General features: G+C 44.9%; 1 protein-coding gene across 2 annotated transcripts; it reads left to right on the top strand.

Annotated features, from left to right (window-relative positions):
• Nucleotides 1-34369: 34369 nt before the first annotated feature.
• LOC146188519 (uncharacterized) lies at nt 34370-137032 on the top strand. Of its 2 annotated transcripts, XM_084603124.1 has the most exons (6): nt 34370-34506; nt 108317-108481; nt 115194-115355; nt 120111-120278; nt 126579-126728; nt 136824-137032. In XM_084603124.1, the coding sequence occupies exons 2-6, from the start codon at nt 108360-108362 to the stop codon at nt 136876-136878; spliced, it is 657 nt and encodes a 218-aa protein (XP_084459250.1). In that variant the 5' UTR covers nt 34370-34506; nt 108317-108359; the 3' UTR covers nt 136879-137032. The 2 variants fall into 2 exon arrangements, with proteins under 2 accessions (XP_084459250.1, XP_084459251.1); XM_084603125.1 differs by lacking the exon at nt 126579-126728.
• Nucleotides 137033-144179: the final 7147 nt, after the last annotated feature.

Raw genomic sequence — 144179 nt, 5'->3', positions numbered from 1 at the left:
ATTCCCCTATCACGCCCTATCAGCGATAGGTGCTCCATTATCTAGAGCATTTAAGCTCATCCTTTAATGGTGTCACACGAGAGCTTAAGCTACCAGCTCCCCATATAAGATCACGCTTCTTCCAATCCGTATGAACGTGCCTGCGTGTCGTAGGGGTAACGAGAATGCGAACGGTTCTGGCAGGCCGATTTTGATATCACCCTCCCATTTAAAAGGAGCGACCCGAGTTGGCAAATCGTGCCTGTGGCATAGGGGAGACGTGAATTCAGATGTCATGCTAGGCTGATATTTTTGTGAGGAGACCGTAGCTACGCCTCTCCACGGGATAACTGCGGCCACGCGAGGTCTCGCTTTGGCTGCCGTAGTATTTATTTTGAAATAAAATATCTACACCTTTTCTTCTAAGTGCGGGAACGCTTCAGCAGGGCGACCTCTATCCATGTCTGCTGTTTTCGAGAATGTTATTTTATATACGTGCGTGTTACTTGCTTCACCTAGTTTGGCGGTTGAAGGCTTGTTCGGAAACGACTGAGAATAATTAGGGCTGGCCACTATTACATGTCTTTAAAATACTTTAATGAAATGGAGAGTTCCGGTTATTATTTTGGCAGGGTTGTTTAATAATTGTTTTGCCAAGATTCTCGCGCGTAAACTTTGGTATAGCATAGCAAATTACCACTCATACAACCACTGGGATTACACGACGTCGACTTAATATCCCAGCGAATGAACAGACTAACATCCTTTTTTTAACGATAGATTTTTTCGCGGCTCAACCTCGCGGACACAGAAGGTTCCATCTTGTTTGACGCCGTAGTTCTGGATCATTACATCATGGGCAACAGATAGTGAACAAAAGTTTCAGAATGTGTCCGCGCTGATAGGTCCTATCACGACCGGCGTGCGGAAGACACTGTAGAGCGCATAGACATATTGCGCCATTTGGCGTCCATATGGCAATTTCTCCGTGAAAAGCTTCACAACCTGCGCGCGTGTTATTGTGGGCTTTTACGCTTGTAGTTATTCGGCAGAATAAACTGCTTTGAGGTGCACGAGCAGTCTCTCGAGCCCAGTAACTTTAACTTTGTGTCACACTTAAGCGCGTCCGCAAATATCACTATCTGAATTGCGCTAGAAAAAATATTTTCGGGATGCATTTATGTCTGTCTGGGTACTGTAATACTAAAAAATTGCAAGTTCTCTCACGCCTCCAGGCAGATTCGACCAACAATACACTGGAGGTCGTAGACCGCAGCCGGTAAAATGGTGGAAGTGTATGGTACGTTTACGAGGAATAAATGAAGGAGCGGCGCATATGAAACTTCATGAAAGTGACGTTGTTCACTGCACAGTCTCAGAGCGTGTTAAAGTTCGAACTTGATAAAGACAGCTATGATTACTGCAGAAAGTGAGAGTGCGTCGTACTTTTGCACGAGGCGTGATCGTAAGTGGCAAGAGTATTGTGCTCTCGTGCCTGGGAAAACAAGCTTATCCTTTGGCATGGTGGTTCGAGTCAGGTCGTTGACGCCTTTTTATGGTGTCAGTTCAATTAGGACACGCTCTGATGGCAGGCTCTGCCCACGCTACTCATGGGCCATGAAACACTTTCGCATTAATAGGAACTGAGAATTGTGATGCCTTTTATATGGTACTTAGTACACTTATGAAGATCATAGGTGATATAGAGCACAAGAAATGGGAAATTGGATGCCGCGTAGGAAGGTCGTTGGAGAAAGACGTTGCGTAAGACAAAGTCCCAACGAGAGGACACGTTACGTGCAAAGCGCCTTTCAATGTTCCAACCACCAGCGCAATCTACCGTTGTCGCCCAGTTGGCAGAGAACTGTTTGGAAACTGCGCAGACACGTGTATGCCTGCCCATATAGCACCAGTGCAAGTCTTTCTCCAGCACGTGTCTCTGTTCTAGAATGTTGAGTCAATCTTTGTTCGAGTACGATACACCGCACTCAAACAGGCCGCAAAGTTTGTCAACACGATCACACATACCTGGTGTTTTCATTTCTTTGTTGGCGGAATAGTTTCCTGCGACAGAACTCGGCGGACAGTCGCATGTCTGTGGCTTAATGCAGGTGCGGAAACGCTTGGTAAATATTGGTACAGACATGCCAGGCAGAGAGACGTTTCCCTTCTGCTATAGGTGGACCATCAGAGATGGCCCTACCTTACCGACAAGCTCGCGTGCCAGAGAAATGGAAGAGTAAGCGGAGGAGACAACAAGAGCTTATTTCTACTTTACGACAATCGAGGAGTATTAACAAAATGCAGATTGTCATGCCTTCTTTGCATCGCGCTTCAGCGTGCCGTGAAATCTCATTAACCACTCCTCCTCTCCGCTATTTTTCTCCTGCTGTACCCGATATCCGTAAGAAGACCCCAACTTTTTGGGGGCCATTGTATTTTAAGACCGACAGTAACACTTTCTGCTTAAAATCTGCTCAATCTCAAAATGACTTTACATGTTTACTAGCACAGCCAGACGTTGTCTGATAGGCGAAGACACATCTGCAAGTCGTTCAATAAAGGAAACGGTTGAGAGCCGCCAGAGAAACGAGCCACATTGTACTTCTTGCTCTGCTTACGATATTCTCAGCATCTTACCTGGCATAAGACACATCTTTCTACGCTGAACGGGCAACGAGGCATGACGTCAAGCCTACCTGAAAGCTCGGTTAATGCTATTGTGGGAATAGATACAAACAAACATTTACCGATTGCCTTTTTTTGTACCGAGTGTCACTATAGCGACACTGAACCTCTAGAGCTGGCAGGCGTGAACGTAGTTCCCCGCGCCGTCCTTGCGAACCGGCTGTGATAATGTGCCACTGTGCACACGTTTGGTTAATATTCTATCAAGAAACAAACAAAATGAATCAAGAGCAACCACAAAAGACAACATAGGTGTGTCTCGGCGGTAGTCAAATCTAGCAAGACTCCATAAGCTTCAGGGTTGTTTAACTGGCATCAAAATAAGCTAAACAAAAAAAAGAAGAGAAATCATAATAATTCATAGCTGACAGATGCATAGGTAAGAAAAGCGAATGCTCAAGCATCGTACCAGCAACCAAGTTCCTTTGCCCTCAGCCCACCTAAGTAACGCCTAAGCACGCACACATGAACAGACGACTGCAAATCCAACAAGTTGCGGCTTATGTCTGGATTAGCTTAGGTGGCGTAAAATCGCGAGTTTCACTGTGCTTTTTTGAGCATGAAAACCAAAGACAAAAAGGCGCTCGCTGACAAGTTATTCCAGGGAATAAACTTGGAAACCAGGAACACTGATCGCCCGAGGGATACGCTGAAACACCATCACGTGCCGGGGAGAAGGAAAGAGCCTGAGCGAAGAGCGAGATGCGGGAATCTTCAAACAAATCACTTATGAAGACTGAAGGATTTCCATCCGCATTGGGATTTCCGTCGTGCTGCCGTCCGGCAAGCGACTGACTCCGCCCCACGAAAGACGGGCCAGTGAGCGCGCTCGCTTCTCTCACGTGACTCTACGTCATGGCTTGTGTGTCGCGGCTGAGTGAGCGCCGGCGGAGCGACCGCGCGGCCCTCGCGGGCTCGCACGCTGACGGCGGTGCGCGTGAACAAAGAAACAAAACCGGTGGGTTGCCCTCCTGTTTGGGGTCCCGCTAAACGTGCGCTGAAAAGAGACAACAGATGCCTTTTTATTTTTCATTTTTGAAATCACCAGGTGTCGCATCTAAGCACGACCTCCTGCAAAACTTTACAATGTTTCAGTTGATGTGTTACTTGTATGTTTGAATGGGTGTAACAAAAGAAATGTTGCAAGTTGTGGCGACCCATACCTTTATTGATCACAGAGTCAATTATATAAATTCCTGTAGTTTTATTCGGTTTCGCTGACTGCCAGGAATAATATTATAAAAGTGCGCGTTTATGCTGAGTATCAATACTGGCTTGAAATATATTCGTACCCATTTGTTATTCTGTAGTACGCGCGGTGTATGTACTGAGGCTGAGAAATAAGGGTAGTCCAACCCCGAACTGCTACGAGAGGTCGCGAAACTAAATGCGGAATAATAAAGATGGGTAATTTTTTTTTTATCTGTGGTATTGAAGTAACGCTATTCTGAAGTAGTAGATTTGGATTTTTTACTCCCTCTTAATTCAGAGCTACGCAAATGATTAAGCTGGTAGGTTTTCTCGCAATTGTAAGCTAGAGTTCATGTCCCTTTGTTTCTTCAGTTTAGCTGCTTACCAAGAGTAATATAACTAGAGTGTGCATTTCCACTACGCTTCAACACTCGCTTCTTATATTCGTATACCCACGTGCTTCTGCGCTGTACGCGCCGTGCTTTTCGGTAAACTGTGGAGTTGCGTACAGCTACTGAAGCTAAAATGGCAACGCGTTCCAGCCCCAATGTACAATACACTGACAACAAATATCGATTTTATTTATTTTCAATATGCAGGTCGTCCCAGTTAACCTTGACTTCCCACAGATTTCCGCAAAATATTGCTCCAGTTGGTAATTTTTTAACTTGATTTTTTAATTCTTGTATCAAAAGCATCTTTCCATCTTGTCGCCAACAATTATTTTATTGATAAAATAGTTAATTATGTTTTCGCTGATTGTGCTGATTTGCGATGAATAGTTTCCTTGACTGTGAATTACAATGAGTGCAAATAATAGTGTTATTCGGGTGAGAAATATTTCTGCTGCGGTCTAATACATGGTTGCGATAATTATACTAATTTGATTTGGCACAGTACACGCGGTGTTTGTACCATTACCGAAGCTGAGATTAAAACGTGTTCGTGCTCCAAAGTGCTGCTAGAGCATGTGAGACAGCATGCCTCTTTTTTTATATATACAGACGCGGCGCACACGACTTCTAACGCTGCAATGAGGGCAGGTGCTACCTCAGCATTTTTTTGTTGCAGTAAAAAAAAAAAACGCTTTGACGTAGAGTCATGTGGGAACGGCGAGCCTTCGCCCGTACACGTTTGAAGGCGTCCGGCGCTGGGCCCCTTGTGTATGACCATCGCGCCGCTCCATCCGTCGTGCGGTGTACCCCGCCCCTGCCGCAGCGACGGAGAGCAGCACCGACTGTGAGATGGGGCTTTATGCCCCGTTTACATTTCAGCATTCGGCGGAGCGAGCGAGCGAAATCCGCTGCCATAGATATGCTCCTTCGTTCGCACTTCTGAGCCAACATATAGCCGTCAACGCCGCCACCTCCACTTCGACTGCGAGCTCCTGTTAACCCTGACCTGACCGCTCGACTGCAGCTACGAATGCCACGAACGTCATGGCGCATTTCACCCACGTAATGTGGCAACAATAGCTTCAAAGTACTATTTGCAGGCACCGTAAAAAAGGGGGCATATTTTCCGCTCATATCAAGGACAGCGTCGATCTTACTCCAAATGTCATTGTTCCCCCACTGCATCCTTATGCGCAGTTCGCCAGGTGAAAGAGGGCCTCGGATAAAAGGTAAAAACTAAAAGTAAACGAAGCCCCCTCGAATAGATTAAAAATCTAAAAAAATGATTTTGTTGAAAAAAAAAGAACAGCAGCGCGAGCGGTATTCGACTCATCTCTTGCTCCGTAGCGTCGTGCGCCAACCACTCGGCCACTACGAGATATGCTAACCTGCAAAATATTTTTGCATTTTATGTCAAGGCCGCGTTTATAATGTTGGAACTTCATGTTTCGAGGTTGTACAGGCTATAGCCGCCGCTCTAAAAATTACTATTTCTTGCCCATCGGAGCTTGCTACCTGCTCTGAGGACTTGCAACTAATGTTCAGAATACTTATGCGTACTATATTGTGCACTGGAAGCATTTTAACAAGTCCAGATTCACAACGCTGGCAAATTTAGGGGGCGCCGGTTCTTCGGTCACGCTCTGCAACAGTGGACGTAGTTTTTGCTGAACACGGAGCTGTAGTACAAATATTCAAGGGAAAAGTGCGACAAGGCTTTATAACCCGCAAGCGCAGCAGCGAGGACAGCAGTTTGCTTGTAACTAAATTTTATTGGTATGTAAACATTTCGGGAAGCGTTGCAGTGACCTTGGGATCAATTTATTTATACGCAGTGCAAGATGGAGCGCATAAGCTTGCTAAACACGTAAAGTATTGCGCATTTCAAGCGCTCTATGTTTTTTTCTTTGTTCAATTGCAGACTTAGTTGTACGTTAATCGCCAGTGTGTTATGAGACATAGCTGTGCCGATCATCGTCTCTCTCTAAATGCTCGAAATGATGCAACGAAGCGTTGAGACGCTCGAAAAAAGATACCGCTGAAAAAGGATACACAGTATAGCTTCACGGCGTCATGGCACCGAAAGCATTTTAGCTGTGGCCGTCATCTTGAGATGGTCGATTGCGAGTAAGCTGTTGCCATGTTGGCCCCTGAGGGATGCTAACCGGTCGACGCTGCGGACCGCGCCGGCTCAACTTCCTCGCCTTCTTATTGGCTGATGAAATTAGGCGGAAAAACATCCGGCAGAGAAAAATCATTCCTGGACCGATTTGGCTTTCCGCCGAGATTTCCGGTGGATTCTCTTCCGCGGCGGCGGAATTTGCTCGCTCTCGCCACCGAATGCGCAAGTGTGAACGAGCCATTAGAGAGGGGAGGTTGTCGGCGGCGTCACACAATCCTTATGCCAGGTCAATATTGTGGGCAGTCTTGTGTCTGCGATGGATTGTGAACTGTCTGCAAGAAGAGCCACACCGGACATGCTTTACCAACAATTAGAGTCCGAATTTACACCGACGGCGTGGACAAGAGTGCAAGAATAAAGCCAGGCGTGTCAAAGATCCACGCTCACTGGGAACAAAAGTGGCTACAGAACGAATTCCCAGTTATTACCTATATAGTGCGTGGGAAATATGCGTACTCATTTCGTTTCCACTTCAAACTGCTGCATTTATTGTACATTAACAGATACATGGTGCAGACAAATAGCAATGTCCTTGCATTATCACACTTAGGTGTTCTAAATGTCTGCCAAATTTTTAGCTTCCTTTCGAAGCAAGTGTTTCAACACACTAGATGTAGCCTGCCTTCGCATCGACTTCAATTTGACCTTCATTTGGTCATAAAATACCAGGAAGAAAAACGTTCGATATGTGTTTCCAGTGTGTACCGGAAAATATGAGAGATACTGCGCTTCCCTTTCGTATAAACTAACGCGCGGTTTCAGCATGGGACTGTTATGTGGTTCACGTGTGTAAAGAAAATGTGACATTTACTCTGCATCTCAGTTACTCTAAACCAACACATAACGTTAACATGGCCTAGCCATTGACCTTGAAGGAAGAACAGTAAAGTTTTGACTGTAAATAGGCTGCGCCTTCTTTCACCAAAACCTCCCACCCCTTAAAGTGTAACCTTGTGCATCAAATTCATGTGACACCACGTAGTCATACCTTCGAACCAGTGGGCGACCTTTGGCTTTTGGGCCACATTTGAACTTTTATAAAGGGAGCTTTGGAGAGTGGAACAGAATGTAGCATGTCATTAATCACGTGGGTCACGTCACGTCGCGCCGTGGCACGATAGAATTAGCCACTTCATCAATTGGCGGCTATAAAAACGAGGAACAACCTGGCCTCGACTTAGAGCCAGCCACAGACGCAAGTGGCGATGATGCTCTAGAAAAAGCAAGGAAAACACCAGGCCGCCTCTGACTGATTTTAATCCCCACCTGTTTTGCAGGTTGGCAATATAGAAATATGCCGATCAGTCTCCTTCGCGCGTGCCGTCCAAAACTTCTTCCTCCTCCTTGTTCCGATTGCAAATTCCAGCTCGAATCTGCAACACGCTCTGCGTCCCGACGAGAGACGTAGCTCGAGGCTAGAACAGTGCCCTATCAATGTTCTCTCAGGACCGCCATTATAAAATTTTTACTGACATCTCTATCGTGGCTCTCGTCAATGGTGACATGAGATACTCGACGAAGACCAGATTCTAACTTCCGTACCACGACACCAACATTGGAGAAAAAGATGGACTCCTAGAAACGTGGTAGCGCAGATTCGAATCACAGACTATAGCCAACACTCTAAGTTCTTCCGTACATCTTTCTGCTATACGCTCAGCAAACAAATGCGCTGATTCCTAGGCGCTGAATGACTACAATACGCCGCTCAGCATCAATCTCTTGGTTCTTGCAGGAGTCGATCCAGCAACTACTGTGGCCCCTCGGTAGTTTTCTCGCAGCCTGTAGTACTTCTTATGATCAAGACCTGAGACTAATGGATGGAGACCAAAATGCTGTAGTAAGACTTGTAGATCCGACGTTTATTTCGTTAGTTCAGTATCTGCTTCAGTTCCGCGTCGTGGTCCACCTTATAGCTGTAACTGCTCAAGATATAATTGCCGACCTGCATCTGTCACCGTAGCCATGGGGTCGCTCCTCAATTTTGCACGATGTCCAAGGGTTCTGGTTCAGCTGGGCGAGAACCAGAGTGCTACCTCTCCTGGCATCGACTGTAAATCCGCTCGCTCTGCTTCAGGTGATGTGCTACGTTGGGGGAAAAGGTTCACTCAGCTCAGTTAAGGTGGATCTCTTGCTTGTGACTCACTTCATACATTTCCGACTGCTTTGTCGTCTTCTTTTTGGCCTGTGGCGTCAAAGTGGAAACTTTGGCGCACCAGGAACAGGCGCTGGAATGTAAATGCATCGCTGTAGCTAGGCGTTTAAACGCACAGCCTTGACATCAGGACTCTCACATTATACTCACACATTCGGACACAACACACCTCTTTTTGTAATTTCCACGTGTCATTTTCCTCCGCAGTGGCTTTCCTTTCTTTCTGTGCTTGTGAAACAGTGTACGACACTTTCACAGACTGTTCGACGATTCTTCTGAGCTCTTCGAGGGTGGCCTGCTATTCACCTTTCTTCTTTTCTGTCATAACGCCACAGAACGCACTTCGAATGTGCTCTGCTGTTCGCTTCTGTATTCGTTTGAGTGCTGGCTCCATGGCATTGTTGTGAGGTACAGGATAAGCACGTCGCGCTTTTTTACGGTTTTCTTTGTTGGCGGTGTCAAAATAGCCTTTCTTGTAAACTTCACAGAAGCGTCAGCCCGTCGCTCAATATGTGCAACTGGGTCGATACTTTCTTTACTTTTGGAAAGCCCCGCCTACATTGGTGCCTGATTGCTATGGACTTCTTCCAAATGAAAGTTCCGAAGAATGCGTCATCAGATCCTCGGCGAGTGCTGACAACGCTCGAGATCCACTTAAACGGCTGCAATATAAAACGTGCAGAAACTTTTGTGAAGTGTAGTACGAATGTGGCATATGAAATCCCGCTGAAAGGCGGACGTGCGTATGATGGCTAGACATACAGGCCGCTGCGTGAATTAGCGCGCACGGGAGGACGCTCGTTCAAATCCATCTCGAGAAGGAGCGAACTTGCCCGGCTTCGGCATTGCACGCAACGGTTGCGAGCCACGGCTAGGAGCAATAATATTTAGGGCAGGATGTGAGCTCTTAGAAGCGTACCACATCAAAGTGACAGGCGAAGATTGAAGGAGTGATACTTCTGTAAGGCTCTATAATTCTGAAAAGAACTTACTGCGCGCTTTCGTTCACTTGTGTGCAGGCTTGATTTGCCTTCTCCCTCCTCTTTTCCCACATTTTTACGGCACGTGTGCACACTGCCTGTATAGGAACCTATCAATAGCAATAAAACAGTTGATAGTATAACGCTCTTTCCTTCTTCATCGTTCTCTTCCTGTGGCTGTCTTTCATATGTGCGCAACTCGTCCTTAACAACAAATCATCAGTCTTATCAAATAAATTCAGCGAATCCTCATTGCGCTGTTCTTCCTCAGTAGCTACATTTGGGGTTCACTTGAATAAACAGAATTCAAATATCAGGGTGTAAAAACGGTGGCATTTACAACTTGGCCTTCCTTAAGTTCAATGAATGAATCGAGGTTCAGTCTTAAGGTGGTCCGGCTAAACTTTCCCGTAAAGCAGCCTTTCGTAGACGCTTCAGCTTCTGCAGGGAGCTCATTCGCTGCCTTCATAAATTGAACGCCATCGGCAGCGAGAGTAGGCGCCTGAATGCCCTAGATGTGGCGGCTGAGGAGCGTCCTTGTTTGTGTGGCAGTCTCCTGCCACTTTGGTACAGCTGCGATGTCTTCTGGACAAGCGCCGATCTTAAAAGCCATGCGCATCTTCTCATTTACCATGCACGAACTTTAGTTGCAGGTTTTATGCCTAAGCCCTACTGAAAAAACTGTAAGGGGAAATAACCTCACATTTTCTCACACAATCTCACTCAATTCACATAAGAAATCACGTACAAGTCGCATATAATTGCATAAGTTCTCATAGTTTCTTGTACATTGTCATAAATTATGTACGATATTTTATGATAATGACGTTCACCCTATGAGACTCTATGCGATTAAATGATATTTTATGAGGTTATTGCCCCGTAGAACTTTTGGTTTTTCAGTAGGGAGGTGAATGATCTTTAAATCTAGAATAGTTCCTGTGTTCGATATCAGTATATTACATGCCGCATGGCCCAGCCGGAGCTTAAACGCTCGTTGTATGACGCGTTTTCCTTTGATGCAGTCCATGGTGTCTCGCTGAAGCCCTATTCATCTCTCTCCGGTGGGGTTTGCTGGCGGTACTCCTGGTGTTTACCTGGAGGTTCGTTGCATTTCTTCTTGTAATCTCCAGGGAAGATCAATGGACGAGCTCACAATACTTTCAAGGGTTTCCGCACCAAAAATATACAAGCAGGAAAAACGCCAGGCCACCTGTGCCTGAATTTATTCCGGGTGGGTCTTCCGAGGTTTGTAAATGTCACTTAATGACGCCGAGTTTCTCTCCTGTGCCCGTAATCCAAAACTTTTCCTCTCTGTTTCGATTGCAGATTCCTGCGCGAATCTGCAACAGATGCTGCGCTTAGCGCGTCGTAATGACGCCAGGTAAATTGGGTTACGAGAAAGTTCTACTAAGCGTAACCATGCCGGAAGTTTTTCTAAATACCATTTTTATGTAATCCTAACTTCAGCTGGTTTGTTGAACTGAATCACTTATCAGTTTTTGGCTAAAACACCTCTTCTGCCAAATTTAAGTTGTTGAAAGCAACAAAAATTGCCCCTCAGTGCGATAGTTGCCTTTTTGACTCCTCTTTTGAGAACGTACATATATGGCTACATATTGGTTGCATAAAATCCGTAATGAGTGCAAACACTGATTCTGCTCATCGCAGATATTTGATACGGCCAATTACTCCTATATCATATCAACATCAAAGTTTAAGCGATACAAATACTGCATTGTACATTAAAATATTTCATATGTTGATGTTTCGCACTTTTCTTTAGAGCGTAATTTTTGATATTCACATGTAACATAAACGAAAGTTAGAAACTCACTATTCCAATCAACAACTACCATAGTCCCTTGCACAAATCCTGCAACAGTAAATTCTCAAACAAAGTAATTCGTAATCAAGGCGAGCTTTTGCTCAAAGTACTTACGAGCGATATCAATTAATTCTAGTCAAGAACCATACTTTTGCAACGTAGAGCAGGGTACGTCTGCTTCGCCCGGAACACCGGTGGAACCCGTAACCTCAGAATGAATCCTAGCTACTTCACATGTCGAGAAGATATGGAGTTCGGCAACAAATCCACATTGAGAAGTAATATCTAGAACCGACAAATAAACTACCATATCCCAAGAAAAAAATTGTTTCCAAAGTATGAAGAACGCACTGAAGATAATGAGGCAAAATTTTAAATTCAAGATAAAGACTCTCAACACGTACCTATAATAATTTCAAATATGTGACTGTTGTAGCACATTAACGCCGTGAAAACTGACTTATATTTTATCTCTTTTGTACATAACGTTTCGCCTTTTACTTTATCACGCACATAAACTGGTGCAGCGTGCCACAGGCTTCATTGCAATCAACCCACTGTAATTTTCTAATACCGTGAAACGTTTTCAAAATTTACATATTCTTATACGTAGCCAACTTCAAGCTGCAGTTTATCCAGCAATAAGAACAAAGGAGTGAACATGAAGACAAATCGAATAGAAAAATGTCCCTCTTGACAACCTTGTTTACGCGCCGATGCACAAAGTCGTAATATCTCATGTGCTTCAATCTCCCACTTCTAAACAAAGAAACCCTTGGACAATAATTCATTTGGATTTAAAATATCAGGGATGCGCGATTAGAAGTTGAAAACAGACTAAATTCATTTTGAGAGTACCAAAGGACATTATTAGGTTGTTCTTTTTAGATAACAGTTGTAACCAATTTTCACTTACACGAAAAAGCAGTACACAGCATCAAAAATGCAGCAACAGAAATACCAGTCCAAAATTTTACGTTGATCATATCTTGTGGCAAGCTTGAAGTGCAATTCCATCATGTATTATTTCAGCTTACAAAAAGCAAACAAGCTGACAAAACGTTTACTCCCCGCAAGCCGTTTAAAACATGCATGATTAAAGAAAAGCTAAGCAAGGCGTTTGTTCCTTAGAGCAATATTTTTTAAACAAAAATACAATAAAATCTAGATCTTTTTGTTTCTCTGGAAATAGAGACGCTTGCACAAGGCCTTTTCATTGGTTAGGCATTTCTTATAGATTTAAAACCTGTTTCCAAAGCGGTGTTACAGGGACACAATAGTCTCTCTCTAAAAGGTTGTTCTTATAAAGCCTAACGAGCTCATCTTGCATCATCGTTGTAAGGAAACCCTTTTAGTTCTCGCTTTATATGCATAATTCATTCCATATTACTCATAACTGTCCGAAACGTCATTAAAGATGATTACTTCTCGTTTGTGGTGAGATCTCGTTCTGGTAGACCTTTAGTCAGTACGCGCATTATGCTTTAGAGAATATTTTGCATTGTCTTCCATAGCCTGCTTTTTCAAGGGGAGAACCACGTGGTTTACGAAGTGATACATAGAAGCTTACATTGAATCGAATCTGAAGCTTGAATGCACTTCGCTGTTTTGCTTCTTCACTGTGCACTCTACCGGCTAGTTCGTCTTGCTGCCGCGGCGACAGGTGCTTCTCGCATTTTCTCCCACTGTTTAGGGAAAGATCTTGGGAACTAATTCACATTTTGTCAAAAAAGAACGCAAGCATGCGCGTCAGGACGCGTAAATATCTCTGGGCAAGTTCGAGGTGAACTGGTTCACCCCTTCTCTGTCGGTTTAACAATAAACCATGAAAACATTCTTAACGTGTGCGACGGCTACATATTTGGTTGTTTTACCTTTCGCTAATGTAAGTGTCAGCTGCGCTCAGTCGCATTACCTTCCATGTGAATCTGTGCTTTCCGCTCCTTTGTCCAAAGAAAATTTACATATTTTTTTAAGTAGCCAACTTCAAGCTGCAGTTGATCCAGGAATAAGAACAAAGGAATGAACATGAAGACAAACCGAATAGAAAAATGTCCCTCTTGACACCCTTTTTTACGCGCCGATGCACAAAGTTGTAGTATCTCATGTGCTTCAATCTCCCACTTCTAAAGAAATCCTTGGTAAATAATTCATTTGGGTTTAAAATATCAGGAATGCGCGATTTGACTTCTCTAAGTATGTACACTGGCACGCAGGATGGACTCTGACAGCACGCAGAGAGTTGCTTGGACTGGAGCTGAAGGGCCGCTACGGGAAGCATATTTGTATCGGTGCTTATTTGCCAAATGGTCCGATGAAATCAGCATGCACGTTTAGGTGAGCTATACTTTCGCGGAAGCGCTGCCCGCGAAGGTCAGTCTGCGGGTTCTGAATTTTACCAGGAGTGGTATCAACAGGGCTACCACGGGTTGACGTGTGGAGCGAAGCATATAAACTTTACTGAATAGTGGGATACTGCAGCAGCGTCGAAAGAATCAGCGACAGCGTTTTATGTCTCCTTTTAGAGATACCAAGAGATCCAGAGTGAAATACACCAGATAAGATGACATGCCGCGATGTGTTGCCGGTATAGTGCCAGCGACCACAATATCTCAGGACTATCTTAACCGAGCTTACGGACCACTGTGAATACAGTCGAGCAAAACTATATCAACAGTAACAGTATACGTGGGAGTAGACGAGGAGGGTTAGACCTTCTTTAGAAGCAGGATAATAGAAGATGGAAAGCAGGATCCGCCACAATGTTCATTACCTAGGACAGCTGAGGGGTGCTGAGAAGTCCATATACATTGGGCTGCCTTCATGCACTTCTGAGGTTGAGTAAGGCGTACGAAAAAGCAACCGTAGCTCATGAATTCACCGAATATGTGACCAATGTGGCAACGTTGCAATTCCTGTGGCACATAAGACAATGGACATCCCGGTTGAGGTTGCCCTGTTAGTGTATGCAGGACTTGCCAATGAGGCGGTGAAATGAGACAGTAGTTGCACTTCAACTAGTTATTTCAGATATGCTGTGTTATTAATCAGATCTTGGCTGGCGTAGTGTCTTTGATGCCAGCACTTTGTTCAAGTTAAGTGCACGTTGAAGTCCTGCCCTGGAGGACATGAGGCACCTGGTTTTTCCTTGGAATCTGAGAACTATGTCGTCTATAGGTAAGGCACAGTACCATTTTTTGCGAAGCATTTCTGTAGCGGTGTGTCTGCAGAACAATAAATACGGATGTCTATAATATTATTACTTATAATGAGAAAAGTTACGTAAAAGCATGAAATCTGCGTGACATATTATTCCTTTTACCTATTGAAAGAGTTGAAGTGAGTGGTAACACTTCATTGGAAGTCCTGATGTAACTTCGACCGCCCATAAATGTGTTCAAGAGAAACTTCCCTTTGAGATCATCTATATTTACAGAATTTCTACATATCCTTTTATACAGAGATATATTCTTACAATATTGTTGGGACTTTTAAATCAAGAAAACGCTATAAAATCCTGAGGCTATTTTTTGCAGTACATAAAAAAGACATTCCTTCATTCAGAAAGGATTTCAAAGGAACTATAATACTTGTGCAAATACGATTCTAACTGCTGTTTAGTGGAGCGCTCTAGCAAAAGGTTAAGTGTGCTGTTGATGGTGAAGGCTTGAAAACGATGTTGTGCACTGGGTATTTTCAAGCGTTTCTTCTCGTATGCACACTTCCTGCAAACATCGAAGGACATTGGCTCCCTAACAAAAACTTGTGAGTTATGAAAGCTGCTTCACAAAGCTGTAACTTGTCGGAGAAACCGAAATAACAATCACCACGCTGTGTTCACACCCAGCACTTTCATTAAAGACGGTCACCTGCACATTCTTTATTACCCTATATATCATTTCTTGTGCGATTTATCATCAGAAATAGTAGTGCGTTTGTGGTTTGCAATTTCAGGGTGAGGCTGGAAATATGTAAATGAAAGACAGCTGTGTTGCTAGACAAAGTATTCGCGTCCATTTTCTGAGCTTCGCCTTAAGTGAATATGGTGACCTCAAAATTTCTATCTTTACTTTTAGTGACAGGAGGTAGAATTTTTTTTCATTTTGCCACCATAATAGTTTTGGCCATGAACGAAAAAAAGGCAAAATAATTGTAGCAAAATCTTTCACACGTTCAGCTTGTTGCACCCTTACTTACCCTACAGATTTATATCGCATCTTTAGCCATTATAAAATGGTGAGAATTTAAGAACTTAAAAGCGAAATATTGGCATTAAAAGCGCGCAGGTCAGACAAATCAATACTGCTTATTCAATGTGAGCTTTTAAGAGATGAGAGTCGAATAGCAAAGTAAAATTCTAGCCGGAAACGGCTTGCTCGTTATTGAGGCTCCACTTCAACGAATGCAGAAAAAAGGGCTCTCAAATAATGCCTCACTGTAGCTAGAAATTAATATCGGCACGATATGTGCACGCACTAGCTCTCGAAAGGTAAAACTGCTTACATAGTAGCCTGAGTGGGCTACTTCAAGTGCCGTAATCTCAACATTATTCTTTCTTCGCAATATATGTTCCTTTCTCCGAATCACGTTACGTAGTTTGAGCGTAGTGTGAGGAGGCATTTTAGTAACGATGGGCTGAAACAGGCACTGCGTGGGCTGTTTCTCTAAGCAGGGCAATTTTATTCAGCAGATGGAAAATATTTGTGACGTTGTTCACCTCGAATCTAATAAGGAAGAGATCGCTGTCCTGAAGTGTGCATTCGCCGGAGATTTGTTATATAAACAGTGCTTCAGAACCAGCGGCAAAACCTCCTGTCTTATCGCTTTAAGAGCATCAAGAATGTTTTGAACGCACAAAATCTAGAGGTTTAATTGCTTTCTTGTAGAATGCTTTATTCTTGTATTTACCGAAAAAAAAATTGTGAAATGCTGCTCTATCAACCAAATACGCAAACGTCCTAACCGGTATGTAGTAAAGAATCAATTCAGTTCAGTCGTTCAGTCGTGTCCGACTCTTCGTGACCCTATGGACCATGTCACGTCACGCTTGTCGATCTCCCACTATCTTTCTAACATCACATAACTTCATCTGCAGTGCCTCGAGGATGCCATCTAACCATCGCGTTCGCTGCCTACCCCTTCTCCGGCGACCCTCAACCTTTCCCAACATGCTAACTTGAAGAATACCTAGCTTTAAAATGCTGAGGACACATAGTATGATATAAAAGCATACGCCCCGTTACACAGAGCTTGCTATATATATACGACGCGGTAGGGATTTATTGATCCGAGTGGTAACATCCTCCAGCAATATGCTGGTCAGGACCCGCCGCGTTCTATGCGACAGATTGCTTGCCTCGGAGTTCGCCAGTTGGCGCATCTTCTGGAGTCGGCTGAGTTGCTCACCACGACCAAACGTGCCGCGGCATACGAATGCAGTTTTTCACCTATTCCAGAAACGTTTTTCAAATTCTCACGTATATTAACTATTGAAACACCTAGCCTATAGCTAGCTACATTGAGCTCGACGTTTAAGCCTCACTAGTTTAGTAGTTTTCGCACAATTGTTCTTATCTCGAACAGATAAATACACGCCCTATATATACACATATATAGACATCATGTACGAAGCTCACTGCATACAAATATACTCCATAATGTTCTCCTATTAATTAATTTGCCTTAGTTGCCTTATGTACTGAACTCATTAGCGCCTTTACATCCATTCAGCTTGCAGGTGGTAGGAAGTGGTGTTTGTTGTTCGGCCATCGTTTTATTTCTGGCAACTTTTTTCCATTACCACTTTGCTCCCTTTGGAGCACTTAGCATATTTCATATCTATTTCTTCCTTTTTGTTTCCACTTTTGTGAATTCATCTGTAACTTATATAATTTGTATTTCGAGTTTTAGCTGCATCTTCAAAACGTATTCTTTTGTCTTGTTTCTGTTGCACTAAATAGAATATATCTACTGCTCCCTGCACCCTATGTTAAATGTATTGCTATTTATGCTTGGTGTTTAGGAACGTTATACTTCAAAATCTGTATTTAAGTGGTGTTTATTGGAATTTTAATAATACACTTTGTGGTAATCCTAAGCTTCAACCGGTAGCGCCTTTTTCATTCTAGTCTTCGGATATCCGAATTCTCACTTATCAATCGGGTCAAACCGGGTAACATTTTTCAGGTGAAAACACAAAGTATCGAGATTTACCTTTTTACAATATATCCGCCGTGAAGCCCAACATTCGTTTTGAACGGAATTTCACTACATAAGAAGAACGGCAGAAGAACGGAGGTTTGGGCTAGTTGGTGATCATCCATGTTTAAGCAGCAGCGCAAAAGGACAGAGACGAGCGGAAGGAACTACACAACAACGGCGCCTAACACCGCCTAACACCGACAAGACTAACACCGAGCGTTAGGTTTCTTATTTAAAACATTTCATAAAACAAACGTGCAGAACTTCTAACCTTGGAAAACAGAGCCTATCTTGCAAGACCTAATATTGCCGCAATGTTATCTTACTGGCGCCGCCATGTGGCGAGCTCGGGAGACTGGCACGCGCTCGTCTTCTTCGCTCTCGGTGCTCGCCCGCCAGTCTGTTCAGTGCCTGATCTTGCCGGTTCTTTTACTTAGTTGTAAGTAAACCTGCTGAACTAGTTTCACTGGCTTCTGTGGCATTTTTGGTGGAGCTTCTGGATAGATCCCATGTACGAAGAGCCTCTGGCTGCCCCCTACGCCCATCTACACACCATGGACACGACACTTGTGCACAAAGCGAGCCGTCGCTTGAGAGGCTTAGCACCCGAGTGTGGTCCTCTTTTTTCCCCACCGCGAACCACGATGACTACAGCGGCAATTCAGACCACTCAGCTTCCCATGAGTGCCCAGCAGCTGATCTGCCATACTCCACGTATGCCCACACCGTTTCATGGCGACAAGTTCGAAGACGTTGAGGACTGGCTGACCAGCTAAGACCGGGTCGCTGTGTTTAATGCGTAGGACGAGGAGCGAAAATTGCAGAATGTTTATTTCGCACTAGAAGACGCCGCCAAGATGTGGTTCGAAAACCATAGGCTACCATTTCCACCTGGCAGGATTTCCGGCGGCAGCTGCTCGCAACATTCGGCAACGATGCAAGAAAAGAGATGGCCGAGCTCGCTCTACAGTCCCGAGCACAGCGGCCTAATGAAACCGTTGCCATGTTTGTGGAAGAAATGACTCGCCTTTTCCACCGGGCGGATCCGTCCATGTCGGAGGTAAAGAAGGTGCGCTACCTTATGCAAGGCGTCAAGGAGCAGCTGTTCGTTGGCCTTGTACGTGACCCTCCACGTACTGTTGCTGACTTTACAAAAGAAGCAACAAGCCTCGAGCGTGCCTTGAATCAGCGATTTGTACATTTTGATCGCTTTGCGAACATCGCTGCCGTAGACTTCCGCTTGCCAATGGCCGGAAACGACTGGGAAGCCCTTCGCGAACTTATCCGAAGCACCGTGCGCGAAGGGCTGCAAAAGCTGCCCTCTCTCGAACAACATCCACGTGTTGAGGGCATCTCGGATATTGTGCGCGAAGAGCTCCGCCAAGCAGTGCCATCAGTACCGTCACCCCAGCCGCCTGCGCCGCATATCATGACGTAACAGTGACGTGTTGCGTACCCCTGCTCTTGAACCATTTCACCCTGCAACCCTGCTCCACCCGCTCGTCCTCCACCCCAATATCCAGTTTCGACTGGTGTGCCTGAAGCTCGACCCACCCGTTCGCAAAGCACATGCGTGGCGCACGCCGAACAATCTGACTTTGTGCTTTCACTGCGGCGAAGCCGGTCACGTTCTGCGCCACTGCCCGTACCGTCGGACGGGCTTGCGCGGATTTTCCCCGGATGCCCCTCGGCCGCGCTATGGCGAACGACCTCGGGACATCTACCAATACCTCAGCGACCACGTCCCACCTGCGTCCCTCCAGCGACGCCAGTCCAGGTCACCACCGCCGAGACAGTTTTCAACCAGCCGCCGTTCTTTCCTCAGGCAGTCCCCAAGTCTGCACCGGAAAAACTGAATGCGGCGACCCTCGGGGGCAGGGCCGCCGTCGATAGACACTACGACCAACATCCTCCGCTCACCGATTCGATCACACAGAACGACCTCCGACCTTTCGCTCCGACCAACAGTCCGACCACTTTTCGACGATTGCCGAAGCTTTCCTCCGACGCCCGCAAGGAACGCACCGCACGACCAACGAGTCCGACGACCTCCCGACGATCACAGAACCTTACCTGCGACGCCGTAATTCGAGGCAACGAACGACCCGTCAGCCCGACGACTCATGACACGCCGCACTTTGTCGACCATGAGCTACATTCCGCCGAGATATCGATCGTCGTTGATAACCACAACACGACTGTCCTTGTAGATACCGGCGCTGATTTTTGCGTTATGAGTCATGGCCTTGCTTCTATTCTGCGAAAATTCCTGACTCCTTGGCACGGAGCCCCGATATGGACAGCCGGAGGGCACGTGGTAACGCCGCTCGGAGTGTGCACCGCTCGCGTCGAGATTCACCGCAGTAACTTTCTCGTGTTGCTTTGCTGTGCTAGCAGAGTGCTCCAAGGACCTGATTCTCGGCCTTGATTTTCTTAGAGAAAACGACGCAATCATCGACCTCCGTGACTTCATGGTGACTTTTTCCACTCACCTCGCAATTTCCGACGAGTACAGACAGCACAGCGACGACTACACAGACAAGCCAGTTTTCCGAGTGTGCGACGACCATGTCACTCTACCTCCACGCACCAGCTTGTTTGTTACAGTGCAGTGCGACAACCCCCCGCCTTTCAAAGCCTCGCGGAAATGAACGTGAATTTATTGTTGAGCCTACAAGTCTGCGTCGCTCGGGGGGTCTTTGCTTTGAGAAATAAACGAACTGAACTGCTTTTAACAAACTTTAGTGCCGAATACCGCCATTTACCGCAAGGTACAGCTATCTCTTTTTTTTTGACGAAGTCAGTGCGCCATCCGCCCATTGCGCCCTTTCGCTGGTCAACGAGAACCCTCCCGAGAGCACTGGACATACTGTTCAAACTGACGTCACTCCAGCTTTGTCTCTTACCCAGAAACGCCGCCTTCAAGCAATTCTGGATACTTACCGTGACTGCCTTGCCTTCACTTCCAAAGTGAAACAGAAGTCAGTAACCAAGCATCCAATTATAGTTGATCCAACCGAGCGCCCTATCCGCCAACACCCCTACCGAGTATCGTCGAAAGAACGAGAGGCTATTCGGGCGCAAGTTGATGAAATGCTCCGCGATGATGTGATCCAGCCGTCCACAAGACCATGGGCCTCACCAGTTGTGCTGGTCGTTAAAAAAGACGGAGCACTCAGATTCTGCGTCGACTATAGGAGGCTTAACAAAATTACGAAAACGGACGTCTACCCATTGCCTCGAATCGATGACTCGTTCGACCGACTTTGCCACGCCCGATACTTTTCATCGCTCGATCTACGCAGTGGGTACTGGCAGATCGAAGTCTATGAAAGTGATTGAGAAAAAACCGCATTCATTAATCCGGACGGACTGTACGATTTTAACGTGCTTCCATTCGGTTTGTGTTCCGCTCCCGCAACCTTTCAAATAATGATGGACACTGTCCTAGCCGGCCTGAAATGGCAGACGCGCCTTGTCTACCTTGACGACGTTGTCATTTTCTCTGTGACCTACACAGAGCACCTCAAACGATTGACGGCCGTGCTAAATGCCATGCGCGGGGCCGGACTCTCACTAAAACCAGAAACATGCCACTTTGCATTCCAACAGCTCAAGTTCCTGGGTCACGTCGTGAGTACTGAGGGAATTAGCCCTGATCCAGAGAAGACGGCTGCCGTAGCTGCTTTCCCGACCCCCACTGATAAAAGTTCCATACGTCGGTTTTTGGGCCTCTGTGCATATTACAGGAGATTTGTGCACGACTTCTCCCGAATAGCGGAACCATTGACTCGTCTAACAAAGGACGACCAGCCTTTCATCTGGCCGACGAGCAGCAAAGGACCTTCGAGGAGCTTCGCAAGCACCTTTAAACAACGCCCGTACTTGGCCACTTCGACGAGGAGGCCGACACAGTTTGCATACCGACGCCAGTAACGTTGGCCTCGGTGCAGTTCTCGTTCAGTGGCAAGAAGGCGTTGAGCGGGTGATTGCTTACGCCAGCCGCACCCTGTCTCGTTCCGAAGCGAATTATTCTATTACCGAAAAGGAGTGCCTTGCAGTTGTGTGGGCGGTAACAAAATTTCGGCCGTATTTGTATGGTCGGCCGTTTAGAGTGGTCAGCGACCACCACTCACTCTGTTGGTTAGCGAACCTTAAAGATCCTTCAGGCAGGTTAGCCCGCTGGAGTCTCCGCTTAAAGGAGTTCGACGTCACTATTGTGTACAAGTCCGGCAAGAAACACAGTGACGCTGACTGCCTATCCCGAGACCTTATACCGTGTTCTTCTAGTGAAACAGATGACCCCGTCTTCCTCGGCGCTCTCTCGACGCCAGATCTCGCTCAACAGCAGCCAGACGAAACCGAACTGCGGCCCCTCATCGATTACCTCGAAGGAACCGCCTCATCACCGCCTCGCCCTTTCACGCGTGTCGTGTCGTCGTTCTGCTTGCATGACGGCGTCCTCTACAAGAAAAACTACGCTTCCACAGACATTCAATATCTGCTGGTTGTCCCAACGCCGCTTCGTACCGACGTTTTTCAGGCATGCCATGACGAGCTTTCTGCCGGACATCTCGGTTTTCCGCGCACCTTGGCACGAGTACGACAAAAGTACTACTGGCCGAAGCTTGCCGTTATGGTTCAGCCCTATGTTAGGACGTGCCGTGATTGCCAACGTCGGAAGATACCACCTGTCAAGCCGGCCGGCCTGCTGCAGCCTATTGTTCCTCCGCGAGTACCTTTTCCCCAAGTCGGTATGGACTTGCTCGGGCCATTTCCTACATCATCATTGGGCAACAGGTACATTATAGTCGCCACAGATTAGCTAACCCGCTATTGTGAGACGCTCTTCCCAGCGGCACGTCTACTGATATTGCGAACTTTTTCATCTTTAATCTAGTCCTTCGTCACGGTGCCCCTGCGATCGTTTTAACTGACAGAGGCACGGCGTTTACTTCAGCACTAACCCAGGAAGTTATGCGGCTCAGTGGCACTTGTCATCGCAGAACAACAGCTTACCACCCTCAGACGAATGGCCTTACTGAGCGACTCAATAAGGCCATCGCCGATATGCTTTCCATGTACGTCGACGAAGATCATAAGAACTGGGACCAGATACTACCGTATGCAACACTTGCTTATAACACCGCAGTCCAGGAAACGACCCGCTATACACCTTTTCGTTTGGTGTACGGTCGCGAAGCTGTCATCATGCTGGACGCAATGCTACTGCCAGATGTTGCCCTCCCATCGATTGCCGGTGCCGACCAATTCGTCCAGCATGCCGAGGCCACTCGCAGCTGGCTAGCCTTAGAGTCCGGAGACAGCAAGTTAAAGATGCTCGAAGGTATAACCTTCGTCACAGGGAGGTAATTAACAACCCTGGCGATCAGGTTTGGGGTGGACACCTGTTCGCCAGCGGGGTCGCTCCGAGAAGCTTCTGCGCCGCTACTTCGGCCCGTACGACGTACAACGCAAACTCAGCGACGTCACCTACGAAGTGACCCCGCAAGGAACTGTTCGCTCATCCCGACGGCAAGCACAATCGGAAGTCGTACATGTCGCCAGGATGAAGCCCTTCTACTCCCGCTAGGTCAAGCTACATGTGTTTTTTTTCTTTGCTTCCTTTAACTACTTGATGTGAACGCGCATCCTCGCCGACTAAAGTTATCCTCGACGTCGCCACTCGGAATCGGGACGATGCCTTTCCCACCGGAAGGGGCAATGCCGCAATGTTATCTTGCTGGCGCCGCCATGTGGCGAGTTCGGGAGACTGGCACGCGCTCGTCTTCTTCGCTCTCGGTGCTCGCCCGCCAGTCTCTTCAGTGCCTGATCTTGCCGGTGCTTTTACTTAGTTGCAAGTAAACCTGCTGAACTAGTTTCACTGGCTTCTGTGACAATATCATGTACCAAGTAATACACAACCAACTAAAACTTCTTATTAAAAAGTACATGCAAGCGTCCTCGAACAGATTAACCTGTTAAAACCTTACGCATACATTAAGCGAATTATGATTTAATACTAATATTTTTAAATACTTTTTTTTCAAGGTCAACACGAGATGGAGCAATATACACGCGCGTATTACTAACAGCACGTCCCTAGCTGAGTTTAGTTCCCTTGTTGCAGATGAATTATACCCATTGCAGTAACAATTGCATTCCTTATTTTTATGCCTCCTTGTTCTCTTGTTATTTTTACTTGCCTGTTTGTGCCTGATTCAAGTTGTGAATTCATTATAGCCGATTTTCTCCTTTTTTAGTATTTTAAACCTTGATTGTGCCGTGACTGTTAATTAGAGCTAATACTAATCCCCTCCCTGACACTGCGACTGAATTTTTTTCTGGTCATAAGTCTTTTGCACTAGTTATCATACGCAATCATGTATTCATTATATGTAATATACCATATTTTCTACAATTGTTGTATGCTGCATGTTACACTCTGTACCATGTATTATTATGTATGCTCTTAAGCTTTAGTGTACATATGCTCACAGCCCTTCATGTTACAATCTCTGATGAGATTCACTGTTTAAATAAAAAATATAAGCGAAGCACTTTCGGTTATATTTCCCTCCTAAGGAGCCTAATGCACACCACGATTGCATTCTTTGAAAACCTATGCTGCAATGCTCAACTTTAAGCGATTATCAAATTTAGTATTAAATCAAAACGAAGAACGCAGCCGCAAGATATCGTATTGAATTCCTCCGTAATAAAAACGGAACCGTTTTGTGTGCGCTCATAATTTGTGCCATATTGATGCAGCCAATATCAAATGCCGCACAATGTTACCTTTCTAGTAATCTACTACAGCTGTCGATATTGTTTGCAGGAGATGCGCAAGCTGTCACTGTGAAGATGGGTCCCGCCTCTGTAGAATGCCTGGCACGTTTTGTGTCTGTGTCTGGGGAACGTTGTACTACGTCGACAGGAATGTATGTAGCTCCCGACTCAGTGCCTGCAAAGCCACACTGCCACCAGAAGGAAGAGCTGCAAGAGAGTGAACTTCAGCTGGATAAAAAGTAGCCTGAGAGAAGAATGGGCTCAATGAATCGCATTTAAGCGAATCTAAGTATTGCTACACATATTCTTCTGGTGTAATAAATTCGTCTGCCCGACCAATTAAACTGAGAAGCCTGAAAAGTATCATTGGTGTTGAAATATGAAATCCTGGTGAATTGAAACTGTTGCTACGAATCCAATCTCAACGCCTTTTGAAGGAATAGCTAAAACAATTAGAGCAACGCAGAATCTACATTGGAGCAATGCGAAAGCACGGATACTGCTGTTGGTTGCTTCTGGTTGCTTCTAGTAGCTTATTTCACTTCTTTTTTCCCCATTTGAATGGGCCTTATACGCCTTATACGCATCATCCGACATACCGTAAGGCTGCGTCCCGACTACTGCGTAGAGCCGAGCCACAGCCCCATTTATCCTTCTAGCGTGACGTCACAAACAGCGAGCGCCCTCTCTCGGCTGCGACACAGCGACATGTATGGACTCGCCGCCACCATCCGATGGCGCGAGCTGGGGCCCCGTCTCTCGGTATGGCGTGACGTCACCCAGTCACGTGATAATAGCTTGACGTCACCGCTGCGGCTCCTGTAAGGACGCACCGCCACCATCCGATGGCACGAGCTGGGGCCCCGTCTCTCGGTCTGGCATGGCGTGACACGGTCACGTGAAAGGTCATGTATGGAGGCGCCACGACACGCCAAAGGCTCGAAGTGCTAGCAGTATCGCCTTCGCAATGAAAGGAGGCATCATTTATAAATCGGCGATGGGCTTTCACATGTTTCAACCAGCACCTGGTGCACAATGGCTGATTGGCTGAATTCCCTACCGATGCTTTCATTCTGTTCAAATTTCTGTATAAGCCACTTGTTCTAGCCAAATGAGTTTAAAACTTCCCGACTGCAATGAATAAATTTCGGGTAACCAAAAAAGGCTTTAACTAAATGTACATGAGTATTTCAAATACGTCATATGCCATTCTACAATTGCAGCGGTTTCAGCCTATTTCAAACTATGTTTTTTCATCGTGCATTTATGTTATGTGAAAACATAGTGGTCACCTGTTTTGTGCACGAGGAAACAGCGTAAATCCCTCCTTTCTGTGGCCCCCCTACGGATCTTCCTTTATGTGCAATTATTTTTGCTCTTTTATTAACCCGTCCCTTAATTTTCTGTCTATTATTCCAAAATAACTAGCATATAATCATAAGCTGCGATGTTATATCAAGTATTGTCCGACAAAAATATAATGCATGTGGCTACTAAGCAGCACAAACATCCTGCTTTGCCTAATCGTAATCACTCGCACTCCAAATCCAATGGTCAAGTTTCAATTCCAATCAATCGCTTCAACCTCAAAGGAGCTGCGTCACGTTTACAGCTTCTGCTAAATTGGGCTTGCCATGATATATTGCCAAACGTCACCAAAACACCGATAAATAAAGGGTGGCCTACTTCATCTGGCAACTGCCCGCTTATAGAGGCATTCTGGTACATTTTAGCTAACAAATACCGCACAAATATGAAATCTCACCCGACATAAATTGTGGTGTAACGAACGTAAACTAAAAGGAACTAGGGAACAATTCATTTACTCCGGTTTGAATTTATACATCTTTAGTCTGTAGAAATCTTCCTGGCGAAGCAGCCGACGAGTAAAGATTCCCAGGAGCATTGGTGGCAATGTTCTTGTAGCGGAAAAGGATGACTTGTAGCAGAAAATGATGACGCAGGCCTCCTACATTCATTCTGCAATAGATTTTATTTGCATTCTACCCGAAAGCCTGCAAACCAAAGACCCAATACTCCCTGGCGCGCATTTATCTATGAAAATGCACAAAAGCGCAGGAATATGGCGACCTACGCAGAGATTCAAGGTCGCCCTGTTAATAAATAATTTTCCTCATAATATAGCCGCTGGAGCAATTTAGCGTGCCCCCAAACAGACCGTGGCTCTATGCACAGCGAAAGAACTGAAGGACGATGGCAACCAGACAAAAACATTTATCCCTACCTATTCGTCAATGTCTCTCATAGTGAACAAAACACCAAACCAAACACCAATTTATACCAACAATACAGCGCTTTAAGCTGCCATTATTACTGGACAGCCACCATGGTCCCTGTACTACTGTAAGAGGAACTTGAAATATTTACTTGCTGATGTCAAAACCAAGAAGTATAATACCAGACAATATGGGTGCCATATGGGGGAACCTCACAGCAACATCTCCGCGCAAATATCGGAAAGTAATAAGTAATATTGCAACATTCAATACTTATGCTTTTTGGCTCTTGTTATTGAGGATCTCGACGGACACTCACGGAAATTTGGTTTTACTAACTTCATTGAGAGGTCCATAAAAGACATATCATTCAGACGAAGTCATCATTTGGCTTTCGCTATAAAACCAATGGCTATGTGTCATTTTATACGATTTGCCTGTTTGTAAGCATCTGTGTCTGCGATACACGATTTCAAAACTGTCCTTCACTCTTCTACAGTTCGTCACCCCTAACGCATATTACAGGAACAAATAGAATGATAATTTGCTGGCTTGCACGTTTGCCCACGACTTGTGCGCTACTCCTGGGAGGCGTTTCTTCAAAAACCAAGGATGCCAGTTGTCTATTTACCCAGTAGCTTTCTTGTTCATAATCAGCTTCTTTGCGCATCCTCGAACCAATTGCGTCCGCTTTCATTGTCAGCAATGAACCACTCATGATTCAAGCATCTAAAAACGGGGACCACCTTTTCGGGGCAGCTCTGCGAGCCACAAATCTTCTCAGGGTCATAATTTTGTTTAATCTATAGAGCCCTTCAATACTCCGAGTGGTCACAAAACTCCCCCCAACGTTTGGTTCGCTGGCAAAAGCGGCCGGGAGGGGCGCCTCCGGCGATTGGGGGCCAAGAGCGGCCAGCCATCCCTGCGGCGTACGGAGTGTTTGCGCCCGAAATTCTCTCTTTCTCGCTTCTACTGTTTTGTCTTGTTTTCTAGCGGGAGCTACACTACGCCAGCCGCTTCGCGAGGTCGGCGTGGCTGAGCGCTGAGCCGTCTCACCAACGCTCACCAAGCTGTGCGCTCTGCCAGGGACGTCATAGCCCACTGCTTGTGCTGAAGCCGCTACGCAAACCGTGAGTTACTTTCAAGCGAAACGTAAGCGTTGTCAGGGGTATCTAGCTCTCGATACTCTGCCAGGTGTAACCAGAGCTAAATCAAAGCTAATTTTAATTACTTTGTGCGAAATTGAAGCTGAGGTTCTGTATACGCTCCACAGGCGTAATCGCAGTAGAGCTTATGGAGATTTTCGATGGGGCACAATGAAAGACTGCCGAAGGGTGAGGCGGGTTCATTAGCCTACAACATACCTGTGGCAGTGAACAGTGATGCGAAAGTCGTGTTGTCAGACTACACTCAATGGATTCGCACTGCGCTCCTTGCTCAACAGGCTTGCTCTTGCGGTCATCCAGCATCAGCAGAGGTCTAACGGCACGTCACTTAATCTTGCTATACTCTGACGACTAGACGGCGTGGAATGCTAATGGATGGTTGACGACTCGTCGGGTGAGAGTCGCGTGCGAACGTGCGAAAATGTCGCACTCCTTGCTGCTGTGCGCAGCATTCATACGCTGACCAGATAGTGCATTCTGGTCGCGATAATTATACAGCAGGGACTGTTTTCACTTGCTCTTCTCCCAACTTTATTATTGTAAATCTCGGATTGCATAGGTATACCATTTTGACGGCGTGGCTGCATAATTTGTGAATTGAAAGTTCTACAACTCTGTCTCCCTAAATTCTCCGACTCCGATCAAATAACATCCCTTTCGATTTCGACGCGATTTGATAATTATAGATTTGTGCCTAGGTCTTCATTATGGAAATCTCAATTATATTCTGCAACTTAGTCACCGCCATGGGCAGTGCACATGTGCAAAAAAAAAACATGGGCTCCTTATACAAAATGAACTATATATTCACATAATTTGACGAAACTCGACAGTGAAGAAAACAGCGAATGGTGTACCAGAAAAACAGTTTATAGGTTGAAAAGCGCCAGCAAACAAACGCGCAATCGGCAGCGCCGATACCGAAACAGAACTTGGCGCTCAAGAAAGTGGTGATAAACGACGGTAGTAACTATGCTTCTCTCGCGGTAATTAAATGTTCCTTCGTCTAATTAGTGACGCGCATAATGTTTACATTTTGAAACTGCTCAGACTATGAGGGATGCCGTAGCGGAAAGCTCCGCGACTTTCTACCTTCTAGCATTCTTTAACATACACTGACATCGTACGCTGCACACAGCCACCCTGCTCTTCCTTCCACTAAAAGGTGGCTACCAGAGCGGGCAATTGATCCAGCCTCATTGGGCACAGCGATCGAGAGCCGCAAAGAACCAATGGCAGGGAAAGCGCAATGCTTTCGCATTTCCGCACGCAGAGAGACCCTGCCCCCCCCCCCCCCCCCCCCCCCCGCCCACACACACACACAAACGGGATGTTTTACGATTAGAATAATGAAATTTACAGTATGCATTTGATGAACCGAATAATTGAGGTAATTGAAAAAGCATGGAGGGATACTTGAGCTGTTCTTGAGGGTATGAAGCGATAGCGTTTTACACACACGGGTCAATTTTTTTCTTTTTATCATTTTATTAGTTTTGATACACCTTAGCATCAGCCAATATTGGTGTTCCATTATGGGTAGTTTGGCATCTCGCGTCTTTCCTTTTTTCGATCGCTGAAATTAATTGATCAGTTCCCATTTAAAGTTTTTATAATTAAATAACTCGCTGCAATTTCTATGCACGTTGAAACTTTTTGAACCTCCTCTTCCCATTTTCTCATTTTTTAAATGTGTCAAATAAACGTTGATCAATTACACACTTTACATTTTCCTGTTTAGCATCCTCAAGCGCTGAAGTTTCATTCTGAGCTTGTTGACACATTCGAGCCCTATTTTAAAAATGTTTCATTCTACACGTTTTTGTTAGTAATATTTAATGAATAAATTTCAAAGATTTCATCACAGTCTATCGCACTCTAATCAATTATCAATCACAAGAAAGGTGACGTGTTTTTTTCGAGAGAGAGCTGTATAAGCTATCGTCTAAAAATTGCAAAGTTGGGGCATCAGACGTGTCAAATAGCTTCGAATGGAGAGCCAATACTTGCTTATTATACGACACTTTTCATGGTGTAATTGCAAATGAATTGAAATGATTTAAAAAGAATGTAGCGGCTTGGTAGGAGGTGACGAATCTTGGATTAATGGAATGGCAGGAACATCTGGTGCCAGTTGAATATCGTCAGAGTCTGAAGACAGATGCTACAACAAAGCACTGGTCTTAGCAATTTGCGAAAACTAGTGTGGCTCTCCCCGCGCTTCGGCGAACGCCGTCAGAGTTCTGTGCACCATCACTACAGGAGTCCTGCACTATCAATCCTAAAGAGGCAGCAGTGTCAGCATCTTTTACTCGGTACTAAAACCTCACAGAACGTGAAGAACAAAAGCCGCTCATCCGATTTCCGGCTCGCGACACTGGAACGTCAGCCGCGTCAGTAGTGCATTTCTACATAAAGGGGCAAACTCGTGCCTTACCACAAACAATACAAGCATCTGCCTCCGCTCTCACATCCCAGCTCACTAAAATGAATTATAACCTCTCTACACTTGACCGCCTCCTCCTCCTCAAGATAGTCCTTTTGGTTTACCTTCTCGACACCACCGCGAGAACAGTTTTTATAAGAACTGTTGGTCTCCTAATTCCGCTTTGCCTTGTCTTCGAGCTTCTCCGTTTATATTGGAGTTCTTTCAGCAGCGCTGGCTTGACATTTACTGTGCGTTCATTTCTGTTATAGATTTAATGCTTACGTAAATTTTTCGCCCTTTTGGTGAATTTCAAATCTTGGACGTGTGCCTGAAGCTTTCAAAACCTATCTCAAAAATAGGAAATAGGTTTTCTCAATCACAGCAACTGAATGAATTTGCAGGTTTGTTTTTATAAATAATATTTCACTTCGCTTTATTTGCTCTGGTGCTGCGCCTCCAGTTCGTATGTTTGGAACATTCTATTGAAACGATGATTTATACAGGGCAGTCGAAAAATGGGATTTAGGGAAGTATAATTGGCCGAGAAAGATTTGCAGGTGCATATATTTCTAACGTGGCAGATACCCTTTCATTATGCACGCATAATTCATGGTAAGAAAAACTGACTGAATTTTAGAATGAGATATGTGGTTCCTGAAAAAAAAATTGCAAATGTTTTGCTTGAGGGTGTGAAATTGTGTTCTAAATTTCTTGGGCATCAATTTTCTTTTCCATGGTATACACAAACTGTTATTCAATGTTCATATCAGTACATGATACTTGCTAGGCACGTTTCCGTCTTGGTTTCAGGGTTAGAATTTACGGCTCCGGGAAATAAACGAAACGTTTACTTTTCAAAAAATAGCATCACGCCGGAATCACTTCGAACAGCTGTGCACGTCTTGTTTTCTGTAGCTGAAAAAAGAAACGAAGGGCATTACGCGTCCAAAACGATCCTAAAAGTCATTTATGCGTACAGTATGCTCTCGCAGCTGCAAGTTAAGTATAACATTTTGTTTCAAATTGCGTGGAAATCAAAACGTATTATCTGGGAATCCAGCGGCTACGTCACAGAGAACGGTTCAGCCTTAGAGCACTGGGAGTGACGTTTTTAAACGCATTTGCATAATTATGCGCTGGACGCACTTTATAGCATTGATGTTTGTAATCACACCGAGACTCCGAGATGCCGTCTATGGATTTCTATACGAGGACTACGAGGCCGAGTATGAAAGCATCTCACTAATCTTTAGGCGCAGAGCATGATGACAACTTATGCTGCATAGACTGATTAGTACTAGGAACATCGAAAAAAAAAAACATCTTCTATTACTTCAGTATAGGCGTTGGTACTATTTGTAAAATTTCCTAGCAAAACTCACTTCTGTTTTGCTGCACGTACTGGGCATGTAAAAATTAAAAAATAGATGTAAATCATTTTCAAAATGAAACAAAATAATTAACTGATATCAAGGAATAAAATAAAATTAGCCAAAATTTCTGTTTAGGCGGAGCCTAGAATAGTGGCGAGTGAGGTGTGTTGATAGGAAAGACTTCGTGATCATAATCGATGATTATATTCCCATTTGATATTGGAGCACAGAACCGGGTTAAGCGAAGAAATATCAGAGAGACCTTTGCTCTGCAGTGGGTATAGTCAGGCTGATGATGATGATGATGATGATGATGATGATAACCTGGATTCTGCCTACACGAAATATGATATCAAACTAACTACTTACATTTTTCTTTCATTATATTTCGATTAGATTGGCATCGCTTTGCTCCATGAATGGCGGTATATAAAAGATTGACTAAAGTCTTCCACGGAACGTAGATGTAGGCTAAAGAGAAGTGGCGCCACACTTGCGGTTTCTTGTTTTCCTAAGGTATTCTGAAACGTGCGCTTAAAAATAGTGCTGATTCAGTATCGCTGATAGAGTATCTCTGGGAGACCTATTACACCAATATCGGTCAGGTAGCGAAATAGAAGAGGTCCTAACTGTTAATCGGTCTTCATTCTAGCTCGATTAATAGGCATCTTGACGCTGAGAAGAGGTCCTTGAGGGCGAGTGAGAACGCAGTGTTAAGCAGCCACAAAGCTTTATACTTCTGAATTGCGTCATTTGCCCTGTCTAAATGAACGGTTCTATACACGAGGTGCTTTGTGATACATGATATTGAGGAGCACCTTAACCGATGATATCATTTCAAGCGCGGAGTAATTTCTCCAGCTTACTTCTCAGAGGGGCCCTTAAATTAGATAATATCGCAGTTAATTTTGCACCTAAATAACAAAATGCACACTTTATTGCAGAACGTAGTCAAGCATCTGGTTGGAAGAGTTCAATCGAACAGAAGCAACAAGAAATATGTGTTACATTACATTAGGTACCTGGTTTTCATTGTATAAGATGGCCGCTTTCAGTTTATAGCAAGAAAAGAAATAGGGCACTGGAGTCTCAAAGATTTCCTAGCATAAAGCAGAGGGCTGAAATAGGCGAAGCCACTGGTGTTAGTTTCATAGTTTCAGCTTTTCAAGCAGAAATGAAAACATGTTTAGGGAATAATGCCTGCTGCCAATTTTTCATAACTTCTTCTGGTACAAAGACGACATGCAAGCCAACAATCAATCGGTTTCCATTAACTCATCTCTTTCTTTATGTTCTTTTTTTAGCGTGTTCCAACAAATGGTACGCGACAGGAGTGAGGGAGTACTGTCCAATCTAACACTTGCAGGAAAATGTGCGACGGATACGGCACCTTTCTTTTTCTGTGGAAATTTCCTTTCCTGTACACCAATTATAATTATATATAAACTGCAACAAACACGTGCCAAGGAAAGGAAATTTCCACTGTGCCGAGCAGGTCTGGCCTTGCTAGCAAAATCACTACAATGGACGGGTCATAATATATCGTGTGCAATAGAGACGCTCAAGCATTCGCATTTTTCTGTTGTAAACCCAACAGTCTTCTCAAAATTTTTCCCCATATTCTCTACTATTTCTTATGAAGCCTAACTACTTTTAAAAGAAGTTTTTTCGATGCTGCATACAGCGTGGTCCTTAAATAAATAAATTATACCTCAGTGCATTTCGACCGCGATTGCAAAAGCGTCAAGTTCTTTTTCTTTTTCCTTCTCAGGTTGGAGCGACCGGAGGAACACCGATGCTTTAAATGCACCTGCGATGAATTGGTCAAAAATATTGATTATTGCAGTTATGGAGACGATTGTGAATGTGTAAACGGCACAGCTTATTCGAAAATAAGACCAGACTGGTGTGTTCAGACTCCGTGGGCATGCGGTTTCATATGAACTGCATTTCGTTGTACATGACACAGATACACCAAATCTTAATAAACTGGGTTAATGTGCTATGCGAGTTGATAAAAAATACCTTTTTAAAATATTCGACAACACCTAGTAATATTCCAGCCCACTCAAGAGGAGACGTCAAGGACTGATAAACTACAAGCCAGCTGATAGCTAAGCGTCCGTTACTTACAAGGAGACAATGGCTAGTAGAATGACATCAGCGTTACACATGAATCAAGAAGTCGCAACAGCCTTTATGTAGCGACTGCTTAGCATGGCTAGCAGCTGAGCTACACTTGAATAGGTCGTCGCATTTCGCCTGTGCCTTGAAAATCTCGTTACTGCGCATGCGCCCTTACCATGGCAACAAGTCGCGCTGAGCCGCGCCGGTATCCTTGTCGCGCGCGCGCCTGTGACGTCACGCTTCGCAATGCTCATCATCACAATCGTCAGAATCATCACGCGTCGTCATTGCGATGATCCAAGCCTAGCTGAGCTAAGCCACTGTAATTGCTGCCTACCGTCAAGTACAGAAGATAAGCAGCGGAGCCTGCGCTCGCTAAATCGACGATTATTGTGCACAACAGCGGAGGCTATGCGAAGGTGCGGCGACGGATACAGAAGATCATCGCATGGCGCGAGGCCATCCGACAACGTGCAAAGAAGCAAGAAAAGCTAAGCGAGAGTCGGAGACGCCTGAAGAGTAGGAGAAATGTGCAGCCTTTGTCAAAAGTGTTGAGCCCCGGGAGTCCGCTTCTGAGCCGTGTAGTGGCACTGGCTTAGCTTTATTGGAGGTCCTTTTGATTGCAAAGGGCAGGACAAACAATCTTCTTAACCACCAAGAGATTCGGGAACGCAAGAAATGCATTACAGTTTTGACAAAGACTGTACCTTGTCTTTCGCTGCTCAACGACAGAGAGAAGACCGCCTAGCGTTAAAAGGACATGTGGAAGCTCAGCGAATATATGAAGGTAAAGTTCGACTTCAATTTTGCATTAGACCCTCACGTTCGACTACCCAATGGGAAACCGAGATTGATTGATCTTGTGTCCAAAAGATGGACGCTGCCGTTTAGAACAGTGTTTCCAAAATCTTGACGGCGGCAAATGTTTTAAACACCAGCGATCGCTCTTCGTGTCTACAATTTTAAAATTTAACAAATATGTGCTTTGCATTCATAGAAAACAGCGATACAGCTTTAATTTTCTTGACCGGTGCAGCCTAATCGAGCCCTTCTAGCCAACGCCTACCTTTCGCTGCGTACAGGTATATCCTGGCATAGCGGAGCTAAGCCACTGGAACGTTTTACACGCACCTCATTAACACATCACATCCACAGCAGAAGACTCCGTAGACGTTTGAGCGCGAGAGGCGAGCGCTTTCTTGGCGGCGATTTGGTGGCCAATAGGCTTTCCGAATAGGTCGGGGAGATTCTGTTTGCAGATATCCCAAGACGTTAGGTCGTCTTCGTGGGTTTCAAAACCACACGCGCGCGGTCCCAGTCAAGTGAAAGCTTACATTCGCGAGCATGAGTGTGGGATCCCACCTGTTGTGCTTGCTCACGCGCTCGTATAGGGCTAGCCAGTCGTATGCGTCGACGTCGTCGGTCCCGCAGAAGGTTCCGAGGTCACGGGGGTGGGCCATGACAACGGCAGGTCAGGCGGCTGTAGAGGTAGAGGCGTCTGTAGTCATTGTAGTGGTTTCGACGTGGCGGCCGCTGCAGAGATCCAGCTTGTGACAGGGTATCGAGTAGATTCACCTCCATCAATAAATGTTACGTGGAAGATCCACAGTCCGAAAGCTGTCCGCACAACTAAAGTTGATGAAAGCACCAATTCACAACTCTCAGAGTCATCGTCTTCTCGAAGTCTGTTGCACTTCTTCATCCTCATCGCGAACAGCAAATACAGCTGAGTAACAATATGAACCAGATAATAGCGATGAGCGGATATAACTAACTGCAATATATGTTATTCAACGATTACGGGAAAGCATTTTATTGCCTCTAATTACCAGGATTCGTGCAAGCAATGTGAAACCAATATATAGAAGCGCTCATATGTGAATGTAGTGCAATATACTATGGTCTTTGCCTAGGAATTAGTCTTTTAGAGACCTGAAGAGATCTGGTAAGTTACCTTTCTTAAGCATCGCAATCCCAGAACAGCGAAGCACCAGGCGTTCGAAAACATTGTACCCATTACAAAATCTGCGGGTACTAGGCGCCACCAGTAATCGTTGACATAGGCCCCTATGAGGTTAAACGCACATATTTACACAGAGCAAAAAGAGTCGAAGCTTGCTTGCTTCCTATTACTGGTACGATATACCGTCCTCGTCACGTTCAACTGATGACGAGCCCTAGGGTATCACTGCGCTTGCGCGCGCGACCATTATTTTATCTGCAGCAATGCAATGGTATAATTTCAGTTTAATTTACTTTATGCGGTTTCACGTTCCAAAGCGACTGAGGCTATGAGAGACGCCGCAGCGAACGACTCCGGAAATTTCGACCATTGGGGTTATTTAACCTGTATTGACGTGGGGCCGGGATTAGATCCCACATCCTTGGGCACGGTAGTCGAGCGCCCTAATCACTGCACAACCACGGCGGGTAGTCTGATTTTGTATGCGCACAATTACGCGCGAATTCAAAGTGCGGAAGGTAGTCTATTTTCACATTTTCACGGTTGATGGGCCACATTAGCGTGGAACATGTGCTTTGTTTATTTCCTATGCTCATTGCACAGTTCTCAATGAAGCAATTACTTGAGCATTATTCAAATCTATACGATTTACGAAAGCCATAAAGTTGCTGAAACCACCGATGACGACAAATATTTTCGTCTTGTACAGACGCCTTCAGTGAAATCGAGAACACCAGGCAAGGTCTTCAAATATTTTTCGGAGCGTGACATGATATGTGCATTACATACCTTGCATTTTATTTGGAGAGCCTAAATGTGTTTTCTCTTCCAGAATTCAGGAGACGTGGGGTAATACACACATGCGGCCTTTTGTTCCCCATGTTCTTTACAGTCGTCTGATAAATATTTTTGGTGCAGCAGTGTGTACGCTCAAAATGACCGCGAGTACCAAGTAATGCAATATTATATTTTATAACTATCGATGACCTTCAGTGTTCATCAATTGCTTGCTCTCAGTTCACCAGGCCTCACTCTGTAGCAGCTGAATACATTGAATTGGGAGATGGAGGCATTTGAGATTATTCGTAAGTGTATGACAGGACAGCGGTAATGCCTCCGTTTACCTGCTCAGCTTCCACACCTACATTTGCGTAGATATATTCACTGCTGGTTTAATTGCTATCTTTTATTCCTTCCTCTATTTCGTCGCACATACTCATTAGCATGCAGCCGTAGCCTACCTGGTTATGTGAACGATAGCCTGAAAGAATATTATTTTTACGTGGTGGCATGACAAGCGATGGAACACGGCGATACAACAGAAACAGAACGACGTGATGACATGACGATGAAACATGCGTTTTAATGGCCAGCGGGCCTAGCACGAGCACTCGGCCCCACGCCACTGCTCGCTTCGTCGTCTTCGTAGCAATATTTTAAAAGAAGCACATATCTCGCTGTCACGAAATCGGCGCCCATTTTCATCAAGCCGGTACGGCGCGAGGCCCGCACGGCGTCGCGTGGAAGGCATGGAGAGAAAAGCCCCCTTCCCCGCGCGGGAGAGCGCGTAGCTTTGTACGCGTTGCCGTGACCCTCTTTCCCATTGCCCGGGGAGGACGGTGGTTCATCGGCCTGGAATGTGCCAGGCCCTTCGAGAAAGTTCTATGGGACCTGGCCAATGACGACGCGCGGCTCGACGGGAGGAGAAGAAGGAGCTATAACCAGCGAAGCTATGTGTGTGTGCGCGCTAGCTTTGGCGCGTGTTAACAAACAGACGCGGCGCGCCCTATTTAAAGAGACCGCGCCGCTTGATGAGTCAGTCAGTCAGTTCGTCAAGTGTTTTGCGACGTGCTCGCCTGTGTTTCGACTGGACTCCCGGGGATCACCCGCTGCTGGCAAGCCCACGGACTTTCAAGGGAGCGGCGCTCGTCTCGTATGGCGGCCACATCGTGACTCTTGAGGCGTCGGACTGCAACAGTGCCCGGTGAACAATTTGGTGTTTGTTTATGTACTCTCTCTTGTTTCATCTGTTGTAAAGCCTCTACGTTATTGGATACCTGTGTAATTGCATGCTTAGCATTTGTATTCTGTGAACCTCTCATCTATGTATTTCAAGTGATCTTGTGTATTCCTTTGTATCGTCTCTTGCTGTGCATAAATTGTGTTTTGTTTGTTACTTTGACTCCGATCCTTTCTCTGGTTTGAACCGGCGACCGCTGGGCACCAAACGACCACCCCCTTCTGTCACCACAAGGTAGTTGAATTCCGGCTGAGCTTGCCACGCAGGTCGAGGGCATCTCCTTTGCGACCGGAACAGCTACCCCCACTCACTCAAAGGGTGTCTGGGAGTGTGCGCACCGTTAAGGGCGCATCGTTAATAATACCCCCTTAATTATTAACGGGTGACAATTAATCTGGCGTCCGCGACAGGACGTTTGGTGCACTCAAGCTCAGAGGACGGAGAACGAGTTGGAAGAGTTTACGAAGAGGTCGTAAACTGTGTAACAGCAGAGCGATAGCGTGAGGTACCGCGCTGAAGCGGTTGTGTAAGGTCCATTGATAGTGCTATGTGTTAGCATTAGGCAGTTCAGATTGAAGATGAATCTCAAGGAGATTATTGCGTTGGGCTTAGAGAAAGGTCTAAAAGGAGCTGAACTGCGGGAATGGGTGGACCGAAAAGAAAGAGAGGTTCGAGAAGAGGCTGAGAAAGAAAGAGAGAGGCAAAGAGAAGAACGAGAGAAAGAATGGCTCAGGAAGCAAGCAGAGGCAAAGAGACAAGAAGAAGAAAGAGAAAAAGAATGGCTCAGGAAGCAAGCAGAGGCAAAGAGACAAGAAGAAGAAAGAGAAAAAGAATGGCTCAGGAAGCAAGCAGAGGCAAAGAGACAAGAAGAAGAAAGAGAAAAAGAATGGCTCAGGAAGAGAGCCGAAAGAGAAAAAGAATGGCTGAGGAAGCAGGCAGAAAAGGAAAAAGAATTCTTAAAAGAGAGAGAGACCCTTCTCAAAAAGCTGGCTGAAGTTCGGCGTTTGAAAGGTATTACCGAGCCTCCGGAGGTTACCTTTCCTTATCTTAGAAAGTACAGTGAACCAAGCGATACATTGACAGCCACAGGTACTGTAGAAACTGGCTCCAGCAGCCAGAATGAGGTTGTGGACCAGCGTGTTCCTGCAACAGAAACTTCAGATGACCGAACTGAAGTTCAGAATTCTCAGAAAAAAGAGATTGTGCCCTCCGAGACGACAGGTTGCAGAGAAGCGGCAACGGCAGATGTCGAGCCAGAAACCTCGGTGTTTTCAAAGCCTGAAGATGAAGAAGGGCAGGATTGTAGCTCCTCATTAAATGACACCGTGGCTGAGTGCATGAGTGACTGGGATGAGGAGATTTCAAATTGCAGTGAGCACGAAAGCTGGGATAAAGGTGGCAGTACAGATCCTAATCTTGAGGATTCAGGAAGGGAAGAAAGCGAAGACTGTACTGCAATGAAAGGATTGAAGAAACATTTTAAGGAAACTTTTAAGAAACGGGATGTAACTGAAAGTGAGGAGAATGAGCCTCCAGTTGCAACTGAGCTCTGCTTCAAGAAGGTACGACTGAAGATCGTAAAGAAAAGAAAGAAAATTGGGATTGAGGGAGAACAAAGTTCTCAAAAGGACGTTCCTTTCAGACAACCATGTTCTGATTTTGTGGGTAAAACTGGATCAAACGTTCCTCGGCCAAAGGTGCGAATAAAAGTGGAAACAAAAAGAAACGAATCCAAACCTGCCAGGTCAGACAAAGTCGACAGGGAAATGTCCTATAAAAAAGAAAGGAAGAAGCGGCCGAACGCCTGGACGTGCAAGCGCATGCGGAGCCGCCCAGACCGAGAAAGAATGAGACGGCCTGCTCGAAGCGCTGCTAGGCAAGGTAGCGTTAGATCTGGCCTAACTTCCGATCGGGAAGCAGAACTCAGGAGTAAAGACCGGAGCGAGAACAACTCGCAATGGAAAAGGCTCTATAGTAAACGGAAAAAGAGCCGAACTCGCGGGAGGAAGAAACGGCAGTGTCTAGTAAAAAGGAGAATTCGCTTTCCTGAAAGTTGGAGAGGAACTGATACGTTCCAAGAAGGTGCATCCCGAGTGTGGAAATATAGGCGAAAGCATGGCTTAGGTTTGGGTGCTTCACATTTGAATATTTGTGTGTTTTTATGTTACTGATCCTTGGCATGTATCCAACAACAGTATGTTGCTATGTTTGTGAATTTCATGGCATTGATGTGTGAATTTTGTAAGGTGTTATTACAGTTTGTGAAATTTGTGCAATGTGTGTGATATGGTCATTTGCCCCATATATTTGTGAGCGCATGCATGTGCGCGCGATGTTCGTGGTTGTTGTGAATATTGTGGGACAATATTCTTTAAGGGAGGGGCAGTGTCACGAAATCGGCGCCCATTTTCATCAAGCCGGTACGGCGCGAGGCCCGCACGGCGTCGCGTGGAAGGCATGGAGAGAAAAGCCCCCTTCCCCGCGCGGGAGAGCGCGTAGCTTTGTACGCGTTGCCGTGACCCTCTTTCCCATTGCCCGGGGAGGACGGTGGTTCATCGGCCTGGAATGTGCCAGGCCCTTCGAGAAAGTTCTATGGGACCTGGCCAATGACGACGCGCGGCTCGACGGGAGGAGAAGAAGGAGCTATAACCAGCGAAGCTATGTGTGTGTGCGCGCTAGCTTTGGCGCGTGTTAACAAACAGACGCGGCGCGCCCTATTTAAAGAGACCGCGCCGCTTGATGAGTCAGTCAGTCAGTTCGTCAAGTGTTTTGCGACGTGCTCGCCTGTGTTTCGACTGGACTCCCGGGGATCACCCGCTGCTGGCAAGCCCACGGACTTTCAAGGGAGCGGCGCTCGTCTCGTATGGCGGCCACATCGTGACTCTTGAGGCGTCGGACTGCAACAGTGCCCGGTGAACAATTTGGTGTTTGTTTATGTACTCTCTCTTGTTTCATCTGTTGTAAAGCCTCTACGTTATTGGATACCTGTGTAATTGCATGCTTAGCATTTGTATTCTGTGAACCTCTCATCTATGTATTTCAAGTGATCTTGTGTATTCCTTTGTATCGTCTCTTGCTGTGCATAAATTGTGTTTTGTTTGTTACTTTGACTCCGATCCTTTCTCTGGTTTGAACCGGCGACCGCTGGGCACCAAACGACCACCCCCTTCTGTCACCACAAGGTAGTTGAATTCCGGCTGAGCTTGCCACGCAGGTCGAGGGCATCTCCTTTGCGACCGGAACAGCTACCCCCACTCACTCAAAGGGTGTCTGGGAGTGTGCGCACCGTTAAGGGCGCATCGTTAATAATACCCCCTTAATTATTAACGGGTGACACTCGCACACTGATCCAAGCATCAATGTCTAAGCTAACCGGTCATCCAACTACCCTTGCTGAGCCACTACCACACATTGAGTTAAATACAACTTTTAACCACGCCACAGAAAGCAGCCTGCATCGCCCACGTTTAGATTACCTGAATCGGCATCTAAATGAGTTGGAAGGTTCCGCAGTTAAAAGCTTCAAAACGTTATGTACTGAGGGGGTAAACTGTTTGACTGTTCTACATTTCTTCGTCATTATTTTCCTTTTACACCCTATTTATGAAACCGGTGTCCAAGCTTTATAGCATCATAGGTTTCTTGCAGATATCGGCGCACTCTCGTTTCGGTTTAAAAATTAGAAATGAAGGAGCGGGAAACCAAATACTAGCGGCTTATTTTCGAAAAAGTAACATCATCGCATATCCACTTCAAACAATTAAGGGCAGCTTTCTATCTCTCGTCCTATTTAACTGAAGAAGAAAGAAGAGCATTGTGCGTACAAAACGTTCCTAAAATTGTTTTTGCTTACAGAGTGCTTAAGAGGCCACATGTAAGGAGAATTAAAATTTAATTTTCATTTGCGTGGCACTCAAAAGATACTATACGGGTATCGAGTGTGTACTGCAGAGGAGAACGACGTGGGCTCTAGAAAACTTCAACTGCATTGTCGCTGAACGCAAGGACCTAAATATGCGTTGGACACATTTAATAGCGGTGTTATTTCTATTCTTAGGAAAATTCCGAGTTATCGTGCGTGGATTTCTTTACGAAGACTACGACGCCGAGTATGTAAGCATCGCACTCTTTTGAGCGCAGAGAGTGCTCACAGCTAAGGACACATAGGCGTAAAAATACTATCAAAGAGCAAACAAAGAGAGCCCCTAATTGTTGCATGTAGGCATTGTTTTTTTTCTGTTCCCTCTTTTTCTACTCTGCTTTTGTCATTTGCCCTGTGTACAAGAGCTTGCCGTAGAAATCACTGATTATAAATTTTCTTTATTGCACTCTTTGATCGAAAGCCGTTTTACCACGGTAAATGAAACTCTCAAAAGCCAAACCTAAATTTCATTGCTTCGTTTTTATTCCTTCACTGAGTCGAGACGATGTGCAGTTAAACGCTCACGAGAGCTACTGTTTCGCGGACATCAGGGACACCTGAAATTTGAAGCACAAGAACAACTATATTTAGAATAACATCAAAAATTGTTTATTATGAAGGATAAAATAATATTGTGCATTATATTTTGGTGCAGCCGGAAAGTAGAATATACTACGTGAGGCGGCAGTGGAATGTAGCTAATTGTAGTTCATGACTGTTCAGAAAACGCAGCGTTTTCGTAATTCCTCTTTTACACTTGACAACCTGCTTTCTGCCCATTTGAAATGTTATAATGAAGTAATTTCTGCCATCTGTCTAGCAATATACTTTTCTAGATTTGCTTCTCTTTGCGTAAAAATTTTGACCTTTCCAGAACGTAGCTTGACGCTTCCATCGTGCTTAGAAATCACCGAATAAGGATTGGCGAAGAATTATAGGTTTTTCTTAACCGTATGTAATATTCGAGCAGATATAAATATTGTTACCGCAATGTTACTACAAAATATTTTTATCGTACGCTATTGCACGTCTATCAGTAAGCTAGCGAAATAAACAAGTATCTGCCGGTTGACACTGGATTTCTTTATCCGAGTAATGAAGACTAAGAGATGGTTCCAAGTTACAACGCTGGACTGGGTTCATTGAAGGACGAGGGAAATAGTATGGCCATATTCTTAAAGAAGATGTTTTGCCCTTTCTGTCGGAGCTCTCATAAATGCGAGGCATATTGTGATACATCGCTGAAAACGCTTAACTAAGGCCAAAAGTTTAATCGCAGACTCTGCAACTTTCTTTTTAAGAACCGCCCTTAAACTCGATATTATGGCAGCTGTTTTTCTTGCTGTTCATTTACAAAGTACACTCTCTCTCCTTGCGAAATCAACCAAATAGCGCATTGGATGAGTTTAGCCGAATAGAAGCGATGAGAAATACCCTTACTATAGAAGCCCTACAATGACTCTATGCACTGGGCTCATTGCACACGTATCAACTAAGGGCATTAGCCGGAATTATTGCTGTCATGGGGCAGAAGATTTAAAAATGATAAGCGAGTTTCACCTGTAGCCGCAGAAATAGATATATATTTAAAAAACGAATACCTGTAAAAGTTCTGGAAGTTTTTTACGAAGCAGGCCGCCGAACCAACGGTCCGCGGGTTCCCATACCTAAGCTCTATTTTTGCCATTCCGCCGGTGTAGACAAACATCTCATTGTCATCTAAGCAAAATCACAAAAGACGAAGGGGGTGGAGGGGGATACGGAAGAGATGAAGATGTCAGGTATTCTGAGCCGTAAATAACAACGCTAAAATTCCTATTGATGAGGCTTGCTATAACTGCCCTTTCTTCACCACTTTTGATAACACTAGAAGGTAAATATAAAATCGGTGAACGTAACGCATGTCTGTGCCGGCTGTCTAAATGTGTCAGTCGATCACTTCTTGTCCTCTCCTCCGCAGCGGCGCAGTTGCTACAATCCCCTAATATTCTTCCGGAGTAACCGGTTTTAGATCCTGACCACATGTGGCCTCGTTTCGATGGAGGCGAATCAGAGGCGTCTGTGTGGCCTGCGATGTCGGCGCACGTTAAAGATTCCCAGGTGCCCGAAATTACTCCGGAGCCCTCCTATACGGTGCCCCTTTCTCCCTATTCCGCTTTCAGTTCCACCTTCCTCCCTTCCATTGCGGTGCGGTGCAGATGTCCACAGAAAGCGTGTAAAATACACTGTGACTTTCTTTTCATGCGAAATAATTAATTTATTTATTTAATTGAATTCTTTTCTTTTTTTCCCTAAGTCACATCTGTGCCCTACTTTCTTGTCGGCTTGAAGAATGCGAGCATTTATATCTATATTGCGAGATCTGACGCATATTCAGCTAGCCGATGCCAGTTTTCGATCGACTATGTGTGGGATAACAGAGATTACACGAGCAATGCAGTTCATTGCACGGGAAAAGGATCCCCAAAAGCCGCCACACACAAGAGGGGAGACGATGGCTGTTGCGACGCGCGTTTTTTGCTGTTCTTCATATTTTTTTCCTTTCTTTATTTTCTTGCCTGTCCTCACGAGGCAGTGGAAGTTGCTCAGCTACAGAGCCAGTAGCAGGCCTGTGCATTTTCGTTTCCTTCCTGTATTCGTTTCCTCTTTTCGATTAGGAAGTGCAATTTGGCTAATTGAATACCACAAAACGATAAATTTCGAAATTGCCTAGCCTAAATTAAACTTTTCAATCACATGTGCATTCATTACAAGGAGGGCTATATAGGTTACGTGTAGTATCTATCGATTTGACCTTGCGCGCCATTCAACGAGTTAAATAAATTGGAGATAATTTAGTTGCTGCCTTCAAACATTAGATTTTTTGCCTCTTTCTCTAGAAGTGGCTTCATTTGGTTTGGTTTGGGGGGTTTAACATCTCAAAGCGACTTAGGTTATGAGAGACGCCGTAGTGGAGGACTCCGGAAATTTCGACCATCTGGGGTTCTTTAGCGTGCGCTACAACTGTAAAAGTGGCAGTGCTTCAAAAGTTATATTCATTTTAAATCCACGAGAAATGGTCTTGCTGGCAACAAAATCAATGTCAAAGTAGCACTTTTTCACTTCGTGCGGAAGAAGGATTCAAAAGCAGAACTAAAACAAAATTTAGAAAATGGGCACAGAAGGAAGCTGAATGTGTGATGATATTACCCCTAAAGATTTATGGCAAAGAAATTTTCTTTTTATTACTTTCTGAAAATTGTGTAGCAAACAATATATGTTGGGTTGCCCCATATAACAAGCCGGTGACTAAAAAAATCATAAATAATTTCTGGTATAATTTTCCTGTTTGGGTTTGGGCAACCAATGAAATGCTTAGAGGACACACTTGTGTTTACGTAAAGTGTAACTTGCAATGATGGTAAACATCTGCTAAACTCCGAATAATGGTACGCATATGTCCAGTCCTAAAATACTAGCCGGTGTTACAAATGTTTAATAGCATAGGACTTTTATTGTGAAAGCAATGCTATGACAGCCAGAGGGAGACCTCGGGTGGTCGCATCTACGCAGTGAATAGGCGTAGCTACGGTCTCCTTATAAAAACTTAGCCTGCCATAACATATGACTTCCCGTTACCCCTATGTTACGGACAGGAGCTGCCAACTCGTGTCGCTCATTCCATAGGGAGGATGATATGAGAATCAGCCTGCCAAAACCGCTTGCATTCTCGTTACCCCTATACGACACGCAGGTACGTCCATTCGGTTTCGTATAAGCGTGGGTTTATATGTGGGCTGGTAGCTTACACTCTATTGTCATACCCTTAAAGATGAGCTTAAGTGTCCCCAATAATGTAGCACCCTACACTGATAGGGCGTGATAGGGCGTGATAGTAGGCAAAAGAAGCTTCCGCCATTGCTTTCGCAATTCGACTAGGGTGAACCAAAGCTGAACCACACCTAATTTTGAATTACAAACGTGTAGAATAGATTACATTTTTTCTACTGAATGTAAGTATATTAAATGATTCACTCTACATATATGATATATATAACCATGCCACCTCACACACTCCAACACGAGGTAATCACAAGTGGCGCTTTGCTCTGACTAGCATTTTGTAGCGAAAGCTCCATTGGCCACGAACTAAGAGTTTTGCGCGACGGGAGGCACAAATTGAGTGTACTCCATCCCAGCAGTTCCCTTCAGCCCTACCAAGGCTACGGTGAGTGATGAGGCGGCGTCCTTACGCTGTGGAAAGTAGTTCTAGAATAAAATTCTCCTCCGTGATCAGAGACGTGTCATATATTTATATGTGTTTTATACATAGTTTGTAGGTTTATTTGAGCGCAACACAAAGCACATTGGATTAAATTTTACCTCTCTTTATCATCTTGTTTCTGCCAATGAGCAGCCTAATCGACAGCTCCTGCTGGTCGCCGGCATGCGTGCTCGGCGGACCGGGTCACACCAGCGCTTCCTGGGAATTGTATACACATCCAGTGACGGAAGAGTAATTCTCGATTTCAATCCACTGCAGACAAAACTATACTCGACGGCAATTTTCATTCACTGGAAGTTGTTACGGCTGCCGTCGACGGTCGGCGGTAGGCGTTGCCGGTCGCCGTAGCCGAGACCTGAATGGTCGGGTGGCGCAGCAGTAGCGTCTGCGCGCTGTTTGGCTGTACTTATTGTTCGTACTAGCAAACAAAACAGTAGCGTTATCAGAAGGACTGCCTACTATGTTTATGCAACAGTAGCATACCTGCACAAGTGTGCAACTTTCGGCAACGGCGCCTCCCATAGGCGCGCAGGGCGACGAACCCCTCGCCTGCCGTAGTCGTCGTTAGGCCCATAGTCGGTTTCACAGACTGGCGCTTCGTGACGGGTCAACATAAACAAGAACAATTTTATTAAGCTGAACAGATACTGTCCGCTTGAAATTTCTAGCTGGTGCTAGCACCACTTAACAGGCAGTGGTTGACAACCATCGTGACTGCCAGCTGACCGATTGCATTCACATGCTCAGGCCGCGCTCTATCTTTTCGCTTGCCGTGAGCGGCGCCGCTGATCCTCGGTTTTGCTCCTTTAGTGCAATAAACAACCTTTGCAGTCAAGGCCTTGGAGGACTGCCGTGTGACTGGGGTGCAAGACGACCGTCGTACACGGGCCCATTTGTATCTACTGTCCTCGAAGAGGACAAGCTTATGACCGCATGCTCTCGTTTAGCGTCTCGCATGATAGCTGCGGTGCTCGCTTATGGTTGTAGGCTGCATCGACTTAAACGTTTTTTCAGCTATATTGCATAAGCCACGAGCAGACGACAAGCAGTCAATGAGGCGCGGGGGATCATGCGCCCTCCTTATTGGCTGAGGAGGTGCCTGCCTTTGCTAGTGCTGGAGCTTAGTTATGGTATGGAGTATAGTAACCGCCGCAGCTGGCGGACGGCGCGCGCTAACCGCGCCATCTAGCAATCAAAACGCAACCAGAAGAAGATGTCTCGCCTTTAATTCAACAACAGCATGGCAGACAACCAGACTAACCTGGACTTGCAATCAATATTTATATGGCATAGCCGAGCTAGGCCACAGCTACTTTTAGGCTGGGCCAGTCTCCTCATCAAAACGTCGTCTCCAGTGGGAATAGATGATTCATCGCTCCGATTGGACTAGATCAAATTGGACAGGATAGCAAGTCAGCGCCATCTAACGTTAGGCCCTGGTTTGAGTTATGCGTCCCGTGCGCATGCGCGGCCAAAATAAAGCTGTGCCTGCTTGCGTGTTCACGGCCTCATTTTAGCTCAGTGCTTGCGCATCATGCCACCAGGTACGCTCTTAATTGATATGTAACAGCGGCCGCAAAACCAACGCGTTTCACACGAATCACGAAGCGGCTGGGCAAGCAAGCGCAAGTGAAAATTGGTGGTCGCTCAGTTCAAAAGCAGATGCAAGTGATAACGGATGGTCGTGGGTTTTAGACATGCACCAGGCTAAGAGGTCGAGAATTGGGCCTGGTTGGTTGTTTAGTGCGTTGCAGGCGTAATGTTTTATCACGTCTTCGCATTGGCCTAGCAGCTTCACGGGATACCGCATTTGGCATCCGTGCAGATCTAAGAACTTGAGATCCTCCAAGAGAAAATTGGCGGGGCGGCGAGCGCTGTCTATGTAGGAACGCGCGTTAATCCGCTATTGCTCGCGCTTGCTAATCTGGCCGTTTTGATACACTCGAGGAACACTGCGGCATCGCTACGCGATGGCGACTGTTACAGCCTCACAAATGCAGGCAGCGCGGCCCTAACGGCGCAAAGGTAATCGCAAGGGAGTGGCTGGGAAAGGAAGGGGTGAGCAGGCATCCCTTTGATTTGCCACGCATGCGCACTGGACGCAAAACTCAAACCCAGAGTCTAACGTTAGTGTAGCTGACTTGCTCCGCACAGCGCCGTTGGAGCGCTCTAGACAAGGCTGCTCACCACTGCACAGGTATGGAATGAATTGGACAGTATTGGTTGAATTGCACTTCACTGGAAAGAACCAAACTTGATTGGACTTGATTTGATTGGACTGAATCGGTGGTTGGACTCAATTGGACTGGTTTAGATTGTACAGGTATTGAATGAATTGGAGAGTATTGGTTGAATTGTATTTCACTGGAAAGAACCATACTTGATTGGACGGCATTTGATTGGACTGAATTGGTTTGAATTGGATTACATAAAACTGGTTTGGATGAGATTAGATTGTATTGGAGAGAAGTAGCAAACTTTCAGGCTAGGCACACATGCTTCTACGTATATCCTGCCCTAGCTGAGCTAAGCCACGGCCACTTTCTTCTAAAACCTATAGCTCACGCCGTAGGAATTTCATCAGTTGTTATTTTACCTCATGCAGAGGTCAAGGCGGGTGCGCGCAGTCAAAAGTTGATAACGGCGGCAAAATCAGGTTTTGCGAACCATGTCAGAGACTATTTCTCAGTCGTGCTGGTCGGAGCGTTCTGGAGAAACTGAGCTATGAGCTGCAAGTGTGCTCCAAAGGTACAAAAAAGGTTCCTAGACACATTAGGGCCAAATTAAATATACCTCCGCTCCCCAAAAACATGCACCCAGTCTAAAATGAGAGCTGGAGGAGTGATAGAGCAGCAGCGCTGCAAGCCCATTTTGAGGACAGACCGGAGGACTTATATACAGATGCCGCACAATGCGCAGGCGGTATGAGACGTGTTTCAGTAGCAACTAGAGAACAAGGGCGCTCGGTAGTTTGCTGTACCACCCGAAACTCGACCGCAACGGAGGCGGAAGAGGTATGCATCGCGCTAGCTCTAACCCAAGAACAGGTCAAAGTTATAATTGCAGACCCCAAATCAGCGATTAGAACCTTTGACGCGGGCCGCATTTCGGCCATTTCGTCATTTCGGCACTTGGACAGTGGTCCTTCACCGACAGAGCAGGTTGCGCTCATTTGGATACCGACGCACCAGGGGTTGAGGGGGAACGAGAAAACGCACGTACTGGCTCGAGAATTAGATACATTCCGGGACCCCAGTGGCGTCTTATGCGTAACCCCGAATCCTTGCGCGATAAGGAGCCCCTGCATTTCGATGATGACTTTAATACATAGCAAGATGTCACAAATTGTTATAAATTAGTTAGATCAATATTTTCAAAAGCGTTTAAGCAACTAACCAAAAGCGAGGAGGTTATGTTGCGTAAGTTACAAGCTGCAGTATTCCCGAACCCCCCGGCTTTACAGCAAGTGGAACCCGGAAATTGTTATCCTTAGGTGCAAATGTTGCGATGGCATAGCGGACATGATCCACATGATATATATGTGTCCTAGATTTGGAGAACCTGACAGAACAAATTATTCCTCTGAGGCGCTAATTCTCAAACAGGACGAAAAAGGGTAACGTGAACTAATCCGTCTCGCCCTGGCCGCTGCTCAGATGCAAGAGATGTAGGTCGACGGCTGAGAGGGAGGACATGAATAGGTCAGAGCTGCGGCTCGGACCCTCGCCAACCTTTTGATGGGTGCCAATAAATGTTATTACTCTCTCTTTCTCTCCTTATTGCGAAAAAATAATTTCAAGGGAAAGTCACGCTTGTAGTGCTGAGTAGTGCATTTGGCTCGAAATTTATTCTGATGCGAATTTAACTTAGACATTAAGTCAAGACTACAATAAGATCGAATTTCTGGCTATAGATCCTATGTTGCATTTATTCCTTCAACCAGAAAAACCAGTGCTTCCGAGTTTGCCGCTTTTGTTCTAGATTCCGCCGCAGATAATGATGTAAGTGGGCGTCAATGAGCCCTTTTCTCGCAAGCACCCATTGCACGCAAGGGGAATTTAATCCTTCGTGACACTGCGCGGCAGTAAAGGGTTGTTTAAACTTAAGAGGCGCCATTTCTTAGGACCCCGATATGATGAATATCTAATTTTCAAAGACATGACGACGGATAAATATTCTAGTGCGGCTTACTGGTGTAGATATTTAGTAAACAGCCAAACTTCTTTTTGGGGAGAAATCCAAAATGATTTCATTTATTTCGTTTTTTTCCCTGCAGATTCGAACGACCAGAGAACTTTGAATGCTTTAACTGCACCTGTGATGATCTGGACAAAGATATTGATTTCTGCAATTATGGAGATGATTGCGAGTGTGTAAACGGCACAGCGTTTTCCAAGCTAAGACCAGACTGGTGTGTTCAGACTCCATGGAGTTGCGGGTTCATATGAACTTCATTTCTTTGAACATTACACACATATCAAGAGTGTGAATGAACATTGTTAAATAAACTATGCGAGTTGTTGCATGCCGGAAGAAATACGTTTTCGAAATCTTGAACATCACAACATCGCTGATACACCTATCTCCCCTTTTCCCGATATGGAATGCCTCCAAAAGCTCACGCGCTGTTTTATCACGGATCTTAATGTCAGCCAGTCGCGGCTAGCACGCAGTGCAATTCGCGCAATGCGCTGCCAAATTTGTCCCTCCACTCCTTAAAGCCCGCAAATGATCCCCTGCTCGATCATTAATACAGCGCCCGGTCTGGCCAATGTAGGCCTTCCCACAGGTCAGCGGGATCTCATATACGACCCCCATGCAGCAGTCGACAAACTGCTTCGCATGTTTTTTCTCACAACCGCTCGGTTTTCCAACACGCGAAAGGCGTGAGCACAGCTCCGCCATCTTCGGAGCGGAAAACACCACCGGCACGCCATGTCTGTTCGCCACTTTCTTCACGTGGTGCGCAACATTATGCATATACGGTACCACAACAGGTTTAGCCGTATTTCTCACCGGAGCAATTTTCTTCCTAAACATGGCTCGCTTGGTTTTCTGGAGCAGGGCTTCCGTCACTGACATAATGACCGCGCAGGGGTAACCAAAAGACAGCAACCGCTGTATTCGCCTATTAAAACTCGACTGCACAGCATGCGGGCACGACTTCGTGAGGGCAGACCCTGAGCATATGGTCTGATAGCCATCCAGTAAAAATGTATTACTCAGGGTGCAAGTATTTATGGATTTAAAGACATAGTGTCAAAATAGGACATCAGGGCTCAATGGGTGCAAAATGCAAATGGAGCCTGCTCTTGTTACCGCGAGTGAAAACGAAGAAGAGAACTAAGTTGTGTTCAATTTCGAAGTCTAGAGCAGTCATAAAGATATTTATCAACACCATATCCTGTATTTTGCTATTCTGAACGAATTAGCAGTATTACAGGGGCTACAAAAATTCCTTCTCATCCACAGGCCAATGAAGCACCGCTGGCTCTTGGCGAAAAAAAATTCACAAGGTGTATGCGAGCTTATTGTATTCGTTTTAAGGAAAATATGATTACACATTGCGTTGTTCTAAGCATAGAGGGCGCGCCCACGTTGTGTACGTGCGGTCATGCAACACATGTTGGCCACATGCCACACTAGCTTCCAAACGCTCCCTAGCGGTGTTCACATGAAGAATCAAATGGCAAAAATGCTCAGTAAACGTTTGTTTCAAGAGTTAATCTCTCCTCATGATTATTTGTCATGTTGATGGTGACCAATATTACCATTGTCAGTGCAATGATCGATTCCAAATTTATACTCTTTGATAGCAAAAATTTGAATTTATCATGTTTTGAAAAGCAAGCATACAAATTACTCTGACTGCCGTAAATAATAATTGATGTCAGCGGTCGAACAGCCTGATTAATATCGATGTTTCTGCAAAGAAAAAAGAGCTAGAGGAACCCTCTATCAATATTCCCTAGCGTCAATCAATGCCCCCACTGACAACAGTAGTGCTCTGATGGTGTCAAAATCGCACGTTTACAAAATATGACCTACAGAGGCCTATACATAATAAATTGTGTCTAAAATCTGGATTAAAGTTAGACAGGTATTTAGCAAAATATTTAAAGATATCAGTGCAAAATAAGTAATGGCTAGTGAGATATATATTATCATTTTGCTATACTGTTCCATCATTAGTAATGGCTCAACCCGTCGCTTTTTCTTCCTCCATAGACCGGATAGGTTCGGACAAATGCGTTAATAGTAACACCAATAAAAACGGGGAGCTTGAAGTAAATGTCGGAATTTTCTACAGCAGTTTTACGACTTTGTCTGAGGCGCTAATTGTGTTGCGGTGTCGGTTGACGACATCAGGACCGAAAGGGTTAATGGCTCATACTCGCGGCTATGATCCTCTCCGTCCGACCGCTAGAAGTGTCACACTTGAGAGATTCCGTAATCTCACTGATGTAATCTCACTGAATGTGAAGAAACATTCCATTCTTGTCGCCACCTTCAGCGCGAAAAGGAAGGGAAAGTACACCGTCTTGAAGCTCCTCCTGTTCGAAGGGGTAAACATTGAAATGACTACGTATGTACATCGCTACGCCGAGAGACTGCGGGAACGCATCGCACATGAAGTCCTTTTGTCCTCCAATGACGGCAATTTAAAAAGGCTGCAATTATATCAACGGGAATCCTCCGGTACTCAGATGTGGTGGTGGTGACAAACGTTTATTGATCCAAAAGGGGTTGATGTATGCATCCGCCGGATCTATGAACATCCAGCCCTTACAGATACCGGGTGGGGTCCCTAGTACGGGGCCCCAGTGGCATCGGCCGCTGCCCGGGCGCGCTCGACCAAGGCTTTTTGGGCCTGCAGGTCATAGCAGCCGAGCAGGGTCGCCTCCCAGTCCTCCCGAGTGGGGTTGGGGTGAGGAGGAACAGCTGGGTTGGATGGGCAAGCCCACACCATGTGGTAGATGTCCGAAGACTTCTCCGCACAGTGCGGACAACTGCCCGTGAACGAGGGATTAAAATGTTTTAGTGCTGCCGGGCACAGCAGAGTGTTGGTATAAAGACGGAGTAAAAGCCGCTCCTCCGTCTTAGATAGACTTTTACTCTGGCGAGGGTAAAGGCTATGACAAGATTGATAATAAAGAACAACGTCTTTGAAAGAATACGCGGGTTCGAATTCGAGATCCTGATCTCTGGTCGAGATGGCACTCAGAGCGCGAATACACTAGAGAGAATTGATGATGGTTAAATTAGCGTTCGAAGGCAGCGGTGGGTGAGGCGTACATCCGTGGCGCAACGCTGCGTTGGCTACCGCAAGGTGTACGAAGTTTTCAGCGTCTGCGGCCGGTTAAGACAGTGTGACGACGGCTGCCCGGATTCCTCAAATGTAAAATGTCTTACCTGTGGCATAAAGCAGCCACCACAAGACCAAAAAATTGGAGGCTTATCTAGGTTAAGCCCAGTGGATGCGAAGCATGTTAAGCAGCTGCCTCAGTGTTGATGGGGCTAAGTAACGGAGACGTGGTTTTAGGTTAATTGTCGTACTTTAATCTTTGCAGCCGGACAAACACACTGTTATGGTCCGCAAATGCATGACTCTTGGTTTGCACGTCACTTACACATACACGCCCGGCGCAAATACGCTGGCGCGGTTGCGGGCACAGAGACTGACGCGACGGCGGGCGCACCGCTTCATCCCTAGCGTGACGTCACATATCACGTGATGCACCGATGGTGGCGCCGCCGCCGCGCCGCGCGCAACGGCGCGAACCGAAGCGTGGAGGCCTCCGCCGGGCGACGTCCGACGGCGGGATATGAGGCCCCATCTGCAGCCGGTGTGACGTCATCACGTGACGTCACATCATGTGATCTGACTTCAAGGTCAATGTTGGCCACCGCCGGGAGGCGACCGACGGCGCGATATGAGGCCCCATCTGCAGCCGGTGTGACGTCATCACGTGACGTCATGTCACGTGATCCCACTTCAGGGTCAATGGTGGCCACCGCCGGGCGTCGCGCGAAGGCCCGAAACCTACGTTAATATGCTTCGCATAATAACGTGATCGTAAATGCAATCGTGCGGAAAAAAAACACCCGTTTGTTGACGTAAAATATCTAGAACAGTACCGCGTTCCTTACGATGTAAAGAGAAGGCAATGGAAACGCAAGGTCAACATGCAACAGCAGACAGAACTTAAGATGCACCAGAAAGTCAGAATGACCGATGGAAATAGGTCAGGCGCAGAAACGAGGACTTGAGGACTTTCGCGCCAGAAACGACTCCTTCCTGAGGCTGCAGGAGACCACCGAAAGGCTACAGCAGCGCGGTTGGTAGAGCTCCTGCTCCAGTTGCGCTCTGAATCAAGACCCAGCTTGAGGTCGAGTTCCAGGGACCCGGAAACGCCGTGGACTAAGAATTGGAGCCCGAGCAGGGACTGTAAAAGTGCGAGTTTTGGTGGCGCGCTTCCCCAGGCGAAAGATAAGAAGGAAGAGGTGCTCTATGAATAAAAGAAGATGGTTTGAGAGCTTAAAAAGATTTGATTAGTAAGCTCACTCATAAGTTTCACAGACTAAAAAGACAGGAGCTTACTAGATTCCCCTGCCCCATAGATTTCAACTGAAATTGGTATCAAACCTAACTGCCAGGACGACTAGAGCTGCAATTACTGCGCAGTCTGCGACACCGGGGAGAAAAATATGATTATTGAGTCGTTTAGACCACCCCCAGGGGGAAAACATTAGAAGCCCATTAGAAGCTAAATTCGAATCTTTCATGCGCTACATTATGAGACAATAAGTCAAATTCAGAGCCAGGGCCAAGCCCTTACAGGGGAAGAGCTGCTGCAAAAGGGAGAATTAGTTGCCATCAGAGAATGGCAACTGAAAGTTAAAAAAAATTGATCAGCTCTAAATGGCAAGAGGTCCACCAAGTGAATCTATATTCTTGCAGAGGACCTGTTGCGGCTTATAACGCACGCGGGAAACAGTAATGCAACAGTACTTGCAGGTATCCGGTCACATGCCGCTAGCTATAGCATTTTAAGAGACTGATTGGTTTCCGATTGATAAAGGGGTGAGACAAGGCTGCATACTGTCGCCCTGCCTATTTAACCTATATACTAAGTGCATCATGAGGAAGGCTGGTCTGGACGAATCTTCAGCTGGAGTGAAGATTGCTGGAAAACGCATTAACAACCTTAGATATGCGGATGATACAACTTTAATGGCAGAAAGTGAAGTGGAACTCAAGAGACTTCTGATGCGCGTACAAGAAGAGAGTATGACGTTTGGTCTTAAATTGAATATTAAAAAGACAAAGATCATGGCGTCTTGCCCTATTAAGTCCTGGTGCATCAATGGACAAGAAGTGGGAGCTGTGACAGATTTTCTCCTCTTGGGCTCCAAGATTACCTCGGAAGGAGACTGCAGCCGTGAAATTAGGAGACGCCTAGGCCCCGCCGGGGTGGTGCAGTGGTAAGAAGCCCGACTACTGTGCCGGAGTTCCCGGGTTCGAACCCGACCGCGGCGGCTGCGTTTCGATGGAGGCGAAACGAAGAGGCGTCGTGTGCTGTGCGATGTCAGCGCACGTTAAAGATCCCCAGGTGGTCGAAATTACTCCGTAGCCCTCCACTACGGCTCCTCTTTCTCTCTTTCCACTTTCATTCCCACCCTGCTCCCTTCCCTTACGGCGCGGTTCGGGTGTCCACAGAGCAAGTGTGACAGTTACTGCGCCTTTCCCTTCCTGTGAACCAATTTAATTTAATTTAGGAGACGCCTGCTTCTGGGAAAGAGAGCCATGGCTAGCCTTGACCGCCTTGTAAAGAGCAGAGACATTAGTCTGCCAACCAAGATCCGTGTATTTCGTGCTATGGCCTTTCCAGTTGTGATGTATGGATGCGAGAGTCTGACTGTGAAGAAGGCTGACCGCCGAAGAATTGACTCGTTTAAATTGTGGTGCTGGCAGAGACTCTTGAGAGTTCCTTGGACTGCCAGAAGATCAAATAAGTCGATATTGTCGACCATAAACCCTGACTGCTCATTGGAGGGTCAAATTCTAAAGTTAAAGCTCAGCTACTTTGGTCATCTGTTGAGAAGAGAGGAGTCGCTGGAGAAAGATTTGATGTTGGGAATGGTTGAGGGTCACCGGAGAAGTGGTAGGCAGCGAACGCGATGGTTAGGTGGCATCCTCGAGGCGCTGCAGATGAAGTTACGTGATGTTAGGGAGATAGTGAGGGACCGGAAAGCGTGGCTTGATATGGTGACATACCAGGTGACTGAACTGAACTGAAGAGACTGGTAAAGCAGCAAAACTTTCGGGATACGAAGGTTTTTTAACCGAGAGAGGTGAAAAATGTCAGGGCATACGTTAAGAGGAACATTGCGGCATTCGTGCGCTATATCAACGCGGGACAAGTTTAGGCAGTGCTAGTGGAATTTCTCGCGGGATGAAGAGAGCAAACGAGCGTGTTCCCTTAAATTTGTACAGTTCCCCACAGCACTCAGAAGTGAGGGTCAGTGCCTTCTTTTGCAAAGCGATAATGGCCGTCATCAGTAATCATTCGCTAATGTTCGGTGACTTTTGTGAGGCGAACCCGGAATCGGGTTATGCTAAACAAGATCCTAAAGGCAGGCAGGTATGAGAAGACGCGCATGAGCTGAGATTTACCTCGTACACACACCCTGGTTAGTTCATCCAGGGTGGATAACAGTGTCTTTGCAGACATCTCGCCTGACTGGACCCTCTGCAAAAATCTGACTCATCTGAATTGACAAAATTGAGACAAAATTTTGGTAGCAATCATTTAATTCTGGCCTCGATCTTTTAAAAAAGAATAAAGACGCGACGTGGCGCGCCAATATGGGCTATGAAGTGGGAACTATTTAGCAAGAAGCGAGATAAAGCTGCCAAACGAATAATTACAAACAGAAAAATGTACTAGACCCTTAAACACCACGTTGGAGAGGCAACAAAGGCCTGAAGGGGACGGTGCCCCGGAGATAGGTGATAACAAACTTCATCACATGTGGGAGGCAAAACATGGTGTGGAGTGCACAGAAAAGAAGCAAAAATGGAACCCTGATCTTTGAAGGAGAATGGCAAGATATAACCAAGAAATTGAAAATTATGCTGCAACAGTGCGATGAAATGGAAGGACAATGAGCCTTTAGAAAACGTGGACTTTGCTCAGACAACTATTAGATCCGAGCAATTGGAAATATCAACCAGGAATAATTTATCATAATCCAGGCACGTGTTTAAGAGTACAAACACGGAATGTATGGTCACATTAATCATCATGTACATTGGTAACACATATATTAAGACGGAGCTCCCAAAAAGAAGCTTGACGCATCCATCCCGGAGGTGGAGGTCAGGGCAGAAATATTGGGACTGAAAATGAAATCAGCCGCAAGCCCTGCAGGGATAACTAACAAAATTTTAAGAAACATGGTTCATGACTCCACCAGCGCAACTACAAAATATTTATTTATTTTATTTATTTATGAGATGACACTGTTGAGATGAGACGGATGAGACTGTTGCAGGTTTGGGAGATTGTATTATACAAAAGGAATAAGCAAAAATATGAAACTGAAATTGTGGGTGCCCTTCAGGAACAAAACAAACAAACAAACAAACAAAAAAAACATCGAGCAATTCGAGCCAGTGACTTAAAGCCAGTCAATTACCAGAATGTTGAAATAAAACTCACGCATAATGATCATTTTGGACAACACTCACATCAATAAGGAGACTCACAATAACCGTCCTTATGAATCATAAACAACACGGCACAACTTAGAGATGAATGAAGAAAGCGTAGTAGACTTGACAATACCATCAGGCAGGGAATTCCAGTCTCTAACCGCTTGGGGAAAGAATGAATACCTAAACGTATCGTTGTTGAACCTATATTCATTTAAATGTTTACAACGTTTATTACGTGTATTGCGTGAAGTCGAAGGGTACAAGAAACGACTGGCGTCCATTTTGAGGTAACCATTTAACTGGAGGAATATAAACTTAAGGCGCAAGAACTTGGCACGAGCGCTGATATTTGGAATGCCAGCTTGATTGAAAAGTTCGGTTGGTGAATCATCACGTCTATATCTTATGTATACAAATCTTATTGATCTGCGTTGGGCATTCTCTAATTTTTGTGTGCACAGTTTCGTATAAGGGAACCAGGCATTTATACTATACTCGAGTATAGGACAAATTAGTGTGCTGTAAGCCAGAATTTTCGTATCTGGTGCTGCGGAGCTGATTGTGCGCTTTAAGGAATGGAGATCACGAATAGCCTTGCCTGATATAAATGTAACATGTTTCTCCCATTTCAAGTCTGATGAGAGTATCACTCCTAGGTACTGCAAGAAAGGTGCACCATAGACCCCCTTCGTCGGCACTGGAATTCGGCAAGCGTATTTGTAACCAGAAGCCGGACAGACCCTTGAAGCCTGAAAATCTAAGACCTAGTTCTCTAATCTCATACATGGGAAAATTTATAGAGCAGGTAGTCTAGACCAGACTGACGCGCTTTATGCAGAAAAACGACCTGTAGCCGCAAGAAACGGTCTTCTTCCGACCGAGCTTGTGCACGCAGGACGTGATGCTCAGAATCAGACACGATATAATCGGCTTGAGTTCTATAAACGCCCAAGTAATTTTGTTTCTAGACTAGACAAAGGGATTTGGTAAATTTAAACACAAAGCGATGCTCCGCAATCTCAATGAAATCGGGGTGGCACACGTACAAGTACATCAATGACGTTTTGTCAGACAGGACTGCCTGAATGAATTTTCAAGACATTCAGTCTCCCTCAATAAAGTTAGGGAGGAGGGCACACTGCATTTCTCGGTTTTCTTTCCGTTCCTCTTCAACGTGGCAATGAGGAGCCTCCACGAAGCTCTGAGGAGCATAACGCAGCTCAATTTCAGTATGTATGCGGATGCCGTCAATCTCTGGATTAAGCAGAGTAGCGATGCGGGAATTGAGGAGCGCCTGCAGGCGGCGGCGGACACTGTCGTAGACTATGCTGCCAGTAAGGGCCGATCATGCTCACTGCAAAAATTGGAATTATTCATCTATAACTAAAGTCACTCCGATGCAAGCGCAGCTGGGAATTTGAGTCTACAGTAGAAGGGAAACCAGCTTCAAATTTAGACCAAATATAAATCTTACGACTATTCGTTTAGGAGAGTGGATATAATGATAATCAAAAACTTATAGGTATTTGCCGCGCAAGCCAATGTCATAGTTAGAAGTGTCTCTCTGAAAGGACGAGGCTTGAATGAAACAAGCTTGCTTAAACTAAGCCAAGCATACGTAATAAGCCGTGTGGGCTATGCTACGCCCTTGTTAAGAAGAGAAGAGAAGAGGAGACTAGGCACTTTAATAAGACGCTGCATAAAGAGGGCCCTGGGCCTACCAATTACGGCCTCCACAGAGAAGATCCTTTCCATGGAAGTGCACAATATCTAGAACGAAATAGCGTAGGCTGTCAGAATTTTGCAGTTCAAAAGAAGTTCAGTTCAGTTTTATTCCTTAAAGGCCCCCTTTTCAGAGGGTGTTACATAAGGGGTGGAAATACACTTGAAAAGACAAACAAACAGAATTATCTAAAATGAAAAGGGTCGGTTGCGCGCGCTTGAAAAACGGATGGCGAAGCGATGACGTCGATGACATACACTTGAAAATTTGAAAAAACATCAATGATTATTTAACATTGAAGATGATCTGTTACACGCACTTGAAAACCAGATGGCGAAGCGATAACGAGGATGGTATAGGGAAGGCCGTTCCAGTCTGAAGCTATTCGAGAAAGGAACGAAGCAGAAAAAGTAGAAGTGTGCGATAGTGGGCATGCATCTTGCAGTGGGTAACTGATGCGGTAGATAAGCGTGCTGCTGCTGCTGATATGTATGGTGCTTGTGAAAAAAAGCGAAGCTAGCGATGCGGCGACGAAATGAGAGGAATGAAAATCCGGACTAAACTTTCAAAGTTGAAACAATGGTGTCGTACGATTAAGCCTAACATCACGGGCAAAAATATCCTCGAAATGGTAGGCATACCAACAGATATGGGACTACTGAGATAAATTTTAAGCATCCTGCAGAATTGCCGAGAAAATCTACTTATTCCTTTTTCCTCGTCACATGCATCCCATAATCAATACAGAGAGGATAGAGAAACAATAAGCACCAAGCAGACGCTTGGATTCGGGCAGCAAGTCATTTGCGCGCGAGGACGCGAAATTGGCAAGCCGGGAGCGGCGGTCGCCCCGGTGGTCGACGGCCGAGGTGCACCCGCATCGGCTTCCACAATTAGAAGCCGCAACGCGTAAATGGCTGAAGAAGCTATGATAGCCCTAGCTTGCGTCCGAACGGAAGCCCATTTCATTATTAACAATCGCAAAACGCCCATCTGGTATTTTCAAAAGGGTAGGATCTCACCGTTAACGGCAAATATTTCAGCCAGTAAACAACTAAAAGAAAAATTTGCCAAATTTGAACCACCGCACACGAGTCTGCTCCTGGCAGCGAAGCGGCCCATGAGTAGCCCGACCACTAATTCCGGGTACCTGTGGTGGTGCCAGACTGCCGGAGCAAATACGAGCGTGACCAAAATTATGTGGAGATTCTTCAAAATTACAGGTCAAGTACGAGACTGGTGCCACCACTAGATAAGAGTAAACAATAGGAAGGCAATCGCATGGAGCCGCCTACAAACTGGGAACTTCGTGAATTAGGTCTGGGCATATTTTTTTCAGACAGACGGCAGAAAAAACGAGCAATGCAAACAGGGGGGTGGGGGAGAGGGACTGTCGACCGCGAAATCTGGGAAAGCGCTAGATCCCCAGGAGACAAAGGAAATGTACGTTGTAGTCTAGCCTTGGGAGCCCTGGTGCGGAGCGAAGGCCCTGCTGCATATCACATTTTGGGTGACCACTGGAAATCTTGGTGACATGGAGGCTGCTCTCCAGGTTAGTGTGTGGATCCCATGGAGACTCATGGGCGGGATATCAGATTGAGTTGCTCCCCGGCTAAATCAGAGGTCTTGCTTTTTCTACCCCGCCGGGATGGCGTAGTGGTTACGGCGCTCGACTACTGTTCCCAAGGACGCGGGATCGAATCCCAGCCTCGGCGACAGCTTTTCGATGGAGGCAAGAAGCAAGGCGCCCGTGGGCTGTGCGATGTCAGTGCACGGTAAAGAACCCTAGGTGGTCGAAATTCCCGGAGTCCTCCACTACGGCGTCTCTCATAGCCTGAGTTGCTTTGGGACGTTAAGCCCTACAAACCAAACTAAACCATCTTGCTTTTTCTGCCTCGAGACGAGAATCCATCATTCACCTTCTCCCTTCACTGTCTAGCTTAAGGTCACCCCAATTTCTCCCGTCCCTACACTCCGAATTTTTGGACTCCCTTAAACGCAGGCAAACACAACACCCTCATCACTCGACTCACAAACACTGTACACCAAACCATACGCCTTATACGCCGCGTTGCACACCGCCCCCACGGCATGCGCGAACACGATCTCCGCCGCCTTGTCCAGGTCTTTGTTTTAAGCCCCTTCATATATTCGCTTCCCTATCTGTTTCCTGCTCGTACCGAGATGGACAAAGCCAATATCCTCATTCGCCAGGCTTATTAGTCTGCACTGTTCCTTCCCACAACAACATCGACTGCTAGGCTACTTTGTATGGGCGTCCTCTGCTCTCTTCCAGAGCCCATCCCACGGCTCGCCTCCTCTTCCTGTCCCGCACCAATCCGGGTCGCGCAATTCTCTCCACCCTTCCTTTCCCCTCTTATCCCTCTTATCCCTCTTCCCACCTAACTGTCAATCATTTCCTACGGCTTTTTCTTCCTAACACTGAACCCCCTGCCTAAGAATAGGCACGCTAAACGCCACTCCTCCCGAAGAGAAGCGCAACCCTACGCGCTGTGGCGTGAGTACGGATGGCAACGAGCTGTGGCTTACGTGGATGCCGCCCCACAACACTGATACCTCGCCCACGCTCTTGTAACGACTCATAATGCTCTTATACCTATTCTAACTGCATTAGTCAACACTTCGACTGCTTTCAAAGCCGAGGCGCCAGCTATTGCCCTCACTATTACTCAAACATTTGCCGAATACATCTTCAGCGACTCCAAGCCTGCAATTTACAATACACCGTTGGACGGGTGGCACCCACGGTCACCTGTATCTTACGTTCCGTCATAATCCCCTCTCACCCTATCCAAATCATCTAGGTGGCGCTCACGCGGCTCATCCCGGTAACGAGGCGGCTAATTCTACCGCTCCTGATTCGACTGACCGAGCAACCCGCTCCCGCCTGTAATAGATACGTGCGACGCGCTCCTCACGTGCCACTATATCACCTTGCACTACCCCCTACCTAGTCTCACATTACCCCCTCCTCAGAAATCTCTTTACCAACGCCACAACACTTGCGGCGCCACCATATTGCACACACCTTTTTATCCAGCTCGATGCCCTCTTCCACCCAGGGGTGTATTCGCTGGCCGGCAGTTTATGCGACCGCTTCCGCACTGAGTATGCTCATATTCTGTATTCCTGCTCAGCACACTCACCTCCTTCTTGTCCGATTGTCACCTTATCAGTCCACAGCAGTGGGAGGCGGCTTTATCCAGCCCCGAGCCGGTCGTGCAACTTCTGACGTGGGCAGAGGAAATCGCGTCTACGCACGTCATAGAAGCCATAACCGACAGCCCGAAGGCCACCCGCAACGCTCCTTTATAATTTCGTTACTTTTGGCCTTGTATTAAATTTGTTTCACCACCAGCACCCGGCTGCGTAGCAACAGGCCATCTGCCTGGCGGAAGAATCTGGGAAGAGCCAAAACCTCTGCATGCTTCCTATTCCCTAAGCCTGCCTGCCAGGGGCGGGGTCTAGGGGACCTCCATATCTGGTTTAACAATAAAGTTATGAATCAATGAATTGCGTGTATACGAAGGTCACTCCGCGGGGCGTCCCGTTCAGGCGTCCGAGCGGCGCCTTTTATTTGGAGTTGCCTCGAAAACCACACCACAGAGCATACAGATTTTGCGGCATTCTACTTATCGTTATGACGCCAGCAGAAAATTAAAAATCTTTTCTCTACAGGGACGCAAGCCTCCATTGATCGAATCTCCAACTGAGCATTTTAACCAACTACGCCATGCCTGAGATGTTCTTTTTAACGCGATAGCGTTAAGGAGCTCGTGTAGCAGAAAAGCCGGTGTCGTCGGCGTCGGCGGCGTTGGCCGTGAGCGATAGATCCCGGCATGCACTTCATAAACAAAAAGCAACTTCCAAGATGGGCTGGGTGGGAATCGAAACAGGGTCTCCGGAGTGTGAGACGAAGACGCTACCACTCAGCCACGAGTTTTTTTTCTTTATTGCATGAATTGGTACAAATACATCAGTAAAAGATCGTGGTTGCCATGCCCCTTGGCTGACAACCGTGTCTAATGAACTTTCATTACCACAAGTTCGCCCATCAGACTCAAGACCTCCTCCGCAGCGTCTTGCTGCTTCAAAATTCCGTTTATTTTATACACTTGTTCAACAAAATAATCACATACAGATCGTGCATCGACATCACAGTGTCTATAAGCCATCCTACTCCTCCAAATACTGTGAACGCCCAATAGCATGATGAGGTCATACTGAAAATCATCATTAATAGTTGTCAAGTACCGAATTCCACGTGGCGTCAATGGCAGGTCTTTTTTAAGTGTCCTTTGTAACACATCCCAGTAAAACACCGCATCCCAGCAATCCAGGAACACGTGCTTGAAAGCGGTACAAAAGCGCTTCTAGTGAATGCGGTGTTGCCTTAGAAACGTGCCGTAGAACGTTATACTGCGGTGTATATCGGTTGAGCATGTTACTTACAGAAGTCGCAGTTACACGAGTAGCGAAGTACGTCCGCTACATTTCTTCTGCGCTCTGCGCACATGCAAAGCCATCTTGCGGCAAACACAGAAGAACCCCTCCTCGCAATGTGCGGCGCTGCCCCGACACGTGGCGCGCCACTCGCCCCTGACGTTTCGCCGTGCACCCTCACGGGCTGTAGAATCAAGCGTCTTTCCTTTCTTTAAATCACTATCTTCGATCACCCGCTTCTCCCCTTCGGGCCGCGCGGTTACCGGTGCGAGGATGCCTCAATACCCTTGCGTTTAAATAAGTTTTCTCGCTCTCTCCCCTTCCAACATCTAGCGTGCGTCACTCTAACAGTGGTGTTTAGGCGACGCGGCTCCTCTTTCCGCTCACAGAGCGATTGCTAGGTGCAGCATCTGATGTCGGACGCCTCTGACGTGATCGCTGCGCCGTAGCGCTTCTGCTGGAAAAGCGTCCCCTGCGATGTGTGCCGAGCTGCTTCAAGAGCATACCGAGCGAATGTGGGAGGTGCGAACGAGGTGCAATAACGCTATCGCGTTCTTCTCTTGAAGGCGAAGCTGAAGCGTCCTCCAAATTTGTTCTTCATTGCCTGACTTTGGCATACTGCATCCCATGAAACTCCGGTAAAGACAGTGCAACGCATATTATAATTCTCGTTGTCTACCATGAGGATGACAGTAGAGGTGTTCACAGACTGGCAGATGCTGTGCCTTTCCTTTCCTGTAAATCAGTTATTAACACCGGTCGTGTTCGACAACCGGTTATATCCTGGTCGTATTCGACAACGAGGGCGCCATGTATCCTGGGCAGACGCAACGTTCAGGCTTTCTTATTTCTCCAGTACAGTCTTCGCAGTGCTTCATATTCGGGGCCTAGGAACAACATTCTTGTAAAAAATACGAATGATTACGTTAATTCCTAATGCGACATATGAGCACAGCTCATCACCTTTTTCATCTTTGCGATAGATTGAGGCAAATAATTCGAGCAAGACATGTGTACCCCTGCACACAGCGCCAATCAAAGAACTTCCTAAGGTTGCATCGCTCATGGCTTAGAAAGAATTCGCAGCAAATAAACTATTCGTATAGGCAGGCGGTTCGTAGTGGCCACTAGCGGTTATGCGCTTCAGTTCAGCCGGCGTGGAATTCCCATTGTTGCATCGAAGAGAACAAGCGTTCCGTTGAACACATCAAAGTAGACCGATTTTTTTTTCTTTATTGCCGGTAAACAAAGTACATACCGGCATAAAAATCACTAGCGTACCTTTGACTTAAGATGTCTCAAAACTTTTTCATTGTGATCTATGCGTCAAATTCATCCACTGAGGCTACTCTGGCTGACTGCCGAGGACATCTCTGAGAAATGTGGCACTTTCAATGAAGTTGCGCCTGACCGATCGTACCATTTCTTCGGAGTGCTTAAACGCCATCTGCGTTTACCAAATGGTGTGGAAGCCCAGCACCATAATAATGTCATATGGGACCTCGTCATTTTGCACGGGTAGAAACCGGATGCCGCAAGGATTAATGGGCAGTCGTTTTTTTTTTTAAATTTCTTTGTAATATATCCCAGTGAAAAACAAGATCCCAGCAGTCTATAAAAACGTGATCCATGGACTCTGATTTTTTACATATTGTGCAATTAACGGTCCAAGGTACAAGTATACCTTTTTCATTAAGCCATGTTTTCACGGGAAGGATACCAGAGTGAACCTTGTAGACAAACGAGTTGCGGTCGGTTTTAGCAGCATCTTCCTGTCTTTAGGACATCTTGTCCTGGCTCTCCACAATATATGGATCGGTATAAAGGTATGGGTACGAACAGGTTGAGCAAGTCCTTATACATTTTTTTCCTAGACACAGAACTAAAATACTCAACTGAAAAACGGTCAGGCAAAATTTGTAAGGCAAGAATAACGTGTCTTAAAAATCCACTCCCAACACGATTTCTGGCCGCATAAGACAGGTATCAAGTTACCTAAGCGCATCTGCATCATTGTGCGCAACAAAGGGTCTGTTTGATCGCGCAAACAAGAAAATCGTGATGCAACTTGTCTCAGAATTAAGTTCGAAAGACAACGGCCACCGCTTTTCATGGGACAGCGACGTTCTAATAATAATAATATTATTTGTTTCACAGGAACAAAAAAGGCGCGTATCTGTAACATGCTTCTGCGGACACCTAACTGCGCCGTCAGGGAAGGGAGCAAGGTGGGTCTGAAAGTGGAAAGAAAGAAAGAACGGAGAGCCGTAGCGCAGGGCTACGAAGTAATTTCGACCATCTGGGGATATTTAACGGGCACGGACATTGTAAACCACACGCACACCCCTTTGTTTCGCCTCCATCGAAACGCAGCCGCCAGCGGTCGGGATCAAACGACGTTCTTGGCCGAATTCATTTCTATGCTGGGAGCGTGCGATGCCGCCAAACGCTTTCCTGCTCCTTTGCCCGCCTGGGTGGCGCAGTGGTTACGGCGCTCGACTACTGTTCCCAAGGACGCAGGATCGAATCCCGGCCTCTGCGGCCTCTTGTCGATGGAGGCGAAAAGCAAGGCGCCCGTGTACTGTACGATGTCAGTGCACGTTAAAGAACCCCAGATTGTCGAAATTCCCGGAGTCCTCCTCTACAGCGTCTCTCATAGCCTGAGCTACTTAACGACGTTAAACCCCAAGAACCAAACCAATCCTTTCCTGCTCCACTCGGTCAGCCCCCCGCAGCTACGCGCCCATGCGCAGTGCTGAACATGGTTACGAGGGACAATTACGACGACGTAGCCGGGTAACGCAGTTGAACTCCAGTAGAAGCCACGCGCTGCGATTTGGCTCTTTCGCGGACCCTATCCCAGTCTGTGTTCCATTTGTCGACGTGGTCCGTGTGCTGGGCGTCTTTTTTGAAGCGAGCGGCGTATCACCGCGGAAGTGGCAGGATGTGGTAACGCGAGCCACAAGTGCTATGTCGGAGGCCGCCCACTTTGCAATTTCGACAAAAGCGTCGCCACCGAGATCTTGGCAAGGCCTGCGCACCCCAGCAGCCTACGTCACGACAGGCGGATGGCGATAAAGTACCAGCAAATGAAAGTGCAAGCGCGAATCTGTGTCGAGTCACATGATGTCATCTCGCCCTTTTACCCATGCCTGTACGCGCAGATTCAGTGGCTGATCCTTTATCGCTCATCCATTTGTCATGAAGTTCGCTGATGGGAGAGAAGGTGATGCAAAGGCCTTGTATGGTAGGTCGCCTTGCCTCCCTGGCGGGGGTGTTTGTCTGGGATGGCGGGACAGCTCTTGTCGCGCGCCGTTTCCTCCACCTACCGCAAGAAAGGGGAGATATCTGGCTGCCATGCGTCGACACGGTGGGCCGAGTTCTCGCGACGAAACTGCTCGACACGCTGCTCAATGATCCGCTGTACTCGGGGCGCTCCCTGTTACAGTACTGGCTGAGCACAGCTCGCCGGGCTTTTACTGCAGACCGGCACCTGAACCACAGGCCGAAAGGCCTCACAGGTTCTACCAAACAGTAGAAGGCTTTGGGACAGCGGTCAACAGCGACCTGCCTGACCTCAATATTTTTGAGGTGCCCGCAATGCAAGTAGGCGAGATAGCTGCATCCTCGCGTCTAAACCGCGACGACCAGCTCCGAACGGCCGTCAACAAGTGGCGTCGGTGGGCGGTGAGCCGAATGCCTTCCGAGGTCCGCGATTTCAAGTGGCGCCGCCGGGGGTGGGGCGTGTTACCCACGCGAGAATGCCTCGCCATGTGGAATGTCGTGCCGATTTACCAATGCCCATACTGCGGCCGCACGTAAAAAATGAGGCACGCGTTATTTGAATGCCCAGTCGTACTGGGCATGTGGCGCTTAGTGAGAAGGATGTTCTCCGTGCACGGTGGCCCTGGCGCCATGCCACCACTGATGTTTTGCGCGGCTAGTAGTCGCCTGTGTATATTTTGTATTGTGGAAGAGGCGTTGCCTTGCTGAAGTCCGTAGACAACCAGCCAGGGCCATGTACCCAGCGCTGCAGCGACTGCGTCTTCTATTGTGGAAGTATCTCTCTGTTCAACTGGACAGAGATGGAGAGGCGCCATGTACCCACCGCTGCAGCGACTGCGTCTTCTATTGTGGAAGTATCTCTCTGATCAACTGGACAGAGATGGAGAGGCGCCATGTACCCAGCGCTGCAGCGACTGCGTCTTCTGTTGCGGAAGTATCTCTCTGATCAACTGGACAGAGATGGAGAGGCGCTGTTTCTGCAGCACTGGCACACCCATTTCTTCGCCGTTCGGTATGGAAGGCTTGTTATGCCAGCTTTGCCGTACTAACCCCCCCCCCCTTTGTTACGTACCCCAAATCATGAGGAAGTGTATTGCCATATAAGATTTAATCATATGTTATTACGTTTCTCATTGTAATTCCTTTTCAGCTTGTGTTTTGTAGGTACTGATGAACACGGAATAACTATTAATATGTGATTGTTCTTAGTATCGGACCTTTTGTTGTCCTCCCATGTATGTACTACAGTGCGTGTGTGTCTACATACAAGTACCTATGTGTGTGGAAGACAATAAACTCTCTCTACTTTTATAACCTTCGATTCACTTCATGACTGATTGTATCATTGTTGCACACACAGATAGATTAGAGGAAAATGATAAATCTAAAGCATGCGAAGCTAGGGGACCCTCGACCGTATACTTTGGGAATGCCCTAAGTCACCAGGCATTAGGGACCACATTAAAAGAAGAGAAGCCTGGGAGATCCTACTGCAAAGCGAAGTCCCCGCTGACCAGGAAAGAGCCGTCCGCCTGGCGGCTGATGCCGCGAATAACCAACGTATATTCGCCAGCCCTTAGTTTAGGAGGTTCGCGTCCTGGTTCCTCAGGCCGTCGTGCCAGGAGCGGGCAGTAGGGGGCCTCTTAACGCGGTGGAAAAAACATCATCATCGAAACGCGATGGCGCGTCATGAGGCCACCCACGCGAACAGCCACGTGATACGTGCTGTTCCCCAAGAGACCTCGTCAGAAGACGTTGACACTAAAGCTCGGCACGAGCCGCCAGCAGCCATCACGGGCGAGGAGCAACAGTACGCTGTCGGTATCGCCGCTGCGTCAAAGAATTACATCGCCGCAGCTGAGGATGTAACAGACATGGAAGCACTCAGTGAGCGTCCAAAGCGCAAACGCAGTGCCAAAAAGAAAAAGGGGAAGAAAACGGCTGATTCGAGATCTTCAAAACCATCGGTGAACGCACCAACCACCAAGCACACATTCCTCAAAACCCCGCCGCCGTCAAGCGCCAGCGACTCCAGGACTGAGGACGAGCCACCCCATGTATGCCATCTCTGCAACGCTACCAATTGCGATTGTGTTTCTGTAATCTTCAACGATTCTTACAACTTCTTATTGGAGTCGCCCGCCGCCACTCCCGATGTTCCCAACTCCTCATGATGCGACCGCGCCTCTCCCTCCTTCCTAGTTGCTACATACTGGCATTTTCACTTGTTCTTGCCCCCCGGAACATCCGCGGTTTCACCAAAGCTGCGAAGCAAGTTGAGACTATCCACATAGCTCCATTCGGCACGCGTTCGTATTGGAACTTTGGGAGGGGAACCGGGGGGGTGGCACTTATCCTCCTACGGGATACCGGTCTATCCTTAATTCGCCACGACCGGCACAACGCAGGCCGCTATATATCAACCGACCTGAGCAACGGCATCCGCGTCATTAACATATATGCGCCATGCCGCTCCGGATAACGTGATTTCTTTGAGGGTATTGAAGAAAAAGTTCATAGGCCCAGCCCGCGTCATATTCACGGGCGTCTTCAACTGCGCCCTTCACATAGAGGACCGCTCTCTTCGCGGCACACTCAGACGCACAGGAGGAGATCATGGAGGCGCCCAGGCCCTCCGAGATCTAGCTGAGGAACTAGACCTCAAAGACAGCTGACGTCTGCTTCAACCTGGCCGAGCAGGCATGCCTTGGACGGGTCGTGGTCTAGAAAGCCGTATAGATCGAGTGTATGTCTCGGCCAAAATAATGTCAGCGCTACAGTCCATTTGGGTATTCCAAACAGCTCTTAGCGACCACCCGCTTCTAGTGCTGCATATGTGTGCTGCTGACATTATTCCTTATGCAAAATGGATCTGGAGACTAAATACGCGCCTACTCGGTATTGAACTTATACAACAAGACACAGTTTCAACAATGAGGCGATATATACCTCCCTCCATGAATGAAGAAGAGTGGGAATCAGATGAAGAATGCGGTGAGGGAATGCCTCCGTGAGTGGGGGAAGAGAGCCGCAAGAGGAGAGCGCTAAGTTATTCGAAATATTTCGGACGCGATAATTGTGCTTTACGCTCCTATATGCCAATGCCCCAGCATCGCGCCAATGCTCGTGGTAATCCGCTTTGAGCTTCATCAGGTGCTCAACCGACAATGCGATAAACTGCGCGCAACAGCACGCGCCGAACGCTGGGAATGCGAGGCATCGTGTTCAAGACACCTTTCGCGCCGTCGCCTCGCAACTAAAAGCAACACACTGACGCCAGTGCAGGACCCCATCAGGAATTATCACTACCACCCCAGAAAAATTGATGAAGAAAGCACGCAGCTTCTTCCAAGAACTATATACACTCTGAAATCCGAGCTCTCCCCCCCCCCCCCCTAGCCCGGAATAAAAGCCCCTCGTGGACGCCACATGGCTCATCGGCGAGGAACTGTACGCAGCACTTAAATTTATGCAGTTGAACAGGAGTCCAGGAACCGATGGCCTACCACCCGCCTTTTTAAACTTCTTTAGCCGCTTTTGAAAACGCCTTCGACCCACTTATTGAACACTCTACTGGGAGAAGGAAAACTCAGCCCCAGCATGAATGAGGGGCTCTTGATTTTATCGAAATATCTGTCATTGCGTCTGACACCCACGCTCTCCAACATTGTTGGGCCTTACCAGGCTTGCTGTGTGTCCGGTCGATCTGTTGAGCTACATGTTCTCGCACTGAAAGACCTCATAACGTGGCTGCGATCGTACGACCTCGGAGGCATCCTACTGTCCCTGCACCAGGAGAAGGCATTTGGCTGGCTGTGCCATGAATACCTAGTCAACCAGCTGCATCAAGCCAGGATTGACAAGGAATATATCCGCATGGTGCAAGTACTGTACGCAGAGCCACGCTCGGCAGTCATTATTCAAGGGTGAGTCTCTGAGCATTTCGTGGTAGAGCGGGGCGTCAGGCAGGGGTGCCCGCTTTCCCCGCTACTCTACACATAAGCGATAGAGAGGCTGCTACAAAGCCTCGTCACGGATCCCTCCATCAAAAGAACCAAGCTCCCAGTCGGTCCACTAAGTGTGCCCATCTGCGGCTATGCTGACGATGTGACAATGTCCCAGACGCGTACTCAGCGTAGCGGGTACACTCTAAGAACTGGAACTCTTATTTCAAGAGTCAAACAGCCTAATTACTCCTGCAGATGTCACTTAACTCCTGCCATATGCGAGGAAGAGTGAAATGGCGTTTCAATCTTCCAAGAAAAGATGAGTAAAGTGAACATTCTACTCCTGCAGATTTAGATAGCGTTAAAGGTTGTTTTATTCCTGCGATAAAGAAATTATAACTTTCCGTACCACACATGTTTCGATTGTTGCTCGGGCAGCACAAGTGTCCGTATTGGACACTGAAGCAGGCTTCTTTTTCATTTTTTCCTCCTGTCTGTGTGGTACCGCATTAAATAGTAGTAATCAGCTATCAAGGGTAAAGGCTTCCAGGCGTGTCGTCTGCTACTGTTTTCAACTACGAAACTGTCAACTGCTCAAACCAAACTTACCTGAAGAAATGAATAACCTACGACCAACTACTTCACAAATGAACTTTATTATTTGAAAATAATTTATGCATTTACAAAAACTAGATTGTCATCAAACTCACGCTCCCTCTTCTTTTTTTTTGCGTTGCGCAACTGTTGCTCTCCTTGTTCAGTTCAAGTGCTGCGTTAGCTGTGCGTTGTTTGTTTTTGTTGCCTGTCAGTTACATCGTATTTCGCTTAGCAATCCTTTATTACCGCCGGCTTGACCTCTTAAACTATCCTGTTATATCATTATGAAATGCATCGCAAGCCTCAAGCCTTCGCAATGTTCACCATTTGCAGCGCGCACACAGGATATGACCTGCAACTTGCTTTCAATGCTCGCGCGCCAACGGCATCAACGGTCTCCGGACAATAATGGAGTCATTCAGGTAAGGTTCGGTTCTATTTTTTTTCTCGCAACTGCCAGTTTAAAATACGCGCAAAAGCGTGTAGACTTCTGTTCATTAGCACATATTTTGAAGCCTCAGTTTTACCAAGCGCTATTTTCTTGTACTGGGAACAGTGGCTTTGTCGCTTGTTCGAACATGGGAGGCGCATAGGCGCTATTTGTTTTGGCAGTGCTGTAACCGCTAATTTTCTTCCGTAGACGCAGAAGTATGTGTTCTTGTGCATACATACTTTAATAACTTCCATTTTTTATCATCACAAATATGCATCGGCAGTCACGTTTGCGTCCGGTTGAGTGAGGCATTACAGTTTTGTTCCTTGCACTTCCAGGTGTACACTGACATAGACGTTTTTGAAAATGTTCTCCAGGAAGACAGCTGCTTGCTCAGGGTGGATGCTTGCTTGGTTGCTAAAGGCGTCCCGTGAACAGCATTAAGCTCGTAAGTGTGTTCTTCCGTCACATGATTCTCAAAAGGCACTACCATGATTAATGGTGATAAATGCTTTATTTGCCTACCTATGCTGTACAAGTGAAGGAACCGCGGCCTTAGGCTAAGCACATGCCCACAAAGTGCAGTCAGCTGTTGCCATGGTCTCCTAGGCTGTTCTGTCTAAGGACGTCATTGCATTTTAGGGCACTTCAGATGGGCAAGCAGCTTGAGTATGTGAATGTGTTTGCTTGCACTTTATGCTCTGAAGATTAGTGTCGCGTGTAGCAGCCAATCAAGGAAGTAATGGTGAGTTAATCCGAAGAAAATGAATTGTTAATTTTCACTTCCTGGCATATTTTTTTCTTCTACAGAAAAGTCACTTATAAACAGTATGTATACTTTTTTTATAGCTGCAGCATGGACATGCTGTGATAAAGCCACTTTTAAACCTCAAAAAAGTTAAGTTGCTATTTAGGTCATGCTCATAAGAAAGAGAAGCTGCTAAGAATGGCTCACGAATTAACTGTAGAGTCATAAAGAATATTCTTTGTTGCTGTGCAAAATAACACAAAATGTCCTACATCTAAAAAAAAATTGGGAAACATTTCAGTGATCTGCTGCGTACCGTGCTTGCTGAAACACACACACACACACACAAAAGAAAATGAGGGTGGGGACCAATGTTGAGTGCACACAGGAAGTTGAGTAATTGAGGAAGTCATCGCCGAGCTCTATGACAGCAGAAACACACACACAAAAAAAAAGAAAATGAGGGTGGGGACCAATGTTGAGTTCACACAGGAAGTTGAGTAGCTGAGGAAGTCATCGCCGAGCTCGATGACAGTAGACTTGGCATAGCAAGGAGTCATAGAGCACTGGCATGACAGTGTTGCATTGGCTTCAGCTCTTGCCACGCACTTTTGATGGCCTTCCATAACTCATCAGAATTTGCAATGTGCAGGACCATATTTTGCAAATTGGCTTTTAATGCCTGAAATGTTTTCAGTGGCTTTCATATCAGCGACCTTAGGATGCCAAGCTAGTGTAATGGGCTACAAAGCATTTCAAGGTGCACTTTCACAATGTGCGCCGTGACGATAGGGAAAGAATGCTGCGGCAGAAAATGCCCATTCTTGTAAGCCATGATTGACAGCGCTTAACCACACGGCCAGAGTTAAGAACACATAAATGACGAATACAGGTGCTGAACTTCAATTTTATTCTGTAACCACTAATACCCTGCTTATATACCCATAAAGGCACAGACAAGTGGCAATTTTTGACATTTGTGGCAACAAAAACTAATGTGACAAAAAACCAAAAGAAGTACCGAAAGGGCAAACCCGAACGAGGAGAAAACGAAATAGGCAAGTTATCTTTTAAGCCGCCAACACATGGAAAGTGGACTAATAAGTACAAAAAAAAATTACAAATGTGGAAGGGGAGCAGAAAATGGGTAGCAGAGGTAAAGCTAAAAATTAGCACAACAAAACGCATAAGATGAAGTGCACTAAAACTGAAAAAAAAAATAAGCGTCATGAAGAACGACAATGAAGCCAACAATTGACATTGCCAAATGCAGAACACAAGCAGTACTAAATAGCTAAACCAAAGCAAATGAACGAAACGCGCATGATCAACAAGGGTGAAGTCAACAATTAACATAGCGAAAGGATGAAGATGAGGTGCATAAAACCAAACAAGAAAGCTAAAATGTCAAGAAATGAATTCAACAAATGTAACAAAGCTAAAACCAGGCTAGATTAGAGAAGTCCATAAGGAAAGGCAATCTCTTTGTCCAAAAGTGAAATGGAGGGGGTGCTAACACGATCATCCTTGAGCCTCAAAATCTTGGCAGCTTCGACTATTTCATGTGTCAGCTTTACCAATGTGTTTTTAACACTGTTTTTTTTTTTTCAAAGATTGGGTGCCATGGCTTCTTTGAGTCAGTTCCTGCAGTGGACGGGCAGATTCCTGGGGGATATACCTGATAAGTCATTTTAATGCTCCATTAGCCTTTCATTGATGCATCGGCTTGTTTGTCCATGTATACCTTACGGCAAGTGAAAGGCTTAGAGTGAGCGCCTTCTGCACATGCTGCTAAGGGTTTTCTGTGCTTCTTGGTGCGGCATCTTTTCTTTTTCATTAACGATCCTGAAAGCTGCAATAGTTGCTCAGGGGCAGAAAAGAACGTCAACTCCTGCTTTCTTTTCACTCATCGTAAGGTTGTGGGAAATTTGGTGCATGCAACGAATCACTGCAACCTTTTTGCGTGGCCTGTGCACTTCAGCCAGTGATTGTGTTTTTGCACTTGGTGTTTTTCAGCACTTTTTCTGTGACAGTGGAGAGGACTTGTAATGGGTACCCTGATTGCGTGAGCCTGCATACCTTTTTCAAGAAGCTTTCTTGCAATTTGTGCTCGCATGACTTGTTCAAAGCGTTGACAAGGGCAGACTGGATGATATTTCTTTTGACCAGCTTTGGAACGAGCGGAGTTGCATGTTAGGAAGGGATTGTTTCCCCTTGGTCTAAATGCCCGGCACACATAACTGGGTGTAAAGAAGATTCTTAGTTCCAGGATGTGCATGGAATCATTGTCCGGCATTTCGTGCATAAATTTAAGGGGAGCCAGGGCACTCTTAAGGACACTAAAAATTTCAGGTACTTCATGAAAAAAAACTGCTTCCTTGTCACAGTCGAAAAGAACTAAGAAATCATCCACAAAGCAGAAAATATTTTTAACTTGTTAGTGTTTGAAGTGGTTCCTGAGACTTCTGTCATGCATAGCTAAGAACAGATCACTGATAACGGGGCAATACATGATCCAGTGCAGATCCTGTGACTTTGGATAAAGTGTAAACCATTCCATTCTACAAATGTTGATTTTAGGTACACAGAAAGCATAACCAAGAAACCATCTACAGAGACACCACACTCATTCTGGAAGGATACGGCTCCAGGTTTGTCGATAGCTTCACGAACGCATTTCATGAGGTCCCCCATCTTGAGGTATAGAATAAAATAATTTTAACATCTGTAGAAACAACACGGTAGGCTTTCTTTCTATTCCAGTTCAAAGACCTAATGATTTCATCTGCATTCTTTACCAGAAAGGTATCATCGATAGAAAGCAATTTCTGGTTGCCTTGCAAATACATAGTGACGTCTTTCAGCCAGGTATCCTCCAAAACAATAACGCACAGAGGGCATGAGAGGTATATCTGGCAGAAAGACGTCACTATGTATTTGCATGCCAACCTGAAATTGCTTTATATCGATGATCCCTATCTGGTAAAGAATGCAGATGTAGTCACTAGGTTTTTGAACGGGAAAAGAAACAAAGCCTATTATGCCTTTTCTATAAATGCAAAAGGCTTGTTTTATTCTATACCTCAAGATAGACCTCATGAAATACGTTCGCAAAGCTATTGACAGGCATGGAACCATGTCCTCCCAGAGTGAGTGTGTTGGTGTCTCTGTAGATGGTCTCTTAGAATTGCTTTCTGTGTATCTAAAATAAACATTTGCAGAAAGGAATGATTCACACCTTATCCAAAAGCACGGGATCTGCATCATATCATGTATTACTTACTCCCTTGCTCAGTGATCTGTTCTTAGTTATGCATGACAGTAGTCTCAGGAATCACTTTGAAAACTCACGAATTCAAAAAATTTTCCGCTTTGGGGACGACTTCTTAGTTAATTTAGACCGTGACGTAGAAACCTTTTTTCATGAAGTACCTGAAGTTTTGAGTGTCTTTAAGAGTATCCTGGCTCCCCTTGAATTAAAGCAAGAAATTCCAGACAATGATTCAATGTGCTTCCTGGAACTAAGCATCTTTACACCCAGTCACGTGAGCTGGGCATTTGAACCAAGGGGCAACAAGCCCTTCCTATCATATGACTCCGCTCGTTCAAAGCTGCTTAGAAGAAATATCATCCAGTCTGCCCTTGTCAATGACTTGAACAAGTCATGCGAGCACAAATTGCAAGAAAGCTTCTTGAAAAAGGTATGCAGGCTCACGCAATCAGGGTACCCGTTACAAGACCTTTCCACTGTCGCAGAAAAAGTGCTGAAAAACACCAAGTGCAAAAAACTGAACCACTGGCTGAAGCGCATAGGCAACGCGATAATGTTGCAGGGATTCCTTACATGCACCAAATTTCCCACAACTTTACGACGAGTGAAAAAAAAAGCAGGAGTTGACGTTGTTTTCTGCCCCCGAGCAACTATTGCAGCTTTGGTGAATCGTCAATGAAAAAGAAAAGCAAAAAAATAAATAAAAAAGAGGCCGCACTAAGGAGCACAGAAAACCCTTAGCAGCACGTGCGGAAGGCGCTCACTCTAAGCCTTTCACTTGCCGTAAGCTATACATGGACCAGACTGGCCTATGAAGGCTAATGGAGCATTAAAATGACTTATCAGGTATATCCCCCAGGAATCTGCCCATCCACTGCAGGAACTGACTCTAAGAAGCCATGCCACCCAATCTTCGAAAAAAAAAAACTGTGTTAAAAACACATCGGTATAAGATGACACATGAAATAGTTAATGCTACCAAGATTTTGATGCTCAAGGATGATTGTGTTAGCACCCGCTCCATTTCACTCTTGGAAAAAAAAGATTGCCTTTCTTTATGGACTTCTCTAATCTAGCCTGGTTTTAGCTTTATAACATTTGCTGAATTCATTCCTTGACATTTTATCTTTATTGTTTCGTTTTATGCACCTCATCTTCATCCTTTCGCAATGAAATTGTGGACTTCACCCTTGTTGCTCATGAGCTTTTCAATCATTTGCTTTGTTTTAGCTATTTAGTGCTCATCTTCTGCATTTAGCGGTCAATTGTTGGCTTCATCTTTCTTGTCATGCACCTTTTCTTTCAGTTTTAGTGTACTTCATCTCGTGCGTTTTGCTGTGGTAATTGTTAGCTTACCTCTGTTACCCATTTTCTGTTACCATTGCATTTTTGTTTTTGTTTTTTGTTTTTTGCTTTATTAGTCCGTTGTTCCATGTGTTGGCGCTTAAAAAATGATTTGCCTATTTTGTTCTCCCCTTGTTCGGGTTTGCTCTTACGGTACTTCTTTTTGTTTTTATTTGTCACAAGTGTCGAAAATCACCATTAGTCGGTGCCTTTATGGGTATATAAGCAGAGTATCGGTGGTTCCAGAATAAGGTTCAGAGCCTGTGTTCGTCTTTTATGTGTTTACTCTGTCCGTGTGGTTAATTTAGCACTGTCAATCATGAATCAACACCATTAGCCCGACAACTTTTTCTATCCTTGCTAGGTCCTTCTAGCAGGTGAGAAAGGAGCTGGTGGCAATGATTGCAAAATAAGCTTGGGAGCTCAGCTGACCATCAATGCAGCGAAGAGGTGAGAGGCTGTCTTTGTGGTAACCTCCCCCCCCCCTTCACATGTTTAAGGATTTTTGAGTGCTTGGCATGAGGCCATTGACATAAAGAGGATCATACCTTAAAATAGCAGTGTTTAATGAAAGTTACAGCCTTGGCAGCAAAACAAACATGGTATATAAGAAAGCAAGCCACAGGTCAAAAGACAAAAGTATAATCATTTACTTTTTAGCAACTAGGCAGCACTCTTTTTGTTTCTAGGTCCACCCAGTACAGGCCCACCCAGTACTGTCTTAAAGTTTGGGCTTTTGTGTAGCCATCCTATCTAAATCCTGCTTTGTCACGCCTTTGCCTAATAAATTTATCTGACACATTAAGGCTCAGGACAGCCCTTATCTCACCCCCTGTTATGAACAGGCTGTCACTAACAGAGGCAACAATTTGTAAATTCTTTTTGGTTGCTTTTTGGTGAGAAAGTGGGAAGCATCTTTGATTTGGTCTTCATCCCGGTAAGTATGTATGATTATGCCCTCTGAAGCCTCAGCCACTCCAGTTGCTTTTCTGTAGTGCGCTGTCCAGTGACGTCCCTCTAATTCAGAATCTTGTCGCTCGAGGTATCGCGGCAGCCTTATAGGTCCATAGCCATGCTGAAGCTCTAAGCAATGCATGTTGATAACTGTCCATTTTACAGATTGAAAAAGCATTCACATCAGAAAGTGAGAAATGAACGATCCATAAATGGGTGTGTTTGGCCAGTGTTTAAATTGCATTTCTTCAATTGTTTGCTGTACAGGACAGTCTTCAGAACATAAAATATGAGCAAGGCCGTTTGTCTACTCATGCTGCCTGTTCATCTGAAGTGTGCTAATGTGGAGTAACATCCTTAAAGAACAGTGTAGCAGATGTGGGCATGCTATTCAACCCATGTACAACCTCTTGACCAATCACTTTGTGGCTAAGTGCAGTTACTCCAGGCCTACTATTACCTTACCTGCTATGTGTGTGTTAATTGTTGCACTCCTTGTTTAATCTTGAGAGAATGATCTGTGTAGGTAATTGCATAAAATGGATCACTACCTTATTTGACAACTGATTTATTGCTATTGCTGCCATGCAGCATGTGACACTGATTGAGTGTAGAGTTCTCAAGCACTTCCTTCCAGCCAATTCTTGGTTTAATAATTTTGTTGTCATTGTCTTGTGTTAAGTAATGGCAATAATTAGTGAACTGGTTGATCTTGTGCCCTTCCAGCAGGTATGCTTCTGCTTGGCAGCACATGAGAATCAGTAATTCTTGTTTATAAGTCACTGTATCTGTTCTGTTCCCAAACATGTAATTGTACTCAAGGGGACTCAATCACAGTTCTTCAATGCTGTCTTTTTTGTAATACACTAGTTGACTTTGCTTTATATTGGATGATATGTATTCTTTCCTTGACTGTCATTGTTATATCAGTGGGCCTCTTAGATTATCCACTGTCCGCAGGTTGCCTGAGTACAGCCCAGCCATTTGTTTACTAGGGTTGCTCTGGCGTTAGTCTTCCTCCAGGTGTACAGTTCCGGGCTACCTGCTGGCTGCTAGACTTGCCAGGATGATTTTATGTTGGCTGCTCGCATCCAACTAGCAAACAACGGAGAGGTGATGGGGAGGTGAGGCATGTCTGCGGCTGTTTTTATTGACTAGGACCGCAGAGCTTCGGGTGAAATTTTCTTTTGTTTTTAGGGTGTCTTTAATAATGTGCAGGCAGGTGCTCATTTCAGCTGATCTGCAGTGCTCATCTATTACATCTTCAACTGTCGCCGTATACATATTTTGTATGTGTGTGACATTGTCTCCCATCACATAATTTACAAGATCAGATGTTCGTTCCTTATAATGAGTTCGGATTTGCAAATTATATTTGATAGGTCAAGTTCTAGCATCAACTTATTTTACAGCATTGTTCGAGGACCTTCTCGAGCGTGAGAGCAGACCTCAATTCCCTGTGCACTCAGGCATGCGCATTCATGCAAGTATATCGTCAGCATGCGACACAGTCCGAGTGTTCAGTATTTACTCCCCCCCCCCCTCCCTGCAAAGAAAAAAAAATGTGTCCTTTGATATTGCAGCCTGCATTTTAGACGACGCTCCACCATGCATAGTCTCCTGTCTGCAGTAATAAGAATGTTTTTAATATGAAAGCCCCTCTACTTTAATAAAACTTTAGCAGCACACCTCTGATTTGAATTCATTATGCAATTGGGGCTGGTACAAAAGCAGCCAATTTTTGTGTGCTGTGCTTTCACTGTGAGGAACAACTGCTAGCATGACCAGCGTGGCTTTACGGCCTTGCATGTTGTTTTCCATGCATGATGGCTCACACGGGGAAGATTGGGAAAAAATAAGGTGATAGATAGTGCATGCATTTGGCATTTCTCAAATATTTCTGTTTCCGAAAACACTTCCTTTTTTCACTGTGCAGAAAAATGAAATGACGTGAAAAATTAATGCACTCATGATACTGATGTACTGTCTTTGCCAGAAGTAACCAGGCTGCGTGTTCCGCTTCTCAGTCGGTTAGCAGAGAATTCATAAAACTTCTGATGCTGTAAGTTGGCGCAAAATAAATGAAAGCTCCTGTCTTCCCTTACCAAAAAGTTATGATCCTCAGGGGATCCATGTTAGCTTCAGAATACAATCAAGAAGCAAAACATGCAGCCTGGTTATTTTTAGCAAACACGGTACATGCACTTATTAATGTGCCTTCTCGAGTACGTACTGGGAGCTGCAACCCACGGCAATGCTCGAGAAGGTCCTCAAACAGCAAGTCAAGTAAAACAAGCTGAGTACGGACTTGAGAGATGAAACGTATTTTGCAAATAAATCGATTTAATGAGTATAGTACGATGCAAACATCTGCACTTGTAAATGGTGAGAAGAGCTTTGTTGCCCCACATACACAAAATAAGTAAGCAATGGCAATGGAAAGACACACAAGATGTGCACCACGACTGGCAGAAATAAGCACTATCCTTGAGATTGTACGAAATGTCGTGTTCACTGAAGTACCGCACATGCTCACCACTTCCGTATCACCTATGTCGTCTGCTAGCTGCCCAACTGCAACCCACACTAAGTCATCCTTGTGAGAGTGTGGCATCCAGTGGCATATCATCAGAGAAAAAATGAACCCCCCCCCCGCCATACACACAGAAAAATGTAAGAGCTGGCTCCACGCTCGGGCGCCCCTTAGGCTAATAACTTAAGCCCATTGACAAGGCGGCGCGTATGCGGAAACTAACGATAAAAAAGAGTAAGCGTGACATATGTCTCTTAAACGTAATTTATGTTCATTATTTTACCTGCGTTTGCTGTGTTTCTGGTCATTTATTTTTAATGTGACAGTATTGAAGGCCCCGTTTCCCCAAAATCTTGCACTGTTGTTGGCAACGTCGTGAGCAAAAAGTCAGCAGGGTTCTAGCATTTGGTAATAAGCAGGTGACATTTTTGTGGGTCAGGCATTGATTTTTGGTGTTAGTTTGTGTGGCATCATGAGGCCGCATGAGATGCCGAATTGCCTGGAGCTCCTTACGATTGAAGGGTGAGATGGCAATCAAGCCCTTCCGAGTCGCACTTTTGTACAATGTTGCTAAAGCAGGTATATATATATATATCTATGTCAGGTTGCCTTTCAGATAATGTGGTAGCTTATCACTGTATGCTAATGAATGTTTGAGATAAATGAATCAGTGACGAAGCGAATAGCAGTATGCAGGTACGAAAAGGAGGGTCACCTTGTATAAATGCAGACTGGAGACAGTCACACTACCACATTATACCCTTAAAGGCAGACGAGGGCTGTTTTTAGCACCTGTTTTCCTTTAGGATTTCGTTTTCATTTATCATCGTGTGGATTTAAGGTAGTCTCAGTTCTTGCAAGAGTGGAAGAACGGGCTAGTTGCTGGTTCATATTGGGAAAGGAAAAAATGATTGCACACTCGACAGAGTGCTGTGTTGTCATTTTTTATTCATGTCTCAAAAATGCGCTGTTATTTTTTCTCAAGCTCTCTGTTCTTACTGAGCTTTTTCATTTCACCTCAGATGTATGACCTACAGTAATGAAGAAGGACATGCCTCTTTGTTTATGCCGTATCACTTAATGGTATGGTATTATATTTTTTCTTATGTCCATAGCCCTGTGTTTTAGATAACCGAGGTTGCCATGCATTGTTATTTTGAACAACAATGCACCGTAAAGTCATCCCGCTGTCAAAACCTGCATGAACATCAGAGCGTTAGTACTCTCAAAGAAAGTGTCTAGTATGCAGAAACAATAAGGAGGTAGGCATTGCTAGTGAAGTTAACTGCCGCCCGACCACATGCCCACAGGCTACGAGGTCAGCCTCTCAGTGTGTAATATGTGTAAGGGCTGATGTGTGAGCAGAATTAGGGTAGCAGCAGCTTCCCTACACTGCCAGAAAATGAACAACTGACAGGGTTTTAATTAGTTTGAATACTTGTCACGCATATGATGTGTTGGTCCAACTGGTCACATTGCAATGCATCACCTTCTTAGTTGGATCTCTGCCTTCTCCACTACTGCAGAGTGTAGGTAGTACATAGCAAATAGTCTGCACCTTTCTTATGTAGGTAGAGCAGTGTGTTATTAGTCTGTGCAGACGTAATTGAGCGGAAAGGTTGCTTTGTGGTTCAAGCAACAGCGATCCGATATCACCTTTCTTAAAGGTTGTTGGGCTGGTGGAGTGCATTACACAAAGATTACATGTATAATGTATGTTCTGCATGTACATGTGCTTAGTAGCATTGCCGCAGTATCTTTGACTATTCAGGATCGATGACGAGAATGCCAGCCTACCTACCACCAGCAGTTGTGAACGCCTCGATTACTATATTATTGCGTTGCTGCAGCGGCTTATCCACAACCAATGACTCGGTCAAAAGAACATAAGCACTCCAGAGAGCTTAGACGTTAGCTTGACAGGGTCAGGGTGCTTACTGAATTTCGTATGGCAAGCATCATGCAAAAAAGGAAGTGGTGGCAGTCCTAAAACTTTTACACTCTGCTAGATATAACCTTTTTTTTATTATTTTGACAGTGTGTGGATCTTGCATGAAAGTAGCAATTATCAGTCAATTTTGCAAATATATTCGGTGGAATCAGTTGTGCAATACAGTATGACGCTATATCTGGCTAGTTGCACATACATTTAGGTTTTTTTTTGTTCCGCAAGCTCGCCATAAGGCATATTATAAAAACCCATCTAAATTGTTTTCTATAAGTAACTAAAGAAGGCTCTTGCTTTTATCGTTGTCGGTGAGCCATTTGGAGAAGTCCTCTTTCCTTGTTGCTGTTAGTCCTACTTCCTGCAGAATCTGTCCTTGATGGTCCCTGCACAAGTGCACAGCAGGTGGCGAACATCCACTTCTGCAGCTGGTGTGGAACACTTCGGGCATGTGGCGGGTCCGATGTCTTCTTGAGATTCCCATCGGCATGTTACCGATGGGGTAAGGGCCGCCCCAGCTCTTATATTTGTTTCTTGCTATTGTTGTCTGCAGTACTAAAAGCTGGCTCATCTCCCTTGTATATGAAGTAATCAATTACAGGCTCTGCATCCCAAATACCCATATATTTGAACCTTTGAACAACAACAGCATCTGGGGACTTCACATGCAAAGATTTGAAAATACGCAAACAGACAGGCTAAAGTGACACACCAAGCGAACCTCATGGTGTCATTACGTGGTTGACTGCTGCCATGCGCAAAGTACAGATGTGTCTGAATTGTTCTTTATATGCCACAGAGCTAAACGATGATAATGATGGCAACAGGCAGGGGCAGTACCTCGGGGTGTATGTAGGGCCACTGTACTATGCAGATTCCATTTCCTTCCAGATAACAGGTTCCAAATTTACAAGTGGCTCATACATAAATGTAGCCCTTAGTCGAATTTAAAAGGCACTCTATATTTGCTTGGTATGGATGATCAGGTCGTTTAGGCTTTTTGAGAAAATGTATTGCATAAAAGGGTTGCTCTTTCTCAGTATTATTTACACTCGGCACAGTGCTAGACTGCATTATGCAAAGGTAGTCTGCAGTCTACCTCTCCCTTCTTGCCACCCTGCTGAAAGATATCTGTTGTCTGCCTGTAGCAATGCATCCGTCTGTTATTTCAGGCTACTAGGGAAAGTGACGCTATGCACAGGCAACCGTAATAAGCATACTTATTGCGTCCCCACTAGCAACGTAAAGCAATTTGCCTTTACAGTGGTCTTGTTTATGCTCTTTCAGCTAATTGCTTGCCTTTTCATAATACTATTTCCTTACACCTTCAGTTAAGATCACTGAAAAATTGCCATATATGTGCTCTGGGGGTGAAACCGCAGCCATCTGCTAGGAAATAAATCACATGACTGCATTAATTTTGTAAGAACTGAATCTGCAGTTTTTACCACACATTAACAGTGCATTAGAAAGACACCAGTATCAGTTCTGAATGAAAAATGTAACCCTTACTAAATTTTATGGACATACGCACGTGGAAGAGTGCTGGCCTTTACACATTCTTTAAACTGACCACTGAAAGTCAGCAACAGAGCTACCTATAGATACATACGCCTTCACATTGTCTTTTTGTTTACTGTTAAATACGAATAAAGTCAGATATCCAAGCATTCAGGCGTCTGATGCAGTCATTGGTTGTGGGTGTGCCGCTTTAGGAATGCAATAATAAAGCAGTTGAGGTGTTCACGACAGCTGGTGGTAAGGTGGGTCGGCATTTTTGTTATCAACCCTCAACAGTTAAAGGCTAACCAAGCACATGTGCATGCAGAACATCAATTGTACGCATAGTTTTTTTTTAAAGCATTCTAGCTGCGCATCGAGCTTTAAATAAACTGATACCCAGTCGCCGTCGCTCTACTTTTGAAGCAACCTTTCTGCACAAGTAGATCTGCACATACCAACAAGCTTGGTAGGAAGTGGCTTTTTAGCATAACACCATTGGCTGCTGTCTAGTTTCAAATGATGAGTGTGCACTGCTCTACCTACAAAGGAGAGGTGCAGATTATTTGCTCTGTGTGTTATCTGCATGCTCCAGTAATTGAGAAGGTGCAGATCCAGTTGGGCAGGTGACAAATTGTCATGTGACCAGTTCGGCTAACAAAGCATACTTCGTGGCTCGTATTCAAACTTCTCAAAGCCCTGTTAGTGGTTGATCACTGCCAGTGTAGAATAGCATAAGTGAAGCTGCTGCTACCCTGATTCTGCTCACACTTCAGAAGTTTTGCCTAGCCGGCACACTGACGGACCGACTGATTGACCTTGTAGCCTGTAAGCATGTGCTCGGGCAGTGGTTAACTTTACTAGTGCTTCTGATTTATAGTTTCTTGCACTGTTTTTTACATGCTCGACACATTCTTTGAGGATGATAATGGGAGTTAGGATGTACTCTGATCTTCATGCATGTTTTTACAGTAGGGTGACTTTATGGTGCATTGTTGTTCGTTATAACAAAGCAGGGTGACCTCAGTAGTTCTTTTTGTCTCAAACTCAAGGCTATAAACACATATTTTGACAGTAGCTCCACCCTCGTTCACAATAAGCACTTGTTATAGCTGAGGCCAATATAGGTGGGCTCTACTTCAGAGCTACAAAAAAGTAGTGAAACCAGTACCAACAAATTCCATAAGTACTCACTGGTACCAAGCTGTCGAGGATATTCTCTTTAGTCTGACATATCGAATACACACACATGTGGCAGCTGTTAAATTAGGTTTAAAAAAATTAAAAACAACAGTAGGCGATAATGCATAAACAAATTCATCTTCTTCATTGCTTGTAGGTAATGCATCTGGGGTAGAATGAAAAAAACTCAGTAAGAATAGTGAGCTTGAGAAAAAAATAAACCACACTCCCAAGACATCGACAAAGAAAGAGATGACAACACAGCGCTTTGTCCTTGTCTCAAGAGTGTGCTGTTTTTTTTTTCCCAGAGATGAGCTACCAGCTAGCTCATTTTTGCACCCTTGTAGGAACAGAGACCACCTTAAATCAACGCGGTGCTAGAAATGGAAACCAAGTCCGGAAGGAAAGCAGGTGTTAAGAAATCTCGGAAAAATAAATTAAACCTAACTTTAAAACCTGAAGGGATACCTAAAGTCTGCCTTTAAGGGTATGCTGCTAGTTGCTTCGTCACTGATCTATTTATTTCAAACATTTATTAGCATACAGTGATAAGGTAGCACATTATCTGAAAGACAACCTGACATAGATATATATACTTGCTTTAACAACATTGTACAAAAGTGCGACTCGGAGGGGCTTGATTGCCATCTCACTCTTCAATCGTAAGGAGCTCCTAGCAATTCGGCATCTCATGCGGCCTCATGATGCCACACAAACTAACACCAAAAATCAATGCCTGACCCACAAAAATGTCGCCTGCTTATTACCAAATGCTAGAACCCTGCTTATGACTATTTGCTCACGACTTTGTCAACAATAATAGAAGATTTTGGGGAGAATGGGGCCTTCAATACTGTCACGTTAAAAATAAATGACCAAAAGCACAGCAAAAACAGGTAAAATAATGAATATAAATTACGTTTAAAAGACATTCGTCACACTTAATCTTCTTTTTTATTGTTAGTTTCCGCATACGTGCTGCCTTTTGACTGCACTTAAGTTATCTCATTAGCCTAAGGGGCGCCCGAGCGTGGAGCCAGCTCTTGCATTATTCTGTGTGTAGGGGGGGGGGGGGGCTACTTCTGATTGCTCCAGAATGCGTTCATTTTTTCTCGACGATATGCTGCTGGATGCCAGACTTTCACAAGGACGATTTAGTGCGGGCTGCGCTTGGGTAGCTAGCAGACGACAGAGGTGCTATGGAAGTGGTGAGCATGTGCAGTACTTTATTGAACACGACACATCGTACAATCTCAAGGATAGTGCTTATTTCTGCTGCTCGTGATGGACATCATGTGTGTCCTTCCATTGCCATAGTTTAGTTATTTTGTGTATGTGGGGCAACATATCTCTTCTCACCATTTAAAAGTGCAGATGTTTGCGTCATACTATGCGTAGCCGTGGCCTAGTGGTTAGAGCGCCCGTCTCGGCTGCGGGAGGTGGTTAGCTCGAAACCCACCGCCGGACACTCACCGGTAAAAATGGGTACAGGCGTCCCCCGGCCTGGCGCTCGGCTTTTCCAGGGGTGTGCGTTTGGGAGAAGCTCCGTAAACCCCGCTGCGCGCCTCTCCTCCGCAGTGGGCCCAAACCCAGTTTCGAACTTCGCAGCCTGCGAAGGTGGTTCTGTTTGTCTTGCAAATGCACTTCCTTTGAGCCTCACCCTTAGAGCCTCAGCTGCAGCAGTTCTAAAAAAAAAGGGCGACATAAAGGGCTTTTGCCTTTTGCGCAACGAATCACTGCCACATCGGCACAACTATTTGGGCCATGGCACCTTTTTCCCAAGCATTTCACCCCAGAAGAGCCGAGCACCAGGCCGGGGGAAAGCTTGTACCCAATGAAAAACCGGTGGGTAACCGGCGGCACCAGGGATCGAACCCAGTACCTCCCGAATGCGAGGCGGATGCTCTACCACAAGGCCACCGCTTCGGTAAAGAAGAGTTTAGCTCGCCAAACAGTATCCCCCAGGCTTACATGGGATCGCCCAGGCCGAGCCCCTTCCCAAGAGCTAAGTCCCACAAAATGGCGGACACCCACGCCAGGGACCGCTCTTGTCCCAGTTTACGTCAGGTCATCGTCGAGCTGAAAAACTAATCCTGCAGCTCTCCCAGCGCGCGTGGCGGAATTGTCAACTACTGTCACCGGGGTAGTGAAGACAGTCTCTAACAGCGCCGCCATGCCTCCTCGCGGGCTGGGTTACACAAGGTTGCCCCTACCCCTGATGACATTAGTCATTAAGCCGATTGATTAGTAAAATGCGTTTCATCTCTCAAGTCCATACTCGGTTTATTTTACATAGCTTGCTATTTGAGGGCTTTCTCGAGCATTAGCGCGGATTGCAGCTCCCTGTGCTTAGTCAGGAAGGCACATTAATTCGTACATGTACATCAGTATCATGAGTGCACTCGTTTTTCACATCTTCATTTCATTTTTCTGCAAAGTGGAAAAAGGACGTGTTTTGGAAAACACTCAAATATTTGAGAAATGACCAATGCATGCACTATCTATCACTTTAGTCATTCCCAATCTTCCCCGTGTGAGCCGTCATGCGTGGACACCAACATGCAAGGACTGTCACCTTGGTTATGCTAGCGGTTTCTCCACAGTGACGGCACAGCACACATCATTGGCTGCTTTTGTACCAGCCCCCATTGCATAAAGAATTCAAACCTGCGGTGTGCAGCTTAACTTTTATTTATGGTAGAGGCGCTTGCATATTAAAAACATTCTTATCAACGTTATGCATGGATGACTGCATGCAACAGACACACTGATGTGTCAGCTCTACCACATAGTGTCCTCTTTTCCCCTGATAGATTCCTAAGACTGCACTGCATTCCCATCCAGTAATGGAGCCAAAGTTCGAGCATCACCGATGCTGGCATCGACAAACCCCATTGATGCTCTCTCTCTCATGCTCTCTGTTTCCGCACTCCTGTTATGTTGAGCTTTGAGAAACTAAAATCAGTTTTAAACATGTGCCCCCTTTTAGCCATTTAAAGCTGTGTCTAGCTGGGTCAAAGCTATTGCATGACCTTTCAATTTTTTTTTAACATATGTCTTGTGGACTCCTAAAATTGTGACTCCCATTTGAGAAACATTGCTTTTTGATGACTGAAGTGAAACATGATAGTGCATGCATGTGGTACAGCTCAAATATATCTGAGCTATTACGAGAGCATGTCCTCATTTCCACTGCATTGAAAAATAAAATACCATACACTCAGATTGCACTTCACACACTGATGATATGCTTGCATGAATGCGCATGCCTGAGCATGTACTGAGGGCTATGATCTGCTGTCACACTCGAGAAGGTCATTAAATGGTACCATAAAATAAGCCGAGGCTATGCACTTGACAGATGAAAGATATATAGGGAATCCGAGTTCAGTGAGTTCATTATGAAATAGAAATCTGCAATTGTCAGTTGCCTGGTGGGAAAGAGTGCCACATGCATATTATACGTATATAAGCAGCGCCAGCTGAAAAAGAAAAAGATACCATAGGTGGGCACCATGGATCAGCTAAGAGCACCTATGATGCCCTCGGATAAAAGAAATGTCGCATGATATTCCCCTGTCCTTCTAGTCAGTTTAAAAAATAGTGCATAAATTTCTCACTTCCATATCGCCTCTCCATTGTCTGCTAGTTGGAGGGCTGCAGCCAGCATAAAATAATCCTGGCATGTCTGGCTGCCAGTAGGTACAAACAAGACAAATATGAATAAAAATTGGAAACGTTACTTCATGCTTTCTCTAGTTTCGTTGGCTGCTGGCTTCCCTTATGTAATTTGTCATTTGATAGATTTCATTACTACAAAAGCAGCGTCACTTCAAAATTTACGTTGTCATGGTCTTGCCTGAGTGGCAGTATTAATTTAAATTTTATAGACACCATAATAATACCACAGCATTCATGGCTTTATTCTGGATATAGTCTGATATAGGCATTTTGAGCAAAAATCATGGGCATATCTCTAGCAGGTGGTGGTTGGCTGGTGACATGGCTGGGCACTGCTCAGTGGTTGTGCACGTCAGGAGTCTACATGACACGGCTAAGTTGGCAGATAGGAATTCTGGCTTTAACCAAGCCATTAAATGTGCCTGAGTGACCTAGGGGTAGCATGTCTTTGTCTGGATCCAAGGCTCTTTGGATCCAGTCAACCAGGCATCCCCAGGTGACTCAGGCAGGTTCAGATGGCTTGGTTAAAGCAGGTCTCTATATCTTTATGTGGTCTAACATAATGTGATGGCTTACAACTGTGTTAATGAGTATGCACAACATAATAAAATAAATTGTGGGGTTACTCATTTAGCCTGTAGTGAAGTGTCTGTACATGAATGAGAATCCACACGGAAGCCCCAATGTGCTCCATCATACACTTAAGGTAGAGTTTAAAGTGCCCCGATTTTTTTTGTGTTGTCTTTGTAACAGTGTGCATGACTATACATGGATTACCACATGGTATTTGTTTATGGCTGCTAAATAATAGAATCTCTCCCATCATCTGTTTCAATTTCAACGCCATAGCAATGGCTGTGTCAGAAATCAGTATAGGTCATGGAAGGCATGAAAAACAAGATACTGCAATATCTGCTTCATGATTTTATTCACTATGTCGCTGAAGCTAGCCTGGTTCAAGAGCAGTCATCACACCGAAGGTGCCTTTATGACCTTCCTGATATTTGGCACAAAAGCCTTCTTCACCTGGATTCTAAATATAACTAAACTCAAGGATTCATTCAAGTTATTAGCACGAAAGCGTTACTTCGCTATGTTCAGATTTCTGTCCGTAGACCGCACCCGCAAAATCGTGTCCGCAGCAGTTGCGAGTAATTAAAAAACGTGAGGTTAATAAGTGGTGTCAATCGATAGAGGCTGACATAATGTTGCTGCCGAAAAATAGGCCAATAAGCTAGTTAGGTAATTACTTACAGGCAAAAAATGTAAAAGTTCTCTGCAGCAGTTGTAATTGAGAAGTGGTAGAGGTTAATGAGTGGTCCAATTGATAGAGGGTGACATATTGTTGTGTCTGATACAATAATTTGGCCAATAAGGTAATTAGGTAATTAATTAGAGGCAAAACATGCAAAATCGTGTCCGTAGCAGTTGTGAGTGATTGAGAAATCGTAGAGGTTAATGAGTGGTGTTAATCGATAGAGGGTGATGTAATGTGTGCAAAAAATTAGGCCATTAAGGTAATTAGGTAATTAATTAGAGGCAAAAAATGAAACAGTAAAGGCAAAAATGGTCTCAGCTAATGGCTTGGCGCCACATTTGAATGTATCAAATACTAAAATAATTAAACCAGTGAATTAAGGTGACTTCAAGGAAGTCACATCACACAACCTGAAGTCGAGCTAAAAAAAGGGCATATGAAGGGATTAGCAATAGTTAAGGCAGTCAATTAGAGTGGCGTCAAAGGTGTGACGTCAAGCAACTGGAAATAGAGCTGAAAAAGGGCATAGGAAGGGATTGCGCAATTTGAAAGTACCAAAGACAAATGAATAAACAAGAAGTGAATAATGTGAGCTAGAGGCTGTGACGTCACACAACCAACCGGAAGTCTAGCTGAATAAGGGCATAGGAAGGGATTGGTGCACGATTTGAAAGTACCAAATAAAATGGGTAAACAATAAGTGAATTAAGCAACCAGAAGCAACCAACAGCAGATTCCGTGCTTTTGCATTACTCCAATTCAGATTCTGGAGCTCTGTTTTTAGTTATAGATGGATGCCACTCTGCAGAAGCGGCCTCAGTAAACTCCAGAGGGAGTGGAGGTTCGTCAGTACAGCTGCATGTGTTCTACATCCAAAGCCAATTCTCGAGCAACAAACGGTCCAGTGCAGGCCAGGCTTGTGTTTAGCCTCTGAGGGACTAGCATAGTTGTATTCCCACTTGAGGTATAGCAAATTGGCAGTCAGAATAAACGAGGTATGTGGTTTTATAGATCACTAGCTTTGTTTAATGATTTGGAATGAAAAGTCTACACTTGGTCATGATGTGCCACTGCTAGGGCATACCTAGGTGGCGACGCAAGGCCTTCACACCAAGTTTTGTTTTGTTGCATTAGCTGTAGGTTAAAATGAAAACTTGAGATTAGGAGTATGTTTAGTTGCTTATAATAGTTTGCTTTAACCTTCCTTGCATTGTTTTTATTCTATATGCAGACACTTGGAAAATGCAAGGATATCTTGAGCGACTTCACTCGGCTCGGCAAGCTGCGATGTGGTCGAGCGGCAGGATCACTTGGTTAAAACTTTGCTCACAGGGTCACTTGGCTTGTAGCAGTGTTCTGGGCATCTAATGCCAAGTAGACTGTGGTGTCGAAAACACTGATGGGCCTAGACCTCACAGAGCACATCCCAAATGTATTGCTGGCATGCACAGCAATTGTGAGAAAATAAAAGCTGTCATCAGCGTGCTTTTGCATCCCTATTTATTGAAGCACCGATTTCATATCACAGACTGTTGTGTGTATGGTGCAAGAAGTGTGGAAAAAATTTGATCACAAATATTGAAGTTCATACAGTGAAGCAAAATTTGTTCATTCACCATTGAACAGTGTGTAGTGGAAATACTGTGCACCATTTTGCAGAGGAAGGTATGGCCAAAGTGAGTCCTACAAAACATGGCTGGAACTGGTTTAAATAATGGTAGGATATGTAAAACAGGCCATAAAATTTCATCAGAGGGAGTAAAATAAAACTCCTTGAAGGAGTACAGGCACTCCTATGAGTGGAGTCCTTGAACTCCTCCTGGAAGAGTTGTAGGACGCTACTACAGTGTGTAGTTTTACTCCCTTCGGAGGAGTGCCTTTACTCTATTCACAGGAGTAGCGCAGTACTCCATCAGTGGAGTCCGATTACTCTATGGCTAGAGAGAGTTCTTTTACTCAGGAAAAAGGAGTCGTATATGGGACAAGCGAAAACTCCTCCAAATGGAGTTCTAGTACTCCTTCTGTTCTTAGAGCGTACTACAGATTACCAGCATCTACTGCACTGCGAGCGAGGCGACCTAAACATGAGCAAAAGCTCCGCTATGCACCTGAACAGCAGCACTTCTGCAGTCGCAGACATCCCAGTAGTACGAGAAACCAAGATGCTTAGGTTCTACATTGACCAGAACAGGCCCTCAAAAAAAAAACTGGGAAGCAACCGAAAACAAACTCGCCAGGAAGACCACGGACTTGTGTTTGCTATGCTGCCCTCTCACAGCACAGGCAACTATTATCCGTACCCTCCTAATCTGTACAATTTGCTTCACTGCCAGCGTTCTGAACATGCCTGCAAGTAAGAAAAAACCGATGAACAGAGCTATTTTCCGATTTCTGTGCCAGGGCGCCCTAGCCAAAGTAAGGCGTCCTGTCGTCCGCCAACCAAGACATAGAAGAAGCCTCGGCGCCCCAGACCTCACGGTCTTGACTAGAGCATTGCACGCGAGATGGGTAGCGCGGGCACTAGAGTGCGACACACCACTGACAAGAATGTTGACAACCTACTTCTTGTCGACCAGGCTCACAGCCTTTACCAGGGAGGCCCTGTCGCATAACTCCCCTCACGCTGGGACAGCGCTCTCTTTTATCGTATGGCTGCGGAGGATTCGCTACTGTTGAGCGAGGAGTTAGAGGAAGATCCTCAAAGTGCGCAGCTGAAGACCGTAATAGACCTACTTACCCCACCTTTACCGAACCATCTACACAGAGATCTAATGTCCGCCGAGCGACCCATGTGGAAATACATATCTGCGCACTTACTTGATGCACGCCGAGCGTCATTCATGTGGCGCTACGATCGCGGCATTTTACCGATCCACCGCGCAGCGTTTGTGTCGACATTGTCTGCATCCATCGATACATGTCCTTTCTGTGGAGTGCTGGAGACTACGCAACACATTTATCTTGAGTGTATCCTTCCTGCCTCCCTCCTGGCGCGCCTGAAAGAACTGTTTGAGCTGCCAGTAATACCTTATGCCACCGTCAGGTACCTCAACTCGCTGCCCAGCAAAGCACAAAAGCAGTTAGTCTTGACGCTTGTTGAAATAAGTTATTAAATCTGGATCGCTAGGGGCCGAGCAGTCTACAGCATGAGAGCACCCTGTCTCCTCGAAGTGAAGAAGAAAATTAGGAAGGAGCTGTGGTTCCACCTTGAACGGAAAAGATGCCAGATCGGCAAGAAAAAGTTCTATGAAGAATGGGGCCACCCCATGATAATTTTCAAAGAAGAAAATTGAAGAATCGGTCACATATAAGAAGATTTGCTCGTGTCAGGCTTTGACCCGCTGGGGTGGGACGGACGTGGTGTGCTGGCACTGCGACTCCGCCCCGGTTTGAATAAGCCAGAATGCATGAGCCCCGTGGCTAGGAAAAGCCCGCTCCCCGAAACAACCAACTCCCCACCCTTGTGGTGCAGGAGGCCTTGCCTGGGGTTTCCGTAGGATGATGATGGTCATGGGTTGAGGTCTGTATACCCCTCACAGGAGGACTGCACCTGGTGCACCCTCCCTTCCATCTGACAAGGCAAGTACGCGGACGCACGTCACATCGGCTCCGCACATTTTGACCGGTTTCAGTTTTCACCGGACCAACGTTTTCTCGCTACCAGATTTTATTCGGAGCTGGAAGACATCAAATTCCGAATAACATCTGGTGACGAGAAAACGTTTGTCCGGTGAAATCGGTCAAAATTAGCGGAGCCGAAGTTTCGCTACCAGATTTTATTCGAAACTGGAACCCATCAAGTGTGCCCCGCCGTGGTGGTGCAGTGGTAAGATGCCCGATTACTCTGCCGGAGCTCCCGGGTTCGATCCCGACCACGGCGGCTGCGTTTCGATGGAGGCGAAACGAAGTGGCGTCCGTATGCTGTGAGCGCACGTTAAAGATCCCCAGGTGGTCGAAATTACTCCGTAGCCCTCCACTACGGCTTCCCTTTCTCTCTTTCCACTTTAGCGCCCACCTTCCTCCTTTTCCTTACGGCGAGGTTCAGGTGTCCACAGAGCAAGTGTAACAGATACTGCGCCTTTCCCTTCCTATGAAACAATTATTATTATTATTATTATAACATCAAGTGCTGGATGCTCTGGATGCCATATTTCAAGCGGTAGAACCATTTTCGGATCTTTACCGGACTTGAAAGTTGGTTGGTTGCTTGCACAGCGGGCGCTAGCTCGCTAATCCTGACGGGACGCTCAGCTCGACGTCTGGAGAGCATGGGACGCTAGGCCTATCGACGACCGTGGCGCCTAGAACCGACGCCTCTTCAAACAGCGACCATATGGCGGGGCCCAGCCAAGGCCCAGGGGCGTCGCTACAACAACCATTAATTTCCCCCTTGACGAATTCCAAGGGATGGAAGAAGACGACTTGGAGATGCCGAGTCAGGAAGCGAAAACGGAATCCCGTCAGATTCTTCGTCGGAGCCAGTCGGGTATAACAATGATGCCAGTTGGGAGCTTGTTCAAGCGCCAGAATAAAATTCAAAGACAAGGAGAACGAAAAGGCACGGGCACCGGTCCGGACGCCCAACCTCACGATGGAAAATCACTGGGTAATGCGACCGGCTGCAACAAGACTAGACAGAGAGAGCAGAGGAGGCCTAGGCGAAGACTGCGGCCACTCCAAAAACGAGATGATAATTTTTCCGCCCAAGAAAGGAGTCATGGTGAAATCACTCACCCCACACCATGTAGCATGCGCCGTTGTCATGGCGTGCGGCCACCAATGCGAGGACAAGGACATACTTGTAAGGCTTCGTACAGGATCTAGCATCATTATCGTTAGCACCTCACATGAAGAAACGGCTCACCTGGTGTGGGGCACTACCCGCCTGAAATTCCCCGGAAAGGCGTACGAGGTAAGCGCTTACGTGGCAGCTCCAGAGGACGTCCTTCAAGGCGTAATACACGTTGTTGATCCAAGTACGTCTCCTGCAAAGCTCATAGCACACCTACGAGTCAGAACTCAAGGAATGACCCTTCTCCAGGCAGGGATGCTTGGAAAATCCAAGACCGCAGTGATCACGTTCGACGCCGTGATCTTGCCGAAATTCGTATTATACTACGCAGGTGAACTACCATACTACGAGAACCGCCCCACGAGGCAATCGTGCTACGTCTGTTTCCAGCGCGGACATCGCTCCGACGTGTGCCCCACACCGCACATTATTGTCACCGGACTGTGCGGAGGTCAAAATCCTACCAAAGACCATGTGTGCGAGTTCAAGTGCCTAGTATGCGTTGAGGCACATCGCACCGCATCCGAGTGCCCGGACAGACTGAATAAAGTAAACGCAAAACCCATCGGAGAAAGGGCACAGTGACCAACGCGGGCGACCACGCAAGCGATGGTTCAGCTCAGAGGGAGAGACCTCGAGGAGCCGACCAAGGTCCGATTTCTTCCCGCCTCTGTCGCCGGCTGGTTCACAGGAGGGGAACAAGCAAGGAAAGAAGAAAAAGAAGCTTTCCCAGAAAGGCGGCAACGAGGTAAGCTGGGCATCTACCATTGATCTGCACTCGGTAGAAAACAGTATTAATACAAGCAATACAAACAACAAACATATTGATGTCAAAGAAACTGAAGACGCGAGCAACTATGCGCTCAGACGCGAGCTTGAGCTCGTTCGACTCAAAGAAAATGAGCTCGAACGCAAGGTCGAGGAAATAACAAAAAACACTAAAGGCACACCAGCGGAATCTCGAAATAATCAGAGCCCTTCCAAAACAGTCACAAGCATCCAATAGAGAACATGAAACACGAATGCAACAGATGATGCTGCATATGATGCAGGATTTGATGCGGCAAATCCAATCTCAAATGCAACAGATGCAAGCACAATTTCAGGGCAGATTGCAGAATTCAAAAGTGCTTTTCGAAAACAAAGATATTACAAAAACATTAGGGAAAGAGCGTACAGCCATCCAGCGTAAACAGCGTTCACAATCGAAAAAGACAACAGCAGTAACACGTAAACATGACCAAGAAGTGTCAGCAAGAACAAGAATACTTAGAAATTTGGCAATGGAACTTCGGAGGCTGCCGAAAAACACAGGGCCTATTAAAACAATAAACACACAGCTTACGCCCACGATGTGATTGCGCTCCAAGAAACTGGAACCGAGCCCACTTTAGAGGGGTACGATGTTTAGGAGAGCCAATACGAAGCAGACGTTCTATTCAGCAAAGCCATCACCGCCATCAGGCACGATACCATCGCCGACACAGACATCAAGCAAGCGCTTGTAGAAATCATTCTGAAAATCGAAAGGGAGAGAGCACATTCGTATTGAATGTGTACAGCCCGCCAAGACAAAGGAAAGCCAAATTTTTCGAACTCTTCCACGGAGCGTGCAAGCTGGCCAAAGAAAATGCGCTCATTATCGCAGGAGATTTCAACGCTATGGACACAAGTTGGGGATACCGGAAGCAAGATATCAAGCGAACAACATTAGCAGAGGTAGCCGAATACAATGGCTGCAGACTAATCACAGATCCCGCGATCCCCGCGAAAATCGGTAATAGTATACGCACGGACATTTGCCAAGACCTCACGTTCGTAAGGCGGCATCCAATCACTGAAGAATGGAGCGGCATGTTTACAGAAACGCGAGACAAATGCACAAAAAGTGTAAGGCGAACAACAACAACTCCCGAAGTAGACGGGCACCTTCTGCGACTATGAGAAGCCAGGCGCAGTCTCACCTAAAGATGGCGGAAGCAAAAACACAATAGGAAACTAAAACTAAAAATAGCAGAAGTTACGGCTAAAGCTGAAGAATACGCCGCGCAACTCGAGAAGCAAAATTGGGAAGAATTCAGCGACCTGATTAGGGGAACCTTGGGTACAGCCAGTACCTGGAATCACCTGAGAGCACTAATCGATCCGACCAAAATCATATCAAAAAACAATAGCGCCATTTGTTTAACCTACACCAGCTACACCTGTGCAGCAAAAACCTATTGTAGGTATAGGAGGTTTTCCACACTGGTGTAGCTGTTGTAGGTTAAACAAATGGCCCTAATAAAACCATCCACAGATTCATTCACTCCGTCGAGGATTCGCATGCTAACCTTTTAGAAAAATATGTTTCAGTGATCACAACCCCTCAAAATACCGAGAAACCTGTCGCGGAGCCGAAAACGAGAGATTCGACCGCCAAGTAACTGTGGAAGAAGTTTACGCGGCCGTGAGGAATACGACCTGAAACACGGCAGCAGGTGTGGATAGAATCGACAGTGCCTTGATCCGCAACTTGAGCGACGACCTCATACAAGAGTTTGTAAGCTTTCTAAACAAACACTGGGATGCATGTACTGTTCCCGAAGACTGGAAACGCGGCGAAGTATATGATTTCTAAGCTGGCAAAACGCTGCATATTGAAAATCTCAGGACCATCTCGATCAGGTCGTGCCTTGGCAAAATTTACGAGGGGGTGGTGATGCTCAGACTACAAAATTTATGGAAGATAATGATCGTGTACCCCATAGCATGTTCGGCTTCAAAACAGCACTCTCGACGCAGGACATGCTCCTCCAAATAAAAGATGCGCTAAGCAACGTACTCTGAATGGGTGAAAATGTCATATTGGCTCTCGACATCGCAGGAGCATTTGATAACGTCAGTCACGAAGCAATCCTTACAGGCCTAGACGACCTGGACTGCGGACGCAGAGTCTACGGGTACGTTAAAGCCTTCCTGTCAGATAGAACTGCCACCATCGGCATGGGAGACCTTCGATTGAACAAAATTCACGCGCGAAACAAAGAAACACACCAAGGGTCAACCATCTCACCTATCCTCTTCAATATAGCTAAGATAGGCCTATCATGAAAATTAAAGATTGAAGGAATCAGGCACGCCAGGTATGCCAACCTAGTAAGAAACCTGGTTGTGAGCCGAATTACGTACTGCCTACCCTACCAGTGCCTCAACAAGAGCAAAATACTACAAGCGGATGCCCTGCTACGTAAAGCGTATAAGACAGCGCTCGGACTACCGCGCAGCACGTCGACAGAAAAACGCTCTGCGCTTGGATTGCAAAACACCTTCAAAGAGCACGTCCGGCACAGCATGAGTCGCAAACACTCAGGCTGCTGCAGACAGCGACTGGAAGAGCGCTCTTATAGAGACTCGGATACCGCGAGCAGATGCGAGAAATAGCGAGGACGGAAACGCTCCCTCAAAGTACCTCCCATCCCGAGAAACATGGACCCTAACTTCCACCAAAGTCGAAGAGACGCAAAGGCCAAATTGATTCAAAAAACATACGCTCCTGAAGACACAACCATGTATGAAGACGCGTCATTGAGAGGAGGACACAACAAAATTGCAGTGACCACGGTTGTCGATTCGTCTCTACGCGATGTGACCAGCGTCTCTCTGCGACACTGCACAGTAGCAGAGGCCGAGGAAGTAGCCGTCGCTCTAGCGGTTTCAGAGAGCAATAGAACCGAGAGGTCGCTAACGATTCTCACGGAGTCTCAAACAGCCTGTGGAAATTACATGAATGATAGGATAGGTCGTCACGCGCTCCGTATACTCCTCGAAGCGAGTGACATAATTGAAAATGACGACGAAAACAAGACCAGACAAAATTATGTGGTTACCCGGGCACATGGAGGCGGCAGGGAACCAAGAGGCCAACAGGATAGCTCGGACATGCACTACTTTCCGAGCATCTGACGAGCCAGCGGAACTTTTTCCAGCACCTAGGCTTGCTCTGCCATAATAGAAAACTATAGAGGCAGAAGCATGCAATATTCCCCACCGCACAGTTCTCTCGACAGAGGAAGCTGTCATTTGGAAACAATTACAGACGGGTACATACCCAAACCTACACACACTAAACAAAGTGCACCCTACCATATACGCGGACAGATGTCCGTGGTGCGATGAAACACCCACACTATATGATAGACGTGGTCCCCAAATTCCTAGCTCGAGTGCGGAGCAATGCGATACTGCTGTCCAGCGACCGCTGCGAAGACCAGCAAGGTCTGGTATAGCGAGCTCGATAGGCGGCAGTAGCCAGCCGAGCTCTGGACTGAGGACAACCGACCATTGTGTAGAAGTTGACGAGGTCGACGGAGAAGACACTTGTGGATGCAACAAGCAGACATCTCTGAAGATGTCCCAAACCCGCCAAATATTATGGGGCTAAATAAAGTTCTTCCTTCCTTCAACGCCGCTTGCGGCTGGGGATAGCCAGCCACCTAATTTTATCTGTTGTGGGCCGTCATTGCACCCGCCACCGCTTAGGTGGTATACACGGCTGTTGCAGCGCGCGTCTTTCCAACACCACCTAGACTCTTAGTCTAGGTGGTGTTGGTCTTTCTCTTCCTCCTTTCTTTCTTTCCTTCTGTATTTTCTCTCTTCCGTCCACACGAGGCAACAGAGGTGGGCCAGTCCTCTTTCTCTCTTTCCACTTCCACTTCCATCTTCCTCCCTTCCCTTACGGCGCGGTAGCGGTGTCCACAGAAAACAAGTGAGACAGTTACCGCGCCTTTTCCTTCCTATAAATAAATCAAAATAAATAAAAAATAGTCAGTAGCAGGTCCGTGCATTTTCTTTTCCTGGTTTAAAAAACTGATTTATTTATAGGAATGGAAAGGCGTGTTAACAGTCTCACTTGTTTTCTGTGGACACCGCAACCGCGCCGTAAGGGAAGGGAGGAAGGTGGGGTGAAAGTGGAAAGAGAGAAAGAGGAGCCGTAGTGGAGGGCTACGGAGTAATTTTGACCACTTGGGGATATTTAATCGCGCTGACACATTGCCACCGAGATCTTGGCGGTGTCGGCTGACATCGCCTAGAAGTAAGAAAAAAAGTAGAGAGAGAGAGAGAAAGACGCGCTTTGCAACAGCCGTCGTCCATCCGAAGTGGTGGCGGATGTAATTATGGCCTTCAACCACTTTAGCGACCCCAGGTGCTTGAAGTTACTCCGCCGTACATACGTATCTGTTTGCTTTCTCGAAGCGTGCATTTATCGCATAAATCCGTTTACTAGCTGCATCTCCATCATCTATTGCCATTCTTTTCGTACACACCGCGAGCATTCACTGTAGCAAGGAGTCGGAATAAATTAAGTGAAAAATTCCCGGACCCGCACCACATTTTTCTTTGAGGCTCCTGTAGAAAGCAAATATAGAGCCATAATGAATGAACTGCTATTGGAACACGTGACATTCCGAATTCCTGGCGGCACTACTGATACGTCACGAAGTCTCGTTGTTACAGGCTGAATAAAGGAACTCATGTTGTTGCTGTTGTGCTTGTAGGAAGAAGGAAAGGCAAACGCACGAGTTGCTACTGGCTCTGTAGTTGAGCCACCTCCACTGCCTCATGCAGACAGGAGAGAAAATAGAGAAGACAAAAAATATTGGCAGTGGCTTAGCTTGGTTAAGCCTGGCAATTGGGAAAGCAATAGCTATGGCCACGCCTAGGTTCAGCTGGTGGTGTAGCTTGTTGAGGTGCTTGTTATTATGCTTATGGCTATGCAGCGATTCACTCTGGCCACGGCATATGGTTCAACTATTGTTTATTGCGGGGTGCTTTCTGGTTATTCTAACTAGTAGCGAGGCAAAGAGGGCCGCGGCTGCAACGATATACCTGGTTGTGGGTGAGATTAGGGCAGAATGTACAACTGCCGCTTCGGCACCGGCTGCAACGGCATTCTTTACGCCAGCAGAAATGAAAGCATCTCTGGAGACTGCGTTGGTTCCACCTGCCGCTAGGCCACCTCCTGTAGTATCCAAAGTTGCACCCCCGGCGGTAGCTGCGGCTGCAGCCCCATAATTCTTTTTAGCTTTAGGAGCATGTGTCACAACTGCAGCTCCGCGGTTGGTAGCTACTGCCTCGCGAGCCAACGGCGCCAGTTGGCGCCCCTGTTTTTGTGGCAGATGGGATGATGTCAATCCGGCTGTAGCGCTCCCTCACGGAGGGAGCGGGAGTTAGGCCGTGGTTGGTAGCTACCGCTTCGCGAGTTGACGGTGCGAGTTGGGGCCCCTGTTTTTGCGCAGCTGTGCTTGGCGGCGCGCAAAAGGTCACGCTGAAGGTTAATGGTTTCTACCGCCTCGTTAAACGAAGGGCTGAAAAGTGAAAGTAGTATTGCTTTCCCAATAAAAAACAACAGGGAGAAAAAGACGCGCGCCGCAACCACAGCCGTCATCCACCACCGAAGCAGTGGCGGGTGCAATGACGTCCTACAACAGATAATTTGGTGGCTGGCTAGCCCTCGCCGCAAGCGGCTTTGACCCACCGTCCCAGCCCCGTAGGGCCAGGAACAGCCAGCCCCCAAGGAATTACCGATGCGAACAAGAGGGAGCCGATAAAGGTAGCACGTATGCGAAGGAAGCCAATAAATATAGCGCGTCAAATTTTAGAGCAAATATTGACTAAAGTGCACTAGACGAGAGATACATTTTGCCCTCCAACAAATAGAGCATATTAATGGAGTATTGTAGCAGGCAATGTCTAATGTCGTTCTTTTAGAGCGTTTCTTGTTGCGATAGCATGGCAAATGTCGGCCTTCATTATGCTGGTTCTTGTCATCTGATCGCAACTGCCCACTGTGGCCGCGCGTCATTTGTAGCTGCGTGATTGTCTTCGGGTGTCTGGTGGCTTAGTCACACGCATAGCATGTACGTGCATATACCTGCGCCAACCCATAGGAATCATTTGGTGCTTCCTGCACCGATAACTAGCGCAATTGCAATGCATGATATAATTTGATAATAAAAGAAATGCGTTTAAATGTGAAACCAAGGTGAAGAGTCTACGTAGCGTGTTTTATGGCGTCGCGACTGCTATTTGGGTGCTTACAGCCTCGGTGAAACAAACGCATAAAGGCTGCTTATATCACAGCTGAACTCTTCCTTGCTATTCGTTTCGTATATATGGAGACAGAACTTTGAACACAAATGAGTCCCTGCAGCGGCTTGATGTAGTCGCAGCAGGGATTAGGCCTCAAGTTGTTCAGATGTGTTTGCAATCACAGAAAACTATTGTATACGAGAACAATTTCACTGTTGTCTTCTATTTGCATTTTCAATTTATAGTGCTTTGAATGTTCATATCATTATGTATATTTAGAAGGCGAAAAATGTTAATTTCAGCACGCATCAAATCTGTTCTTAATTTACACGTGAGGCACTTCTCGGGAAGACATGGTTGCAATAAGTGCTTATTCGTGTTCCGTCCTTGACATGCAACTTCTTCGAGGGTACTGAAAAGATTGCGCACTGTTGCGTCATTTAGAAAGGCAGTATTATCTCTAGAATTCCGAGTAACCAGCAGTAATTAGTAACTGTTTCGCACTTCTCACGGTATATACCATAAATTATTCCTTTTTAGAGTACGACGTTATCATAAATCTTCATATATATATTCTGATTAGGCTTAACAGCATATAGAAGTTAATAATAAAGGAGTGACAATTTTGTTATGATCTTGTTTCCTTCGAACGCCTGTTCATTTGAGAAAAGCATATGAGTGCAAAGAAAAGTAGCACACCATCGTGTCACCGTGCAGAGCATTCTAGTGCTCTCTTTTCCTGACATTTATTCGAAAGTTTCTTGGTAGGGATTATGTGAAAAAATATGTGCACTTTATGCAACTAAATATATATTACTATAATAAACGCAATGTCTGAAAATGCCGTTAGGACTTTCTAACCAGAAGGGGCGTCACAAATAAGATCAGTTCAACACGCCGCTAAATCAAATCAATCTCCGAGGCTCTTCATCCCCATCACGGCTGCTGGCGGCTTTTACAATTATAGCGTTACAGCACGTACACACTGAAGCCCACAGGTTGTTAAAGTAATTACTTACCACATTACTAACAAGTAACTAACTAAGCACATTGAAGTCAATAAAGGTTGAAAATCACATTAAATCAATTTTCGTTCAGTCAATCAAAAATAAATTTTTCATAAAGACTGCTGCACTCAAAATTGAACTGTGGTTATTTTATAGGAAGCCGAGCGCAATAAATCTGCCACCTAAATGTTTTTTTCTCGCTTTATCGAAGAGCTCCCAAATTTCCGGCCGCTTAAAGGCACTTTTCTAATACCACAGATGTAGAGACTTTCAGCGACCACTTCATACTTTACAGTGCAGAGTATGTACACATGATATACAATAACGCGCAATATAAATGTAAGTAATTATCTCTAATATAGATAATAGGCCAATGCATACAAGTATTCTTGGTAAAACTATTTATGACCTATGCTTAGCTATAACGCGTAAAGCCCACAGACGATTGGAATCGAACTACTTCTTCTAGTCACCTAGCTTTTGTTAATTAAACGGCATAGATGTTTCAGGTTTCCACCTAATTCGATCGCTGTGCTCCCTTCTAGAAAAGTAACCGTGCTCTGAGCAACGTGAGTTGCACGTTGCAAGCGCATCTCGAATAGTCGAAACACTCCATGTGCTACTCTTAAGAAATAAGCACAGCGCGAAGCAACAGGACACAGGAAGAAGACACATACAAGAAGGGACTGCCGCAAGGAACACAGCGCGAAGAGGACACAGGAAGAAAACACATACGATACTGGACTCGCGCCAGTCCCATCTTGTATCTGTTCGTCCTGTGTCCTGTTTGCGTTACGTTTATTTTGTGAACGTTATGAACCCACTAGCCCAGACCAATATCTTAACTGAACGCTACTCTCAGCATTTAGGTTTGTCTCGAAAGAAAACGACAAAATGATATCAGGTATTCCTGAGTGACATCATCTAGAATTAAGTTTTCCTTGGCTAATGATGTTATGTTTTATTCAGCTGAACAACGGTTGAGCAAGTCAATTCTCCTTCGTCGTCTTTAATTGCAATGAATTCCGCTAATAGCCGGGAACGACAGAAGTAAAAGTTTGTATGGAATAAATGTTTTAGAGAACTTGCAAGGAGCGCTGGGAAATATTGTGGTGCTCTGGAAAAGCAGGATGCATTTGGTATTGGCAGCAATCTCTCGACAATCAAATCCTGCTTGGCATAAATATTTAATGCAGGCCATTTTGAATGAACATTTGCTGCTGCAAATTAGCTGGTCACTATATTTTCATGTTCAAGCCGCGAATGGCGAATTTCGTTTGGACTTGCTATATATGATTCTATTATGATAAAGCTGGAGACAGCAAATATTTGAATGCATTTCAGACAATATCAATCGTAAAATGTATAATAAAAGACAGTGCAATAAAAAGATAGTATGATGGCATAAGCAATTCTTTTGAGTGCCGAAATTTAACTCCGAAGTCTTTTGAGTGAGCGGGAAACAAGTGTACCATGAAAGCCTTTGATTTTTTTTTAGCCCTCTAGAACTCTAAGCACTGGGCTGTTCTAAGCACTGGGCTGTTCTAAGCTAGAGGTCTAAGCACTGGGCTGTTCTAGAACTCTGAGGTCTAAGCACTGGGCTGTTCTACGAAGTGTTTCTAGAGCCATGGGGCTTATAAACCCGTACGTATGTTCTTCGGTGATTTTTATTTTAGCCACCAGCATCTGTGCTAATAATAAGCTCAACGTCCACCTCGCACGTGCCAGGTAAGTCAAGCACTCGTGCGAGAGCTTGGTTTAGAATTAGACATATGTGGACCAATATAGGTTTATCAATTACCATAACACGGTCCTGTCCAGTCGGAAAAAACTACGGAACATTTTCTGATGTTACGAGAGAATTTCTGTGCGGTTTTTGCGGGAAACCTGTTGTGACAACAGAACATTCTGAAGTAACATCAAAAATATTTGTAGTTACAACAGAAAAGTGCTACAGAACTACAGACAACAGAAATATACTACAGAAAAACTACAGAACTAAAGAAAAGTAGTACAAAACTACAGAAAAATCTGATGGTTACGACCGAACTACAGGATATTTGGTCGTATTTTTGACACAGTTCTGTTGTTTTTTTCGACTGGGGATTCACGACAGATATGTTTTCACAACCTTCATCTGTTCATCAATAATATTCTTATTATATCCCGAAAATAAGAAGCCTGCTTTCACTAGAAACACATTGAAGAGTTTTCAGACATGGATGGGATGGAAAAACATTTATTCTCATCGGCTTTAGCAGGTTCGGGTTCAGTTTAATTGTTGGCCGCGCCAGATGGCCGGCAGTTGCTGAGAGAATAAATGTGGGGAGGAAGGGATGTGGTGACTGAATTCTCAGGAGAGATAGGCGCGAGCTTTTCCCTTAGTGTGTGAAATACATTTTCCGCGTGTGCACAAGTAATCTTCGTTTACAGCTTCAGGGAGGTTTAATTAAAATCAGTGGTGTTTATAATAATAAATAAACCACTTTGGGTTTATTTTGGTAAACCACGGCACGCATCAGTTGTATTAGCAGAATACATTGCTGGTCAAGTTCGGTCATGACCAAGGGGAGGTATGTTGCTCACTTGAGACGAAACGATTCGAAGGGCCAAAACTGTGAGGGATAATTAATCTCCGCCTTTATGAGTATGAAGCGACAGCGTAGGCTTCCAGCCGCCATCAAAAGCACCGATTTAACCCAGCCGCATTAACATACCGGCGTGGCTTAGCGTAATGTAAAGGCCAGAGTTTTGGCAGGCTCATACTTTCATTACCATTCCACGTGAAAGGAGAGGACCGAGTTGGTGGCTACTGCCAAAGGTCATTTGAGGCTACCCTACGTATAGACAGTCGCGACTATGTAATCTGCCACCTACCGCCTACTAGCGGCGTGCTCCTTTTTCTTCGCTCCCTACAAGGCCGACGCCGAAGCCGGATTTGCGGTGAACGGGGCCTTTAATGCAAAATGTTTCGCTCTTCCCTTTGTGTTTACTTTCGACGGTGTCTTTTTTGCACCATGCTTTCTCTACACAGGTCGGAGTTTCCCGTTCGATCTATCGCCGAAAGGAAAAATATCTTCTTGCTATCCTCAGTTACATAGTGGTCTTAATTAAAATCCCTATAATAAATTAACTCTTGGAAAGAGATCTAACGTTTAATAAGCAGGTTATTGCATACATAAAAGAGTAGCAGTAATGTGATATGCGAAATAGCATTCCCAGCGAAATCTTTAAATTGTAAGCTAACGGAGATTTAAAATGCACAAATTATGTACCATTCTATGTTCTTACATGCCATTTATCGCCATAAGCTTCCCGCATTTAAAGTTACAATGACCAAAAATAGGTGTCATACGTTACCATGCGTAAATGGCAAAGGCCACACAGTTCTTACGCAATGGGCATCCACTGAAAATATCGTGAAACTCAGGACAGCATTTACATTCCGCTCAATAATAGTAGCCACCACTTTCTGAACTGCATGTTTTTTAACTTTTTGCCTCTGTAGCAGTCACTTTCTTACTGATTTTTTATTAAAAAAATGGCAATGGTGGGTGATTCGGGCAGAGCTATTACGGCCTCTCTTGCGGTCTCGTCACGAAGAGAAGACACACATTTTTATTAATTTGCAAGTTTCGGTGCCTAGCTGGATCAACACAAAGAATGATGTGCTAAAATTCTTAAGATCCCGATTGAAATTGATTTAACATTTGTTCCCCATTTGTCTTCATTATGAGCTACATTTACTTATTCCTTGGAACGTTTTGCTATGTACTTATAGAGAAGTCTAAACTAAAGGTGTACCTTTCTGAACACATGACGGAAATAAAGCTTACGTAGTCCGAACATAGGTATCAATTTTTCGCTGCACTGAAAATTGCTATCATAACTTTAAAGAAAGTTTGCTTCCTCTTTTTGTACTCTATTTTAATGGCGCCGAGAAAAGATATTATATTTTTATTCGTCATTTCCATTGACAAGCGATGATATAGTACTTCGCCCATGCTCGCTTGATATCAACGTAGGCTTTAACGATACCTGAGAAATTACCATGGGTGTCGCGAAATCTCTTTTTACTTTTCCTTTATGCCGTACATTGGAAACGATTTTCGTTCCGCTAGATCAGAGCGAAAAATGCTGCTAGCCATGCCCCCTAAAGATATCCGTATGAACTTCTGCAACATCCTGAATACGAAAAGTAACAGTGGAGAAACAAATCTGGAAAAAAACGTCCCAGAGCTCCACATTAGTTATAGGAGAGGCCCGATAGGGTTTTGAAATAGATTCGACAGCCTGTGGTTTCCTAACGGGAATTGAGATCGTACAGCGAAAGCAATACATCTCTGTCGTTTCCGTCCAAACGCAGCAGCCATATCCGAAATTGCCAGCGACGCGACGCCGCAGCCGCAGTTAATATTACTAAGATTAAATCTCAAACGTTTTGAGGCGGTATATATTCTCTTGGCAAATGTCATTTCTTCGCCCATATTCTGCAGCATGCCTATCTTTTGCCCTGGCGAAAGATACATGAAGACAAAGGTCCGAATATCTTTACAAATAACTTTATATTTCCTGAAACCTGTGTGATATAGAGATTTTATTCGCAATATGTATACTCCGTAAATAAGCTAAAGAAGAAAGAAATTGTTCTCTAGGAAATAAAAATCATATGTTTGCGGTACAAACAAATAGCACGAACGATATCCCCCCATTGTTTTTCTGCTCTTTCTGTTCACTGCCAAAATACATTGTGCATCTTCCTTTCGAAAACGTTTATACTAAGAATATATATGCTCTTCTTTCATGCATCCTCAATTAGCTTTAAATATGTTTCTACTCCGGGAGCATGAATGAAATGCAGAACGACCACGCTACATTGCAATATTATCCTACACAATAACGTCGCCTCGGTCATAGCCTCATTTTGAGGAGTGACGCACACTAAGGTATGGATTCATTCGCTTGTCTCAGAAATGCTGCGGCTAGGAGCGCCAACTGTGCCGGATGTACGTGCATGGAGGGAGAGTCTTATTGCGAGATGCCAGGCAGTTCGTGTGAGTGCTACGGTGGAGCGGTATACTACAAGATGAGCGTATTCTGCCCCGTTAATGTGAGCGACTGCGCCATTGGAAAAGGGTGAGATTTTATTCGTCAGATTGTTTGAAAACTCTTTCAATTGTCACACAATACAAAAATAGCTTCACATGTTGGGTCGTTGTGATAGCCACACACACTCCCTGTGATCTTGCTTTCCGTGAAGCCTGCTTAGCATGGGAAAGCGTAGATGTATTGAATACGTACGTAAATAATGTTTATGTGTATGTTGTGGTCAAGCGACCTGCTTGGCACAAAAGGCGAAAAAAGAAATGTAAACAAAATTATGTGTACAATTACTCGTTTCGGGGCTGGGGAGGGTTGTGTATATCTTTACAGTTGCCCACAATAAAGTTCCGCATTGTGCTAAGTATTGCCACTTTATTTAGAATCGCTTCAGTTGTGAATTATAATTTTTGTAAAGATTGGAAAAATACCTAGGCGTATTCGACTTAATGCCACCTATTCTCATTGCTATTAGCGGAGAAACCATTTTGTTGCGCGTTATCTTTAACACAACCAACTATGTTCAATTGCACAGACATTGTACTCCGCCACGTATTAGGCAATATTGTAGGTGTCATGCAAGGCCAGAAATGCTATCGTTTGTACCGTAATAATGCAATCTCCACGACACTGTATGTGTAAATAAATAGAAAAGGAACACTCAGAACGAAGTGTTGTATAAATATACAAGTCGCGTCAGGATATTTAGATCTGCAGACGCGAATGTTACCAATAAATTTATATAAGTCAACGTTGTGGTAAAGCGCCAGAAATTCATCAAGTTATTTTACACTGAGTGCGCTAAAACTTGAAGAATTTCGACGAAGCCACACACAAAAGACCTGTGAGTTCTATGCAGGGCGCTTGTAATACAAAATAATGTGCCTTAGGTGGTACAGAATACTCGGTTAAAGTGTTTGTGGCTTACGCGCAATATGTCATGCGTACCACCTGCACTTACGGCTGCCAGCATGCGGCGGATCGGTAACAGAGAGGATCGGGCGGAATATGTGTGAGCTCTGGACCTGCAGCTTCACCTGGTTGCCAAGCCGCTTGCTCAGAGTGCCTTAGTCCTGTCCTTGTCTGCTGCCTTCTCTGTCGGACGACAATACATATGTTACGATCTCACGGTTGTTAGAACGAAATATTCTATAAACCTGATCTTATCGAAAGCTGAGAAGAGAATAATATTTAAAGGTGTTTTGGGGGCTAAAATAGTAGCAGTATACTTCCAAGTCTTTTTTCAAAGCCCGCTTGCGAAATCCACTGCATGCAGTCAGCTAATCAGTGTTTATCAGAATAAGATATTGTATGTGTGTGCACGAAGACAAATTTATTTCTCAGCATAGCCGCTTGAGTATACTGTGCTGTGTGTTATTAAAATTAAAAACAAAGTGATTTCCGAAAAAGTCGCATAGCTGGTGCAATGGAGTTTAGTGGGGTACTTAAAATTGAGTACTATAGTTGAGACTTAGGTCTAAACAACTTTAAGGGTGAACTCTCGTTACCGAATTTGTGGATATCGATTACTATTCTGATCATGTACTTAGCAGGTCTGCTACCAATGCTGAAGGAGGGTTGAAAATGTAGTATTTGCAAAGTGCGTTTATGAACCTTTAAAACTGCTAATAAATAAAGGGAATATATGGCTGGATAAAGCATTGAACCTATAGATTCCTTAATGCCAGAAGGTTTGTAATGCCGGAATTCATAAGTTGATAGTTGAAATCCAGCATTTCAAGAAAAACGTCTATTATACACTAAGCCATGTCCTACAGAATGTAAAATTTAATATTTTAGTGCAGTCTGCAACGGAGATTTCGAGCCCGTTGGAGTTCACTTAGTTATTAGTATCAATTTCCTTTTTACTGCCAACTCTCCAAAACATTTAGAGCTTGTGGGGAAAGTATTATGAACGATGTAGCAAAAAAACGTATCTTTGTCAGCTCCGTTTCACTGACATATCTATCAGTAGCTTTGAAGTAGGCCTTGGTCTCTGCTAAGAAGCATAAATTTTAAGAATTGGTAAAAATGGTTTTAATTTCGCCTTGAAACCTTTTGAACTTCGGCCTGTACCTCAGGTATCTAGGGTGCAAATAGGTTGTTGGTGACAAAATAGAACCATCTATTGAATAAATAACCTGAGCAAAGAAGAGAATATTAGTTAGGAGGAACGGTATCAAAGTTAAAACGACGTAAAATAAGTGAACACAATTGGCAACCTTCCCGATCGTGTCCTGAAAACGGGTCTTCACATAGTCAACGGCTTGTTAAAACATTTGCTGCGCTGATGGAACAATTGTGCAAATGTCAGATGAAAACAATAATTGGTCGCTAAATTGCGGGCAAGTATGTGAATAGTTCCCCTTCATGGATCACTGCCTTGTCGTGGCGGAGGGTCTTGCGAAACTCGATGAAGTCGTGAGCTCTGCTGTGTAGGGCCAGCCAAGATAGACGGGTCACGGCAGAGAGTACTGACAAATTGTGAGTCACTGGAGAAGGTAGTGGCAACCCACTCCAGTATTTCCTGCCAAGAAAACCCTATGACCAGTCACAATAGCATTAACGATATGGCGCCGGAAGATGAGCCCCTCAGGTTCGAAGGCGTCCCACATGTTACTGGGGATGAACAAAGGGCGATTCCTAGTAGCTCCAGGACGAATAAAGCGGCTGGGCTAAAGCCAAAAGGACGCTCAGTTGTGGATGTGTCGGGAAGCGACCGGAAAGTCCAATGTTGCAAGGAGATATATCACATACCAACATGGAATGTAAGATCCATGACGCAAGGTAAACTGGATGTCGTCAAGCGAGAAATGGACAGATTCAACATTGATATCTTGGGTATCAGTGTCTGCATGTCAGGGCCCTTTTCTGTGTGAATTCCTCGTCGTCGTCAGTTACGATCAATACGCTCGTGTCGCTCTTAGTTGCATCAACGGGCCGCGCAAGGTACCTCGCATTCTGCCTACGAAAGGATCTTGCACCACCGGACGTGAGTGCCTTGCTTGGTTTTTTGAGACCGCCAATAGGGCTACTCAGGCGTGTTTGCAGGTGCTTGAAATCTGAACTTTGGCGGCAGGTGCGACGCTGTCAAGACACGTTACGAGTTCTGTGTTTTGCCTTGGATCCAGGTAGCGCTTGTCCCATGTCCCTCCTTTTCTCTCGTGTGCGTGTGTGTTTTTTGCGCTAAGAATGCCGTCAGCGAGCTCCAGAGGACCGGAATGGGAGAATTTAACTCCGGCGACCATTACGCCTTTTATTGTGGGCACGAATCCAAGAGAAGGAATGGGGTCGCTCTCATAGTAAACAGAAGAATGGGCAAAACAGTGCTAGGGTACAACCCCAAAAACGACCGAATGATTTCAATTCGGATCCAAGGTTACCCTTCCATCATAACAGTTATCCAAGTCTATGCACCAACCACTACTGCTGAATAAGCTGATGTTGAGAGATTTTATGCAGACCTGCAGTGCCTTTTAGACCACACTGCATCATCAGACGTCGTATTTCTCATAGGAGACTGGAAAGCTAAAGTCGGGAGTGAATAAATATCCGCCATTACAGGCAAGTTCGGCCTTGGTGAGCTAAATAAAGCTGGGCAGAGGCTAGTATAGTTTTGTCAAGAAAACCACCTGACCATAGCGAATACTCATTTTCAACAGCACATTAAGAGCCGCCTGTACACATGAACTTCACCGGACGGTCTGTGCAGGAAGCAGATCGATTATATTCTTTGCCGGCAGAGATGGAGAAGCTCTATACAAGCAGTAAAAACAAGGCCTGGGACTGATTGTGGCACCGATTATCAGCTCCTTGCCAAAATTAAGCTTCGATTGAGGAAAACGCAGAGAACTAGAAGGCCTTTAAGGTATGATGCTGTGGAAGTGAGGAATCGATTTCAAGAATTAGATATAGAAGACAGAGAGCCTGAAGAGATGTGGACTGATGTTCGTGATATAACATAAGAAGTTGCTACTAAGGTACTTCCAAAGCAAAAGAAATGCAACAAAGTAAACTGGTTTTCTGAAGAGGCTTTGCAAATAGCTGAGGCAAGGAGGATGGCAAACGTTATGGGGGAAAGAGAAAGATACAAGGTTCTCAATGCGGATTTTCAGAAAATAGCAAGGAGAAGTAAGAATGTCTTCCTGAACATACAGTGCCAAGCAGTTGAGGACAACAGCCAATTAAGGAACACAAGAGCTCCGTATAAGACAATAAAAGATATCAAAGGAAGCTTCTGTGCTAAGCTGGGCTTGAAAAAGGACAAACGAGGCAAGGACCTCACTGAAGCCTCAAAGATAAAGAAGAGGTGGCAGGAATACACAGAAGAACTGTACAAGAAGGACCCGGATGTGCAAACCCAACATAAGACGGTTGTGATTACTGATCTCGAGCCGGGCATCCTGAATAGTGAAGTTGAATGGGCCTTAGCCAGCCTTGCTAAGAACAAAGCTAGCGGAATTGATGGCATTCCAGCTCAGTTGCTTGAAAACCTCAATCATGACACTGTTAACATTCTGCGTACATTATGTCAGAAGATTTGGACAACCCTGCAGTGGTCACAGGATTGGAGGAGGTCAGTTTACATCCCCATTCCAAAGAAAGGCAGTGCCAAAGATTGTTCCAACTACTGCACGATCACACTTATTTCCCATGCTCGCAAGGTGATGTTGAAAATCCTCCAAGGTAGGCTGCAGCACTATGTGGATCGGGAGCTTCCGGACGTGCAAGCTGGATTTCGCAAGGGCAGATGAACTAGAGACCAAATTACCAACCTTCTCTGGATCATGGAAAAAGCAAGAGCGTTCCAGAAACCCGTCTACTTTTGTTTTATGGATTATGCGAAATCGTTGGACTGCGTAGATCAGAGCAGATTGTGGCAAGCTCTCCAAGAGATGGGAGTTACAATTCACCTCATCTGACTCCTCAGGAACCTGTATGAAGAGCACGAGGCCACAGTCAGAACTGGGCATGGTCTTACTGATTGGTTTCCGATTGAGAAAGGAGTCAGACAAGGCTCCATACAGTCACCCTGCCTATTTAACATATATGCTGAGTGTATCATGAGGAAGGCCGGTCTGGACGAGTCTTTAGCTGGAGTGAAGATTGCTAGAAAACGTATGAACAACCTTAGATATGCGGAGGATACCACTTTAATGGCAGAAAGTGAAGTGGAACTCAAGAGACTTCTGATGCGCATACAAGAAGAGAGTGAGAAGTTCGGGTTTAAAGTTAATATTAAAAAGACAATATCTTGGCGTCTTGCTCTAAGAAGTCCTGGAGCATCAAGGGACAAGAAGTGGAAACTGTGACAGATTTTATCTGCTTGGGCTCCAAGATTACCCCGGAAGGAGATTGCAGCCATGAAATTAAAAGACGCCTGCTTCTGGGAAAGAGAGCCATGGTTAGCCTTGACCGCCTAGTAAAGAGCACAGACATTAGCCTGTCAACCAAGATCCGCATAACTCCTGCAATGGTCTTTCCAGTTGTGATGTATGGATGCGAGAGTTGGACTGTGAAGAAGGCTGACCGCCGAAGAATTGACGCGTTTGAATTGTGGTGCTGGCGGAGACTCTTGAGAGTTCCTTAGAGTGCCAGAAGATCAAATCAGTCGATATTGTTGACCATAAACCCTGACTGCTCACTGGAGGTCAAATTTTAAAGTTAAATGCTCAGCTACTTTGGTCATCTGACGTGAAGAGAGGAGACGCTGTAGAAAGAGTTGATGTTGGGAAAGGTTAAGGGTCGCCTGAGAAGGGGTAGGCAGCGAACGCGATGGTTAGATGGCATCCTCGAGGCGCTGCAGATGAAGTTATGTGATGTTAGGAAGATAGTGAGAGACCGGAAAGCGTGGCGTGACATGGTCCATGGGGTAACGAAGTGTCGGTCATGACTGAACGACTGAACTGAACTGGATGTGAATACTGAGGCAATATCGAGCTATTGAGCCTATTAGTAACTGATATCTACCGGGTGTTTCCGGTGCTCGTAAAACCTTCATTATGGTGTGATGCTAGATGAAAAAAGGCAAGGTGAAACAAAGGTGCGATAAGTTAGCGGTTAGCTTAGAGTGTCATTGTGAAACTAACGTTTTCCAGTTGTGGGGCGTATTTTACTGACCTTGATATGCTACTCTGCAAGCTGAAGGAAATTGGAGTTAAATATTGAAATATGTTGTGAAGACTAACCAGTTCGATATATTCCTCAGCATTCTGATGACTTAATAAAAGGATAAGACAATTTTTTTCAAACGTCAATTACAAACCAGCTTAAGTGTATGCGTCAATCTTGGTCAAGAAGAGGCAAAGCACGTGTCATAGATAAGGCTTTCTGCTATTAGCATTGAAAGTGCACCTAATGCACACCGTATGTACAAGGAGAAAGCAATATGCAACGCTTGCGAAAAAAACGATGATCAAGAGGACGGGAACCATGCAAATCAATGCCAGTATTCATATTCATGATCTTGGAATATAGGAATAAACTACATCAAAGCAACACAAAACGAACGTGAGTAACCTAGTAATCTACACAAAAAGTAATAGATCTTTATTTCTACCTTCTCCAGACTATAACTTGTTCAGTAATTGTTTACGAAATAAGCCTCTATGGTAACTTTACACCTACGCCATTTCAGGGGGAAAGTGAACTATTGTTATTGAAGGAGAATACATTTAAACATTATATCGCTCCTTTTAATGCAAGAATTTTGTTTATCTTTCTCTTTCTAAAATCTGTTCCGAATCAGGGGACAGTCTCCTCCTGATCCTTCTTGTTTGCAGTGCGGGTGTTGGGAGGGCAACTGCGTGTCTGGAAAATGCCACTGCAAGGAAGGTGTTTTGTATAGCACAGACAATAACGATGTATGCATTAAGGACTACACGGAGTGCATCTTCGACGAATCAGGAAGGTGGGTAAATGTTTGTAGAAGTTCGGCATATTATCAGAAAATATCCCAGCTTTAAAAAAGAGAAAAGGTTATCAGATAACATTGTCATTACGGGACCCTTAAACGGCACTTGCGGTAATACTCTAATGAACTAAGTACTTAGAAGTTATGTTTGTGAGTGTTCGAGGTAAATTTAATTCGGTTCCTACGAGATTTAAAGTTAAATAATGTTTAAAAATTGCAACTGAAAAGCAGACGTAAAAATTAGAGACAGATCCCCGGGAACAAACTTACCCGAAAATGTCATAGGGGATTGTGGGGTGCGAACATTCACTGGGCGCACCAAAATGTCGCGGGCGTGGCGAGGCGTGCTCAATGGCCATTAACGACTTGTTCTCTTATTCTTGCGCGCCGACACGCGCTGATTTGAAAAGAAAGAGAAAGTCGATCACGGATATATTCAAAGCTTATGAAGTGAGCTTAAACATATGTGCATTGCGGAATTGACTGACTGGATACATAGGACCAGCGAGCGTTTCTTTTTGGCAAATTGTTTTTCACGGGCTCTTTAATTTCACAATTGGAGGATCGCTGACCATTTAGAACTACACTAGTGAGTATGAGGTGACCAGTTTACTACCGCAGAGAAATCGTTTCAAGTTGTCATCGTTGCCTGTTCTTCGGTCGTGTCCTCCGCGCCTATCCACAGCACGAGCATAGCAACTAGTACAATAGCATAGCAACTAGTACAGCAGCTACTAGTATTCCCTGATGAGAAAGTATACACCAGTTGTCTTTGCCAGTAATCTTGAATAATCTGGTGGCTTCAAAGACAACTCGAAATCAGTTTTAGTACAATTTAATGGAGCATGCACACGAAGAATAAATGTTAGGTATTTAGTCAGAAGTTCCGCCTTCTAGAGAGCTAGTGCGCGTGCAATAATATCGCCCGACGAGAGACAGGCCCACTCACTTTTAAGAACACCGGTTTAATCCGGATAAACGGGAAAGCAGCCAGAAAAGAAACAACCCTGGGAGCAAATGCGCTGGAAAACCTGCGGTTGAGTGTTGCGACAACGTAATACCAAGAAATAAAAAGAAAGGATTGTGAGGGCTTTAACGCGGCAAAAGAAAACACACTACAGCGCGAATAGGTTTCCGAGTGGTATAACAAACACTGCCTGTCGCATGGCAGCAACTCTAGAGAGGCTTAACCTCAAGCTTAAGCCTCTACTAGAGGCTTAACTCTAGTAGAGGCTTAACCTGTCTCCGGAGGCATCGCTTCTGTCTCCGTCCGGGTTTATTCTCCGCTCCATACTCCGTGTATACTATAGTTCACTGATTAAAGGAACATTCCGCAATGTAGCTGCTGCACTCTGCGGAGTGCCCCTCTCAATAGACGGCAACCATTCGAGAAACCAGCCACCTGCGAAGTGAGGGCGAAAGTTAGGCTCAGCTTTCCGTCGTCTGCTATGATGAGTGCTCTCCGGAAGCTTGCCTTGTCGAGGTTGAATCGTTGAATAGTTTAAAGGCTAAAACGTAAAAAATATTATAAACTGCGTTGCTGCCGCAGATATGTACTAGACAATCATTTTCGTAAGATGTATTTATTGCCCGATTTTTCTGGTGCAGTTTTTCGCTCTGCAGACGTTATGAATGAGACTACTTCCCGTCCACTACCTGCTCTAAAGCTCTGACATTCTCATGTTGCTGCAGAGGGCCGATCTTAAAAAGAAAGACTAAGGAACTAATCAGGGCGCTTTCCTTGCTTTGTACTTTGATATGTCGTGATCACATTCGGCCAGTATTCATTTTATTGGAACAACATTTATCGCCCCTTACTTCGTGGTACCAGAAGACGTCCTTTATAAGTGTCGTCACCCAGAGGTCGATCATAATGAAATCAATCACTCAAAATATCTTTATAAAATTTTGTTAGTTGGCCCAAATCATCATTAGTCTAGGACCATGACGAGACCAACTAACCCTGACTGTAAATATGGCTATACATTGTTATGTATATGAATATGACGAATCATAGCCGTGATAACCGACGACTTTGACAATAGGCACACATAATTACAGTTGACCCACACCATGTTAGGACAATGCGTAATCATAATGATGACTATTAATACGACTAAATTCGATTATTAGTATGACTAGGACAAACTGTGACTGTGAATACCCATGACTATGTCTATGAATATCACCATGACCAACTATAACTACGCTGACAATAACTATGACTAACTACGACAAAGGTTTGACATAGTAATGGATAATTGGGATGCGTATTCATCTTTCGTCATTATCATAGTCATGCTTAGTACAGTATTGGTTAGCATAGTCATGCCATTTTCATACTTGGTCACTCATGGTTTGCAATAATCAAAGTAATATATAGCCACTCTTAGTCATTGTCAAGGTGAGTTGAACTTCATAGTAATAGAATTTGGCATTGTTAATCAGTTATATAAAATCTTTAGTCATATTTAGTCACAATCAAGTTTGTCAGTCTGTCATAGTCATGGTCAGATTATTTATGACAAAGCATGACTATGGCTAACCACTGTCATATTTAGCCATCGGTAGTCATATTTATAGTGACTCGTATTCATAATCGTGATCAGTCAGGGTTATTGATTGCGATAGTTTATCATTATTATAGTCGGGGTTAGGCCTAGTCAGGTAATCATTGTGATCTCTAATCATAGTCATGGTTAGTCATAGTAATAGTAATGGTTAGTGAGTTATTCAGGGTCATATACGAATTGTCGCTCACTAAAAATGAGTATGACTATGGCAAGGAATATCTATAAACAAGACTACGAAAATAAAGAATAACTATAATAATTAGTGCGTCTATGACTAACCATGATTCACATTTTATCTTTATAACTTATGAATATCTGAGTCAATAAATATTGTAGCCTGCGTTACTGACAGGTACGAAATATATATTCTGGTCACTGTTTCTGGTCACACGAAGCATGATGCAAAAACTATAGCATTAAAGGAAATACTAGCCGAGCGTGACCACCATGCTGTAAATCACAACGCCAGGAGAAGGCCCTCACGGGTTTTCTATTTCCCGTTATGTTCGCCCCACCGCAGCAAAAGAAATATGTCATGGGTTCAGAACAGAAAGTGGACTAGAAGTGAATGTCTCTTCCGTCATCTCTGTTACGCGGACTAATTACAATGAAAATGTTGATAATGGAAGAAATATATTTTGTAAAATACCCTTTTCTACATATATGCCAGTAGAATTCAGTTTATAATTTTAGCTCAACTTTTGAATTCACGATATTTCACCTCCATATGGCAAGTATCGGCAAATAGCGGTGGCACACGGCGCACGGACGACTCCGTCTTTCGCAATTATGCGAATGTGAATAGTGTTTCCAAATCTCACTGAATCTCGATGACGACATTCTGGGGAGCGCTGCAGACTGACGACAGAGTGTTCCCTTTAAGAGTGAACGATACTGTACATCTGGCTGGAACGTGGTCCTTGCAACTGCCCCTCAAAGGGTTCCCGACGTCAAACTTCCTCAAGTTTGCTTTCTACGCCCTTGACTACCCCCATTCCGCGCCGATAATAGGCTTCTCCCGCGAGTAAGGCGTTATCACGCTGCCCTGGCAACCACCAATGCATCAGTAAAAATGCACTGCCTGATTTCTAACACTTAGGAAGACTGTGGGACTATTTAAGGCAGACAAGGCTCCAAGTCATTGCGCGTTTGTGAAATAATGACAATGTTATAAAAATCAAGAAGGAGAAATATGATTTTCTTATGATACAAATCACAGGGTCCTTCACAGTATATGTAAGTGGGACATAAAAGTGAAGTATCACAATGTAGGAGCAAATACGACTTATAAAACGAAAGGTTACACAATGATTACCAGGAAATACTGAAAAGAAACCACTAAAACAGTAGGAAAACAATGGATGAATTTTGAAGGCACACTAACCAGTCGCCCTTTATATTTTAGATCTAGATTATATTTTGAAGGGAAGAAACATTACAGTACTGTGGAACTGTACAGGGTTGAGTGGTAACCGAGAAATAAAATATTTTTCTGTTAATGCTGGCCTGTTAACACAATTTATTTGCACAAAAGGTCAAATTTTTTGGATGAGTTAGAGGCGTTTCTTAAGCAGCAAACATAGATTGCCGGTACCCAGAAATGTGGCGCAACAACCACAATCACGTGAGAAGAAACACAACACAGGCGCACACTTTTCGGTAAAAGAGAATACTTTTTTAATTGCCTGTTGAAAGGCTGTGTAAAATACCTGCAAGAGTTCTTCAAAAAAACGTGTAAGAATATAACGGCTACAATAACGTCTCGCAGGCTATTAGAAACAGGCATTTGAGGACTCTAATAACAATCTACGACACGACCTATAACAACTGTATTCACCTGATGAGCGAACTGTAGAATCTGGGAATAAAACAGTCGTTGCACATTCCATTTATGTGTTCTTCATTACACGTTAGCCGATCACTGCCTAATCTTAGAATCCAAAAACGCGCCAAAAAAGCCGCGATTTAGGGGGACGTTGGGTATTGTGTGGATAGAAAATTTTATCCATACTGGCGTAGTTCTGTTCGTGCGTCGAATCGGCACAAGTGACACTGTTCTTTTCCCTTTTGTTAATTTCATACCACTGTGGTAGGTCGGAGCTAAAGTAGGTTCCTAGGCAATAAATGCGGTAGGTACACAAATTTGCCATTGCCTTGCTAATTATGGACTTTCTTTCAGGTCGCCCAAAAGCAAGCGGTTCCGGAATTGCGCGAGGTGTTATTGTTCCACTGGAGAGAGGTGGTGTTTTAAGTACGATGGCAGATGCAACTGTGACAACGGCATCCTTTATCCCATAAATGGCACTCAGTGCGTTGCGCGAAAACGGGAGTGTGAAGAGCCTAGCAGGTAAATGTTTACTACTCCGTTGTGGACAGTACCAACTTTCTGACAAATTCGACTATTCTTTTTTATCAATTATGAGGTAAAGATACTATCGCGCTCTTTGTTTCCTGTACACACCGTACTGTGAATAATTTTGTTAATGCTATGACTGGTTGAACTCTTACATCAAGGCATATAGTTTGCGCAGCGCAGTGTTAGTGAACAAAGTGGCGAAGGGCTCAGGAGTAGGAAATTTAATAGTCTACTACAATTCGACCTGCCTCAAAGAGCTTTGACAGCAAACTCAATAAACTTGCAGGCCAATCCACACGACTTCTTTTAAGCTTAAGACATGCAAATCTTCAAAGAGGACGAGTGCCTTAGCTAGGTGAACCAAAACAGAGCTTGAAATTCTTGTGGCCTATTATTTAACAGTAAGCTCCCAACATAGATATATAAGCGTGCATGTCAACTGTCCATTCATAATTCATAGGTTACCTTAAAAAATAGATACCCCAGAATGCTTACATGGATCTATCGTTTACGCATTGTGATGGGCAGCAGTCTTCGGAAATTGCAGTATTGCCAAGTAAGCGACTTTCGCGCTAAATTTATTCATTTGTTATTCCCTTCAGCGGGCTAAATTCTGTACTCTGGGAGGCATATTTTAAGAAGTGTCAGGTCGTTTTGGTTGTTTTCTGGGGTATTTTTAGGTGTTATACACATTATGCTTCAAGTGGGTTATGCGCATTAAATTATACGCTGTTAAGCGCGGATCCAGACACTGTAGCGGTCAAGACCTGGGCGAAGGTGGCTTAACTTGTAGCCAGCCAGTTCTCAAATTCACTCCCTCTTTCTCGGCGATCTGCCCAATAAATTGGAACTTCTTTACAATCTGGCCCCCAAAGAAAAGAGGAGCCATCTTGGTGACTCAACGAAACGAAAGGATAGCGGGATCGTAATAAGGCTTCAAACGGTCGACGTGAACAATCCAACGCCCACGGCGGCGAAGGTCGGTGGATGCGGCTAGCGGTTCAACTAGGTAATTGACGGGAGAAGTCTGTTGGAGCACTAGATAGGGTCCGTGGTACTTGGAAGTAAACTTGTTGGTCAGAACGGGTGGTATCGATGGGACCCAGAGCCACACTTGAGCACCGGGAAAGAACTGGTGGACAGAGTGTCTGCTGTCGCTGTGCGCTTGTTTCTGGGCTCACTCCTCCGAAGTAAGCGAGTGAGTCAATTTGCGGCATTCTTCAGCGTGCCTGGCAGCTGTTGCAAGCGATGTATGCTTAGAGATAGCAGGACGGTAGGGAAGGATGGTGTCGAGTGGAGACGAAAGTTCACACCCGTACAGCAGAAAAAATGGCGAGAACCTGGTAGTTGCTTGAACGGCGGTGCTGTAGGCATAGGTTAAAAATGGCAGAATCTTGTCCCAATCAGAGTGATCGGAGGCACTTCCTGTTTAACGAATGCGCAGTTCTTGCCTGCGGAACTGCGTCTAGTGGTTATCCGGAATTGGTGAGGTAGAACGACGACGCATCGGCGACGGAGAACGACGGCGCCGAGAGGTTGAACGATTGTCATGTGAGAAGTGGTCAAAGTGGGACGAGGGCTGAGGAGGCGCACGGAGAGGGTACGGCGGCTGCGCGTAGGTGAGCGGGCTCTGGTCGAAAGCGTTCGGCCGGGCGACGGCGGCACAGACGTGAAACATGGCTAGGGAGACCACATGCAAAGCAAATCGGTCGGTTGTCAGATGTGTGCCAAGGGCGTAGAATAGGTGGTGCCCGACGCTGAGTGAAGAATGCCCGATGAGACGATCCGTACGATGAAAAAGACGTAGGGGGGAGGGGTCTTGCGGCAACCTCAGCATAAGACAACGGAGTGGGCCCGGGCGTCGGGTCAGCGTCGGCGTGAATGAGTGGCGCTGTGAGTGGAGCGGTATAAAAAGTTGGTTGTCGAGGGGCCGAAGTGCTTCGGCAACCTTTCCTGTATAACCTGGCGTATGTTCGGAGCCAGGTATGAGCTGGATTCGGGAGTGTTGGAAATTAGTGATAATTGCCGGGCAACTTCTTCCCGTACGAAGTCTTTGATTTCTTGTATTGGGGTGGAGCTGACAGTGCCATCAGACATAGCCGCGATCGTGGCTTCAGGTTGTCGAGGGACGATGCGTTGGCGACGAAGGTCGTCGTAGCTGACACATCGTGACAACTTCACTTACAGTGCGGGGCTCTTTGGCCATGAGAACGCTTAATGGGCCTTCGTGTATGCCCATCATGATGTGCCGAATCTTCTCGGCTTCAGTCATCGATGTATTTACACGATGGCGCAAATCTAAAACGTCTTCGTGTAAGTAGTGAAGGTTTCTTCTGCCTGCTGCATCCGTTCGCGCATACGGTGTTCCGCGTGGAGCTTGCGGACTGCAGGGCGACTGAAGACATCCACAAAGCGAAATTTGAACGAGATCGAAGTTGGAATGTCAGCCTCGTGATTTGCGAACCCCAGCTTTGCGACTTGTGTTAGGTAGACGATGACGTTGTTAAGCTTGAAGACGTCATCCCACTTATTGTGGGTGCTTACGCGTCCATACGATGAAAGCCAGTCCTCCACGTCCTGCACGTCCTGATCGTCGGCACCGCTGAAGACAGGCGGGTCTTGAGGTCGAAGCATCCCGGACCATGGAATGGAAGGGGCTAAGGGAGCGGGACCGGTGGTGTTGGTGCTAGAGTCAGTCATTGAGGTCGGAATGTGGCGGCTGCGGAGCTGCAGGGCGAGAAAGTGTGAGATAAATAATAAATAAATAAAAATAAAAATGGAAGATAAAATTAAAGCTGATCTTTGCTCTCAGCCGGGGGATGAGGGGAAGAGAACAAGGCTCCTCACACTTTATAGCTGCGTCACCAGGCAGCGCGGGCGGGCACAGCGCCGCCTCTCGGGAGCGATACTGCTGCTCCACCCAGCGCATTGGGCTGCAAACTTCTGCAACAGATGGTAGGTATCATCCCGCATAGATCACCGCCATAAACGTTTCGTTCCTTGTTGTCGAAAAAATATCCTTTTTGATTCTTTTCTGACCAAGACAAGTGAAAAGTGGAACCAACATTCCACCTCAATCACATCAAGTGGAGATTAACTAATATAAGACTGCCATGTGTGACCATTTTTATGTGGCTCTTTAGCAATTTTTGTTCCTGAGTGTGGTATGCATCTCACCGTTTGACTTGTCTTCTGTTCTTTTATTACATTTGCAATTCTGACACAGAGTTTCAGTCTGTTTCGAAAATAATTCCCGAAACCCTCTGTAGTACTCGCAGTCCTTAAAGGTAATGTAATGTAATATATAAATAAACAAATAAATAAATAAATAATATGATCGCAGAATCTGGCCAATGAATACGACAGAATGCCCGGGTTTAGGACCAGAGATGTGATTCCTGCCACGAGATGATTTTACCTTCAACTTCTTAAATATAGCACTAATATTTCGTTCTCTGAAATGGATATATCGCTAATTTATGAAACATTCCTCAATGTTTTATACCATCAGCCCCAAGTTGTACTCTACAAATACGGGTTTGAAATAAGGGTAATATGTTTAGCATCCCTTTCTTTCGTCGAGATACTTAGTATAATACAGAATACATGTAACAAAATCAATAACGCTTGCTTGCTTAGGACGCCGTTTCATGCTTTGTTTGGTCACGTTTGTTAATTTATGCCCAGAACACTCATATGCGTAATTTCTGTATAGCGAAATACTTTTACCGTAAGTTAGATAATTGCTTGTATTTTTCATCTCAGTTCACGTTTCGGCAATGCACTTTACAGACGATACATATGGTACCATTTACCAAAAACACGTAACTTTTTTTACCCTCTCGGGCTCATTGGGTGGAAACCTGACAAAAGGGCAATGGTAGAACGTTTGACTGCGCTAATGATTGAAGTTTGTTTTATGGTAGATGCCATGCAGCATACACATCAAGGGTGGAGGTATGTTTTCTGAAGGTAGGATGGAATGCGCCAATGTCGCGTCAAATTTAAGGTTAATTAATTTGATCATAGTTGTAGGAGGTAAGCGGTGGTGGGTGCGGCGATGCGTTTCAGAGCCTAACGATCATGCCACCGTAATTTCGCGGTCACTTGTAGTCTGTAATAAATCTACGGAATTGAGCACACGCTCAGAGAAAATCAATACATTTAGTAGAACTGTACTATTCGGTACTATTCTATAGTATTTCCCACACTGCCATATTTTAAATGTGCCCTTCATTCGTGCAAGGCAGAGTAAGAAAATAACAGTGTTGATTTTCGGTTCATATCGAAGCTCAGTATAGACTTTGTGGATACAGTTCTCATGCGAGAACAATATACCTGTATTGCGCCTATGAATAGTAATATAATTAAAATAACAGTTGCCAAATGCTGGGCTCTGGGGCTTGTAAGGCGACCATATTGCCATCGAAGGACCATAATTCAGATAATCTTAAACAATAGTGTGTTACAAAAGTTGGTTTCTGCATTAATAATTGCTGTACTCAAGCTGCTGTGCACGATGGCAAACGCATCACCACTTTGTATAATAAAGGTGCTGCTAGTACGCTGTGTAATTTGACGGCCACATCGCATTGTCACTTATAATATAGTACAACCAAGATTCCGTACCAAGGAGGAGAAATTAAGTAATCAATACCAAGAGCAATTTATTAACTAATCAATCCCAAGAGCAAATTAAACTTCTCTTTCTCTAACACTGCTTCCGATTATTATAAGCCTAAGGTTATTTGTCGACTGCACTCACTCGAAGTAAATTGGATGATTAGCAACTTATCGTATCTGGTAACCTTCATTTCTGCTATCCTTCTTAAAATTTCGTTGCCCAAACCAACCTTATATAATTTCCGTTAGAAGCAGCCGTCTCCGTAATAAAGAAGGTGATGTGCGTTTTGGGAGCGAGTATTACTTTGGGAATATTTTGTCCAGGACGAAAATACGTATCGTTTGATTTCGAGAAAATCATGCAATGCATTTTTTGTCTTTAAAGTCTAACTTTAGGATCGACGGCCGTGTTTCTTATTCGTAAAGATCAGGCCCGGGTCTCCTTTTCTTTTCCTTCGGACTGAGTAAACTGTGGAGCTTCTCTGGAAAAAAAGGAAATAACGAATTTTTCTGATTCTCTATATGTTCTGTCGATTGCATCTGAAGGTGATATTGTCACGTAGTGGTGAAAAGGCCGTAGACACCAAAAGATGACACAGGCTTGAAGGTACTTATATTAACTCTTTATTGGGCTTACTTGCGCTCGCAAAAGAACTTGGCAACTCGGCGGCGGCGGTAGCAACAAACGCGCTCGTCGATCATCGAACAAAAATGCCCGTCACACTCGTCAACGCTCAATTTAAAGGCTGCTCAGAACAACCTAGATAACATCGCAAACTGCTACTAGCACAACCTGGAACATTGTAGAAACATACGCAAGTGATCGGAATCTTCGAGACAGATCTCGGCGCATCTTTCGCGACAAAGAAAATGTTAACGCGTCGTATCGCGGCAACGAGCATGAACAAACACGGGATACAGAATTGATACGTGTGCCAGGATCCCAGTGATAAGGCCGCTAGCCGGCGCCTGTTAAAAAAAAACAACAAGTACAGTTTTGAAGGCTTCGCGGCTATATATCGTCACTGTATTCCACCGCTATTTGTTATCTAAATCATTATGATTTGCATGCACAGCCGCAGGCATAGAAACTTTGATCAGTAGTAGTGCGGGCTAGTTGCTGTTCCATAATGTATGCTAGGGCAACATTTCAAAACACACCAAGAAGGCATGCAGGCACACAAGCGCTCATTTGTTTCTACTTCGAACTGAAATTTATTTGATGAAACAACTATCTTATTTCATGCAACCCCAAAACTTTCTGGTGATGATTTTGTAAGCAAACTGCACCTCTGTATTTTCAGCGCTTCTCTGTCAACCCGTCCTCATTGTTCATTTTGCTGTATTGCGCTAAAATATACGATCCTTGCCTCAACACGTTATAAAATGTTTGTGTGCTGCGTCCTTTAATAGTGGTACATGCACACAAGGCGCACATGAGCACAAGGTACGCAGACAGAAGTTGTAGCTTGGCGGATGGGTCAATTACATTACGTTTGATCACTCGCTCGCCAGATCGAAGCTAGGGAATATTTTCGCGGGTATGTCAGAGTGAACAAACCCCAATGCCATATTCTATTCAGCATGTACTTAAGAGCAGTTGGGCACTATAGACATCTTTTATTTCTGCTTAGATAACTAAGCTGATAACTGTCTCCATTCTTACAGGGTTATAAAAAATAAGGTCTGCCTTCTCTGCGAGTGTTCCGGGTCTGACTGCGAGATAGGCAATTGTCAATGCAAAGAAGGGATCATCTACCACAAGGGTCCCCAAATGAAATGTGCACACTCAAGATGGGAGTGTCTCAAAACGAATGGGTAATGGTCGCAAAATAGCACTATAAGAAAAGAGACAGGGACAATTTTCTTTCTTCTTATCTGTAAAAATGTTTTAAAAATGTAGTGACAATTTTTTGCTTTAACGAATCATTGCTTTCACTAGTAATATATTCCCTTCTGCCCACAATAGTGTATAAGACCAGAAAATTATAAAAAAATGTAAATATTTAGCAACATAAATATTCTAATAAACATAAACTGGTAGAATATACATAAGCCATATGTCCAATATGCTCTAGAAAACAACTTGTTTCATTTGTTTTCAAAGCCGTTGTGGCTGCTTTGATATTTTGCTTTCTTTGTTTGTATCGGACGTTTCGTCTTTTTTAAACACGAATAAGTGAATGCGAACACTGCATCACGGAGTATTTTACGCTTGCGGAAGGATGTAAAAGTTTCGAGATGCATAGCACAAGTGAAAACCGCTCTTTATTTTTATGGAATTTTGTGAACTAGGCTTCAAAGCAGCAAAAAAAAAAAGAAGCAGATCATACTGTTTCCCTTTGAAATTTTTGGATCAATTTGAAGACATTTCTTTTCCATATGAAGAAGTAACTAGTTAACACGAAATATTTAGAGACACATATGAGTCCCCCATATCTGTCAGAGGAGCTTTGTGCAAAACCGCAACCTACAGGTTGGGTCAGAGCATATCTTAGGAATGTTCAAAATAATTTCGTCAATATGTACGTAAAATAAATAATGCTGTGAAGAGGAAAAAGTGCTCGAGGAACATCCCAGTCAGTGGCATCGTGTTCACTGCGCGTGTTGGACCTGACTGTGTTCGCTGTTGCTGTGCTCGCTGCTGATCTGCCCAGTCCTGCTGATCGAGTCCTGATGATCTGATCAATAAACCCCCATCCTACAATGCGTTTATTTGCAACACCTCTGAAAACTTTCTATACCATGACAGAAAGAACACCGGCGTCCATTTTCTAAATATAACATCTCATGAAAAATTCCCTGATTATTGTAATGCCAACAGGCTCAATTGCTCCGATGCTGGTAACGCGAAAGGAAACTTACAGAAAGGCATTCTTAAAGATGCGTCAAAAAACGTGTGCTAGAATGTGGAGTGACAATACACGGTTACAAATTTTCTTAAAGTATTAGCCAGCAAAACTATTTGGGCACAAATATTCCGCTAAAACGTTACAATCTTTAAATATAAATTAGTGCTTCGCTGAGCGACGCTATGCTGATCTACGATTGTATTTCATAGCGGTACCGCAATTAATATTTACAAGCCTTGTTATAAAACAATCTGTGTTTTGTAGTTGAATAGAAATTTCGTGCAAACGCAAAGAAGTCTTTTCGTTTGGAAAATGCCTTGCACGAATAAAAATATTTCCGCCAACTGCACGGTTGAACAATGCAGCGCTTTTATTCATGTTAGTTTTAGCATTCAACAAAATCACAAGGCACAGTATAAATTTACCAGAGAAGCATAATTTTGACTTCTCTACAAAAGCAGAAAAGGAAAGGTATTATAGGCAGAGGCCTGGCGTGGCCGTCAAGCATTATATGAGTCTTCTAGAAGACATTGGTTCCAATTCTGTAGAAAAAAAGTAGATTGGTAATTGTTTTATGCAAATGAGAAGGCGGTGCATCTGTGACACCTTTAGTGGACACTAGCACTGCGTCTTAAGGAAAATAAAGAAATCGGGAGTGATAAAAAATAGAGAAATAATTGACATGGGGAAGGGCATGTGAGTAATTTCGAACACCTGGTCATTTAAGTGCGTTGATATTGAACAGCACACGGAGGAATTTTTTTGGCGACATCGAAACGCAGATTTCACGTTGACGTTACAACCCAGCAACTGCCGGTGGTTCATTTTTTGAGCGTCTGAAGCACTGAGCCACCGCAACTGTTTGATCCTGGCAGCCGATCATTCTTAAAAGGCGAGACCGACTCTTTGCACTGCAACTCCTAAACTCAGCAGGTTTGTTTATGCTCACATCGATGCCGTAGTGAGGACTCCGGAATGTTTTACCCTGCGCTGAAGGCCATCCACTTCGGCGTTTCATCTCCAACCGAAAAACCCCATACTGGAGGGCTCCTGATATGTAGACTTCTCCACGTTCTTTAACGCACACTGGATATGTGACTAGGCCGGTGCTTTAGAAACTGCTTTGCCAGCGCTTGTTTGTTCAGTATCTCTTCGGCTAAAGAATTTTGATAGTCCGTATCCTTCACGAACACCCGCTTGTAATAAATGTATAATTAGCCGGGATAAACCATTTCAAACTTTTTTTTTCTGAGTGATAAGTTTTTTTGGTCGCAGGAATTATAGCTGGCGCATTGTCCCGAAACTAAATCTTTCTCGCGAAACGATATTCATCTTTGCGTGAGAAAAATTTCGCCAATGCAATATATGGCACATTGGGAGCGTAAAAACAGGCAAAGAGGGACAAATAAGTTCCGTTTTCTGTTCTGGATTTAAAATTAGCAAAAAAAATTGAATTTGGCATTCATTCTGTTTACTTCCGGAAGTTCGGAGCCAACGTTCTGCATACAGTGCAGGATATAGATAATGTGTTTCGGATCACTAATTACCCCTAAACCAATATTTATGTTAGAAAAGGAATACTTGAGAAAAGGTATACTTTATAGCAAGTTGCTGCCTTGTTTTATTACTGTCAACCTGAAAGAAAAGGTTCGGGATCAGCGCAGTACTCTCGTTACTTCCCTGAAAATAAATACAAAAAACTGATTGATGACGTGTGATGGGGCATCACTCTTCGCTAGACAGCATTTCCAAAAACGTGTAGTTTTTGTAGGCGACATGTCAACAATCCTTTTGTAATGAGAGGAACAAATAGCCATGAAAAAAAAGCATCTTCCACCCATTTGTTGAGTCGTTTGTGCATGGTGGCACGCATCAACAAGGCATCTCGTCAGTTTTGCGGCCGAAGATAACAAACTTCATGGACTGAGGACCTCGCACGTAGAATTGGCGCGGAGTGAGCTCGGAGTGGGCTAAAATGTGTTAACCCCGCCCGCAGAGGCGGCATTGACTCCTTCAAAGAAAAGCAGCACCTTTCACGCAACGGTTGTGGAGTGGCCGCATTGAGGCACCATGCCGCTTACGTGCTGTTCGCGCCGCCGAAGCTAAAACGCGGAGGGCTAAAAGTTTGAACAGTGGCGTCAGTTGGTCACCAGCACACGGTGCATTGGAACAGCGCAACCTCCCCCCCCCCCTCCACACTCCATCGCGTTTGGGGTAATAATATACCTCTTTTCCACACACTGAAGCCTGGTCATGCCTTCTTTTTTCGAATGCCTTCATTTTTTACTCTCTTGTTGAACCCATTTGTTGAAGCCACCTCAACTTTTTTTATGCGCTCCTCCTACCTGACTGGCAGGGAAAATTGAAATTCTTTATATTCCTGTGCAGCACAACGGAATAAGTGTGAGTAAAAACGCAAAAAAAATGGCGAAACGCATTCATATTCCCGGTTCAGTCGCCACAAGCTGCGTAAATGTGGTCATATATGTAGTTCTAGCTCTCATATTTTCTGTTCATATTCTTTTCCGCCCAGTCTCTCAGATATATTTCCCGATCCTCATACCAGGTCCCACTCTGTGCCTTACCTCATCTATTCGAGGAGCTGAAGGGCACCTGCCTCCGAGTAACCATACCTACAGCTCTTGCGTTGCAATGGAAAGAGCACGCGCAAGGTGCGATGTACTAATGCGCGTTGACTGCTACATGTCTTCCGTGGAGTGCTCGCGGATCACCGTGACGCAGAGAAAGCGGCGGATGGAAATATATGATTTGTTTTGTGCAGGGGTCGATGCGCGTTATGCGTAGCTCTTTGTTGTCTTGGGTACATTCTCAGGCTTCTGTACCAAAACCATCCAACCATTTCCACGGCCGGAGTTCTGACGTAGCTCCCACGGATAACAAGAACGCATACTTCGAATAAATAAAGATCATATTTTTCAAGCGAGATTAATATTTTGGGAGTCGTGACGATGCATTGTACTTGGAGTAGTTTTCCGCATTGTCGAAGTGACTTTGGGAGAAGGAGATGGGAAGCGCGGATTTTCGGTAGAATATAATAAATATCAGTCACAAGTAAGGCAGGATTACGGATATAGGATTACGCGACAATACTTGTGAACCTCTTGGTATTAGATGGCCCCTGGATGGTACTTCTACTGGAGATCAATCATATCTAATTTAGTTTCGTTGAGCTTAGGCGATTATATTTACAGAAAAGTTTTATGTTCCTCATCTTCTTCATAGCAGTGCGAGCGAGCCTGGCATAGCATGCCCAGCGCACATCTCAGGTTTCTTAGCGCTGAGTTCACGAGTGCTGTGATGCGCGCCTTTTAAGACCCTTGTGGGAAGTAAATTACTTATGTTAGGGATGCCATGTTAGTTGGTCACCATATATAATGGACCATACAAGACAAAATTCTTGAGGCACTTAAGGTCGCCTAAGAGCGGTAAGAAAAATCTTTGGGGCTAGTCCTACCGCAGTACCTTTTGATGGAGCCCCGTCGATCGGAGAGTGCAGGACAGCGCCTTACTTCGTACTGGATTCGAGGTGATTACCTTCACTCAGCGGCGATGACGTGCGCATGTTACAACGCACCATTTTCATTCCTGACAACAGATGACGTGCGCCACTCTCTGTTCCTGAGACCGGCATAAAGGCGCCGTAGTCGATCCACCATGTTGCCATGGAGACGGCAGGAACACTGTACAAGTAGAAGTGGGAATATTTCTCATGTTATTTCTCACGTGTCAGGCATGGCGTATAGTCATATAAAGCGCTCGGTTGGTTTCAGAGGGGCAGGAGGTCGATTCCTGGTTGAGAAAGGTTTTTTTTCCTAACGTTTACGAGTACCCCGCTAATATCTCGCTGGATCTTGGGGATGCGTACGTGATCCAGGTTAGGCTTTCGTTTTAACATGCCCACGTTAAGATCCGAATCCTTGCAACCTATGTGCCAGTCCCATGGAATCAGTCCCTTGTGGAACGTTTCTGGCTGTTTCTAAGGCACGTTAAAAAATGAAAGCACCTGTGGCATGTCGGAGTCGGAAGTCATCGTCATGCAGCAACATGAGACGTTCTGCATGCAGTTATTTAAAGCGCGGACCCATAATAGAAGTCCACAAGGAAACATCCCTTCAGCCGACTGATTACCCCGGTCATTTCAAGTGCTGTTTGTCAGTAATGAAAAGGATGGATGGAATATAGGAGCGTCCCTTTTGAAACGGGGTGGTAGCAGATGCTGTCATACTCGTTTTCCCCCTATATCTTAATATTTCTTTGAGGTCAGTCACTATAGCATCATTTTATACACTGCATTTTTGTTTCTACATTACTGACATTATGTTACTTTTCTGATTTTAAGCCACCAATCTTCCAATCATTTTTTTTGCTAGCTTCCAGTGGAGGTTCATTCACCCAGCCACTGGTAATTCTAAATCCCAGGTCCTCAGAAAGAGTGACTGCGCCTGCCTCAACATCCGGACGAATACCACCACATTCGAGTATAAGATGGTTAATGGTTTCTGTGGACTTACCATATACTGCACATGTGTAATCTTCAGGGTTGAATTCCTTTTTGTAGCTGCGTATTCTAAGGCATCAGGATCTAGCTTCAAAACGTAGGAAACTGTCTCTTGAGTTATCAAAAAATTCTTCCTTTTTGTTTTGCCTTTTCCACTTTCGGTATAACTCCACACTCTGTTTCTTTTCCATAGAATTTATCCAATTTTACCTTCTGTGTTTTTCACCCGTTGCTTAACGTTTTCATTTCTTCGTTCTTGTGAACAGCATACTTACTGGTTATTTTCTAGTTATCTTCTTCCACTGTGAACGCTTTTTAAGTATAGGCATTTAAATTATTTAGCTACCCACCTGTTACTGTCCAATTTCCTCAGGCGTTCGTCATATAATATTTTACTCTGAGCTTCTCATACTTCGAAAGATGTCCAGCCCATATCTCCCTGTACCACCTCATTTGTGGTTTTACCTTCAGCACCCAGTGCTTACCGTCCGACGGCTCTCTGATTTATTTTCATTGTCAACTGTATCTCTGCTCTGAGTGAGTATCAAGCAGAGCATTCAAGCGGTCAGAAACTGCTATAGACACATACACAAGTGAAATGTATATTTTCATTCAAATTCTCAACATTTCACTTTCGACATCTCCATTTGGATAGCATAGTACAAGCTGTGTCTTGCACATCTCCATTTCGATAACATAGCACAAGCTGTGTCCTGCACGTAGACCGAACCGTTGCATGTCATTCCAGTAAAACATATTTAGCTGCGAAAGGGCCATTTGAGGCTGGGTGACAGCAGGCGTCGTCGGGCTCAATTTCGTGCCGAAGTAATTTGTGTTTCTCATTGTAACAATACCGTTCGCTTCTTGAGAGAGAGAAAAATGTCGAGATCCACATAACGTAGTGCGTAAATTGTCGCGTATATTTTCTCTTCACTGCTCTCCCATACGCACCTCTACGTTGGTTGAAAATTACTAGTGTTATTCCAGGTCTATAATTACAAGTATCTAGGCGTAACTTGAAAAAAGCATCTCAGTTTGACAAGTCACACTGAAACAATCTGCCTTGCCGCTTATAAAACACTTGGAGTTCTTCACCACACATTACAATTCACCTCATAGGCCATAAAACTATTACCTTATAACGCATTTACGCGACAATAACTTGAATATGCCATGGGCTGGATTGTCCACGGTTCAAAGGGTTCAAATGATACGGGCCTTCCGTTCTTAGAGGCCCTCCGAGAGAGGCAAAATATATGGGATAATAAGGTCTGGTGCGATAAATAATGGTCGAAACATCTTTCTGATTTCCTATGAATAAAAATAGATCTGATGCATTGCAATGTCGAATGCTTCAAGCGCTGTTCGTAGAATCGTGAGCTTTATCGCAAAGACATCCTCATATTTTAGCAGTCAACGTACGACACTTTGTACACGCCCCAAAAAATAAAAACAATAGTCCAAATTGCTTTAGCTCGTTCTAATCGGTTTCAGTTGTTTTCAACTGATCCCAGATGGAACTCAACTGACATTAAAAAGTTCCGGATGCCTACCAGTTGGAAGTCAGCGGGTCCCAGTTGGTGGTCAGTTCTAATCAACGGCTTGTAGCTAACTTTCAGTTATAAGTGAGCTCGTACCCACTGGCAAACCAACTGACCACTGTCATTACTGTTTTTGAGGTGAGTTGTGTATTTTATTATTCTGAGCGTAAGTAGTCAAAATTGTTAAAGAAGCAATTCATTATTATAGCGTTTAAAACTGCTCCGCCTCAGTAATAAGTCACTGCTGTGAGTGGAGACAGATTCTCACGCGGTTCAACGTTGAAGATCTCATTATGAAAGCTCCCACCTAAAGGTCGAAAACATTTATGGAAACGTACCTTTACCCACTCTTCTAAAAATGGAATAACTAGAGCATACATGTTATACAAGTAGATGCAACTGCGTTTAAGACTACTTAAGAGCGGAAATGACGAAATAACACCCAACGGAACTTTTTCATTGACCGCATAAAGATTGTTATCAGCACTATTGTCATTATTATCGCGCTATCTTTAATATAATTATCTGGAGCTTCATTGCCGTCGCTGCTGCCATCATCATTACCTGCATCGTCACTGTCATCCCGAATGTCATCGTTATCATTATAACTAACTGACGCGTCATTGTCGTCGCTGCTATCAATATTGCTATCCCTAACTGGAACGTCATTGTAATCCCTGCGGTCATCCTTACGCCAGATAAATGGATTTACAATCATTCCAGACAAGCACGGCGTGGAGTAGCGGTTTCTCGCTCGTCTTTGGTTTCTGAGGGACAGCGGATCACCTCCTAGCGGAGATCACGTATCTTTTGTTTAGGATGGATGTTTTCTGACCAGACTTTCTGTACACAGCGCGCATTAGCCAAGAAACTCTTTCGCCGGTTAAACTCTGTGAGATATTTAAACGTATATGTTCTTCGTTGTGTACACATCTAACGTTTCAGTAAACAAATTAGGAGTACGCTTAAGCTTCGCCTTATAGATATGGTATAGCATGGATTAATTGTTAACCGTATTTTAAAGCAAAATGCATTTGCGCGAACGATCATATGTGTGAATAGCCGCCCACCAGCAGCAATAACGCTGCCATGTGTACACCTAAAGGTGAGGCTGAAGTAGCTGAAGTGTTCTTTTAGGTGTCCATTCTAGTTCGGACGGCGCCTCCGACCACTGTGGCTTCTTGGTGGAAAGAGCTGTACATGCTATCTCGTAAAATTATTTTGTAAATAAAAAGTATCTGCCACATGCAAAAGAACTTCTTTCTGTTCTAAAAGTTGAAACCATGCGCAGAACATAAACCTACATTCTGTAAATGTGAACAATATGTACAAATTATAAGAACATATTACTAATTATTCGAGAGCGGCAGAAATTTAATTTCATGCCAGTTTAGTAACGATGTCAATTCCTACCGGCGCCACGCTTTCGAAAAAGTTTATTCCCCTGTATTATTACTGCGTTTGGAATAATAAGCATTATATGCTATACTTGAAGCGAAGATATAAAATATAATATCGCAATTTCTCTAGAAGCGTTGCTTTATACGAGCTTCAATTCGTCTTGCTGGGTGAATTCACGAAACTTAGACGATTTGTGTTCTATTCGCGGCAACAAATTGCGAACGGCTTATGAATAAGTCCCATCTCGGTCGTCTATTCGCATACGCAGCCATTCGTCCTTCGCTGTCGAATTAGCCAAGAAAATACCCGCTAGAGAAATTGAATGTTTCACAAATTCACGTTCTTAGTTTTGAGGGATAAAGTTACACTTTATTGTCTTCATGTTTTTGAGCTCATGTCAGACTCATTCGAAAGGGAGTATTTCTTTCGGTTGTCAAAGGCTAGCAATTATTCAATTGGTTATTATAATTATGTCCCCTCTGCTTGGCCCTCGGGCGGCAGTAACTTGTAAAAAAAAATAAATAAATATATGAAAAATTCTCCTATTTATTTCTCCTTGTTTTCTGTGTTTTTTTCTTGTAGCTTGCTCGCAGGGATCAGAGGCTTGCTACTCGATGTCTTAGCGAAAAACGACCCTCGCATTTTCACTTTTACTCAGTAAAATTGCTCACCATTTTGCTCTGGACCCCTCCAAATACATCCTTAATCCCAGCTGCACTCCGCGAGCGCTCCACCGGTTGCTGTATGAAACCCTCCATCTCCCCTAGTAACGCCACCATTTTTGCATTCGGGAATATCGTAATCTTCCTCAGATCTTCTCCTTGTCCTGGTCTCGCGTATTATACACACTGCTGACCGCTTACCGAAGCATCATGTGCGAGGCCTTACAGTATTTTGAGCCCAAATAAGTGCGCGATCAGGCGTGCGATCTGAAGCGATAACGTCGTACACCATGTTTGCAGTAGGACATGACCTGCAAAACCTGCAAAGAGGAAAGTATATAACAGTTGCATGTTACCTGTACTCACCTATGGGGCTAAAACGTGGAGGCAAACCAAGAGAGTTCTACTTAGGATGAGGACAACCCAGAGGGCTATGGAACGAAAAATGGTAGGGGTAACATTAAGAGATAGGAAGCGTGCAGAGTGGGTCAGAGAAATAACTCTGGTTACCGACATACTAGTGGAAATTAAGAAGAAGAAATGGGCACGGGCAGGACATCTAGTGCGAAGAGAGGATAACCGATGGTCGCTTAGGGTAACAAACTGGATTCCAAGGGAAGGAAAGCGTAGCAGGGGGCGGCAGAAAGTTAGGTGGGCGGACGAGGCAGGGGTCAAGTGGATGCAGCTAGCACAGAACCGGCTTAAGTGGAGAAATATGGGAGAGGCCTTCGCCCTGCAGTGGGTATAGTCAGGCTGATGATGATGATGATGATGACGACGACGACGATGACCGGTGGATGGCGTTCTTTTGCTTTACCATCGAAAAAGTTATTTTTAAAGATTGCACCTTCCTGCGCGAGTTTGTGAGATATTTCATTTGTCCTGCTACACTATAGAGCTGTTATCAAGCTTTGACATTCTTCTCTAATTTCTCACAGGAAGCAACATATGTACCAGATTGAAGCTGATAAGTACGTACCATTTGGAGGGTAGTCTTTGGACGGAATCAGCCCTTCAACATAGCGGCGTGAATTCATTGAATTGTCACCTGTCCTTGGAATTGTACCCAATGTTATCAAGCGAAAATCGAAAAATGAAAGCTAAACAACTTCAAAGAATTTACTCCCTGCTCTCCTGGAGGTTTAAGCCCAATCAAATAAATAAATAAACTGAATATTTGTTACAATTATGCTGGTATTCTTGGTTGACTATTGGCATATTTTTCCGAAGTAATGATTGCCTGAGCGATATGCGGGCAAATATGCCAAGTGCGTTTGTACGCATAGAGCTAATGCTTGCTACACACATTGTTTCTCTCCAGTATAGTCAAAATATATTGAAAAACAAGTCAAAAGATAAGACTGTCAGATACTCAGCCCTTTTGATGTGTCCGTTCCTGATATTTTATTCAACTTACTTGCACAGTAATTTTAAACTGATAGACCATTACATTGCGCGAAAGTTCTGACTCTTCGCGCATGACGGAAAGTTCTAAAAAATGGAACCTATAGTTTCTCAGCACGAGAGTTTTTTTCACGTTCCGCCATAAGACCTAAAAAGCGGCCGTGGTGGGAAGTAAGAAAGACCTTACTTCCCACTCTCTCACATTTCATAATGTTGGTAATTAAAGCTGGAAAACGAAAGAGCTGTCTAAGCTTTATCCAGTTTCAAATATATATACGGATGAAGTGCACTAAAAGCTGTGCCCTAAGGACAAGATGTGCTTCCGCACATCAAAAAGATGTCCTCCTCATAAGCATTCTTTTTATTCTCAGGGCATCAGAAATTTCATTCGCATTTTTCAAGTTTCAAGCGTACTGCAAAGCCTTTATTTATCGGTTTATAACCCAGTATGCAGAATGCGTAGGGCACCAAAAGAAGATATCTACAAGCACATCAGCACTAAAATAGGCGACATGCAGTCAGTAATTATTTTTACAGGTCTTGCAAGATCTAAACCTTACAAACCTCGGAACAGCCTCATAGTTAAAAAACACACACTGACGCTAGTGCGAAAAAACCATCAAGAGAAGCAGAAAACAATGGAGTGCCCTGTGTAGCACCCGGAACGTATATTCCTGGAAAAAGCCGACACCGGCCATCTGGTTTATCGGCTGCACCATCTTTACACGTCTTTTCGCCTAATTTACCACTGCAACCTCACTTTAAGAAAAAAATATCAAATAAATACAATCACTGATATTGCAAGTCAGCTAAATTTTATCTTTGCTGCACTTTTCAGCCACCAGTGGAGTGCTGTATATCAGGCCTACCCTGCGACAATAGATTTTCACTTCGTGGTTGGGTTGCGATATGTAGCAGAGTAGCAAAGAATTACAAGTTCAGCTTATTGTGTTTGAGACAAAAGTTCGAGAATTATCACTTCGTCGTGTTACACTTATTTTATTTCTTATAAGATCTAAGCGTTCTTGCATGCCTCTTAATGAGAAACCTTAGCCCATTATAAGATAATGAAACCTTCAGCGTATATTTCGCCTGTGCACACTTTCGAAACGAAACGAAGAAACAATAAATCTGTCTACATTAGCAGCGTAAAGAAAAAAGAAGGGAAGAAAGAAGCAAAACATTATTCACAGTATGAGTGCGCAAAAAAAATGTATAAATCCAAGAGGGTGTTTTGAGACCATGTTTTCATATTTAAAGGTTGTAAAGCATCATACCTACTTTTGCTGAGGTTCGCAGATTCGGTGGTAAAGAACTGATAGGGAAGTTGGAGCGGCCGCTGGTGTGGCGGCATGTTAGTATGTGAATTGGAAGGGTTAAATTACAAGTCGTCTCCTTCATTTTCAATGTGGTCGATTGTTTATCCAATGCTGGATGCACGCCGATGATCTTGAGGCAAAAGTAAATTTCCAGTGAGCGCTGAGACTGCTGCTTTGACGATATACCTATATGGGTGCGTGCCGATAAGAAACGATAAGAAGGGTAATCGAAGTCCCAAGAAACAGGAGTGCTAACGCATTTATCACCGGATTTTGTTATAGCATGTATATCTGGTGATAAATGCGTTAGCACTCCTTCGGATTTACATTTGAACAAAGAACAGCCTTCTTAGATTGACACTTGTGACTTGGTTGTCATTGCAGTATTGTATGCTTTTACGTCGGAATTAGGCCTTGCTTGGAATACAGCTGGAAATTCTGCTTGCAAAATTGGGGCGCGAAGTCTTTCCGTCTTGTGTTTGCCTTATACCGCCAGACGTAATCCAGACAATGTCGAATATTAAGACTTCAGAGCCCACTCTATAATTTTATTAAATCTTTCCACTCCCATGTCAGTGCAGGGCTCATAAAGAACACATTTTGGTATCAGTAAGGCACATTATGTGAGAAATAACACTGACTAGCACGTTTTCTGAATCCGACGTTTATTGGTCTCAGTTAACAATAGCAGGTATTGTTAAATGATAGATCTTCATAAAATGCCACTTTTTGGTATATATGTGCCACTATTATGCATTCACTGTAATGCAGTGAGGTCTTTACTGTGCAAGAGATGTTACAGAATAATGTAACTTTAACATGATGTGAAAAACCAAGCTTTTGGTTAGATATTTATGTGCCTTGAATAAGCTTCTGACAGTAATGCTTGGTTAGAAGATTCCTCCATTAAGGCATACTAACGCCATTTGCTGTAACCCCCAAAATCTTTGATCTGCTAATCCCTATTATGCATTCGCTTGCACTTTTTTCACTAAGCAATATAGTCCCAAATTTCCATCTCACCAGCAAGCTCTTGAACTAATACTCACTTTTCATGTGTTCATAGACTGAACTAGCTTTCCATATTTCCTCACCACCCAGGCGTCATTTTCTCATATGCGGGCCATTATTACTTCTCGTGGTATCTGGGAACAAACACGCTCAGCATTGCGTGTCATTATTAGAAACCTGACATGGTTGTCAAATTTTAGTTTTCAGCCAATCTAATTTTTGCCTCTTACTGCTTGAAGCTAAGCAAAGTGACTCTTAATACCTAGGTCTGTTCTAAGCGCTAAGTCATTTTATTTCAAAATACATTTTGCGTGGATAATATCATGATGCAATCTACCTCCTTCCCTATTCGCGTGATAATTTTAACCCATTTCTTTTTCTGTTCGCAGTTGTCATGATGCTTGGGTTAAAAAATCAATTGAATATTCAAAAGCTTTTTACCTGATATTATGATCTTCATTATAAATTTATATTTGTCACAAAGCTTTAGCTAGAGTTGTTAACCATATTCTGCGCTGACTTATAGCTATGTTGTCATGCATTTATTCGGTCAGCCAGTATTACCATGTATTGATTTCTCCTCGATGTTTGCTAATGGTACCCTCCTGGTGCAGAGAGTGGCTAAGTATTAGTGCAATGAGCATGGCCTTCAAACCATGCTGAAATAGGGGTTGCAAACTAGCGTTACGGATAAGCGAACGATCCCACAGTGAGTAATCGTTGATGCCTACTTAATGAATTATATGTCCCATTTTATCGTTGCAGTGGAAATGGCTTCATGCTCTTAGAATGAATTTATGAAGTAATGCAACTAACAGTGCCATTTTTCTGCTCTTCCTGGCCTGACCATGTGGAAGAGTACAAGACATATACATATTACATATTACATGCCATATATAGAAATAAAGGCATTCATTTCATCATGTTGTTCCCCATGTGGATATACTCAGGTATGCCATGCGTCACTCTTATCACATAAACATGCATACATTAAAAGTTCCTCAATTAAACAGCACACTATTATACCGGATTGCATGTACACTATTAATGTGTACATGCAATCCGAAACTTTTCGGGGGACAGGTGCTTCTACTTAGTTACTGGAAGTTACATAATGTGCATGCGTATTGCATCTGTAACTGATTGATTTGAGCTGAGCAGGAAACAACCTACATTTTAGCATGTTCACTGCATCTTGGGTCATTGCTGGGATATGTTATTTATTGAAGCCATTTGGCCGCAATACTAGATTATTTGATGAAGCTATATGAGAAGATTGTATAGGGAGGTTTTTCGTATACCTCTAAACAAAATCTACATCCTGATCATAATGCCCAGTATTTGTGGTCACAGAACATCAACAAAAGATGTGATTCTCTATTGATCGAGTGGCCATGTTAAAATACAGGTCATTTCTGCTCGATCTCAAATGACGGTTACGGAAGCAATACAAATGTAGATTATGCAACCTTGAGCAACAAGGAAAACTATGAAGCTGTCTCCACAGCAACAAATTTTATCTTTTTCATGCTATGAGAAGAATTTTAGTACCAAACATACAGCAATCGTCATACTGATTTCGCGTTTCTCATGAATAGCCAACAGGCGGATTACGTGGTTTTAGATACAACAAAACTAAAGCAGCTGTCTCCCCAGAAACAATTTCGTTCCGTGAATACTATAAGGAACCTGCCATTACCAAACACATGTCAATTTTGGTATGTTCGTCAAATGTGGACCGTAATTAGGGGACGGAAAACTCTTTGTAAACGCATTACCCGTTAGTTTTTGCGTCAAGAAGAGGAATTTGTTTTACAGTCTACGTACATGTCCATTTTCTTGAAAGACCCCAGTCATGATATTCTCGAAATATTTATAAGTGAAATATGTGAAATCTCGACATGGTTTTCATTTATATATCTCCACGTTCCGGTACAACTGTAGTTTTCATTATACATGCTGTGCCCACAAGCTTAAAGGGACGCTAAGCTGTTCTCAAATTGCATGCAATTGGGTGGTTGGAAAGAAGGGGTATTGTTAATCATGTTTGTCAATTTTAGTTACAATTCTGCTGATAAAAAAAAAAAAACATAATTGCTGAATAAATGCGCGCTGCCATCACGCCTTCGTCGGTGTCGGGAGGGGCGTAGGCGGGGCGTTGAAACTGGGGAACGGGCGACTGTAACGTCAATTTGGGAACGCCGGCAGCGCGTATTACACGCTTGCTTTGCTTCGTCCCGCGCTTTAGGGATCTACGGCTCAGCGCAGTCTGCTGCTGGTGCCGTTTGTTTTCTCCAGTTCTATCATTCTGTGCTGAAGGTTCCGCGTGTTCAAAGATCCCATGAGGTCAAGAAGCAGATACGCAGCTGTTGCGAAGTGGCGCTCCGCGCTGTTCGACGCCCTCCAACAGTAAGCCTCTTTTGCTGAGTTGTAAAATAAACATCGTTCAATGTTGGAAAATTGCTTTCCTTTGTCATTAGAAAACAAGCAATCCTGTGTGTGCTTGAAGCAACTGGCGTGCTTTTCGTTGTGCGAACTTTGGTGGTCCAGGCAACATGGTGCTTTATGTCTCTCAGAGGATAAGAAATTATGGGCGCTGTGGACCTCTCTCCTGAAAAGGAAAAAAAATCTTGTCTTTGGAATCAGCTGTCTTTTGCACGGATGATTTGCATGTCGATGACTATAATCGAATTTTGACTGCGATTGCGACAATTTGGGATTTCAGTTAAATCAGCACAACTGAAGTCCGCGGCAGTTCTGTCATTGTTGCCGCAACTAATTAGGGTATTGCCGAACGGCTGGCTTCACCGTCGTTACAATTAACCGAGAATAGCGAATTAAAACGCGATTCGTGGCTCAGTGTTGTCACACAGCTCGCCGCCCTTCTCGGCTACCTGAACAATTACCAATTAGGTACAGCAACGGAAATAGATGTGATCGGTCAAATGAAGCTGCATTTGCATTAGTAATTTATAACGCACTGCCTCCACATGCCGCACCGGCAGCGCCTTCCGCATTGTGTCCGTGGATTCCTTGGGCCAGCGTCAAGAACGCGTGCTAAAATTTATTGCTGTCTTAAATAATAAGCGCAGGGATGACGGAATGTCAAACATGAACCCTCAATGGGGCTCGCTGACCCGTACTGACAGGCTGGTAGGATAAACTGCGGTACAACAGTTATTCGCCGGTTTCGTCGCGGCTGATCCGATCTTCTTGTATGTATACATTAGCTCATCTTCTAAGGCGGCGCCGTGATAAGGATGTCTTCATTTCATTGTGAGACAAAGTGATTTCCAGTATGCAGTTCTACGAGTAGCCTGTTTACTACAGCGTTGTTCAATTTCCAAGCCTCGTCTGCTGTGGCGCCGAAACGAAACAAAATATATGCCTATACGACGACCAGGGAGTGCGCCAGTCCAGAGCGCTCGTACGCCACGCTCGCTGCCGGCACCGTTCCCGTAAGCTCGCTGCATCCGGCGCTGCAGGCGTTGCGAACATGCAGGACTTCATGATGCGGTTGAAGATGGGCCATTTTCGGCATTGCGTTGAACAGCGCACCGCCGAAACTAGCTGCACGTATATGTAAGACCGAAAGCTGCAGCTGCAATACGCATGCGTTTGTTGTTGCGCCGCTGGGCGATACTCGAAGGTTGTATAAAAGCGCTGTCAACTATGATTGCATCATATGCAATGCCTATTCCTTTTTGTTTTGCTACTGAGACGAGCTTTACTGTGTGAAGGGCAGTTTTTAAAGCGGTCCAGCTCTCTCACTTTTCGACTCGCGCAAATGTGATGACTTTGCTCTCGCTGTCGACGTACTCAACAGCGTCTTACGTAGCGCCGTTTATTTTTATTTTTTTCAACTGCTGGTGGGGGGGGGGGGGGGGGCTCGAACGCATACGGTAAGTGTTAGAGGTGTTTTATATAGTTCGAATATTTACTAACAATTTAGATCGAGCTCTCAAGTCCCCTGAAGCGACACGCACGCAGCAACACCGCCGGTGCCGGCCCGCATACCCAAATTTGACGTCATGATGTGTCCGGCCAATTACAGACAACAGCTTCGTTTTCTTGGAGGGCGGTCCCGCTGGTGCTCGTTTTCTTGTAAAAACAGCCGTTGGCGCTCTTTTCTGCCTTTTGTAAGTATGATAGTCTTGTTCAGCGGACAAAAACTATAAAATGCCGCACATAACTCATTTTTTTTTGCGGAATATGTTTCAGCTTCCCTTTAAGCCAAAGGCCTAAAGTAAACAGAACCGATGATGGAAGGCGGTCGCATATTGCTGGCAGCAAATTTACGCAACACAAGCAATTGTTTCTGTTTTCTAAGTAGTAAATTATGACAAGGGATATAGTTAGCGGGGCATTCGAAGACGGTGAACTGACGAGATGGCGTAAACCAACGGCTGCGGCAGTGGCGGGAGATGTGACCATCGCTTGAACAAGTAAAGCAGATGGGGGAAATCGTCAGCGGTACGGAATTCATTCAGTTTGCGGGCGCCGATGTCGGAGCGAGAAGGTGGTGGAGGAAGCAACAGAAATTACTAGAGGGTCAGGTCC

Source organism: Amblyomma maculatum, chromosome 5 (genome assembly GCF_055883805.1).
Source record: "Amblyomma maculatum isolate TAMU_Amacu chromosome 5, ASM5588380v1, whole genome shotgun sequence".
Taxonomy (NCBI): domain Eukaryota; kingdom Metazoa; phylum Arthropoda; class Arachnida; order Ixodida; family Ixodidae; genus Amblyomma; species Amblyomma maculatum.
Note: the sequence above shows the minus strand (reverse complement) of the source record. Positions and strands in the feature narration are given on the sequence as shown.

What these genes read in the sequence shown, in the direction of transcription:
- LOC146188519 (XM_084603124.1), top strand. Translation starts at nt 108,360, where the DNA reads ATGGAGGGAGAGTCTTATTGCGAGATGCCAGGCAGTTCGTGTGAGTGC. An exon ending in ATCTTCGACGAATCAGGAAG is followed by an intron (nt 115,356 to 120,110) that starts GTGGGTAAATGT and finishes ACTTTCTTTCAG; the next exon opens with GTCGCCCAAAAGCAAGCGGT. An exon ending in GAGTGTCTCAAAACGAATGG is followed by an intron (nt 126,729 to 136,823) that starts GTAATGGTCGCA and finishes AATTTCTCACAG; the next exon opens with GAAGCAACATATGTACCAGA.